This window comes from Falco peregrinus, chromosome 1 (assembly GCF_023634155.1).
Source record: "Falco peregrinus isolate bFalPer1 chromosome 1, bFalPer1.pri, whole genome shotgun sequence".
Classification (NCBI taxonomy): Eukaryota; Metazoa; Chordata; class Aves; order Falconiformes; family Falconidae; genus Falco; species Falco peregrinus.
Window position 1 is genome coordinate 85,885,475 of NC_073721.1, and position 121,896 is coordinate 86,007,370.

The following is a 121,896-nucleotide window of genomic DNA, read 5'->3' on the forward strand; positions in this document are numbered from 1 at the left end:
ATAGAAAATGAGATTAATTTCAGTTTATTATCTTTTCTCTACTTGATGAAGTGATCATCTATATGCCTTCAGCAGTTCCTACTGGATCTTTAACCAAACTTACTTGAAAGATAAACCACCTTATCATCTTAAAAACCTCTGTAGTTGTTCCCTTGTCAGCTAAAAAGCAAACCTTCAAAACCTAACTTACTCATTTTATACTGAATGCACCAATGAACTTTACGATTAGAAAAGGTTTTGAGATTGGTGGCAGGGATACTGGATGCAGGTTCAGAAGAAAAGGTGACAACTATATTACTTCTGAGTTTGCTTAGTGCTACTCTATGGGCACCAAGCAAAGGTATTTCAAGGACTGGTTTAGGTTTTTTTAATCAAGATAATGAAACTTTACCTATGAAATAGGATAGAAACAGCACCCATCCAACTTCTAGGGAAATGAGTCTGATTTTTGAAGCAACAAAGCACCATTATGTATAAGTAGTCTTTCAGCCATAAAATCATCCTGTTTAATTCCTGAATTAAACCTCTGTAACTTCTGGTTTGAGCTAGTGAATCTCTGTTGGAAATACAATCAAATTCAGCTACTGGAAATAGGCATAACCTGAAATTAACTGTCAGTACACAGTTGCCATTAAAACAAAATGCTACCTTCTTTCCAACCTGTCTTTTTCTAGTTTCATTTCCAATTACTGTTTTTTAGCCATGAAGTATTTATCTGCTTGATTAAAGAATTTTATGATGAGTTCTAATCCTTGCCCAAATTTCTTGTTCATCTGCTCTGGGTCATCATTGTAACACTTTTATTTTTTTTTTTTTAAGCTAGGTAAATTTGAGCTCCATAAGTAATTCACCATAAACATGGTTTTCTGTCTTTGAATCATACTTTTGAAGGGAAGACTGAGAACACTGTTATGATTTCATAACCCTGACTACTGTGTAAGCCCTAGAGTTTTCTGAATAATTCCTGGCCTATAAATTAACAATTGCCTAAAGGGGAAAATTATCCATAAATATCCAGTGGAAAATATTTTGAGTTCAGTGTGTCACTGGTCACTTCCGCACCACAAACTGTGTATCTTGAGGCTTCCTATAGAGCTGAATGAGACAGCACCACACATTTTGAAGGGATATAAGCAAGAAAGACTAACTCCTTTCAATGGAATCCTCTGTACTTCTGGACAGAGTGTGTTTCTTTTTCATATTTTTTAGTAAGTTCACTAGGTAGTTGTCAGAAAATAGGTAATATACAAGTGAATTTTCAGTGCCCAGAGTTTTTAAATGAACTACTAAATTCAAGAAATAGAACATACAATTCAAGTACTGAATAATCCTTAGGTGTCAAACATGTCAGCTATAATGCTGTTCTGAGGTGTTTGTTACTTAATGAAAGAAAATAACACAAAAAGCTTTTTCCAACTGGATTTTATAAAAGTAACAAGTATTAAGTTGTACTATACAATATGAACTTTATATAAGTTGAAAAACTCCTTATTTAAATATTAACTCCAGAAAATAATTTTAGCATAATTTTACAAACTTAAATTCTGAAATGGAACCTTTTGAAGATGCAGGTGGAAGAACTGTTGCCCTGAGATACACATCAAGGAACAAATACTCTCAAAATTTTTCAAGGACTCTGCAAATGCCTACAAGTAAAAACTTTGGTAGCTTAATACCAGACAAAAATGTATGTAGGTAGGAATCTGAGAATGTAGGGGTTTTACTTTTAGCTTCTTTGAATATATTCTATATTCTCTGGCCATTGTTTTTAACTAAAGGACAGTGGTGATTTAGTTTATGTAAAGACTCATTAACTGTGTCTTTGAGTTTAACTAAATGTGTGGGACCTGATGTGTCTGGAAATCTCAGTGGGGTGAAACTCCCAACAGACCAGTTGGTATCTTTAGACCAGGGGTCCTCAAACTATGGCCCGCGGGCTGGATACAGCCCCCCAGGGTCCTCAATCCGGCCCCCGGTATTTACAGACCCCCCCCGCCGGGGGCTGGGGGGGAACCAAGCAGCCGCAGATGGCTGCCTGCCACTTCATCCGTCTGCCGGCCTCCTGGTTAAAAAGTTTGAGGACCCCTGCTTTAGACCCTTGGAGTACTCAGGGGGCTCAGGTTGTGCTTCAGCTCAGGACAACCAAGGCACTGAGTAATTAGTAGCCTGTGTAGTACTAACTCATCCTTGCACTGGCTTTTGCAGCATAAATTATTGTCAATTTCTGTTTCATTCTCCATGGTCCAGGTATTTTCTGACCACAAAAATATTCAGACTGAGTCACATTCCTAACTGGGCAGGATTCCCTGTGTTTTACTCCCTGCTTTGTCTACTACTTCCTCTAAAATTAGAGATGACTATAACGTTTCCTATACTACATCTTATAAGTTTTAATACTCCCATTGCTCCTAAGAGTTCCCTTTTAAGTCACCCAGTATCTTACAGGAACCTGCCAACACACAGCTTGTGGTGTGGTGTTTGTGCTGAAATAAGCTGGTATGGAGCTATTCTAATTGGTGCTCTGCAGGCACTAGTGATGAAAGGTAATCACAGTGAAATAGTTGGACTAATGGGATAAACACAATAGGAGCATTACTACTGGCTCTACTAAATGTTAATGAAGTCTGGAATCTATAATTACTCATCTGTTTTTAATCAAAATAATGTAATTTGAGATACTTAATTTTGTAAGTATTTCCCAGAGAGCAGTTTTCTTCTTAGTTATTTAAAGCACCGTTCAATAATGAGAGTTTTCTATTCATCTTTTTACACAAGAAGATATAGTGATAGTAATACTAATTACGTTTTATGCTATTCCCATACCATATTCTCAAACAGAATGCCCTTCAAGTTTCCTTCTAATGATTGACTACCACTAAAGTACACAGGCTTTTGCTCTGCCTGAGCTTGGTGTGGCTGAGCTGCCAGTCACAGGCTTGCTGTGAGTGCCGCAAAGCCACAGTGAAGCACAAGACAAAGTAAACACACAGGAATAAAAAAACCTGCTGATCATGTATCTAACTAATTTATATCCTTCATCATCCTCTTCAAGATCCTCCTGGACATAAGCAAATTTTATTTATCATGTCAGCATCTTCTGTCTTCTAAGTGCGTAATACTGGAACCCTACTTGTTCAAATACAAGAAAAAAATGCAATTAGAAGTTTTACCTAAATTTTCATCAGTTCAAGTACCTGTTTCTAACGAGATATTAATACAAGCTCATCAGTTATAAGTATGTATCAAAATTGGCATTAGGTGTGACTCTTTCACATTCAAAAGTATATTGGTTAAAATCAAGAAATGAGTGGGCTCTTCAGATCAAGATCTAACTATATCCTCTTCTACAATAGAAATCAAATGTTGCTCTTCACAAAAGAAAGGGAACTGAACGGCATTCCTTTCCTCCAACTGGATTTTCATATTCTGGCCTTAGTTATGAAATCTGCCCAGAAAACCCCTGCAAGTCCAAGACAGGTGTACAGACTGCCATACAGAAAATGTGGTAGGAAATCTTTTAAAAGAATAATGTTTTGCAGAAGAACACATTTGTCAAAAAGCACTCTTGAAATTAGTTGTATTAAAATGGTTGAAATACAGGTTTCCCCATTATTCAGATAAAGCATTTTGATTTTTTCAAAGTGGAATCATGTTTTGTAACTTAGCCAAAAAGGTCCTGGATGTTTGGTTTTGGTGTTGATATGTAATGGACTTTTTGTCCCATTTTTGTATAGTCTCCTTCTAATACAAAGGAATGGTCTCTCTGGATTTCAGATTTTGACGCAAAATGTATTTCTAGCCAGACTATAGTACTGAGTGTTATTCAATATTTACGTATGCAACAGTGTGCTTTAAAGGCGGTTTGGACACACAAAAAACTTATTATATCCCCTTAGTCTGTTTTTGTTTGAGTCAGCTCTTACTGGCTTGTTGAGTATTCTTTGGAACCAGTGCATCCCTTATGGTACATGTTTCTTCTGGAAACATGACAGTCTTTTGAATTGCATCACTAAGACCAAAGAACAAACAGACAAAAGGAAGAAAGCTTCATACCACTGTGTCCGATTTTCTGAAGTTCCGGACACAGAACTTAAAATATTTCTAATTAAAGCTAAATAGTCCTGCTGCCCTATATGGCTAACCAACATAAAGGTGTTGGAAGCACTCTGGATATCTTTGTAACTTTGTAGTTGTCACCACTATTCTGCTAAAATGTCACTGCTTTAAAGCATGGATCATGTACCAAATTTTCTTTGCAGTCAAAGAGTCTGAAAGCAGACACTTCAGCTTCTGTTGCAAGTCTCTCTACCCTACAAGTAGCTCAGTTGAAGCTTTATTAACCACAGAATACAGGGCATCATGTTAGTGTAATTGTTTTCTTACTTTCTGGTTGTCTCTTAGGAAACTAGCACTTGGTTTACACAGCCTAGTTTCCAATTCATTCCATTCACTCTTAGTGTTCTTTCCATGGTTTGTTTGGTTTATCCAGATTTTTTAACTATTACTTTAATAAGATTTTGGTGGTGAGGTCCATGCTGTCCCCAAGTGAAACTACTATGCCTCCTTTTCTTATGCTTCTCTTTGTCTCCCTTCTCAGTAATTAATGCTTTTTGCCTAAACCAGTTTAATCAGATTTCTGTCACATTTATCCCATTTAACATCAGAGTAAATGCCAGCCAATTAAAGACAATTACTACTGGCTTCCAGAGGTTAGATAAGACTTTGCCCCTCATTGTTAAAGCACAGTCTGAGAAGGCATCCTTCCCTGGGTGTCATGAAAGAAATATCTCACTGAATATTTTCATTAAAAGCTAATTCAATCTAATACTAAAAATCAAAATGACAGACAAAGACAGATATCTTCAAAATCCTATGTGCCTTGGACTTAAGGTCTCTTGTAAGTGTTGAAGAAATTATAAGCAATTTATCCTAGACTAATTATATAGATGAAGTATTCATTGACACCTCAATTAAGACTCTTAAAACAATTTTATACCTACATTTCTGTAAGATTATGGCCATTATTATGTCATTCATTGACATGCAGGACAAAGAAAATAGAGCAGAATTTGACGTTGTCTTCAATATCTGTTTTCATTTAAAAATTGAAGTATGACTTTTTTTTTTTCCATAGAGACTTGTCTCTTAAAGTAGCATTAGAGGTAGTAAAAAAGCTGTATGAACTTATGTGTATTAACTAAGCTTAATCATTGAAGTTTTACCAACACTAATTATTGAAGTGAAGATCTTTTTAGGGTCTGTATTGCTCAGGAAACAGACAACGGGATGCAGAGACTTTTCTTCCAAAATTGTTGGGTTTTATCTAGTCTAGGTACTTGCTCAACAGAATTTGCTCACCTTCTGACAGTTATTTAATTATTTGGTTTAAAATCCAATGTAAAGCCCTTCTAGTCTAGTCTAGGTGGTCATGTGCAGTTCTAAAGGAAAGGCCTTTTTCCAGTGTCTACTCTTCTTCAAACCATACATGTATTTCCATTTGGCATGAGAAGAAAAAATGAATTACAAGTGATTGACAGCTACTCTCTAGTTGGTTTTGTTACTTGTACAGAAACAGTTTTTGAAAGCTAAATAACATTCACCTGGAATCCAGCAGCAAGTGGTGAAAATGGTTCTCCCTTGCTTTGGTATGTGTAACCATACTAGTATGACCAAAGTGGGCAAGGGGCTGGCTGAGATTAACTTGTTCCAATGGGCTGGCAGAAACCAAATCAGGGTAAGATACTGGTGGGGAAGGCTTTTTGAAGGGTTTGCAGCTGAAACACTGTCTCCCTTGAGTACTCACATTGCTCAGTTACACATTACCTTACAAACTTAATGAACTGTCACAAAGTGCTCAGCTGTTATGGAAATGGCTTGCAGTGTGAGGGACAGAGGAAATGGCTACTGAAGGCATTAAGGTATGGCTCCTTCTGGTTCCCTCTCAATGAAGCTTCCACAGAGATGAAAACTATGGAACATCTCCTAGGACATGTTTGTGCACACCTCTCCAGCAAGACATCAGTACTGAAATCTAAAGCCTCCTGTTCTAGGAAAGGTTATATCATAGAATCAGAGAATCATTTAGGTTGAAAAAGACCTTTAAGATCATCAAGTCCAACTGTTAACTCAGGACTGCAGAGTCCATCACGTTGCTAAACATCTACATGTTTTCTAAATGCCTCCAGGGATGGTGATTCCACCACCTCCCCAGGCAGCCTGTACCAATTCTTGACCACCCTTTCAGTGATTTTTTTTCCCTAATATCCAGTCTAAGCCTCCCTGGTGTAACTTGAGCTTGTTTCCTCTTGTCCTGTCACCAGTTATTTGGGAGAAGAGACCTGCCTCCACCTGCCTACAGCCTCCTTTCAGGTAGTTACACAGAACAATAAGATTCCCCCAAGTCTCCTTCTCAGGAGTAAGCAATGCCAGTTCCCTCAGCTGCTCCTCGTATGACTTGTTCTCTGGACCCCTCACTATCTTCGTTGCTCTTCTCTGGACATGCCCCAGCACCTCTACATCCATCTTGCAGTGAGGAGACTAAAACTGAACACAATATTCCAGGTGTGGCCTCACCAGTGCCCAGTACAGGGGGACAATCACTTCCCTAGTCCTGCTGGCCACAGTGTTTTGGATACAAGCCAGGATGCTGTTGGCCACCTGTTCAGCCACCCACCAACCAGCACCCCCAGGCCCTTTCCCACCAGGCAGCTCTCCAGCCGCTCTGCCCCCAGCCTGTAGTGCTGTGTGGGGCTGGTGTGACCCAAGGGCAGGACCCGGCACTGAGCCTTGTGGAACCTCATACAACTGGCCTTGGCCCGTCTGTCCAGCCTGTCCAGATCCCTCTGCAGAGCCTTCCTGCCCTCCAGCAGATCAACACTCCCCCCCAATCTGGTGTCATCTGCAAACTTATTAAGAGTGCACTCAATCCCCTCATCCAAATAATTGATGAAGATATTAAACAGAACTGGCCTCAATACTGAGTCCCAGGGAACACCACTTGTGACTGGGCGCCAGCTGGATATGCTGCAAAGCTGACAAGAGTTTCTGTATGCTGGAACATGAACCAGCAATGTGTTCTTTCACTGGTTTTGTAAGTATTTTGTTAGTCTTAATGTATTTTTTTTATAATAGTGTACTGTAGTGCAGTAATTATTACATTTTCATTTGTACCTATATGGTGTGGCAGAGGAAAACTTTTGGTGATAGTCTATACACCCTGTATTTGATGAAATAATAACTGAAATATAAGCATAACCACAGCCGAAAATTCATGAGAATTATACAGACAAATCTCTAGGACTCAGTGGCCAAAGGAATTTCATTTTTTTTGGAATTATTCTGGAGTGAAACTTAAGGTAACACCATCATAGAGAGAGAGTGACCTCTGTCTCAGTGCCCTCCCTGCCCCTTCCCAAGGCCCTCAAATTTCCTACTTAGCAAAACTATTGATAGAGTAGATCTGTGAAAGGTTCTTGTCTCTCTTCCTGTGAAACGGAGAACTAGAGTTTTTTCTCTCTGTACAGTCACAAAAAAAATAAAAATAAAAATAAATGATGGTTGAATCATAACAAAGTGCATTTTCCAAAACAGCCAGGAATGGATTGATGAGGGCATTCACTACTGAGATGAGAACTCTGAACTACATAAGAAATAATTTAGAGAATCAGGCTAGCTCTGCCTGCCTCTGACTCCAAATCCCAAACTGGAGCTGAAAGGCCTTTATTGAAGGATTCATTAAAACTCATTTGGACAATTGGAAATTTTGTTTTAATGAATTAATGTTTTCAGACAAGAACATTTCACTAAAAACTTACAAAGCCAACTTTCAGACTTTCTCGTATATTCTTTCCAGGCAGCTACAAAAGAAAATCAACATTTTCAATATATGTGATTAACTTTAAAGATGATTCAAATTTAGAATAAAATGTCATTATCTAATATATTCATAGTGGTGGTAGAACAGGCAGAAATCTTAAAATTAGAACTATATGAAGCAAACAGTTGATTAAAGATACTCTGACCAACAACTTACATGTTTCCAGTCACAACTGAATAGCAGTTTCAACAGACATCAGAAACAGCTCCCTGGTGGTACAACGCTGTAGATGATATGTCTGGAGGCATGCCTGACAATTTGGAAACCTCCCTTTCCTCAGTTCATTCCTTCTCAATTCCTACAGCCTAAATTCTCACTGCAGGCAAGTTTCCTTACTGCCTATACCTTGCCAAGGACTTTGACAACGTCCTGCTCATCGGTGCTGTGCTGTAACCTGATGAGTGCTCTCACTGCTGATTTTGTATAGGCACAGTTGTGTTGGATCAAGCTGCAGTCCAGTCTTACCTCCATTCTTGGCTCTAGCAGTGGCTGAGTCCTGGTGCTTCAGACAGTCAATCCCCACTGAAAATATTCTTGCCTAATTTATGGCACTATATGTGGAAGAAAGGTTACTTGGGATGAATTTTGGTCTCAGCACCTGTGGCAGTCGGCTTATGCCTGATGAATATCACTACACCAAACAGTGAATAAACTGGGCATGTTCATAGCTGGTCATTCTCCATACTCTACCATCGATTTCATTTTTCTTCTAGAATAAGTGAATATATTCATAATATATTAAATTAGAAGGTGTATAGGACTTAACAAGTGCTCTCCCTTCCCAGACTCACCTGCACTTTTTTCTTTGTAGCTATTCTGAACTGCTAGTGCTCTTAGGCTTTAACAGCTGTGTTGTGGAACGCAAATTCTAGTGCTTAACAGGTAGAAATGTAACATTTTCTTAGGCTGATATTTAAATATATGATTATAAGTGGTACAGAGAGCTAGGCTGAAATTGAACTGCATGGTGATTTGCTGTATCTGGTTTTAAATAGACTCCCTTTTCCTTTTCGTGAAACACACTCAATTCTCTTATTATGGTACAAGATGCCAAAATGAAGTTATACTTTGTAAACCAGTTATTCATTCAGACATACTAACTAACAAGCCTGGAATTTTTCCAGAGCATAACATTTGACATATCCCTAGAGAAAGGTCACACACAGTGAACAGTTTAGGCGGAGGGAAAAAAGTAAAAAAACCCCAGATTCCGAAAAAAAATCAAACAAAATATTCTAATACTTCCAAAAATGTTATTTCAATTCTTTATATTGATTAATAAGGGGAATTATATATATATATATATACATATAAAAGGTACCTGTTTAGGTTCTTATTTGCCTACTACAACTGGAATGAATATATCATCCAGAGAACTTGTGTAAATCACAGTACATTTTGTAGTTATGCTGCTTTAGTGAACCTTAAGATGCAGAAAAGCTGAGTTCAGATGTCCTCTTTCTGATTTATAGGGCAATGTCAGCTACATCCATGAGATATTATGATTAATCTGATGTTCACCTTGTTCAGTCTTTCTGATAAATCAGTTTTGTTTTGGAATAAATCGGGTCAAATTGAAAACTACATATCTTTCTAAAAATATATCTCAGGTTTGTTTCACGTGTCATATGCTGCTATCCATCTCTAGTTCTCATATTGGTATAATTCCATTACATTGTGGAGGTTGACTTATTCACAGATTATCGTTTAATTCTAGTGAATTCAAGCGCTGTTAATATTCAAAGTATTCCCAGCCCCAGCTTTTACTTCTGTAGGTGCTTACCTGGCAGGATAAGATGCATCCTTCTCTAAAATGAAATATAAAGATTATCTAAAATTGTTCTGCTGCTCCAATTTGGAAACAGCAGGTTCAAAGAACTCTGAAAGGCAGAGTTGCTGACAATGCTGGCTAACAACACTTGATGTACTGTCAAGAATTCTGTTTCCAATTTGCTTGTTTCCAACTAGAGAAGAATGGGCAGGACACCCTATTCCACCCAGAAGATACGCAAATTGATGCAAACATTAGTAATACGCTCATTTTTAATCAGTCAGCCTAAGTTAGTGTAACCTGCCAGTAGTCAGTGACATTGCAAGCTTGCACAACAACCAACACATACTACTGACCTCTCATTCCAGTTACCTCTGCTGATTCAATGTACATACATATTTAACCCTATTGCTAGCACATCACAGTATAGAATAACTCTCTAACTATTCATTTTGACTTCAGTTTTGGGCTACCTAGACTGAATAGATAGCAACAAATCGTTAAACAAGCACAAGGTGGAGGACATAATATGTGTGTAGAACAACCCAGCGTTTGGCAAGGATAAGCGTGCATGGTAGGGAAAGGTGAAGATAGCAAGAATGGCCATTTCCCAGTATTTCACATAAAACCCTGCAAAATCAGAACTTGACTCTGCTCTTTCCTCCTGTCTCAAGAAATTTTTTAGCTCCCCACTTCTCACATTGTTTCAGTGCATAGCGACCCATATACATCCCTCTCTTTCTCTCAGCCTGTAATATTTGAGGCTTACCCTTTAGACCTTTCCTTCTCTTTACAAACTGTAGTTGTGACACAGGCTGTCAGAATAGCTCTCATTCTGGGCTGCAGAATAAACACTACCATCATTAATTTCTTTGTAAGAAAATAGTGTAAACACAGCAACAAGAAAATAGTGGGCATAAAGCTATTCACCTGGTTCATGTGGAATTCACACAATATAGAGGGATGGTGCTGGTAACGTGTAACGGCAACACTTTGTTTAATACATCAGTGCCTCAAATGCACATGATCCACAGCTTTGACCACAGAAAGATATGTAAGATTTCTAATAGGGTTGACTTGCACTGTCTAGTTGGTTCTAGACTATATTCATCAATCTTTTGGTTTTTAGCAACGTATTCATGCCTATGTGCTTCACACTCCTATCAGCTGGCTTAAATAAAGAAGAGCTACAGAAAACGTCCAGTTTCATAGCCTACAGATACAGGCTCACAGGTGACCTGAGAATAGCGATGTGCAAATTGCATTTAAATTCCTTGATTTAAATGTAATTTTTGCAGACACCATGAATGATAGGAAAAGAAACTCCCCCCCTGCCCCCGCATCATGAGTCAACAATGGACATGAGTCAGCAATGTGCATTTTCAGCCCAGAAAGCCAGCCAGACCCTGGACTGCATCATAAGCAGTGTGGCTTGTGATTCAAGTCAAGGGAGGTGATTCTGCCCCTCTGCTCTGCTCTGGAGAGACCCCACATGCAGGACTGCATCCAGCTCTGCAGCCCTCAACACAGGAAAGCCATGGACCTGTTGGAGTGGGGCCAGGAGAGGGCCTCAAAAATGATCAGAGGGATGGAACACCTCTCCTATGAAAACAGGCTGAAAGAGTTGGGGTTGTTCAGCTTGGAAAAGGTTCTGGGGAGACCTTACAGTGGCCTTTCAATACTTAAAGGGGGCTTGTGAGAAAGATGGGGACAGACCTTTTAGCAGGGTCTGTAGGGATAGGAGAAGGGGTAATGATTTTAAACTGAAAGAAGGTAGATTTAGATTAGACATAAGGAAGAAATTGTTTATAGTGAAGGTGGTGAAACACTGGCATAGGTTGGCCAGAGAGGTGGTAGCTGTCCCATCCCTGGAAACATTCAAGATCGGGTTGGATGGGGCTCTGAGCAACCTGATGTTAGTAGATGTCCCTGCTCATTGCAGCAGAGGTGGACTAGACGACCTTAAAAGTTCCCTTCCAACCCAAACTATTCCATGATTCTGTGATCATATTTGGAAGGTTACATTTCAGAGGAGAAATTACTAGTCTAGGCCAAAAGAAAACTGTGGTTTTAAACTGAACAAGATGTGTCTTATGGTTCGTTCTAATTTTGTTCTGGTTTTGTGTCCTGAACAGCTAGGTTTAGGCTTAGAAACTTTTATCTCCTTTTCATGCATTGTTCTTTAATTCTGTAGAAGTCTTTTTCAGCATCTGCCCTGCCTAATTTTACGATATATGTGAAACATCTAATTTTTTTCTTAAAAAAAAATAAAAAATAAATCCATGAAAGCTTAAATCTTCTGTTTTAATTGGGAATACTAAATGGACAGTTGGAATTGAAATTAAAATTGGAAAAAGCTTTTTATTGAAAAAATTAACTAATTCCAACTTCTGACAACTCCTTTGTATTTTAGATTATGTCCAATAAAAGGTATGGTAAACTGACTAGCATGTAGGAGAGAGCTTTCCATGATATGATGAATGAGAGTGTTTTCAGTGTGCTTTTCTATAACTGCATTTGGTTTAGAAATTCTAATTTCCTAATTTAGAATTTGCACACTTGTAAGGGCCTAATGATGTGTTTGCATGTTGACCAAAATCTTCTCTCTTGGACTTTCTCTCCAAAGTAAGGCTCAGGACTGGAAGACTAGAATTTGAAGCACCCTGACAGACTGTATGTCAGAAAAGACATCATGTTATTTTCTTTTTTAATTTTTAGCCAGAGGCTTTCCCCAACTTCATGGTAAGATCTCTTCATGGTAAGATCTCTGTAGTTGGTTCTGTGCTGATCCTTTTTAACTTAAGGGAAAAAAGAAACTCTTGGAGATAGCAGAATTTAATGCTAGTTTAGGATATTATAGTTCTGTTAATGGGCCCTTCCTCCATGTGCCAACCACCATCTTACTGTGTGTTTTGCTAACAGACTAAGCGGCCTGTATGTACTCTCCTGAGGCCTCTCCCTGGAGCAATGGCTATGCACCCGTGTCAGGGCTGCAGCCTTTGCACCAGGTTTTAGCTCCCCAGAGTTGTACTTCCTTGAAAGGACGCACTGGCCAGCAAAACCTCTGTCAGCGGGGTGGGAGGGGTGGCCCCCAAAGTAAACAGTGAGAGGCATTTAGAGAAAGCACGCTGTGACTGTGGGGAGGAGATGATAATGGGGTGGACTGTAAGCACCCTGCAGGACTCTGCATAATGTTCTCTTCATTTACCAAGCCATTAAACTGGAGCTGATTTTATTATCGTAATTTTTTCCACTGGCATCTGAAGAAGTTTTATGGCTTTCAATAAAGCCTTCTCTTTACTCAGAATCCTGCTTGAATTTTGCTATAACATCTTCTAGTGAGATTTATGTCCTTGTTTTGCTTAAGATACACATTTTAATGTAGCTATAAAAACAAGTTAGATTTGCTTGTTTGAGGGTGTCTTATTTAGTTAATTATCAGACACCACGTGGCAAATCATTTAATTTGGCTTCTATTATACAATGATTGTTATTTATTTTCTTGACTTGCTTCAGAATGGGAAGAAGGAACAGATAAACCAGAATGCAGTAGGGTTCCTCACATCAGAAAGGAACCAATTTCACTAATAGGGATGTTCCTTTGGACAAAGTAAAGAGTCTCTTTCAAAATGACAACCCAAATTTGGAATTAACAGTCATCCCACTTTAACCCTTTCAAAGTTAAATTTGTGTTCTCTCTATTTTTAGATATAATTTTGTTCTTATCACCAATAGAATCATGTCTGAAATTCTCATGGCATTATGGATGTAAAACTTTGCTCATCCTAGAGATTTCCTTCTAAGACAGTGTTTGATTGTGTGAGGTTTCTCACAGACAAGCTTTGAGGTTCCTGTCTAAAAGATTAGACAACGTCTAAAAGATTAGACTACATCTATGATCATTTAAAAAAAAATAAAAATGTATGTGTTTCTCCTAAAGGAAAAGAAAATATTTTTTGAGAGTCTTAGTGACTTTTAATTCTTTAAGTTATAAATTCAGTAAATGAGTTCTAAAGTCAGTAAAACCAAAGCAGGAGCTTCATACTACCAAAATGAAATAAAATTAAAAAAAAAAAAAAATCTGTTCCATTCTACCATAAACTGAAATGTGTATTTTCATCAATGGTAAATATAGTCTATATCTGCCATGCTGACTGAAAGGGTTTTAACAAGAGATGTAAGTTTAAGAGGTGATATAAGCTCATCCACACTTACCCTTCTCACTCGGTAGTCAGCACTGAGCTATTCTCTGAAACAAGGATTTCTTATTATGAAAGTGCATTGAGACTTTGGTATTCCACAGCCTCAGACTGCTTAACTTGTTCACATAAATGTCACTGGATTATTATTATTTTTGTTTAGTACTTGGGTGATCTTGGAGGATGCTTTCATAGGATAATCCAAGACAATAATTAATCAAAAACCAGGTGGGAGAAGATCAGGGTTTTGTTCACCAGATAGATGTAGACTGATGTCAACGAAGAATTTTCTCTCTAGAAAGTGTAATGGTGATGGCTGAAGTCTGTCACCTTTTCATTGATCTTCCAATTAACATTCAACCCAGTAAAATTCAAAGACCTTGTTTCTAAGTACTCAGTTTACACATTTGTTAATTTCTGAAAGAAACATAACATTTCTGTGGACATTCATTTGTCTTTGGGTTTGGGTTTTTTTTAATTATAAATGCAATTCCAGTTTTCGTCAGCTCCAAATTATTTGCTGTGTTACTGACAGCAGAGAAGGTCCAAGCTAGAAAAGAGCATTCCTTGATCTGATTTCATTTTCACACAGTTGAGAATATATCCATGCAAATTTTTTTTTTTTAAAAAAATCACAATGTTATTTCATTTGTGTTCAACTTTGAATAGATGATTATTTATAATTATTTTCTAAAAATTAAATTGAACTTAACTTCAAGGTAAAACATTAATTTAAAAATAATGTTGCAATTGCTTGGAATTCCAATTATTAGCATTTTTTAAAACATCTCCCCATTCGTCTAATTTCAGACTATTTCACAAAATAGACATTAATTTATTAAATACGTCAGTTGACCCAAAGCTACTTGTTTGGGGTATAAAAAATACTTGGTCCAAAAATTTCACCTTGCTCTATTGCTGAACTGCGGTGACTGTCAGTATGAGTTCTGTCTTCCTTAAGAAGTGGTGACAGTAATATCGTACCCTTGTGAGAAATTACTTCATTAGTGCCTTCAAATTATTGAGGTCACTGAATGGAAAATTCTGTAAGTGTAATATGCTGAATAGAAATTGGAATAGTAGACCAGAATCAATCATTGATCCAATCTGATCTCTCATCTTCTGACCTGTGTCATAGTGTCCCTGTGGACACCAAATGATCCCAAAGAATAAACTGTACAAGATGCCAAATTGCAACAGGTGGTGACTACCAAATGCTCTCATGAATGTGGCTTGGTAACTTGCTGTTAGCACCTCTCTTTATAGAGGCAGCACAATGGCCAACTATAATCCCAGTCATTCCCAGAACACTGGCTTATTATGGTTCTCTTTCTCTTCACTGCAGAATTTATGGTCCACGTATTTCACCTCCTCAAGATCTTTAGAAATAGCAGGAAGAGGCAGAAGAAAATCTAGAGTAGAATCACACCTGCAGCTCTTAAGTATTTGTTAAATGGGTACCAAGTTCTCAAAGTGATGTTAGCAGGTGAAGTTCTGTTCCAGGTATAGTTATAATCCATTCTACAAACGGACAGACTGAGTATACAGAGTGAAGTGATTTACCCAATTCACTCAAGAAGTCAGAGGGACAATTCTTATTAAAACATTATATTCATGATTCTTAATACCCAGCTCATACTGTATTCCATAGTATGCTTTGTTAGAAATAAGTGCCTAGGGCAGATGAAGGAAATGACAAATTGGAGAGGGCGTGCACAATGAAGTGGAGTACTTCTAAACCAGTATATCAACAGCATCTGCACAAAATTATTCCTATTCCTTTTTTCATTTTGTTACTTTTGTCTTGATTTGTGTCTTCTTGTCATCAACTATAACAATGTATTTAAAATTTTAAATTACAATAATGTCTAGCCGCCTTGGTCATCTAGATGAGTTATACATTGGAAAAGATGTTTGGGTTGGTTTGTTGTTTTATTTTTAATGACTGTGCCTAATCCAAAAAAGTTTCAGGCCCAATTCTCAAAAGTAGTTAGTGTCTCTCTTCTGTTGAAATCAGAGTTATATGCCTGAGGCCAGATGGAGAAGAGCTGTAGAGTCCAAAGAACAAGGCATAATAAAATAACAGAGCAAGCACACAAGTTCATGAAAAACTTTTTTCCTTTCTTTCTTGTTCTTAAATTTCCTTAAAAATTTAGCTTAGCTTATTCTGTGTCACTTTGGTCTCCTGTAGTGGTAACTGCAGTGCTGACTTAAGCTGCCCATGTGTGATATTATGAGCTAGCTTTCGTGGCTTTTTGCTGACTTACACAAACTGGCAAAATTTATAACAGCACCACAGCTACTCAGAAAATTAACAGTCAATGAATATTTACTGGAACTGAAATGTTGTCTACCAGTGAAAAATAATGCCCTCTGGCTTCTGGCTGGTAGTATATCAGAAACCACTGAGGTAATTTGATTCTGGTTTTGTCATGAGGCTGGGTATTTGTCTTAGAACTCTGATCCATGACATGTGTTCAATGTATAAAGTATCTGCTTATTGATAGCAGTCCTTTATTTTACACATTTGTTACCTGGCATACAAGGAAAACTAAAATGTTCATAATAATGCCTCCTGAATCCCTGCCTTCTCAAAAGAGATTTGCAAAGATCTGAAGGAAGATAAAAAATATTTCCAGACATCCCTTAGAGGTTGTGATATGAAAGAGTAACTGGAGAAGAAATCTGAAACACCCATACATATAGCAGGCTCAGAAGATTTCCCACCTTGACAATACCATGAATGTAACAGACTACAAACTATTAGACAAGAAGTAAAATTTCAAAAAGTATCTGAATTCTATTTTAAAATGAGATTTGGACATTTAGATTCCCAGATACCATGGAAAACTAAAATGCTTCAAGACACATTGGAAAACGGAACTCAGGCTCCTGGTTTACAAGGACACTTAAAAACATTTTTAAATTTTAGTCCTTTAACTTTTTCTTTGAGAATAGAGATCCACACATGACTCTTACTTTGGAAAAGCACAACTTTCTTACATTAAATATGTATTAGATGAGATGTTTGGTCTTTATTTTATATACTACTGATTTAGCTTATGCTCTATGTTGAACTGAAAAATTAATAGATAAACTAATTAATGACAATGCTATATGCAGAGTAATTAATAGCTGAGTCAAAGCAAGGTTACTGCTAGAAAGGGTTTGTCTCTGCAGGCTGTGAATTCTTGCAAGGTCAGTTTGAACTGTATTTCCCAAACAGGTGCAGTAACAAGCTGTAAGCAACCTGATGTATGCCACCACTAAAATGCATACCTACAAACGAGTTTGACTCTAAATTTAGGAAGTTAATGGGTATATATCCACTGACTTAATCAGAAACTGGACCTGTTCCAAACACAGGATGCAGAATAAAAAGCCCATCAGATTTGTCTGCAATGATTGTGTAAAACCTGCGGTGGGACACATTGAAGAGGAAGCCTGTGATCAAAGTACATGTTCTTGTTCTCAACAAAATAGGTAATTTAAAAGGGGGGTGGTGGTGGGGGTGTGTCCTAGCACAATTTCCCTTGCCCTTTCTTCCATCTTTTTCCCATTCTTACACCCACACAGAGTAATTGTTCTCCCCTTCCCAAATTTGCTTTTACACTTGCTAAATGGTCTAGTGAACTCTGCAGTGACTGCAAGGGAGAAGTCTTTTGTTTCAAGCTTTGATGAAAGTTCCAATATCACCTATGCGTAGAAGCTCATATATGATCAGTATGAATTGGGCACCTAGGCATGTTAGAACAGGAATCCATGCCCTATCAGAAAAACTACTTTGGCTCACAGCTCAGTCTTAGCAATGCTTGTCCTAGAGTTGCAGGACACTAAAAAATGATGGTGCCTGAACACAGGCTGCTCCTGTTGGAATGAATTGACTCTAGTGCCCCTGCGCAGGAGATGGTGTTTTTGGTGGGGAGCACTTGCAGTAGGTAGTCCTGCCCTGGCACTAGGACAAACTGTGTAATCCACCTGCAGGAATGACTACATACTGTCCTCTTCAGTCTTGGCCCTGCATACTCTTGTTGGGTCTGGGATGTGGCAGAGCCCAGTTCTCACTTCTGAGTTGCTTAATGGCAGATATAAACATCAGCCCAAGCCTTTCTGCCCTTTATGGCTCTTGTGGTTTAACCCCAGCTGGCAACTAAGCACCACACTGCCACCCACCCACTCACTCTCCCCACCAATGGGATGGGGGAGAGAATCAAAAGTGTAAAAGGGAGAAAACGCATGGGTTGAGAGAAAAGTGGATAATTTAAGTATTAATAATAAATTAATAGGAGTAGTAGTAGTTATTATTATTATTATTATTGTAAGGAAAAGAAAAAATAACAAAGAGAGAGAAAAATAAAACCCAGGAAAGACAAGTGGTGCAAATGAAAATGATTTCTCACCACCAACCAGCCAATGCCCAGCCAGCCCCCGGGCAGAGGGGTGGCATGAGAAGCAGAAAAGGCCCTGAGTGTGTAAGCACTGCTCAGCAGTAACTAAAACATCCGTTTCCAGCACAAATCCAAAATACAGCCCCATACTGGCTACTTTATTATTAACTCTATCCCAGCCAAAACCAACACAATGGTGAACATGGTTTCTGTCATGGTGTAAGTCTGATAAGCATACTTCTTTTTTTTTTTTTTTTCACTGTCAGCCACTAAAGTGCTGGCAGCACTGAGCCAAAGAATATATTACTTGTATTTACTCATATTTGCTACACAATAATTTTTAGATGTTCAGAGTATGTGCTTCTTTAATCACTAAGGCTTCTGAAACACACTAGTTATTCCAGTAAAAGGAAAGTGCCTGAGTCTGTTCAGGGCTTTATTTTTGTTTATTATTTGTAAGTAAATTGTATATTTGTTAAAAACACCATATGATATTCACAGGGAATCATCACCTTGGGCTAGGTTTGAATTTCTCTCTTTCCATCACTAAAATTTGACATTCTTTTGTTCAGAGTAAGAACAAACAATATTTAAGCAAACCGATTCCAGCAATTAATGACATTTTGTCAAATGGAGGGCAAGATGAGGTGGGTATAAAGGAAGTGATATTTTAAGTGATATAGCATAAGTCATTTACATTTCAGCTTAGAGGTCCTGTATGAATAATGACAGAATGGAATAAATATCTCAGTCATTTGTTAGAGGTGATTCATCTGTTTATGAAGAATGGCTATTGCCATTGTAACACACTATTAAAGACTGGACTTCTCCAGAGTAAGATTTGTGTTGCTTTGTGTAGAAGCTAGCTTTGTCTTAATTCCTGATACATCATTTACTTCTCCTCAGACTGAAGTCATAGATTTTATTCAGTCAAGTAAAAATACCCAATAATCATGTGTTATTAGTTTTACACAGTGATAATGAAAAAAATGAGAAGAGAAAGGTCTCAAAAGCAGTGTTAATAGAGTTACTTTGTTCTTCCTGAAAATTGTATTGTATTTATTTTCAACACAAGTTAGCCAAGGTACAAAACCCACTGGAAGGATTAATTAGAAGAGTAACTGTGCATGTGGAATAGCATTTAGAATCTGCAACTCCTAGAGTTATCCTTACTTTAGGGCAAAGTTTAATGTTATATTTTATCACTTTGTTTATTTGGCTGTTTGCAATCAATGTGCTGTCACTGCTAAGAAACTGAGCTAGGTTAGCTGTGACTGGTTAGGCGTGTCACATAGCATACTCAGATTCTCATGGCTGCTATCAGGATGAGCTTTGATTCACAGGCAGTCTTAGATCTGTGTAAAACAAATGGATTTTAAGTGCTTTAATGTCAATTAAAAGCAATCAAGCTTCTTTTTAGGGGGAGACAAGTGTAAATAATAAAAGCTTTGGCACAATACCAAGGGACATATGGTCAAAAGTGAAGGAACTTTGCCAGGGATTCTACTATCACACGATGATGAGGTTGCTTAGTATGCTGGGACAAGAAGTGAGAAAAAAAGGAAGATGGCAAGCAGGAGAAGTAGCTGTGAGTGTAATTTTTGAGTAGGAGAAGAGAGGCAGAACTCATTACAACACAGAAGCTGTTAGAGGGACAAACTTGGAAACTGATCCATGACACTGTGATTAGGATGGTGATGTTCATTCATTCTCCATTCAGAGTTGAAAGATTTCTTTCACTTTTTTCCTCTGAAAATAACCAAATGGAATGAGAGAAGCCTCTCTCTTGTTTCATCTCTTCCTAGGAAGCTGGGAGTTGACTATAAGGAGTCTCACAAAGAGAAACAAGAAGTTGCAAAGCAAACTGTCTGCAGTCTATAGACAGGAGCTAATGAGGTGCCTCTCCACTTGCTGATACCCCTGCTGCTTCTGAAAGCAATGTCTCTTGCTGTTTCCTGTAACCTCTCATCATAACACCTCCTATCATAACAAGTGTTTATATTTCATCTCTAGGCCCCTGTGGAGAGTAACGGTATGCTATAGAAGTATGCCCTGTCTGTGGGGCACTGTAGAATAGCCCACTTAATTAATCCTTTTCTTCTTCAGGAAGAACAGAGTCTCTTGAGCACTTTTACCCACCTCCTAAAACTTGGAATCATGTACCACAGGCTCCTAAAATAAATGGGTTTTGAACACTTTTGTTCCAATGCCATCACCTGCATCAACATTTTTTTGGTGACTGGAACTTATCCTTAGGACACGAAACACAACTTTGAATTTAGCTAAGGTGGACGAATGGGGCTATACTTATTAACAGTTTGTGGACAATCATTAGCTGGGTGAAGCTGCTGGCTTGCAAAGTAGTCCTGTCTGTTTGGAGTTTAAAGATGTTAGTCTGAAAGATAAAGTCTGTCTTCCTTTGCTTTGGTTACTTCTATTCTTTGGGTATTGATGACTCATAAAAAAGTTAGAACATCTTGTACAGGAGACTTTAACACAGCAAAGATGTGAGTACATCTTTTGTTGTTAGCAGCTCACGTCAAGGCATGTGTACACACAACTGTACCAAAGGAAAATTAAATTTAAATATTTCACCTACCTAATAAATCACATGGTAATTTTTTTTTTAGATGAAAATGTGAGAATAACTTTATAATTAAGGCTGTACTGAGATTTCTGCTTAAAGAAGTTTCAAATTCTTCTGTTCCATATTTTCAGAAAATCGAGTAAAAAACAATTGCATCTCAAAATATGGCACAATAATTCTCCAATAGACATTTGAAATATCTGTGTAGTTTTCTAGATGAAAAATTTCAATAACAAAAAATATTTTAAGTAATTTAATACTATGTGTCTTAACTGTTGGGTTTTTTTTCTTTGATCTCTATACGTACGGTGCTTTATTCCGTTATTTTTTCTGTGTAACTCAACACTTCTATACTTCAAGAGAAGTCTACATAAAATCTTGTGTGTCAGAAATGTCACGTTACTGCTTCATCCTCTTATAATTCATAATGAGGACATTGCAGGGCTTCTAATCCCTAGCTCAAGGCAATTTTCCTCCTGTAAGCGCCCTCAGAGAATTCTGAGAAAACAAAGAATTGCCTGGTGATGTTGCAGAACATTTCTTTGAAAGGATCTGCTTTTCCAGCAACATTTAACTATTTAGCGAAATACGTCTTCAGCAGAATGCTCTTTATGTATTCTTAATAAAGTCACCACGATCAGCAATGCACATACATCCTGTCTGAAAAGCTAGTGTTTTTAACTACTTTAAAGACATACGAAAAGCTAAGGAAGCTCATGAGGAAAAGGTTAAAAGAATTAAGTATGCATAAAATAACTATAAACTGAGGAAGAGAAAGTGGGAAATCTGCCTGTAAATGCTGGAAGGCAAATATTAAAGAGATGAACAGTATTGCTTGTGAACATAGGAAAGAAAGTATCTATTAAACAAAGAAAGGGGAAACTAAGGCTGAAAAGCTAGAATTATTTGCCAAATAGAAAGACTAATTACAGTGTTATCAGCCTCTTAAGGGAAGCATTGGAAATCCCTTCGCTGGAGCTGTTCAAATTTAGGCTTTGGCAAAGCATCAGGGGATGTTCTGCAAAGAACAATGCTTCTCTGGTGAGGTGAGCATGCTGGAGAAAAGCTGATAAAGCGACAGTATTAGCATGGTGCACAGCTGTGTGAGAAAGACACAGTAAATGCTGAAATCAAAAGTAAGCGGTTTTGTTTGAAAAGGGCATAGGCAATTACTGATGCTTGAATTTAGAAAGTCACATTCTGCGTGGCTAAAGAAACCAGAAACTTCTGAAGCTTTCCTCTGTTACCTCTAGAATAGCCCGTTTTGGTTCATTATGACCAACTGATTTAATAGTCAAATCACCTTTCTTAATGGCTACAGGCTGTGAAGCATTACAAAGAACAGCACTCCACACCTAAGAAATTCATTCCATACAATTAAAAATGCCATTTAGGTGAAACGCAGATGCTCTGGTTAGTGAGATGTGATAAGATCTGCACCATATTCTCACAAATAGTCTAAGGACTGCTGATGGATTTAAAGATTTAAGGAGAGTAATATAGTTGGTCTTTCTGTGGCTCTTGAGTCTCTTCTCGAGTCTCTCTTCTTGTGGCTTTGTTGTGAGTACACTGGCACTACCAATTTTTTCTTATTTTCCTTGCCTGTGCCTCTCCCTCTGTTGTTATTTATCTGCTTCAAGAATCTATAGTAATTTGAGGATGTCAGTTTGCATTAAAGATGGAAAATTAAAGTTTTTCTGGGTATTTTACTACCCATTCTTTCCTTATTTTCTTAATTTTTTTGTCAGATGAAACTTGTCAAGTTTTAGCCTATACCACATTTATCTCATTTAGTTTTAGTTTCACAGTTTGAAGAAGCAAGGGTTTTTAACTGGTAGGATATCAGCAATTTAACTATTTTAGCCAGTAACCACTCACATAATCTGGTGTTTGTATAAAGTAGAATAGGAATTAAATACATAAATAAAAATTAAACTATTTAATACCTGTGTAATTTCACCCATTGTGTCTGTGGAGATGATCAATACCAACTTACTGTATGGCTACATTACAGTATTTCAGAATCAATTCCTTGCCATACAGAATGTCAACAGCTTTAAGCATGCATTGCAAAGCTAGATTTGAAAGGTTTTGTGCAGACATTTCAGGAAAAGTACAAAATGAAATGACTGAACCAGGCTAAGATGTGAAAAACTATTTTAGAATTCTTTTAAAAAACACTTTATCCTATAGTCAAACTTGACCCAAAACTAAAATTCAGGTCTTTGTGGGAATGCTGCTGATATTACAAATGCAGAGGCAAGCATTTCCAATCCCGTATCTTAAGGAGGAAGGTAGGATAACCTACCATCTACAAATGTTTGCACGATTCAAGTGCAAAGGATTTACATAAGAAAAGCCAAAAGATTCTAGCTTTTATGGTAACAGCGTGTAACTGAGCAAGGGAGAATGTGAAATGGTTATTTTATGGGAAAATAAAGCCCTCTGGAAATAATCTAGGAAAAACATAATGACAAAAACCTGTACTTCAAAAGAAATACCTCATAATGGTGGTAAAATATACATTGGTGGAGTTATAATTCTTTGTCACTTCCTTTTATTGTTCTAACAATGTTACTCATGGTAAGCTCCCATTTTGTAGGAGTATACTTCACTGAAGTGGAGCTATTTGAAAAGGAAAGAATAAACAAGGAATAATAAATGTGGGCAAGTATCCCACAGTTTCTAGCCAAGAGATCAGCTGAGGCTTCCATCCCTGCTGTTGAAGTCTCCTGACCTGTTGGGATGGAACCATTGCATCCGTGTTACACATTAGCATGGGCAAACCATAGCAGTATTGCTGTCAACAGCCCTTTTCATCTCAGTTACACATGCTTCTTTGGGCTGCAGTCCACTCCAGTCTGTCCACCTCACATACAAACCATAACTGCTCCAATGTGCTCTGTGTGAAATCCCACACACAGTGGTTCATGTTCTCCTTTGCACTGACCACCTAGTCTTTCTTGATCTGACTACTGCTGCCACTAGCGATACAGGTGACAGATCAGACCATGGAACAGTACTCCATGGAATAACACTTTCTGTAAGGTGGTCCGCAACAGGATAGAGGTTAGGGCCGTAGATACAGCACTCAAACATACTGTACACTGTGGAAAGGCAGGTCTGTTACCAAAAGGATGCTGCCCTTTATTTCCCTGCCAAGTACTGGCTAGCCTTTAGTGGGAAGTTTGATTTCCCAAGTGCTAGTGCCAGATACGTTAGGCAGGAGATCTCCTTCCCTCAGGGAAATATTCCACAGGGAATATTTAGCTCATCTAAGAGTAAATCCTAAATTGAAAGAAATGTACAGGCATGTGAATGATCAGGGAATTAAAATTGTTATACCCCATCATGAATCATTTAAGTATACTCAGTCTCAGTTCTTTGATAAGAGAATGAAAGATGTTAAAGTAGATTCTCAGTTGTTTTGAAATCAGCTCAGCTAATCTGATTTGCTCCTACAGACCTAAGCTTCTACTTTTCATCAACCTAATGCCTCATGACCTCCATTTCCCTCAGCTCTTTGAAGTTAGATACTGTGCCCAGCTAGGTGCAGTCAGAAATTTCACTTCTGATCTCAGCAAACCTCTGCTATTAGTATTATTTTTATCCCTAAAAACCTGCTGGTTTTTAACTCAAGCATTTTACAACAGCAGACCATTGGATAAAACTAGAAGACTACTATTTTTTCTAAATACCATCCTTTCAAGTGAAGTCAGTAGAATTTTTAACTTAAAATACAAACACACATTCACACACAACATATATATATATATATATATGAATTTTTAACATCTGCAGAACAGTGTTAAATATCACTGCAAATTAGTGTGGATGTTAGTCTCCCTGTAGCCAGTGGACGTTTGTTAAATCAGTTCTGGGGAATACAGTGGGATTAAAGTATTAGGAGTTCTGCAAACATGACTCTAGTGCCAAAAGCCAGTGCAGTGCTATGGAGTACAGTGCAGTCTTGGGTCACTTGAACATACTGACTTGAGAACCTTAGGATTTGATTCTTCCCTGCTCTGCAGCTTAGACAGTCACTTCTAACTGGAGAAAAATCAAAGTGAATGCCATTATTCTATCTTGACAGCTTTTTATGCCCTCTTTGCATGAATTTTTCAGAAATGGAAATGACCCCACAGGAATTTTGTCAGCAGAGGATGTAGTCAGAGAATACCAATTTAAATACATAGAAGATGGTGGTAAACAAAAGGACACAAATTGCACCAAATAAAATAAACACAGCACCAAATCTTGAACCTGAAAAGAGGTAGCTGGACTTCGACATCTGCAGCAAAAATCTAGTGATATTTCACTAAAATATGTGCAGAATTTAGACTTCTAGGGAAAGCAATGTAAATTAGAGATCTAGCCATTTCATCAACTTTTGTTTGCCAAGGGCTTTCCTTAACTGTTGATGATTTCAAAGGTTATCATGGTACTCTACTTAGTAAATTAATTAAGTGCTAACACATCCCTGGATGACCAGCATTTTTAGCAAAGAAATAGATAGTAACGAAAGTTGAAACTTCACTCTAAAATGGCAGAATAATCTTGATGTTCAGAGTGTTCTATGCCTTGCAGAGAAGTTTGCCATTGACATTGAAAACTTTTTTTTTGTCCTCCTCATGTACAAAATTTAGTTTCAATAATAATCTACTGCTTGATTCCACAGCATATGTGTCTGAGGCGGGTGAGCTACCACAGAGACATCTTTGGGTTTGATGCATACATAAATCAACTTCAGAAAGAGATAAAACACAGAAATCACAAGCCCAAATAGTTAACATTTACTTATGTTATATGCAGCTGAAGAAAGAGGGTCACAGTAGAGAGTATTAGACAACCTCTATGCAAGACAGCACTTCTGTTCTACCTCGACCAATTTATTAGCCAATCTTGTATTTATGAGAGCCATCCAGAAGAAGGATCAATGAATAAATGCAGCAAAATACCCACAGAAGAAAGATTAGACCTCTCTTCATCTTGGCTTTTTTTGAAGCAGTGTTTATGTAAGACCTGCAAAAGCAGTGGGCCGGGTTGATTCCTGATGTGCAACGTGGTGGTGGGTTTGGCCCTGGATAACATGGAATAAGCAAAGAAACATAATCCTAACATGAACCTTCTCCTCTTTCATTCTTTGGGTATTCCCAACCTTATTGTGAGATTTAAAGCAGTCTACAGTAGGCTGGGAATGAGGAAAGTATTTTAGAATGGTAAAATATATATAAAATATATAATGTACATGCATATACACAGAGGTTTCTTTATCTATTTCTTTAATCAGAAAGCAGCTCAATTAAATGTAGCCTGTCTCATTTAATGTCTTTCTGCTAGAAGTGAAACCATATGGCTATTAGCCAATTCTATTCAGCACTTTTTGCCAGCGTATTACATCCCATTTCATCTCCTCTTCTCTTCCAAAGGAACCCCAGGATCTCCCTGTAGTAACGGGGTTGCAGATACAGACAGAGTCAATGCCTTATCAAATACCCATTGACAAGCAGATTTCCTCCCAAAGTTGAGGAGATTATTTTAAACTGTGTAATTAAAATACAAAAGGGGGGAAGTGGGGGAACACAAGACCAGTCTGACTGCTGTCCACGTTCATCTATTCTCATGCTGTCTTTCTCTCCCCTCTCTCTCACTTGGGCTGTCTCCCACTGGGCCCCATCCTCCCTGTTGCTATAGCATACAGAGAAAAGCAGGGAGGTGGCACATCAGAGGTCATGCAGAAGAGAAACATTTTCAGTTAGGCTGTTCTTCTGAAAGTGAACCTAAAGGAGTTTCCTTATACACACACACACCCTATGGGCGCTAAACTTTGTCTACCAAAAAAGTGGGATTTGGGGCTACAGCATCATTATTCACCTTCCCTGTGGCCAATTTCTAGATTTGAAAAGTGTGAGTCTCACTGTCAGATCATGACCCTTTTTATCCTTGAATAGGAACTGTGCAGACAACAAAAGAAAACCGCAATTTGGAGGACTCGGCAGACTGCTTGCTCAAAGGGGAAACGGCAATTACAGACATTCAAACTCAGATCTGCTTATTCCTGCTCTCCCGACAGGTTTCACCCACATACGTTATCATGCCCTTTGGCTCAAATACAAGGCTATAGAAAACTGACACAAACCTATTTAAATCAGCAAGCGTCCTGCAGGCAGCACTGATCACCAGCCACTTAAATAGAAATTTCACATGAGGGACAGAGGAGCTCTGGAAGAAATGAATGATTTGTTTTGACTCCAATGCCTATACTACAAATTTACAAGAGACAGCTAAGGGTCAAGTGTGAATGTTCATCTCTCGCAGTGCTCATAGCTGTGCGTAATGCACAGTTCTGTGTGCATGAGAATCCACTGGGCCAAGCATTTCTATACCCATATGCTGAAATATAGTTCTTTAGATTTTATATTACACGCTAAGCTAGAAGTTAAGTGAAATAAATGAGCGCACAGAAGTCACATATGAGCATTTACCTGGTTCTGTTACCGACCAAGGACAACTGTGAGCATGTTGCAGATGCCAGAAGTTAAATGCATATTTCTCTGTGCCATCATTCTCAGCAGTAAATTCATAATACGGCACGGTGCTCAGATCCAGGCCTTGGGGTTCGGTAACTGCAGCAGAGTGAAAGCAGAGCTCTGGGTTAAATGCAGTTATCATTGGCAAGTTCTGGAATACATTTTTACAATGGAAGGACTCCTGGTGCATGCTTCCTGAGTCAGCACATCCGCGTTCCTCTCTGTGACTCTTCTGTTACCCTGTGCGCAGCACAGGCATAGAAGGGAAAGGTGTTCAAGGCTGTCTCACCAATGTGTTAGTAAGTGCTAGCATGTAAACCACACGTTTTCAGAACAAACTCTACTACTTACTTCACAGAGCAGCATTGTATAAATTTGTCCTTATTTTCCTTAAAGACTTCTTTAAGTATATTAATTGTTAATGTGCATATGTGGACACATTGTACAAAATATTCTTACTTTCATCTTTCTGGTCAGCATCACAGCAAAACCAAGTGATGTTTCCCTTTGCAGCTCTAGTTATGATTCACAACTCAGCAGAGTCCTCACAGATCCCTCGGCAGGTTTGTTGGTAACCCCCCAAGGCAGTACCTGAGCAGAGGGCCAAACCAGGGAAAGAAGTAACTAAGAAAATTGGTATTTTTTAACTTCTGCTGGAAGTACTTCAGAAATGTCTTTGTAAACATGTGTGGAATCTGGAATTACATGCTCTGCAAAAATAATCTGAAGCTTTATTTTCTTTTTTGTTTTTGTTTTGTTTTGGGTTTTTTTTTTGTTTGTTTGTTCTTTAAGACAGTGATTAAATTGGCAAGATAAAAGCAAAGGATGAGAGACAGCTGACATTTTTGGCCACTTGTTCCAGAAGACTCATTTGTTGAGTCAGAACATGTTGCCTTTAAAGCAAAGTACCATAGAGGTATGAGCACCTCAACGTTGGATAATTCCTTTCTCCATGATCAAAACAGATATTCACAAAATCATGGCTAATGTGTGGAGGAGTTAACTCTCTGCTCCCTGTACGCCTCTCCTGTGTTACCCTCCAATGCTTATATCTGCTTTCCTTGGAGAGAGGTCACCTTGGAGAGAAAAGATGCTTGTACTCTCACTGAGCCTCTTGACTTTCCAAAAGCTTTTATTGCAAATGCATTTCTTTCTGCAGGCGCCTTTGTTACACCAGTCTAGAGTTTTCTTCAGCATGATTTCCTTATTCTTATCCAAAGGAGCACAATTCCTTGTCTTCTTGGACTCCCAGAATAATGGTGTGTTCTCTCCCCTTATTTTCTGTGCTTTTTCATAAATCCCAGCCTCTTGCTGCTGCTCAGATTTTTTCAGGACACTTGGAACTCCTTATAATCAATGTGCAACAAGGTCTGTCAGACGTTGGTATTGATCTCAGTCAATGAATAGCTGTAAATTGAGCATACTGTCTTTCTTAGCTGAGCTATCTGTATCCCTAACACTGTGGAATCACAATAGCTCTTTGGGTATCATATAGACTTCTGGTCTGGGCTACTGGAAATTTGAAATTAATAGATTTTATAGTGTCTTCTAGAGACTTTGCAGTGGAAAGAATTGACAGCAATTTCACACATTACTGCAATAGGCAAACATAGAGAAATGTAAGATGAGATAAGATTAATCATCCCCATAACTCCTTCATGCCCGCTGCGTCTGGGCTCTCAGGGTTCATCATCTATCAATATTTTTTGAAAACACTGTGGGTACCCTCACACTCTAGGACCCTAAATCACCAGTTTTGCTTTCTAATGGTTTCTAAAGAGCCTTGGTAGTAAAGCTATATTTTCCAAAGGAAAACTAAACCTATTCTTACTCTCAGCTTGCTGTCTTTGTTACTCAAGATTTCTAAAGGTACACTATGATCAGAAGTGGAGTGTCTTCAGACCTTAAAAGGAAAAAAAAACTGGAGCAATTGCTCTTTGAAGCCCTGCTACTAGTTCTGCTGAGGCAGGTACTGGAATATTCATGATGCAAAAAGTTGCTTGACTCCTCATTGCTAAAAATCAAACAGAATTTTGCTATTCACAAACAGCTCATCCTGTGAAGATAATGGCAAAAAAAATCTAGTTTGGAGCATGAGGAAGGGACATTTTCTGACATTTCGTGAATTCTTTTAAGAGGGTTACTGCTGCTTTGTCAGAAAGGAAAATATTGTATAGCTGCTGCTCTCCAGCATGATTCTCTCTGGATTTCAAAGGCAAGATTTCTTTGTTTATTAAGAATTTGTTTTGATTGGCATACAAGAGTCTCAGAGCATCCAAGGTCTCTGCTAGCTGTGAAAAAACAAGAGAAGCCAAGTGAATCGGCCTATAAACTTAAGCAGCTGTGGGACAGCCTCTGAATAAACGGGGATATCTCTCTCCCTTTTTTTTTTTTTTTTTGGGGGGGGGGGGGAGGGGTGTGTGTGTGTCTGATTCATTGGAATAACTTTCCAAGCACTGCAATAATAATCTGTGTGGGTTGGGATTTTTGGCTTCTGATAGTTACATGTTATAAAAGGGCCCAGAGGTATTACGCAAAGAGCCAGAATGATAGAATATTCTCCTTGCAAGGTTTGTGTGTGTGCACCAAAAAGAAAACAACCCTTGATTTAGATTCCAGATGGGTTGGTTTGTTTTCTGTTGTTTCCCCTTATTTTTCAAAAATTCCAGAAGAGTCATTGTCTGCCTATCTTGCAGATACTTATGTGACCCTTGTGACTTTGCAGCTAACACGCAGATTGCTTAGATTCATCACCATAGGAGAGCAAGAAAAATGTAGCACAGCTGTGTGGCATAGTGGGTAGCGTATACTGCTCAGGAGCAAGGCAAGGTCAGATTCAAATTTCTGAGCTGCGGCTGAGGCTTTGATTTGGAATTTAAAGCTAGTGACTCTTTAATGAAAACACAGGAATGTTTTTGTGAACAAGAGGGTGAAAGACATTCTTGCTGAGATATTTACTGCAGGTGCTTCATAAAGCGATTTCTGTGAATTTTATCTTTGACACAGTAGTATGTATAAATAAATGATGATATTTGTGTTTACTGTGCTAGGAAAATTATTATATATTAATGTATCAATTTCAAGTAGTATATTATAATGTAAGATTTGGTATGTGATAAACCGATTATTCACAAAGTGGTGAGTGAAAGTTGAACAAGCTACTTCAATTTTGACACCTGTGGCTTCTTGAGTGCCTCAGTATTCAGCACCAGCATTGTCTTAATGTGATATTTTAGTTACACAAAGAAATCAGGCTATGAAGTCACAAACAAAACTAAAGGGTTCTACAGCAGAACTGGTGTCCATTTAATATTCCTAGACTTACAAAGTGTAGGGGTTTTTTTGTGTGTGATCAGAGCTATGGCTTTCCATTTCATTTCAAAGAGGTTATTTCAGGTGCTGCCTCCAGGGCAACTCATTAAGATTTTACTCTAGAAATCATGATGTGTCAGGTCATCAATATTATTTTCCATATTACCTCAGTTTTCTGGGAGAGCTGTCCTAATCACATAAATGATCAGGCCAAACCCTAATAGAGTGTGATTCTAGTGGAGCTGTAGTACTCACAGATATGCTAGAATATTTTGGAAAAGTAGGACAAGTTTTATTAGTCTCAAGAAGGCACTATTATTAAATGTAGCTTTAGCAAAATGCGAATAATGATCATATTATCCACTTTTCTTCTCTGTCACATCCTTCTTATCCTTGATCTATTTGTTTTCTATTCTCAATCTCCTCAAATAATAATAATTACAAAAAAGACTAAATTTATGCATGTGTTTGAACAGCTTTTCATACATTGTACTATGGACAAATAGAAGCCAGAATAAGAGCATTTATAATGTTTTAAAATTTGCCCTTTAAAACACATTCATCCTCTAAGATGTATCAAATTTAAGTTAGTATTTTTGGGGGACAGAATGAGGAATTCAGGCCTCATTGAATTTTGGTCCAAGGTGTTATGTTTTCCTCAGCTTGTCAAGACAAGGAGATATGGGTCACAGCTGAATGGCACTGGTTTCTGTCAAAGAAAATCTGAAGTCAAATGTCATTGTCATCCTATATAAATATTCAGCATGTGTGCAGTTCTCCTGGGCAAGTTTTCTCTCTGCTTCAGAGCAATGGCTTGAGTTAAATATCTCAACAGGAAAATAAAAATTAAAAAAAAAAAAAAAAGTAGAAATTATATCATTGCCTCCAAAAATGCACATTCCCACACTTTCCCAGCTGAAGACTTAACAGGGTTCACATAGCAATTATGCACTGAGGACAGGTTAAATTCACAATACTTCTGCTGTCACATGACAAGATTTGCCTGAAATTCTAAAGATGGTGGTTTAATGTAGGAACTTTCACTGCATTTTAAGAAAAAAATCAGACATGAAGGAACAGAACCCAACACCAACACTAAAAAAAAAAATCAATAGTGAAACCACAGCCCACCATGTGTAAGGATGCTTCCCCACTGGCAGCTGCCACGACTCCCGTGATCTGCTCTTGTCGGAATTCCAACTTCTTATCTCCAAGAGCACTGACACCACAGTTGTACCAGGGTTAAGCCCACGTTCTGTTAGCCACACATTCACATACATGCCCCTAGGCTGCCTTCACACTGAGGAAAGCAACCTCACCTGTGCTATATATCTTGCAGTTTGAAAACCAATAAGTTTCTATTAGATTAGTAACAATTCCCTTTGTTTTGTCTCAGTATCCCTCCAGGACTGTTTCAGGAACTAGTTATTATGGTCATAACTCCAGTGTAATGACAGTCCAATTATAAAAATCCATGTCGTTGCCATAGAAATTTGCAGGGTCTATTCACAGATTTTCTCTCCAATATGGACTCATTTTATAGCATTTAGTGCTCCTTGTGCCCTGCTGTTTTGGACAGTAAAATCTTCTGGACCTCTGAGCATCTAACAGCCCCCGTCCTAACTGCTGGATACCCCAAGTTCCAGAACAAAGTGCTGCTTCCCATATGTGTGGAGATGCTTTGTGCATGGTGAGGAAGTCCAGCACTGAAGTAGCCTGTACTTCTTCCTTTTAGTCTTGTTTGTAATGGCCAGTTTGTATCTAACAATGATATAACTGTTGGTCTGAGTTTGCTGCTTAAGATAAGTTGGTGAGGACGTTGGTATATTGACCATGTCATGCGTGTTCAATGGGTTCTATTTCCATGCTAAGGGAGCTAAAAAAGTTGGAAGAGAAAATGAAAGCAAGTCAGTGAGTAAAGAATGTAAGAGCATTTCTCTCTTCCTTTCCCTTGTACTCTTCTCTATTCACTTGTCATCACAAACAGCCTTCAGCTTTGGCATCTAAATTAATCCAGTTGTTGTTAAGCACTTAAAGAAAGGCTAGAGATTAATAATTATTCATACACCCACACCCAGCTGCATCCTTAAGCACTCGATGTACTTGCTTTACCTAGCCAAGAAACAGCCATTTTTGTACTTCCACAGGCTGCATTTGCAGTTTATATTTCCACCATGAGATGGCATTCTCAGTTCCCATTTGTTCCGCTGTCCCCGTGCGGTCCGGAGCCAACGCTGTAGCTGCACTTCCAGTGGAAAAGTCAGCGGCGTGTCAGCGCTTACCCCACCGGGGCGGGAGCAGCTGCCAGCATCACTACAGAAGGAAGTACAGTGTAACCATGGAAAGAGACAATTTTTGTAAACCTTCTCCAAGCAAGTGTCAGGAATAAAAATATGTTCTTTAGCGATAAATGTAAAGGTCAAAAGAAAAATCTCTGTTCCCAGAGAGAGTGATCCTCTGAAAATGATACCAAGGGTGATCTTAGTTTAAAGTGCTTAAGAATATGTGAAAAACAAAGTGAGAATCTGACATTTTAAAAAGGGCACTGGCAAGGTATTTTTCACGTTGCTCGAAATGATGCCTTGATCCTCAGTTAGAGCTGAGAAATGGTTGGGGCAGCTGAGAGATGGTTGTTGATGTTGGTGGTAGCCTGTTCTGAGTTGGTTATTCCAAAACCAGATTAGAACAACCATGTTCACTTCTTAAATGGGCAGTTCTGAGGCACAGACCATTGTGACAACCCAAACTCATGATGTATTTCCCAGCTGTGTCACCTGCTCTCTCTGCCAGTTGCAAGAGGGTGGTTGGGCATAAGGACCTAGACTACCAAAGAACTCCTAAACTCATCTCTTGATCTGGAGTGCAAATTACTTACAGGAAAAGGTTCTAAGCATAAACTTATCATCCTTCCTGTTTATTAAAAGAACACTTTGTTTTCAGATCAATCAATGGCCGTAGAATAAAGGAACAGGAATTATATGTCCTGGCTATTGTGTAGACTACTGGAATTTTAATGCTCAAGTCTCTGTACCCTGTGCTGTCTGCCCTGACTTGTCAAGTATGTTCACATCTGTGCCATCTTGCATTATTCAAAAGCACTGTTTTGAATGTCTGTAAAATGTTGAGAGTCTCTATTAACAGATTGCTATTATTTTTCATTTTTCTTCTTTTATTTTCATGTCTGTAGCTTAATCATTAATTTCTTCAGTTATGTTGGGCTCTCTGTAGTATCACCTTCTGTTTTTCAGTAAGGATATTTATTCTCGTACGCTTTGTGGCAATAGCACAGGCCAGTTTATTGATCCCAATGGGAACATTCACATGATTAAGGTCATTCATTTGCTGAAGTTTGGCTGAATTGATGTTTCTCAGCATTACGTTCATCTTGAACATTTGCATAAAGTTGAGCACACTGTCCTGGTTTTATTAGTTTGACCAACAAGCTGATCAGTGTGTTTTCTGTGTTGTGTGATGTATAAGGGGTAGAAACCTTTGGTAGGAAAGAGGGAACAAACAGCTCAGAGTCTCCTAGCATGGCACTGCCCCAACAGCGACATTTTCTATTTGGTTAGCTACTGCTGCTTCCTTCCTGCTCACCTACATTTTGCTCTTCTCCTCTCCAAAGCCACTACTTGCCTTCTCCATAGAAGGTCCTCCTCCTCATTTATACAAGTACCAATTAATTGCTGTACACAAAGTAACAGGGGTAAAGAAGGCAATTGGGGACTTCTTAAAATGGTTACAAGGAGAGTAAGGCATTTGGCACTCATGAAAAATGAACAGTATAATCTAAAATAGCGTCGTTGCAGATAAAAAGACAAATGTGTGCACGTCTTTGGTGTTTGTGAAATGTAATCAGCATGTTGATGTATTTCTTACCTATCAAAGATTTTATTATTGATTTTGACAATCACTTGTACCTTTGGAAACCAATAAAAAGTTTCAGTATAATGGTACCTCACGTGCTCAGATAGAATATCTTTTTAGCCTACTGTTATTTCAGATAACACAGCACTACCTAATACCTACTTTCCTGTGATAAATCTTCAGTTACCAGAGGGAGCTCTGGGATGCAATTTCAGTATTTTATGCAAGAATTTTAGGTCTGAAAGTAATTTATTATAATACCGGAGTATAGTACAGTGAGTTTCAGAGTGGATCTTTCTAGCTACTTTTCCTTCTGTTACATCATCTCTGATGAGTGTGGTGCAGATTTCTCATTCAGGATGTCATCTATAAGTCAAACCCTACAGATGATAGGTGCACACTAAAAGAATTAATCTGTTATTGTTTTTGTCAAATTTGGATGGATCTATCTAGGAACATATCAGTTAAAAGCATTTTCCCCCCTTAATGATATGTTTATGTTCATTAGACTTCATTGCACGTTACAAAAATGCAACTACAAGCTTATTCTAGCTTTTCTGAGTCCAATTTATTTTTGAAGAGACAGACAAATTTTCTACTCCAAGATTTTTTCTCCTGTGATAGCATAATAGACCAGCTGTGTATGATATTCCCCATTACCCACCCCACCCCACCCCCCCCAGTTTTCTGAAGAGATACTATTACCTTGGGAAAATAATTTAATTATTCTGTATCTGAACTATTTTATCCACAGAATGGGATATTTCATACTATAGAGAAGTGCTCAGAAGATGCAGTGTTTAAACATTTTTATGGTGGCAGCATGAGAATCAAGATCTAGGCAGACCATTCTTCCTTCAATTTTTATTTTAGTGGCCTGACAGGAGAGTTCAAGAATACAATTGATCGGCAAATCTTCAGCAGCATTTTGTTGAAATCTTTATTGGATATAAAATGTTTCAAATAAAACATTTTGACTAATGTCTCTAGCATGGAAACACACTCTGATTCCTAGCAGGCTGCTGAGATCCTGTTGCACACAAACCATATGCACTGGGACTCAGCTTCCAAATTCCCATCAAAGATATGACACTTGAAGCCTGAAGGAGTGTTGGAAGAATGTTCCAGAGTCTGCAGCTCCGGGGCATACAAGCCAGTTGGAGGCAGAAATATTCCAAGATACCCAATTTATGAGCAATCAACAAAATCCAGAGTGCAGAGTTAAAAAGATATGGGGTCCGATTCCAACTAAGTCCTGGGTGAAAATCCTTCCAACAGGCAAGCAATGGCCTGAGAGTTGGTTGGCTTAGAGCTATAGAGGCTGGGGGGCTCCAGCCATCATTTTAGCCATGTGGATGAGAAAAAAAGGACATCTTAAGTTGGGAACACTCTATTTCAGCATTTTTTTAAATGCATCCACCTTCCAAGCCCCTGTTTCTGTTGTAAGACATACAGAATATTAATTTAAGTCTAATTTATTAAAAGAAACAGGAATCAGAATGCAGTTTTTTAGTAAAACTTTAATCCAAATTGGTACCAAATCTGTAATTTATGTCTAATATTTTAAGGTTCTTTAAAATGTATATTATTTTTAACTGTTGATGTCTTGTAATTTATACTCTTTGTGATCCAAGGTGAATTTCTGTTTATGAGCTCATAAAGGTACAACCATCTCAATTGCTCATGTGATCTTCAGTGAGTATTCCGGCACTGCTTTCTGATAGCGCATCAGAGGATTGCCATAGCTTTATCCAACAAGCAGCCCTGTCACTCAAATGTGTTATTAGCATTGTATTATGTTTTTATGACTGTTTTCCTTACAGTGCAAGGGTTAGATTGACCTGCTTCTCTTAAGTCAATCACAGAGACAGAGAAGGACGAGCAGGGCAGAACCTCTTAGGACCATTAGTTGTTTCTTTAGCACTGACGTTCAGTCTTCATCTGCAGAAATTGACTGGTACTACAGCAAAACTCCTGTAATAGTGTTTATATGCATTGCTCCTTGGCTGAGGTCAGAGAAAATGGCACTCAGGGTCAAGTTGTTCATTTTGTGTTTATCCATACATAATCACTTGTGCTGTTATAGCCTGTCCTTGTCCTGTTTTCAGTGAACACCCAAAGCAGGGTCAAAGAAAACATGGGCAGAACAGTTTTTAGCGTGAACCATGTTCTTAGCTTGTACTGAACTAAAGGGCTTTTCTTTTGAGCTAGAACAAGACAGAGAAATGTGGCATTTCACGTGGAATATCTAAGATATTTTCCAGTTCTTGCACAGTTTAAGATATTTAATCCTAAATTTAACTACTGCTGTTTCTTTTACAATGGTTTGGTAACTTCAGTCACTCTTTCCCCAAACACCCCGTGTGTAACCTTTGTATGCTAGCACAGGCTGGTTACAAACACTATGTATACCACTTCATATCACTGTCATTGTGAGTTGATGTATCTTGTGCAGAGAGCTCAGCCATGAGAGCGCTGTGAACATTTTAGCATGGTGATATTAAGCATCAACTATCAATAAATAAATGTAACTCATCTTTATCTGAATTAGTATTTACAAGGAAAAGGAGAGAACTAGATAAATATCTCTTCAAAGAGCCTTTCACTTTCTTACAAGACCTAGGAAATTAAAAGAATCACTGAGGCACTTTACTACCCACCCTCTCCCTGTCCCATCCTTGTTACTCACAGAATTATTCAGTAGGATTCCCACCCACATTTCCATAGCTGTATTGGCTTTATTATTTCCATAATTTAACTGTATAAAGTACTCAATCATAGATAAAGCACTATATAACACAAGAGCTATCCAGTAGAGTGAGAGACGCCACAAATTTAAATCAAATACTATGCAGCAAACATACAAATAATTCTAATTTGAAGCGTGAACTTTGCTTACTGCTCCCACCTTACACTCAGAACCTGTAGACAGGCTTTTTATTTCTGCTTGCCTGGATTAAACAAGATCTCTCAGCTTCTGAGCCAACTCATAAAAGTCTCTCCACACCAGAACGTCTCAAACCATTTATCACTTTAGCCAAAACTCAAGGGGAAAGAGGAGCCTAACCATAACTTCCCTGATAAAACCAAGCCCATTCTACCCCTTTTTAGATAGGGGAAGGTACTTGACACTCAGCAGGGCCCAGAGGTATAGCAGTACTGGCTTCCTCAGTGCCGGCTCATGCCTCCTCACAGCTAGGAATGGGGATTACCCAATAGCTTCCATCCCAGAACAACACCACTGTCAATCACAACACCAGCAAGACGAGTGCTCTTGAGCTTTTTCATGTTCACATGTTGGACTGACCCTATTACATGCAGATGTAAAACAAGAAAAGAATTTAAGAGTTACATACTTGCCTCAAGTTTACATACCTCTCCAGGAGGCATCTGTCAATAGCCCACTAACTGATATCCCCTTGGGCTAACCTAATCCGTAAACCATTCGTTTGGTTTTTGTCCTGTTTATGCTAACAAGAGATAATGAAAGCAATTGTTTCTGTTTACCTGGCAGTGTCAAAAGCTAAGAGAAGACTTCTTTCATATGTTTATTTGTTTTTTCAGTTATTTACCTAAGAAACTCTTGCCTTAACTGGTTAAATATAGAAAAGTATATTCATTATTATTACGAAGCCCAGAAGTTTTTAGTATGTTTTTTTTTTTTTTTTTAAATCTAGTTCATGGCATCCCAGAACTAAGAAATCTATATTTCCTATAGGTTAATACCCTGTGGTGAATTAAGTTTGATCTCTAAGAGGTTGTGAGCAGTCACTACTGGGGCTGTTAATGAAGCTTCTCTCCTACACGGATTGCCTGGTGTTTAACAAGAGGTCACTTTGCAGCTCTTCTGTCAGCCAGAGCATTAAAGCTTTCATGACATTTTTAGGATCCTAATTACATTTTTGCCATCTAATCTTCTTTTGAATTTGGTTGAAATCAGCCAGGTGGTTCCAAAGTCATTGGAAGAAGGCCCCTCACAGGTGGATCATATAAGCTTTGTTTACAAGGGAAAAAAAAAAAGACTAAAAATCTAATCTGTGGCTATATGCTGCTATCTGGGGGTGCAGCATGTTGCCTCATCAGCCTGTCAGTGAGGTATTTACAATTGTAAAGGAGTACCTCATGGTGACACACTGGACTGCAAATCCAAGCAGTCTCAGCCCCCAGGGCTGAGACCAGTCACAGCCCAGTTGTTCTGAAGCCTAGGTCCAGCTCAGTGCGGTTGAACAGTATTGTGCGGTGGTCAACTATACAGAGGTTAAAAGTGCAATGGTTTTCAGTTCGTGGGCCAGCAGGTGTTGCCTGACTCTCCTAGGAACAGCCAAGGGGGCAGGTGATGCTGCAGCAGTAGAGATGGGCACATGTGTAGGTACTACCTAATCAGCTTTGGCCACAAAGAAGAAACAGGTTTTACTCTGAGCTTCTAGAGTGTTTACAGAAGTAAACTTTTCAGTTTAGAGCAGGAAAGAATATTGCTAAGGTCTTTTTTTTTTTTTTGGTTGGTTATACACACACACACACCCTTTTTTGAGCGGCAGATGAAGAAAGCCTATGTGAGCCAGTTCTGGAGCCTAAAACTGTGAGTCGTTTCTTCATTATCTTCTTTTGCTCACCTAGTATGACTGAGCAGCAATCCAATTTAGCATATGCAGCCTGTGGGTAATTCAGAGTGGGTTTGTACTGAGACTTGCTTGTTGCCTCTTGTGTTGTCCTGGCAATGGCTCTGAAATAGTATAGATTCAATCAGAAAACTGTTTCATAAAATGTTGTCCAACTGGATTGTTATAACATCTCCAACCAGATGTTATAAATTGTAGCATATTCAAAACACACCATGATTGCCTCAATACAGGATATACCTGGTGGTTGCACTGTATATGAAATGATTAGACATTAGCTAAAAATGTCCACATTTTTCCTCTGAAAAAAGGTGTGTGTGGCTAGTCTAATGGGAGTCTAAATGTGCTTGTTATGTGCTTGTATTGCAGTAATACCTAAAAGCTTCAATAAAATTTATTCCACTAATCACTGATCAGCTCTAAAATAAGGAATGTACCCTCCCTGAAAGAATTGTGGTCTGTGATAAGAGAATGAATGGTTTTAAATAAAAAAGAAAGTGGGGTGAGGGCAAGAATTTGCTCAGGTATGCAAGGTACAAATACAAATTATTAGCTCTCTTTCGAAAAACAAAACTATGCCTGCAACCATCTCCACCTAAGATGATGACTTTTTATATATACATATCTATTAATCAGTTAAATTATATAAATTTATGTGTTACTCCAAGACCACAGTTGTCCACCAGACTGTATTTTTCATTTTGCTGTTTTTATCTACCCCAATATAGAATAATTTAAAAACAAATACATAAAGTCCCCAGTGAGTAGTGGTGATGACCTGGTTACTCAAGGTCTTCTGAGCAGAAGCTGTTTTGAGGTCAACAGCAAAAGACTGTGATTCCACAGGAAGGTGAATGTACAGATAAAGCTGAAAAGCAATTTATCTAAGGAGGGACCTCATTGAAAGATGTAGTATGGTGGTGGCTTTCCTGGCAGTTATTTTTGACACCTTGTCGTGGACCCTTCCCCCAAGTCTGTTCCAGGCCTAGGAAAGTCTAGTAGAGGCAACAGTAGGAACAGTTTTTAAAATGATCAGCGTTTGTGCTTAGAACTTCTGAACTATATTTAGAAGTGGATAGAAAGGATGAAGTAGTGAGCAATATATGATGCTCTCCAATTTTCAAAAGATCAAGGAAATATCCTCTTATGTGCTGTAAATTATTTTCTTTGCACAGTGCTTTTAATGTGACAGATATGGGATTTATCCTGTCCTATTTCTGGAATTGTTTAAGGTCAGTTTGTACATCTTGGGTAGGTGGTTGTTAAGAAATTAGGCTGGAACACTATATGGCCATATATCAGTCTGTGAACTCTACTCGTGGTTGTGAATGCTGATTTGATTTATAAATGACGCTGTATCCTGGATTCTGTCTGGGTATTTATTCCTGCTGGATTGTATGATGCTAGCTTGAAATGCAGAGTCTGCTTTCCTGTTCTTGACCAGCAGGATAGCTGCAGCCTACAGAGAACAGTAAGGAATTTAGGTGGGCTGCAGCCAAACAAAAATACTGACTGACTTGTGCTGGGGGTGGCAGAAAAGGTCACTAAGTGGGGCTGAAACTTTACAGAGGGGCCACTTCAGTAACAGGCATTTAGGAGAAATGAAGAGGCTTGCACAGGAAAATGAGGGAGGATTTAAAGGAATGAAAGGACTGACTAAATTGAACATGTTGAAAGGCAGTTATGTCTGGCTGTTTATTTTGGTAGCTCTGATCATATTGTGTGTGGTGTCCATGTGTGAAGCATAATTTATTTTAAGGAGTCCCACAGAAAATATTCTCCCAGTCTCGCTTCAGCTGTTACATCAGTTTTAATCGGTGAGAATCCAGAATTTGGGGGAGTGTGCAGTTGCTCTTGAAGAGGGTCTGGAAAATTGCAATATTAGGTGGTCATGGGCTGTCAGACTGTAGTCCTCGTTTTCAGGAAAGAGCAAAAGTGAGACCATCTGAACCCCAAAGAGCACGATTAGAAGTGCTAATTGTGAAATACCATTGGAATCTGGTTACTTGCAGTTTATGAACACGAGATATCCAGAGAATGGAGATTCTTGCTGAAGTCTGGGAAGCATTCCAGTAGGGTGCCCACCAGGGCTGTAGAAATAGTGCTCCTGAGTTTTGTTTGTGCAATGCTGCCTTCTAGTTTTGACCTCCATAAAGCAAAGTTTTTGTTCTTCCTGATAATAAGAAAATGTCCTGTCTGCATGGGTGCACAGAATGGCTTTTTGCATTTCTGCTAATAGGCAGATGCTTTAAAAGTAGCTTTCTGTGGCATATTTAATATATATATATTAAGGAATGGATTATAAAATATGTCTTGAGAAGTCCACAGTTATAGATCCTGAGATATACTATGCGTTTTCTAATCTCAGCAGAGATTTCCACTTTGTAGAAAAGGGGTGCTGATAGCAGCCTGCTGCTGCAGCTCTTGCGCAAAGTGACTGGCAGGAATCACAGGAGCATTTAAGAGATCTCAAGTGATACTGAGGCATTGTTTTTCTGTGGTTTGTTACAGTTATTATCGAACAGCCCCTAGTTACACTTCATTTAGTAACTGATGTTATTAAAAATTATGGTCTTATGCTTTCTTTTTCCTACTATTTTTGTCAGCTGTAAGTAAAAGGATAAAAGAGATGAAAAGCCAAAGCATAAGGCTAAGTTTCTAGAATTTCCAAGTTCTCCCTCTCCTTCTGGGTCTTGCAAATAATTTACAACAAACCCCTCAAAAATATCCACTATTTTGGGTTTAGTTTTTTAAAAATTATTATTTTAAATATATTTCTGGTTTGCCAAGTTCTCTGAACTTAGACAGTTCTTACTTTCAGGTATATTTGAAGTTCTCTTTACAGCGGATTGGCATTTTGTATACAGAATGTGAAGACCATATTTGTTTGTGAACCTGATTGCCTATTACAACATAAGCAGAAGATTAACTGCTTATGTTATACGCTGTGTATGAAACATGTAAAAATTTGATATTGTTTTGATGAAAGGCACACTGGAGGGAAGAGATTGAGCTTGTACTTTTGTTTCTGTGCCTCTGCTTGATTACTTGGGAAGGCTTTCTCTAAATCTCTGACATTGATGACAGCCATTTGAGAAGTTCCCCTTAGCCAGGCCAAGTCTGGGCTCACAAGCACAATTCCATTATTTCAGCTGGATTTTATTACTGCAAGCAGCTTACCCAGCTGCATAGCAGGAATGTTTAACCAGGAACAAGACAAACTTCCATAAGCTGCTTAATTCTGACTTGGGACTGTTCCTTCAAATCAATTGATACTGAAATAATTGCTTCTCAGAATCTGTAGAGGAAAAGGGTGTAAAAATAAAATTAAAATCTAATTAAATGGAGGTATAAAGCAGTGTCTGAGTAGACAAATCTTAAGCCTTAGCAAATTTTCAAAGGTTATGTTATCCTTTTTGTCCCTGGAAATCTTTCTTTTTACTTTTCTCCTTTCCTCTTGTACTTCTGTAGTTAAGTAACAGGAAAATATTTTTTTAAAGTGGTTTTATATATTCATATATATATAATATTTACACATATACATTCTTTTTTTATATGTATAGAAAAAATGTGAACCAACACAATTGACTGAGCTCCCCGGCATTGTCAATGTCTTAAACAGGAGAAGAACGTTATTGCTGTTTTCCCAAGAGCAAGGGTCTTTATTTGTAGTAGTTGCAGCCAAATTTCAGCTTAGCAATTGTTCTGCTTCTAATTCCTTCTTTATAAACTGTGTAGTTGTTCTCCTCTTCACTATTAAACTGCCGGGCTGCATTATAAATTAAATGTAGTGCATGAAGTAATTTGTGTATAGTATGGGCTAAGCTTTCTTCTCCATTTCATTGATTTTATACTAGTTTAACTACTCACCTCGATGCAATTATAGTGTTGGAGAGCAGAACTCCTGATACTTCAGGGGTGGGGGGAAGGCAGAGAAGAAAAAAGCCCCCACTGAGAGTGCATACTTGTAATATAAAGGTGATAATACTTACAAAAATAGTTTTGCTTTGTCTTGGGGATGGGGAGCTATATTTAATGTAGGGCTGGTGTTCATCTTAAAGGAAATGACACTGAAAGTATGGAAACTCTTTTGGTTTCAGTGGAAGTCTAGATTGAAAGTACAGATACTGAAGTGCATGGGGTAGAAAATTAGGCTTTAACTTCTCCTGGGGGAGGTAGCACAAGACAGGGGGAGAGGAAGGGTTTATTTTGGTGTCAGGGTGTTTAAAGGTTTTCTGAAGTGAAACAGTTAATCCCTAAATCAACGAAAATTAACCATGCTCATAAACAAATACATAAGGAAGAGTAAAAATGGGGCAAGTATGTACAAGGTTTAACATACATGTGTGCATTCTCTCCAAATCTCCTCCTTTTTTCAGTTCAGGGGATTTTCCAGTTCTGTTGTGGTTTGTCTGTCTGGTAATGCCCAATGAATCTCACCTCAAAGTATCTGTCCCTTCTTTCTTTGAGCCCATGTAAATGTTTTTGCATTCAAAACTTCCTTCAGCAAGGTATTCCAGGATCATGCTGCCCTGGGGCCTCCTGGTTATTTTGAGCATGGCTCCCTCTAGTTTAATTTGCCAGACTTCCTTGAGAAGACTGTCTATCCCTATCCAGTCTTTCCGTGTCATTCATTATTTTGTACACCTGTCATATCACACTTTAATCCCTGCCAATGTTTTTTCTACCTTTTGCCCTCATACAGAAGCTGTTTCATGCTTTTGACTATCCCTGTTGCCCTCTTCTGAATGTTTCTGGTTTTCTAATAATGGATGATTTTCAAGCCGAGGTGTTCAGCAATGCACACAATATATAATGTTCAGTAAGGTGAACTGTAGATTTAAACAGTGGCATGGTGACCTCTTCTGTTCTTCATTCTTTTCCTAATTCCAAATGTTTCCTTAGTATTTACACTGCTATTGAATACTGGCTTGTTTGTTGGGGTTTTTTTTTTGTACAACCGAGTACTGTGACCTCCAATTCTTGCTCCGGTAATGACCAGCTCAGAGACATCATTTAAAGTATAAAGCTAGGATTCTTTTTCCTTGTATGCATCGCTTTACACTTATTCCTATTGGGTTTCACCTGCTGCTTTATTGAATGGTCTTGTTAGGTCCTTCAAGTTTCACAGCCCAATCTCATCCTTACTCCTTTGAATGTACTTGTATCACTGGCATGTTTCCTTGCCTTACCACTCACACCGTTTTCAAGGTTATGAATAAATAAAATGAACAGCACAGACCTAGTAATTTTCACTAATTGCTTCCCTCTACTGTACTTGGTAGTACTCACCAATTATCTGTATCCCACCTCCTCTGCCTTCTGTCTTAGCCAATTGCTTACTCATTCCTGGACATGCCCACTTACTCTACTTCTGCTTAGTTTTCTTAAAAGCCTGTGGTGAGTTTGTAAAAAAAAAAACAAAAACAACCTTTTGGTTATATCAACTGTTTTTCTGTTCTTGGTGATTTCTTAAAAAACTTCAAGTAATTTGAAAGACAAGATTTCCCTCTACAGAGCCTGTGCTTGTATCCATGTCTGGTACAGAGGTCTAAAGGAGGTTGTATTTTTGTAGGTGCCCACCCTTTCTACCTAGTGGAAACTGCTTTCTTCTTCTGATCTGATTTTCATCCTCTGATCTATCATTTAGATAAGGTAAAGAATGTTCATATTTGCATACTAAGAAATGCTATTTCAAAGTATGTGGAGTTCCGCACTTGCTTAGCTTCTTCTCACTCATCAGAGTTCACTCGCAGTCTCTGTTTAAAGTACTAGCAGCTTGGTCCCATTATAATTCTGACGGAGTCCATCCCTCTCGTGTAAGCTTTTTCCCGATGTGTGCCTAGGTATTTTTATAAATTGATGAAAACAGCCTTTCTGAGTTTCGTGCTCCAGATAAATTTGTACTGGCTTCACACTCCATCTATATCAAATAGATATGTCCTAGGAAAAAGACACATTTTAATCACAAAAGATTTACTTCTGCTCTAACATTAGGAAGAGAAAAGTTTTCACAGTTGAAAACATTTGCAGTTGGGTTTTGTGTCTAATGTTTTGCTAAAGAGTCTCACAGAACAAAAATATTCTGAATTCTATGTTGATTTATCTGTGGAAACGCATGTTGTTCCGCCCCCAACCCCCCCCCCCCCCCCCCCCCCCCCCCGCAAAAAAAAATAATCTGGTGGATCAACAGATTTATCCAACTTCTGCTTTTGAATATTCAAAATATTAATGAATATATTGAGCTGATGATGGGGGCTAGTGATGCCTAACTTTCATGAAGTCCTACTCTGTTCATATAGCTATAATGAAGAAGGCTGTATTATGGATAATTTAGATAATCTGTAGGGGACCTAAAGCAGTGACTGTGAAGGAGAATGTGGCACGTCATTCCCCTAGGCCATGGAGCACTCCATTTGCTGGAATAGCTCCTAACTGCTATTTAGTGGGCAGCTAGTGGAAAATAAAATTGCTTCAGGCAATTGAGAATCTTATTCTGTATTATTAATATTTGCAGTCTGGATAAAGAGTAGGGTAAACTAACCCCATTTTTACTAAGGGGAGAAAACTTGAGACAAAAGAGAGGGAAAGATGAGTATCTTCTTTTAACAAGGTTTCTTTTGGAGGTGGTGCATTGTTTGTGTTGAGCTGGGTTTTTGTTGAGAGAGTGGTATTGGTGGTGGGTAGAAGTAGTAGGCAAGACACCTATTACTGCTTCTGGTGACTTCTATCTAATGGTCACCCACAAAGTTCTTGTTGATAAAGATGATAATCCCTGGTTTGCAGGAACTCGGATGTTTTTTGGAAAAACTGAAGGTGACAGGAAACCATTTTGTAAGAGGACATTTCACACCCTGGAAGCAGGCTGTGCTGAAATCCTCTGGGGAAATGAGAACATAGATTGTGTATGCTAGCAAGTGGTGGGATTAACAGGGTAGGTTTCCACTAAGGAAATCTGAAAGCTTTCAAATTCTCTGGTGTTTTGGGTTTTTTTTGGTGGTTGTTGTTGGCTTATTATGTTTTTTTAATTAAGCTAAAATAAAGCCAGCTTTACAGTGCTGAGATGATGAAATGTTATTGATCTATATAAATTGGATCCAGAGGAACTTGTTGATCTGGGAATCGATGTGTACGTTTATGCCTAAACCTTTTGCAGGCACATGTACTGTTGTTAAATATGATAGGGAAAGGAAAAACATAATAGTGATGTATAAAAGATACTGGAGTCTAGAGGGGCTGTGGAAGGAGCCCAGCAGGAAACCTTTTCTTCCAAATTACCCACATACTTGTGCTGAAGGAGTCTTTCATCTCTAATAAAGGAGATTTCCCCAAACGGTGTCATCTGTGAAGTGGCTGCCCTTAGGATACAGAGGAAAATGCTCTCGAGACTATACAAGGTTTTCAGCAGGATGGCATGATGATCTTTCCTCAGGCAAGTTTTTCTTTTCCTTCCCACTCAAACTCACCCTCAGCTCTTTTTTCAGTGTGTCACTTGCTCTCCTTCAGACTGGATACTACACATCTGCAGTGCATGTGGTGTATCTCTTCTTGGAAATACCTTCTAAATAGTGCATGGCTTTCCCTCCTGATGCCTCCTTGTTCTTGACCAGATTAAGTAAAAGTCTGCGCGACTTCATCAAGAAAACAGCATGTTTTAGAATGTGTGAATGAGACTGAGTGCACTGGTCAGTCCTCCAGTCTAACAAGTGGATACCCTTATCCAGTGTTTATGTTTCTTTCCCAGTGAAAGCACTGGGCTGGGGTGGGCGTGGTGTTGGTGTCTGTTTGCTTGTAAAAAAGCACATCTCTTGCAGGGCAGACATGCTGCCCTAGACAGCCCTCAAAGTTTTGCAGAATCAATACAAATCTTTGGAGATCTTGTTGATCACTGTGTCTGGAATGAATCCATAATTACCAACTTAGTGTTTAATTCTAAATTCTATGTGATTAATTTATTTTTTTTTTAAATAAAGCGGATTGAGTGGGCATGTGCAAATGTCAAAATTCCTATTAGTAGATGAGAGTTGGAAAACATACCAAATAAAGGTTAGTAGTAAATTAAAGTCAGAAGTATGTATGTTGGGATTGCTGAGAAGCAACAAGCAGCAGACTGCAACTTCTGTTAGCATCCGGGGTGGTTTAGGATTTGTCTGTGAGAATGTGGAAGGGGGGAAGATGAGAACCTTACATCCAAAGGCTATCAAGAAAAAATAATAGGGTGACAAGTGAGATAACAACTACATGATCATGATGAATGCTTTTCCTTGGTTTCTAACTGGTTCAGTTTTGAAGCATGTGTCCATAGGCAACGGATATCAAACAAATGTCCAACTATGAAGCAAACAACTGGCACGATTTTCTCGCTTGAAACCCTTGTCACAGAAGACATAAGGCTGTACTGTCTAATTATTGCTTTGCCACATTGTTTTCTATTTGAGCAATTTCCTTTGGTACATTGTGCTATTCTACAATGCCTGATCTCTTGTTAAGTTTGAATGTATTATCTACGTTATTGGAGTTGGAAGGGCTAACTTGACAATATAATTCCATTCATCCCTGATTTTCAGTACTTCCTTCTACCTTCACGCCTTTGATATTAGTAATGTGGTGGTGGTGGTGGGTGTTGGGGGTTTTTTTTGCCATTTTTTTTCTTTTTTTTTTTTTCCCCCTACTTTTCATCATGAAGCTTTGATTTTTCTGTTTGGAGAGGACTGTTTCTGAACTTATTGTAGGATTCATTCCTGAAGCCTGCACTGATTCCTCCCCAATCCCCTCTTCAAGTTATATGGCTTTACTTTTAGAGTGTACTTTGGGTTTTTTTTGAGGACATAAATGTCTTTAGTAGAATTCTGCAGCATAATTCCACTTTCTAGCCAGTGTTGCCTTTGAAGGCTGATCTTAGCCTTTGGAGAGGCCCCACAAAACCAGCTTTTCTCCCCTCCATCTCCTAAACACTGGCCCATGGTGTGCTGTGTGACCAGTCGGATAAAGGCCAGCTGAGAATTCTCAGGACTGTAACAAAAGGAGCAGACACAGCTAATAGTGATTCAATAAGAAATTAATCCACTGTCTGCTGATAAGGTTTACCTCATCCTTTTTCTTCAGGGAAAAATTGATCCCTGATGTTCTTGATGCCACTATATTGCAAAGTATCAGATTGCTGTGAATGCATAGTATTCAATGCTAATGAACACAGCGGTTGTACATACATTGACTGTTCCATGTCTCTAATTTGCTACGAGAGCAAGGAGGGCATTGCTGCTTCTTGGTAAATGCAGGAGCTGTTTCAAAGATTAATGCTGAACTTTGTGTTGGGAATAGGTCTCCATGTCTCTTGAGGTAGGCTATGCAGCCTGTAACGTAGCTGAAATCATGGCTAAAAGCCAGCTGCAGAAGCAAGACTTACTCAGTTGATATTGATGGAGGAAAGTCAGTGGATCCTCTCCTTCTAGCAACAAATCTATTTGGGGCCCTCCTGACAAGAGAGGCTTCTGCCTCTCCCCAGAAGCAGCCTTGGGAACCTGCAATAGGCATTAACTACAATGAGAAGAAGAACGGGAAACCAACCTGGCTATTGGCTTTCCTTAATTTCCACTTTATAGGTTAAGGTTACAAAGAACTGCTGGGTTTGTGGGGTTGCTTGTTTTTTGGTTCATTTTAAATTGAAAGCTGAGGTTTTCCTTTAAACTTCTAAATCCCCAATTCAGTGTTAATGGGCATATCTCTGATGGCCAAAGACCAGATTTTCTCACCTTGGGTATTTATTAACCATTCTCTCTTTTCACAGAATAGTTGAGGTTTGAACAAAGCTCTTAATACTGTCTACTCCAACCTCCCACTCGAGCAGAATCAGCTGGAGCAGGTTGCCCAGGACAGTGTGCAGTCAGGTCATAAATATCTCCAAGGATGGAGACTTTACAACCTCTCTGGGCAATCTGCTTCAGTGTTTGACCACCTCTGCAGTAAAGAAATTGTTCTGTGTTCACGTGGAATCACCTGTGCTTCAGTTTTGGTGCCCATTGCCTCCTGTCTTCTCACATGGCATCACTGAGACAAGTCCAGCTCTATCTTTTTTAAGCCCTCCCATTAGGCATTTATAGACTTCCCCCTCCTGCCCCAAACCTTCTCAAAGCTGAAGAGTCCCAGTTCTCTCAGCTTTTCCTTGTATGAGCTGCCCCAGTCCCTTTAACGTCTTCGTTGCCCCTTTGCTGGACCTTGCCCAAGAAGTCCATGTCTTGTGTTGGAGCACTCGGAACTAGAGGCAGCACTCCTCCTGATAAGGCTTCACCTGTACTGAGCAGAGAGGGGACCACCTTCCTTAACCCCCTGGCAATGTTCTTCCTAATGTAGCCCAGGATACTGTCTTCTCACTCTGTGGCAGCTGAACAAATTTAATTTCTAATCTCATAAAAAGGGAATACTTGAATGTTAAATATAAAAGATTTTCAACACTGAATAGCACTTCCCCTTATGAATTAAGGGGAGAATATTTAAGCTGCTGTGTAATCACTGTGTCAGTAATGCCTAACAAGACATGACTTTTGTAATGTTTTATGTCCTATTCTGTGCTGAAATCATTGGGTAAAGAAAAATTTTGACAGAGGAAGCTAAAATGCTATTTCTCTCACCTTGCTGCCCCCCTCCTTTTTTTTTTAAGCCAAAGTGAAAAAATAATAATTTGTGGGAGGAAGCCTTAGGGATTTACACCTAAAAATACTGGATTTCAGTAAAACCAGAACTTTGATTTCATCAGAATATTCCTCTTCAGATTGATAGGGAAAACACTAGGTGAGATCTTCAGTATTCATTATTTAGAAACCAAGAGCCAGATTTATCAGTATCAAGACCTGGCTCACTAGCTGAGGAGATACGCACTTGCTACGTCCTTTTAAAAGTTGGTGTGACAATGGCCTGATTTTTGGGTGCTCTGTGAAAATGCATAGTAGTTGAGAATTGTTGTGTTAGAACTGGAGGTGTGGATCTGGGGGGAGGGCAGGGGGCAATATGCAGTTCTGAGACAATTGGCCCAGAACTGAGCTTATACTGGGCGTTCATAACCTCGGATAGACAGTACTTCTCAGGATCTCACAAAGGGAGCTCAGGTGAGACAGGACTGTTTTTGTCAGTCAGAATTTAAAAATCTTTTCTAGAGAAGCTGGTAAATTTGCAGTCTACAAGGTTTTTGTTATCTCAGAAGTACAAATCCTCCTTGGATTCCCTGTGAGATACTGCAAAATGAATGTTACCCCAACTTCCCTTGATTGTAGCCTACATTAAGATTTATGCTGAGGACAGGAGGGTTGTTGGGCTAGTACTACCCTATTGTTTGCTGGTCACAGCAAAGATTCAGGAGGTAGATACTGATGTACAAAATTCAAGTACAGAGAAGCAAGGGATATAGCCTTTTTATTGAAACATGGTACTTAAGGTCTAAGTGCATGCTTTGTTTTTGTTGTTTAAATAATGTCTAAGAACCATTGTCCTGAGGTATAGCTTCCATCCTTGGTAGGGTTACCAACTCTTTAACTCTGTCTGCAGTATGGGATGTGCAGTCCCATTGTTAGCGAGAACAGTGCTGTCATTACGGGATGATCATACAGGAAAATTATGCAGGAACAGTTCCAAGCAGGCAGTGTCCTGGTATAGTGCGGTGCTACTACTGAAGTCTCTTAAGCTCTTACATACAAAATATTATCGCTGTATCAACAAAACATCAGAGAAAAATTCTTTAAAATGTTATCCTCCAGAAGAGCCTTGCTGAGGGCAGGCAATAGCCAAGAGACTTTGGCTAGATGATCTGTTACTTTTAGGCAGCATGCAGGGACTAATCCGCTGGGGTTTGTGGGTCTATTTAAATTAGATATATGCCGGCAGTGCATTATTTATAACCAAAAGCATGAATAATTCAATATGCCCACTCTTAGCAGGTATCCAGCTTGTGCCAGAAGCCTGCATTAGATGCTGGCTTTCAGAACGATGAAGAGACTATCAAATAACAGTCTGTTTTGCATGTATGCTCCACTTTGCGCTTTCTTTTGTATCTTTCTAGTTTGGCTCTGTCTTTTGTCTGGGGAAGAAGAACAGATGATGTATTCTTTACATGATTCCCTTCATATGGAGATGACATACTATGTCTAAAACAAATTACATAAACCAATTTAGGATCAATGCATTAATTTCATTTCTGTTTCATTGTGATGGAGACAGAGGCATGTTCAAGACAAGGGACTTACAGGCAGCGTGGCAAAGGGACAGTACATCGCTCTTGGCCTAACCAATCTAGTCTGCTGTGCTCCACTGCACAGCTTGGGCTCAGCTGTGTCTTGAGGTTAGTTTATGGCCACCCAGCCTCGTTGGAAAGTGTGTGCCACAGCACCCTTATGCTCAAATACTCAGTCTGTGTGGCTTAGCCTAAACGTACTCATTAGGGATGGTAGACTTGGACACCTGATGCAGAAACAGGCTGTGTGAGCAATGGATGCAGACTACAGTCTGAATGCTGCTGACAAAAAAATGGGGCATTCAGACCACTGCATTGCATAGTCACACAAGAGAGATCTCAAACACTGTCAGCTCAAAGTCAGATGCAGTGGGATACTGAAACACAGGTACTTTCAACACAAGTTATTTCCCTGCCAAACTTCTATTTTCTTTCTTTTGGTTCCACCTCAGTGATATCTAATATCCAAAGGTGGGAGAAAACTCAGCCAGCCTACTCTCTGGCTCTCTCATATCTTTATAATCAGCAACCTGAGTTAGGGCCTTCTAGCAGGAGGTGTGCTGTTTCTTGTTGTTCTTTGAAATTTGGACATCAAGTCCAGTGCAAACAATACAGTATGCTAAATTTACCTGTCCATTCTGTTTCTAAGCTTCTCTGAGTGAGCTTACAATACTATTGCTTGTTTCTGCCCAGTCTCAAGAGTAATTGCAGGCATATTTGCAAACACTAGGCAACTTGGACAATTTTGGAAAGAAGTAACAATTCTTCAGAACACTTGATGTGCTGCTTTGTTTCACACAGAAATAAATGCAACAGAGATCTCCAGGTTCCCTGCAGTTGAAACAGAATGCAAGTGTTTTAGTTGTCAACATTGTTATAAAATCTTTACTTGACTGTTACTGAATTGCTGAAGAATTTTGAGGTGCTTTGCTGGAAACTAAAAATGTTGATTCAAGCTCCCTGTCTGTGTGGCTACAGGTAATTAATTATTTTCTGTATGTTGGGTCCCAATCTGTATGCCTGCATAATAATAGCTCCTTAATCGAAACAGTAATATGAAGGGGAAAATGCGCCAAAGGTAGAGAGGCATCTGAGTATGACAGTTTGGAAGGCAGGTAGTTAGCTAAATATGATAAATACAGTACTTCTCCTGCAAGAGCTCCAGAGAGATCGCTTCTGTAGCCACTGAAATACAGCAGTTAGAGAGTACAGCCAATTTATAATAGTCTATAGAAACATTACACAAGTTTAGGTACAAATCAGGATTAAAACATCCTGCAAAGATGCTGCACAGAATTGCTAAACCAGGTGATTATAACGCCTCTGTGTGGAAAACTGCAAGTGTTCAAGATCATGAGGTGTATCACATGTGTCTTTAACAATGTAAGTTCTTTAAGTGTTGTTGCTCCAGGACTACGGAAAAGAGAAAACATGCTGTGATCAGTCATTGCTATGTACCTAGTCTCCTGACCATCACCCCCAAGACCTCTTATCAAGGCACTGCCCTTAGCTGATGCGGCTTAACAGAAAAAAAAAAAAGTAACAGAATTATAGAAATGGTAGAAAGTCCACACAGGAATACAAGGTATTCTGTGGCAGTATGGTGGTAACCTTATCTGGGAATAAGCAATAAGATCTATTTAAAATCCTATGTGAAAATATCCAGGTAAACTAGTGTGAATTCTTCATGATGCATTTTTCCTGGCTTAGCATCTTAACGACTGCTTATAATTCCCCTGTGCATGTGCAGTCAGTCAATTACAGAATCATTTCATAACCTCCCATTGTTTTTCTCCATCAGAAAAGACAGGTTTTGTGCTCCAACATGAGATTAAGCTCATTGTGGCAAAAAAACCCCAGGAAGATAAAAGCCTCACAAAATTGCAGTATGATCTGCAGGTAAAGTTTCGGCCCTTCTTGATGGTGGAATTGGGCTGAGAAGGGAAAATTCCTCCCAGGTACAGCAAATAATCAAAGAACTAAGTTCACTTCATAGTGTGTGATCTGAACTTGAGGTGGGACATGGGCATAAAAGGTTTATAATAGGATGAGAAGTACATGGTTTAACATGTAACTTTGGTCACTGAGTGACTTCAGTGGTTCTACTGTTGGTTCTGCTGCAAGATCTTCTTCTGTCCTACAAGGTGAACCAAAAAGGGGGAGAAATTTAGTCCATTGATGGCCTGCATGTGAAATTTATGATCTGAAAAGCAGAATCTGAAAGTCTTTTCAGGGAAGGAGGGCATGACCTTTCATTAAACCTTGTTACCAGTTCAGGATGGCCGGTCATAGTTGAAACATTGGTGTGAGATTCTCTGCCTGTATAGAGCTGTGCTGACTGATGAGCTCGGGATCTCAGAGCTCGGGTAACTTCCAAAATGAATTTCCATCCACTGCTTGTTTTCTTTTAAGGCACTTGTAGAAAACAGAAAATACAAGTCATGCAAGTGATGAAGGAATCTGGGACCTAAAAGCTACTTTGTTGCTCTTCACAAACTTTGCTCTCTGCATCATAGCCAGTGCCTGTCACTTACCTGCTTGTAGAGGGAGATAGTGTGAACTTCTATCAAAGCTGTATTGGCAAGATATTTACTGCTCAAACTCCTACTTCTTATAGGTGCTTGGACTTTGGTAGCATGCCATGATGGATTGGTATGTCAATGTTGCCATCATAAATCCAGAATAAACTTTTGTAAAGAAGTGACAAGGAAAAAAATAGGAAGTTAGATGTATGTGTGCATTGGTTTGGTTTAGGCTATGTACATTTAGCATTCTCTGAATGCTACAGAATCAAGATAGTTTTTAAGTAATGTGATATTTATTCCCATAAAACCCTATCTGTAAAAGTGAGATAGTGCTCCTCTGCTTATCTGGGGACCCAAGGCACAGCAAGATTAAAGCTGAATTTCTTTGGATGAAGTCTGGTTTTAGCATGTCTTTCCAGGGTAGGATTCTCGAAACACAAAGTATCTACAAGGCATTGCAGGGAGAGATCTCTACAAGGCCTGGTAACAATCAGGCCCGATTTCTGCAATTTCTGCCATGTATGACAGCTCAGGTTACACATGGAAGCTAACAAGTTGGAAGCTATGTATGCAAATGAAAAAGGAAGTGTATCTAGATGACTAAGAACTTTAAATGAATAAATGTTTCATGATGAAAATGCTGCCAATGTGAGAGAGACTGGCTCAAACTGAGGAGTGGAAAACAGAAGAAAACTCTCAAAAGGGTTACTATTAGATGTGAGTAGCACCCAGTGCAGCATTAATTGTTCATCCAGAAACCACGTGTATCTTTCACAAGCAGAGGGGACATGCACAAACCTATTCTGTCTGATTAGTGACCCTTGTCTTGCCACAGGGTCTGTAAGAGCTTTGCTGGTCTCATTGCATACAACGTCATGCCGGCATGTTTCTACCTCAAAACAAAAAAGGCATCTAATATAATTTCTTCAGTACTGGTGAGTATGGGTGTCACCAAGAACTCCCTTGAGGGCTCAGAAAATAGAGCAAGAAGACAGAGGAAGGATTTCTGTTCATTGAATGTGATATGTCTGATGATCTGCGCTTTGCAGATTCCCTTACCAGTTTGCATCTGGATTGACTAGCACTTAATTAAGCTTATTCCTGTCTAATGGGTCTCTGGAGGATTTGCTAAAATAATTCTGTTCAGTTTCTAGTGGAGAAGAATCTCCATGAAAACAAAAAGCAGGCTCGCTAGGCATTTGATGACAGATGCTGCAGACAGAGACCTTGGTCTGGAATTTCTTCTTCAGCCCTGGATATCCTCCATCGAGATGACCAAAGCAATGTAGGAAGTCTGCGATTACACCTTCTCTGGCATTTCTGGGATAACTAAAGGCTTCATTTCTCAGGGCTGTCAGTTTGGCTGCCTTTTACCCAGCACTAAATTTACTGAAGGTTGAAGGAAATTGCTAAGAATAGTATTTGGATTTATGGATGCTTTCTTGTGAGATGTGCTCCTTTTGAATATTGTTCAGACTAGGAAATACGTTAAATGAAGATGTTGTAATCCTGCGTCATGTCAAGCATGATCCTGTGGTGTAAGGTCTTCCTTTCTCAAACAGCACATGGACAGGAGCAGCTCTTACCTTGGGCAATGACACAGAGCTTCAGCTTAAACTTTCTTTCATGTGCTCCTCTCACCTACCCTTACTCCAATATATAATTGCTTCTTTTGATCCTTTCACCTACCACTACTTTTCAATCCTTATGACACTTTAAGCCTCAACTTTCAAGTTGTCTCCGTTGAAGCAGGGTAACAATGGTGTTGGAACCTCTCTTACGCTTGCTGTGCTCTCGCTTCGGTGTGAATGTGAGAGCCTGGATCCTTCCACAGAGCACAAGTGATTCAGCAAAGTTTCTGCATCTGATTTCTTTGCTGACAAGCAGAACTGGCTTGGATATTACAGGTTGAGAAAGCCAGGGATTTGAGATATTACTGTATTAGATATTCCTGTATCAAACTTTAGACCCATTTGAATTTTTTGAATAAAAATGTTGATAAGCAAAGTATCAGCTGAAGGCAAATATTTTATTTAGACTTTAACTGCTTCAATTTTAAAGCAATCATTCTGAACCGAAGCAAGACAATTCTTCATTTTTTAAAAATGTCAAAACAAAGTGTTTAGATGACTTTGAAATGCTTTCAAGATGTAAATTTTAAAAATGTTGAAACTCAGCCTTCCTCACCAAAAAAACCCTCTGCAAATCAGTGAATTCCCATGAAGTGTATTACAGAAACACTTTCTGACGGGCGTTATCAGATCTTAACAATCCTCACTTTCTCCTGTGATGCCGGTCCTGGACCAGTATAACCATCTGAGCTTCACTTACGCCTGGTTAATTCCATTATGCATCAAACTTTGTGAATGAAGCATGTTAGGTATAGCACAGTGAGGGGTCAAGCAGAGCTACCTGTGCTGGTACCAGCAGCATAGCTGTGCTAGTGCTGTGCTGTGCTCTGCCTGCTAAGCAGAGTACAATGGTCTGTGTAGAGTGCTGAGCTAACAGATGTAAGCTGCTTCTGATACCCCAGCTGGGTTATTTAAGACCAGGTGATGTGCAGATATTGAATACTCAGTTGTTCTGTGTCAGTAAATCCTTTCTTTGCACAGTGGGATACAGCTGAATTGCAGCATTGTGCAGCTGCAGGTATGAGGAAAAGCTGAACTGAAATCAAGTACAGCTCTGTCTTCCCTTGTTTCAACAGGTATTCTGTTTAGCACACTTTGAATTTTTTGATATATGCCAGACAGGACAGACAATTCTTTTCCCCTAGTCTGCGAAGTATTATGTATGCTCACAGTACAGTAACAACCACACTTAAAAAACTGAGACAAACATAATTTAAAATGAGGAATTACTGTCTTATGCTTTGAGAGAAGTGCTGGAGAGCCACCACCTAGTGAGACAGCAGGGACCGAGGAGAACAGCACAGAATAATTTTGCTATTTAGCAAAAGACTAACTTCCCACTAGCTACAGAACAAAAGCCACGCAGGCATGAACAGGAGTACACCAGGAGGACAGTGGCCTGTTCCAGGAGGGTTTGTGGTACCAGAATGAACTGCAGTAGACTGCAGTGAAATACGTTTTTGCTGTGAGTTGAATTCAGACTGGACTCCTAAAACGTAGCGTTCTTTTCCTGTGTTTACCCAAGACAGGCTGTAGCTTACTTCTCAAATTGCCTTCTTGTCTGCTGGCAGCATCTATTGAGAACTGAAATGGCCAAAGACAGAGATGATGAGTAAAAATTGTTCAGTTGCCCCATTGCTCAGTGGATCAGCATCCTCCTTGCTCATGTCTCGCCAAATGACCAAAAATGAGGAAGGTAGGAGACCAAAGATGCTGCTGGGGGCAAAGTGTTGCACAATGGGGACCACGCTTGTTGCAAGCCACAAAGGCATTACTCAAAGCTAGTAATAATATGTATTTCTTTGCAGTAAGAGTGCTTCTCTACTCCAGTCACCTTAGTTGACTGCTGTTTGTTGGGCTGCAGGGATTTTTTTTATTTATTGGTGTGGCTGTGCACAGTGAGCTGTCAGGCAGAACCTCTGTGTTCTGGTGTTGTGTGTTTCTCTGTGTGAAGTAAGGTGGGACAATAAGGGTAGAGGAAAAAGGAATAACCTTAAAACCATTTCAGAGTCAATGTTAAAAAAATAAATTAGGTCATGTTTTGGTAAGTTTTCCATCTCTTCCTTCCATTTCTCTATGTTCTGTCCTACTAGTGGAGGCACACTGGCATAAACCCAAAGTGGGTCAAACTGATACAAACTGCCTATTTGTCTACAAAGCTGCTTTACTTTAAAGGGAGATTTTGGCACAAGGAGGTCATAGAGCCCTTAAGGTAACCTGAATACCTGCAGCACATTGATATCTCCCATTGCTGTCACACTGAAGTGAACTTCCTTTTATGTTAGACCTGATACAACAGCTTGTGCTCAATGGGATACCCACAGGATGTTGTACCAGGTTCTCAGTGTCTAGTAGGTTAGTATTAGACACTGGATTGAAATGGTGGGACAGGGTTATTAATCCAGAAATATATGTTTCTTTCTCTGTTACCATAGCTCTACTTGGACCAAGATATGTACAGAAGTAGGTGGTGGAGGGGGTGGGAAGAAGGCAAGCAGGCATGAAAATGGTGAAAATGACTGGGTTTCCTTTTTTGTTTCCTGGTATCCATTTCCCAGGCTTTATTCCTGCTGCCAGCCCTGTGCTGGGAGAAGACCCAGAGCACCATATAAAGGTTTATGTAACAAATGCAATTTCTTTTTAAAGCTTCCTTGAGTCATTTTAACCCACGGCTCTCAGAGAGTCAAAGTGATGCCTCACTGCTATGACCTGGCAATTTTCTTATGGCTTTATGTACTGATGCTGCATGCTGTTTAGATCAGCGGTAGGCTTGTCCTTAAGCTTAAGCCCTGGCAACAGTGATGATGGAAATGCCAGTGCTTGCCTCAATATGTCACTTCATATTGGTCTCCTGAGACAAGAAGTCCACTTGTTTCCAGAAAGGCACAATAATTTGTGTCAGCTCGTTAAGCTGGCATACTGCTGATTCAGGCACTGAACTCTAATGGAGCACTTTGTCCCAGCTCTGTAATGGCCTGTCCCTTGTATTCCCTGGGAGATAACTAGGATAAGTTCCTGGAGGGGAAAGGTCAAAGAACTCAGGAAAGATTGTTATTGTCAATCCAAATTAAAACTGAAGCTGGAAATATAAGATTTGAATACAGCTTTGAATAACTGGAAGGGGAAAAAAGAATCTATCTCAGGGGGTATATGTAAGTTTTAAGCTCAGGATGGACTAGTTTCTGCTTGTATCCAAGTCCCCTAGAAGAAAAGAAGGAAGGATTTAATAGATTAGGAATGAAACTTGGTCACAACTTTATTAATTCATTTTCAAGACAGAGAGGAAATCCTTATCAAAAATACCATAAGGACAAAATGCTAAGTGACCGGTTCAAAAGCTTAGGTCAAATAATTTAGCAAGAGGCAGCAGATAATATGAGAGGAACTGATTCAAGGAGGTCAAGCAGAACAAGTTTTTGAGCGATTTCTCTGTGGCTTTGGATGACGGGTAGTACTAAGCGGCTTCTGAAAAAATATGTAGGGCAGGTGTTTGGGATGGTGGATCCTGGCATGTACTACTTTGTAGGATGGAGGAGGAGTGGGTGCCATGTTTTGTTTGCACTTTGCTCATTTTATCTAGTTGCTTTTCAGAAGTTTGAATAGCTGAGACTAGGAGAGTGTCAGAAGGGAGAGAGCAAACTCATTCCTTCTGAGCTGAAATGACAGCTAAGAAAATTGTACAAGACTGCTCAGTTTTGCAGAGAAATAGTCATGTTTTGGGGTGGTGGTGGAGAGAGTTACTTCACAATAACATTCTTTTTGATCTCTTGATATTAAACAAACTTTTGCAGGTAAAACCTGCAACACCAGTTTATATGCTTAATTGGATGAAGGACTTTAATACAGCTGTAACTTTTATAACCTCTCCCCCATGCATTCTTCACCTGCTTTTCCTTTCTAAATAGTTGCAAATATTGCTAGACAAGCTGAAAATGGTCTCACCAGCCGCTCTTCCTATTAATTGACAACTTAAAAAAACCTTCAGCTTTCTGAGTGCTGTATTTTGCTGCTTTCTTCAGTTTTGTAGTTTTAAAGCATCTATATAAAATCCTCTTATTAATTCCATAGGATATAACTATTGAGTCACACTTCTATTTTTCTGTATCAAACAAAAAGCTGAGGCAGTTGAGCAACATCTGTTTGTGGGCTTAGACACCTCTTCCTTTGGTAATCATGAACCAGTTAGAAAAACAGGCTTTTCTTGGGAAATTAAATTTATATTGCAGAATCTTGCAAAAGTGTAGTTAAAACTGAGTAACCACTGAAGACATACAATGCTGTATTACACCTCTCTTTGATCCCTGCCACAGTCTCTTTCTCTCCCCACCTCTCAGCGTAAGAATCAACCCGGAGGATTCCCATGCATTTTGTCTTTAAAAGCTGTCGGTGACATTTCTTTTGCAGTGTTTAATTTAGATGACATTTTATACAGAAACTTCTGACTTGACAAAAGGAAAATGATTCTTCTGCAACAGTGAACATTCAGTGAGAGTAAAGTCAGATTGGGGTGTCTGCTAACATACTCTCTAGGCATTTGCATTACTTAGCTGCTTTAATAGGTACTTTTTCAGCACTTCATTTCTGAATGAATTGAATTTGTATCTCTTCTACACTTCATTTAACTATTCTTGATTTTTTAACAGTGTATATCTATGAAAGCCCTTGACTAGCATTCAATTGTATCAGTTTAAGGAGAGCTTCTGATAAGTGTGGAGTAGCTTTTAGTCTTTGAATTCAGGCATGAAGTGGCCTTAATGAGCAAATTCTGGAAATGGATCTATGCCTGGTAAACACTGGCTACCCTTAGCAAAGTGATAAAGGCAGCCTCCCTATGCTCTGGATTATACCTAAAAGATGACAGTGTGGTCATGAGCACATTTTCTAGAAAGGAGTATGTTAAACTTGCCAAAAGCTGTTGGAAGCAGTGCTGCCACATGCCTCATCTCATAATCCAAAAAATGCCTTCAGGAGGGTGTTGTGTGCCATAAAGCAGAAGTATACACTAAGCATAGTTTTCTTCCTGGTAATTGCAGTGACTGGAGAAACCAGGAGAAGGTTACAACTGAAGTAGGTTTGATGGTAGGTCCTCTGGTTCTTATAGTGTTCTAGTTTTTTTATGTGTATATTCTTAAATTTATAGACTTCTTTCTTTCTTTCTCCCCCTCATTTTCATTTCAGATAACCATGATTTATGTACTTACGGGCAAAAAACATTTTCAAACACCTTTTTAACTCTACATTTATTTCATGCTGCGAGCTAATTGTCTGGTGATCCCACATAACACATTTTGATCTGTCTATAAATTGGTGTACATTAGCATGTTCTAAAGGTTGAGCAGGATTTTGCTGGGGCAGAAGCATCTGCTCCCTACTCCACAGAACTGTAATTACACATTCAGGTTTAGATTAACAGAGTCTAATAGATGTAATCCTGCAGAAGAATACAAAGACTTTTGACTAAGGGTCATTATCTAAATGTTTCTCTAGCTGGGGTTGAAATATGTAGTAATGAGACGAAAAACATTCAGGAAACCTTGTTACATGAAACTATGTTCAGACACTGGATATAAAAGAACATTAATCATATTACAATGTACAGTGTGATGCAAATATGGAGCATTACTCTCTGCTAAAATGTAGTAAGTGTCTTACAAAATTTCTTTTCGGGCTCATTTTGAGAAGTTTTCCCTTTAAGGGTGATGATTATGGAAGTCTACCAGTGGCAGGTGCTATGTGCAGCTCAGTACTGTCATCTATGGATTTGTTAAAGTGGTTAAGGTATCAACAGGCTGTTTGTAGCTATGAAATTAGGCTACAGATCCAGATCATAACCCAGGCCAATGTGTTTGGGCAGGGGACTTTGGATCCTCAATCTAAAACTATATTTGAGTATGGTTAAATATTCCAGCAAAAGGCTGGAATTATCATTAGCAAGAACATATGCCACTAACACTAATACTGTGTGTAAAATGGACTTTCTAAATCATGTGTGCCTGTGTAAAATAAATATGCTCATGTCCCACTACCGCATTCCTCCTTTTTCTAGTGTGAAATCAGAGGGATTAAGACTTTTAATTAAGACACCAGAGAAAGGAATGGTTGACTTTACTAGTGCAAATTAGTTTGAAAACAAAGAGCTTCTGCTATTCTATTTGCTGCTTAGGATAGACAGTTTTGATTTAACCATTTCTTTGAGACAGAGAACTAATACTGCTTTTAAGGGGGGAGGGGGACACAGAGTGTGTATTAGCTGCATATCCAAGAGATAACAAAAATCTCCTGTTTGAGAGGGAAGGATCCTGATTAAAGCAGGTGTGTTTGTAGAAGCTGAAGAAAATGATGTACCATGTATGACAGCAGAATTGATGAGTTTGTGTCTCCATGGGCTAAACAAGACCCAGTCATTTAGAATTCCTCAGAGCTGTTAGTAAATTTGGGAAGCTATGAGTATTTTGTGTGAAATATTGCTCTTCTCGTGCCCTCAGCTTTGTCAGATTTGACATGGAAAAATCAGTGCAGTTTAAATGCAAATAAATCTTGATGTATGTTTCTCACTTTAAGCCTCGATATCTCAAAACAGTGCTCGGAAGTAGAGGAATTAAAGCAAAAAAAGGTTGGGTTCCCCTCCTTGTCCTTTTATAGATCATCATTGTTCAAATGTTTGTGGAATTATGCAGTCCCCTAGTGAATTTAAAAGAAGCAAAAAAACCTTTGGGTTCATCCTCCATCTATATTCTAAGATTAAACTGGATTTTAAATGTAATGAGACATCCTGTATCTCATGGGGTCTTAACTGACACTTGTAGCAATGCAGCCTTCATGATAGAAGGTGGGGAGGGGTGAAGCCCAGAAAAAAAGCACAAAAGTCAGTAGTCTCAGATGGCACAAATGCACAATTACTGCAGAGGGGCTATGCTGCCTTACACTTGGTGAGGATTTTGTGCTTTAAAAAAAATTGTCTTTAAAACAAATATTCTCCATCAGATATCAGGTTCAGTTCTTTTTCAGGTCAAATAAGAATTGCAAAACTAACTTCTTCCCATGTTCTTTGGCTGCTGAGCTTGTCCAGCACCTTTGAATAACAAAAGCAACCAAGCTTGAACCAAATGAAATAGCAAGAAATCATGCTCTGCACTGTGGAAAAACAAAATCAGGATTTTGATTGGTTTTTTTCTTTCTTTCTTTACCTATGGTTTGCATCGGTAAATGCAAATGTTGGGAAACACTGTTTGCACAGCTCTGTCTTTAGAATTATACTTAGTGACCTATATGTCATATACAGTGATTGTGGGATCTTAATTTTTTTTTAACATAAGCCTATTGAAAGCTCAGGGTAACTTTCAGGCTATCGTATAGAAAGGCAGAATACTGATGGAATTCACACAAATCAGAAAATTCACCAGGAATCTTTCTAAGCATGGTTTCTTGAACTATTTTTTCCAGACCCAAGCATCTAACTTCAGGGTTCAGGGAAATATCCCATTCAGCTTCATAGCTTTGACCTCTCTTCTAAAGGAAAGATGGGCACCAGTGCCTCACTTACACTTAACAGCTAATACTTAAAACACACATATGGTTGGTGAGACACCAAAATAAATATATTTTTTTTCCTTTTGCTTAACTCCATACAAAGTTAGTTGTACTGCTCAGGAGACAGTATCCTGCCCCAAAAAGTTTTGTAGTCACTGGCTAAATCTCTGCCTCTCTAGTTTGATTTCACAAGATTCAGCAAGTCAAGACTATTACTCTCTAGAGTGGTTGTTGGAAGACTTGTTTGGAAGACCCTGTTGTTTGTCAGTCCCCATTTCAGTATTTTATGGCAAGTGAAAGAACTTCTACAGGAGATGCTGAGATTCCAATGAATATCCTGAAACTTGGGGTACATTGAAAGAAGAACTGGATTCACATCTTTACTTGGGATTGGGCAGGTTTGAACTTGTGTTCCTATACGGAGAAAGAAAATTTCTATTTCAATACTAAGTTTCAGGTGGGACATCTTATTTTCTATGCTGCCTGTGAGGGAAAGATATGTTCTGAGAATGTCAAACATTGCGGAGAAGTGTGACACAATGTGTGCTCCTGCCAGAACTGTAGCAGCAAGATGACAGGTTTCAGTTTGTGTCATGCTGTGTGGTCACTAGCAAAAAGGATGAAAATGGAGGACACAGGGACGTATAGTATCAGAGAAAAGGAAAATTGTAGCGGTACCCAATGTAACAGCTTGCCCCATTTGCAACCATAGTCCTTTGTGCCTTTCCTTTGTTCTCTTCTTTTTCTAAGTGTATTTAAAAAGGGACGTTTGTGTGTTTTAAATGACAGACCCAATTTGTACTGCAAACTGTTGCTAGCACGGTGTTTTGTTGGTTAAAAACTGGCAAAATAGTATGTACCCAAGAGCTGTGTCAGCAACAAAACCCTAGTGCTGCTGGTTTTTAATGGGGAGGTGGGGGGCGGGGGGGGGGGGAAGGGGCAGAAGGAAAAAAAAAAAAAAAACAAACCACAAATTCCTATGACTTGTACTTCATTTGAAATGTGGTAACAATCCCAAGGCTGTAACCAAAGGCTGTATTTGGGAAGGAACTTGATTTATATATGCTGTACTTTCATGAGAATATTTGTGGCTATAACATACTGGCAGATACTTCAATATTACACTTGAGCCGAGTCAATGGAATGAAAATAAGCTTATTTCAAAGTGATTGTCTATAGTGGGGTCCAGTATGTATTAAATGCAAAGCTCTGGAAATTCAGTTTAGTGCTTTCCTGAGTTTCCCCACACAGAAATTGCCTCACTATGCTGTCTTAAAGTGCTCAGCAAAAAGGGGTGCCCTGATTCTGGTCAGCTCTGACACAGCTACTATAATAAATAAAAATAATGATAATAAAAAAACAAACAGAGTTCTGGATTCCTGAGACTGCTGGACTAGTCAGAAGTTCATACTTGTTTCCCAGTTACATCAGTGCTTCATGGGTGACTCAGCAAGATACGAATGTTGTAAGTGGAAAACAACCGTGTCCGTGATCAGTGTATGCTATGGTATTGATTTCCCAGTTTTCCTGGAAATACTCTTGCTCACAGCTGCTGTGGCATGGAGCAAATTTACTTGGCTATGTCAGGTGTGTGTGTTCTGTGTAGGGGAGCAGGAACACAGTTGTGTGCATGTAACCTGATCTGAGATTTCATCTAGTTACGATTCCATTGTGCCACTTAATTGCTGCATTCTCAGGTCTTCAGTAATAAACGTGGTTTCTTAACCTACAGTCTATAAGTTGCCAGACTAAGAATTCTGTTATAATTGAAAAGCTGTTTGGAAATGCTCCAGTCTTTTTTTTTAAAGTGAAAACTGCAGAACAGCATACTGAGAAAGCAATTTATTCAAAGTCAGAGGGGCAGGTCACTGTTTCAGAGTCAGTGCGGTTTCAGTGGGTTTGGGTCTTTTTGATTAGGATTGGGGTGGGAGGGGAGTTGATCGGAGGGTTTTTTAATGAACTCCAGGTTTTGAAATATCTCATCGGAAATACTCAGCTGTTCACATAGCAGTCAATTTGAAGCATGTAAGGTACATGACAGCCTTTCATACAGAATCCACATAATCTAAACATTAAGGTAATTCGGGAAGTGTTGTGCATTGTGATCTGCTGTTTTCTGCCTCTTCTGAAAATCAACAAAACACTGAAACATAGTTTGCTTGCCCTCAGGATACGATTTCACTACTCTTGTCTAAAAACATCAATTTGGTAGTTTTAGGAAAGGCACTCTAGCACGTAAATGTGTTTTCTTTTCGGCTCTTATACTTCTAAGCAAGAATATATAAAATTAAGTACCATTATGGAAGTTGAAATTGAAAGGCGTCCCTTTATTAAACAATGAAATCCATGTAAGTACAATTTAACCTGTAAAACTGATTCCTATAGTAATTATGAGGAAAAAGAATCCCTACCTGGGGAAATTCCAAATGTTGATTTATTTAATAGGTTGTGTCAAATGCATTACAGCTACAGTATGTCTGAGGAGACATATTAAATAGAATATAACTATGTCCGTATTTCATGAGAATAGGGACAAACAGCAGTTTTGCCAAGCTTGCTTAGTGATTTGCATCCTAACAGGTAATGGTCAAATCTACGTTCCTTGATCTATCTGGATGCTGTCACTCCTTTTGCAGGTGGCTTGGAACTGGGGGTTGTTATGACACAATGTTTTGTGGCTTTTAGTCTTCTACAACAGTGTTCAGGAGTGTTTTGCAGCTGGCAAATTGAAGTCAGTGAGGTTTGAAGTAGATATTTTACAGATGGCCTTCATGTGACTGAGGAGCAGAAGACTCACCTTTTCCCATCCAGTGTCTCTGTCCTGTCGAAAGCTGTTCTGTGTATAAAACAAGTAAATCGGCTATGCTGTTGAAAGACCATGGCACAGAAGAGATGTAGGGCACAGCTGCAAAACCCAGTCCTTGCTGACACCCCACTTTAGGTACTGTCCCAGGTGCCTCCAGAGTAAGGATTGACCTTGCACACTGGCACAGGGCTGCGTGCCTTGAGGAGGGGCTAGTAAGGGAGAGGTTATGAATAGAAATTGTCTTAAGAATGGGACACAGGTGAAACATGCTGACTTTCATAGCTGCTGGGCCACAGAGGGAGAAAAGCTGCAGGCTAATGATTAGTACCTTCTCTTTTAAGAAAGGTGGCCAGTTCTGTTCACCAAATCATGCAGATGAGCGAGTACCTCAGTGATGGAGATACTGGAGAAAAGGTGAACATTCCAGACAGCATGTATTTCCTGGGAAGTCAAAGGCAGCTGGAGTACTTGAACCACAAACGTATCATTGGATCATTTCTCAAGTTAGGAAGAGAAATGCCTAGGGTGGAAAATGACCAGGCACCTTGATCGTCACCAGGACTCGGGCTGTGCTGTACTGTGCCTGTCTAGTGGAAAACACAAAGTGCCACACAAGTTCAGTTCTCTCCAGGGTGGAAGCTGAGCAGGGGTGTTGAGGATCTAAATTGTGGGTTTATGTGTTTAAAGGGGTATTTAAATAGTTGGGTCCCTGTGTGAATCTACGTGATAATGAAATAGAAACTTTGTTTACATTACAGCCTTGAGACCTCAGCATTTGACATAGGGTGAAAACCTAACTAGTTTTTTATTTTAAAAAAGTCAGTCATCACACATTCCTTAAGTGACGACTCTTGTATCCCTTTATAAAAAGTGAACAAAAGCTTAATGTAACTTGCTTTTGTAAGTTATGATAATCACTATGTGATTTTTACATTCAGTTTGCCTAGTTTTACTATTTCTACAGTGAAAAGACAGATTAAGTTGGCACTAGAACTTCAAACTAGTCTCTGGAAATACAGCTGGCTCTGACTCATTTCTACAAATAAAAATGCTACAATCTAAACTCTAATGAGCTGTGAGCCCACTGCATGTAAGACAGAGGAGGCTGTACATCTTGCACTCTTTTTGTACCCGCAACCTACAGGCTGCCTATGCAGACAAACAAATTTTCTTTTCTGGCAGCAATAGAGTTAAACTGTCTAGATAAAGGGATGCAGTCATGTAAAACTGGAGACACTTTCTAGAGTAATCCTGGGTCTGCATATTTGGCAGTTCTGAGAATTCTAAATTCAGCTATAAAATAATCAGAATATTTAATACCTAGAATGATGTGAGAAGTTTGAAGGTTTAAAAAAATGTATCTTTTACAGAATTTGCTGATGAGTAATCATTAAAATGATGATTTATATTAAATTTGTGGTTGTTGTAGGCTTTTGAAACGGTAATCTAATGCCATAAATGCGGCAGCTTTTGTTATATAAGAAATGGGAATGAACTACAGGCTTTCTGTTTAGTGGGGTTTGTGACTTTTAAAGAATAAATTTTCTTAAATTTTCAAACAAAAGGAGGAATTTAGGTTTCCTATAAAGTGAAATTCATGTAGGAAAGCTGAGGTTTTGGGTGACAAAATTATTTTGGTTTAAAATGAAAATATGTCACCCTAATTTGACCCCTTATGAATTTTCTAGAAGTTTTAAAATTAGTTTTAGACATGTTATTTTGGACCAAAATCAAAATGTTCTACTCTCAACAATGTCAAACAGGATGCTTTTAATGTTTCTCCTGTGTTTCCAAAATGAAACTTCTTTGAAATAGCTTAAATAAAAAGATTCACAAAAATGTTTTCCATATGAAAAACAAAGTTGGCAAATCTTTAAGCCAGTTTCTCTAGAAATAAGGTTTTAGTCTTACACTGCTGTTCAGCATGTTTTTTAAGGTCATATCTAATCCCACAGGGAACAAAAACGTAATGTGGAGGTGGGGGATTTGGACTCAGTAAAACAGTTCTGCAGTACAACTAAAATGTATGGTGCACTTTGAGGAGTGTTTCATAATTTCTGAGTGTGCATTTTCCAGGCTTTTCATCATGTAGGCAGAAAAATAATTTTGCCTCTTTGCATATGAGCCCATCTACAGGCTAGCAAAATTTAGTTTGGTATTGATGGCAGGGTGATTTCCAGGAATGGAAGGTAAGTATCTCTAGATTTTCCACCTTGCCTACTCCACTCCTTGTAACCCACGTAACTTCACTGACCAGTGTTACTCCATGATCTCCACTGAGGCATGGAGATAAAATTCTTTGTCAATAAAGCAACAACTCTTCTTAAGAGGCACTTTTCTTATTGAGGAATTTATTATCTTGTCTAGAGCAACTATATTTAAAAAGATGCAGACTTAATACAATGTTTCTCTTAGTCCCATTAAAATATTTCTTACAAAGTCAGTAATTCTTGGAAGTTAAAAAAAAAAAAACAGCACGCACACACCCCCAAAAATCACCCCATTTACCAAAAAAAATTACATAATCTGAATGTACAGTCAAGATGGTACTTTGACTGACATCAGTGCATGCAGAGGCAATGATCTGACACTGAATCTTCACTCAGACTGAGCCACTAATTATCGCAGACAGCTCAAATACCAAGTTTGACATAAAATTTGTGCCCATGCACTTTTGAAGGAATTTAAAGCCAAGTATTTTCCTTATTAAAAAACAATTAAACTCCTGCCTGTATTTCCGCCTCATTTCCCTAGAAGCCAAAGCCTGGCTTGAACCAAACTGATTCTCAGATATATTCTTAGAAATGCAAACAGTTTGAAATAAAAATGGATCCATGTCTAAACATTTCCTAAAGGTTGTTCTGCAGATGACTGTAGTCTAGAATCCAAATCCAGTCTGATTGTTTTCAGTATTGGTGGAATTTTGAGATCAGAGTTACCATTGAAGGGTGATTAGAAATATGTTGCTTAGGCCACTGACACATAGAAGCAACTTGTGTGAGATTTTGGTCTGAATTACAGTTTCCAGGTTATCAATTCAGGTTTGGGTTTTTTTCCAGCATCTAAGACTAAATTTGTGGTTTACTCCCAGCAGTACCGAGATCAGCTCACAGACTTGCACCAAAACATCATCAAACCATAAGGTTTCTTGTGAAGAGATTTTCTTAAATCCAAATCATATGTTTTTTCAGCTGAGTTTTGCTTTCAGATTTGGATTTATTTGGAACTAAAAATAGAATGAGAAATTCAGGCAGAATAGATTTGAGAATAGTGTGAGGATAGTAGCTCAAAAACAAAGGAAAAACTGTACAAGGGAGGAAATGCTTTATAAACACTCTAATTGTGACGTTTATCCTGTAGAAAAAGAAAAAAACACTAAATTTAGGAAGTCATATGCAGAATATGTTTCAAATTGTATTTGCTAAATTATATTACTATAATTATATATAAATATAGATTATGACTATTTGCTGTAATCTACAGAATTTTGCCACAAAGAAGGAAGCCCCAAAATCTAGCAGAATGGCATCAGTAAATAATTAAGTGCAATTTTGGTGTATTTCCAGCTGAAAATTAATTTGAGGAGTACTGAAATTAAGTAGGGGGGGGGTCATGTTTCTGTGGAAGAATCAGCCCGTGAGATGGTACACTACTAAGACAAAGTGAAAGGCGTTCTTCCGTGGCTGACAGGTGACAGCACCAGAACAGTTTGCAGCTGCCAGAATAAGCCTATATCCTTGCATGTGAGGCTTGTAATATTGATCCTCACGCAGTGCTTTGTGCTGACTGCATTTTTACGTAGGAAATCACCATGGCTGCTGCAGAAGACTAATTAAGTTGTGGGTTTATTTCCTGTCTTTTTCACTGGCTCTGGTTTCTGTTTTTGTTTCCCCGGTATAGCTCTGCTAGCTTCATTTGACCTGTTCCTGATGTAGGAACACAAGGAAGGTTTTTATTCTGATCTAGGGATATCGATACAGTCATTGAAAACTCTATTATAGGAACACCTTAATCCTACTAAAACTTATCCTGATTTAGTCACTGTGCTGTTATGACAATCAAGTTGACAATTTAAACTTGTGGATCACTAATAATTAACAATAAAGTTATCATTAATAAAATTATTTTCTTCAAGTTGTCAAGGTCCTATCAGTCATCAACTATTAAGAACAGTTTGGGAACAGCAGAACTTGGGCCAGATTTAGACCAATTGTCATGAGCCTTTTAATTTTACGGCTTTGACAAAGCTACAAAAACCAAAAGGAGCAGACTCCCTGCAGGCAGGGTGCACACAGAACCTGTCAAAGTCATCAATTGTGGATTTCCAGCACCAATCAGAAGAAACTGCATGTCTTTATCAACCCTCAGCATTTAGTTTTACTTTAAGACTTCCCAGACTCTTGTATTTTCACTCCAAGTAGCAGCTCATATGACTGTGTATTTTAGGAGACACCTATAATCCAGCCAGGGAATCAGACACAGATGGATTGCTCCTAATCACCCTAGCTAAAACGTTCACTTGTAAGTGTGGGCAATTCACCAAAAGCTCATGCCTAGGACTGGAAGAGTTTGGCCAATCTGATGATTCAGAATTTTTAACCAGATTAGCATATGTTCCCCAATGAACCTACAGGCAACGTGGTTCTCTAGTGAAAAAAAAAACAAAAAAAAAACACCAAAAAAACCCACCACAAAAAACCAAAAAGGCAATGATAATGATAAATAAAAGATGTGAAGATAGACTGAAATTACCTTAAGTGAGATTGGACAGAAACAGAAGTAATGTAGGATATTGAATAAATGGCAGATCAGGAGCATGGCCACACTTCATGAGGGCAGTTCTCCAACGATGTTGCATACACAACCATCTCCAGGCAAAGTGTTTCTGACTTCAGTCACCTCTTCTTCCCACGTAGTGACTCCTGCTTGGCTTTTTGTTTCTGGGTTGGTTTGTGTTTTGTTTTTTCTCCCAGTGACTAAGCATCTAATTTGAATCAACTGTGGGAGAAGACAGGATTGAAGGTAAAGTAGTGCTTTTTATTATTCAGGTTGTCATTAATTGCTGTTTTCAGTTCACAACATTTAAATGAAATATTCACGCAATCGGGCCAGTTGTAATTCAATCACAAACCCATCCAACTACCCTGAGGAATCTCATCAGGGCTCCTTAGGCAGCAAGAAAGAATTTTAATTAGAAATTTGAAGTAAGCTTTCCTCCAGTTTTGCCAGGAACAAAATGGGCTGGTGCTTAGTGCCTCCATATGGGGAATTAAAGCCTTTGTAAAATTAGCATTTAAAGAAACAACTAGAACTTAAGACTGTGATAGATTAATTTATATTTGCACTTTCTGGTAAGTCCCAGTGAAGACTCTGAATGTCTAGGTAGAAAGTATACTACCACTTCTGTATTTTTAAAAGTTCTATTGTATACTAAAAATCGATGAATTATTTAGTTGCATACAAAGCTATCTTTGAAGATGCAGCTAGTAAATAGGAGGTAGAGAGAATTTTTAATTGAAAATTGCTATTTAGGCATTTTAAATGGGTCACATGGGATTCCCCTAAGAGGCATTTTGCACTGTTAGAAGAATTCCAGTAAGATGCTTGCTCCAAACCCAGGGCAAGAGGTGTAGCAACAGGGTCAGTTCCCATCATTCAGAAATCATGATTCTTAAACTGTTCTGATTTTGAGGTATATGATTCAACTGCAATAAACTGGGGGAGGATGGCAGGGGGAAGTTACTTGAAACTGTATTAAGTTGCTAGAGTAAGTAGATCAGGCTTTCTAGTCTTCAGTAACTTTGACAGCTGGAAAACTGCTGAACAAAACCAGTTCTGACACCTGTACAGCATTTGGTATCTATTGTACATGTGAGTACAGTGCAAGGGTTGTCTCTATTACAGTAGCATCTAGCACTACACTCCTAAGCCAAAGCAACACAGTCACTAGGTGGTAGATAAGGTGTGGGGTTGTGGGTTTTTTTGGGGGGTGGGGGGTTGTGGGTTTGGGGTTTTTTTTGCTTGTTTGGTGGGTTTGTGTTTAGGTTTTGGGTTTTTTTTTTCTGCTTGGGAATTCTAGGTTTGTTTGGTGGTGGGTTTTTTTTGGTCTTGCTTAACTGTTTAAACGGAGCTTGGAGGGAAATGGAAGTAGCCAATTCACCTTAGACTGCTTTTGCTTCCTGACCTTTATGTCAATATCTTGTTTTCTTCTGCTATCTCTTCCTTAAAAAAACTCCTTTCAAAGAATACAGAGCAGAACACAGAAATATTTCCCTCCCCTCAAAATATAATGGCTTGATGTTGCCACTTGCAGAATGCAGCCCAGCTCATTTTGCCATGTTTTTCCTAGTTTTGCTGCCTTGGAAACCTCGTGCTTTGTGTCCACACCATTCGCATTTAATTAGAGTGACAAGCACAGTACATCACATTTTGGAGGCTTCTCCAGGCTGCTTGCTCAAGGCTGTTCAGTTTGTCAGCAAGATACGGGACTTGCACCTCCCTGTTCTAATTTCCAAAGCAGGTAATTGCTCCAGATCCTCCAGAAGGGCAGGGGGGAAAGAAAAATACAGAATTGTAGGCAGGATTCTTAACTTACCTGAATTGCCAGTGGCTCCGTTGACTAGACTTACACCACCAGCTGATGACGTATGCTATTTGAATACCGTCCTAGTAAGAAATACCCTGCTGTCCTAGGCTTACCCCTAAGACAAGTGTCTTTCTGCATGCTCTGAAATTAAGTATATGAAACCAAGCTTCCACTCTGAACATTTTTCTTCCACTTAGAGTCTCTAGAGCTCAACTAGGGATGAGTCTGATTATATCCAGGGTGAGTCTGAACACACAGCTAAAACAAAAAAGGCAATTCTGTAATTTGGTTCAGCATAAGGGCTTGATCATAGGTTTCTCTGGTACAATTTTGGTGTGATTTTTCCCCCAACCTCCCTTCGCCATGGATTATAAGACTTGCTGGCACACAAACAGGAGCAAGATTTTGTGTTAAAGCACAAGTTACAGTATTTAAGGCATTCACCTTCTTTTCATGTTTAGAAAGAGGACTTTCTAGTATAGCTAGATAATTAGTTGAGCTGTGTGTTACATAAAACATGTTTTTTTCTGACTAGAAATATTTCACAAGGATTACGCAGCTTTGTTTTGCATGGAAACAATATTAGCTAGAAAACAGTTAATTTCTTGAAAGAGGAAATTAACATATTTGTATGGCAACTGCATTTTTTTACAGAATAAATTTTCCTTCAGTGCTACCTCACTGATTTTACAACCAGTTTCACATTTGATTCAAGTTCTTTGGAGCATATCTCAGTTATTTCATGGAAATGACTAAAATGTTTAGCAAGTTGTGCTTACAAATCAGCATGTTTAGTTCTCCCCCTTTCAAAAGACTTAAGATCATGTTTAAACTGATCAAGTATAAGTTCTTTATATCACTCTGAACTAGAGCAGGTGTCCCAGTTCAGTATGCAGAGCAGAAGATCAGGTTGTAATCACTATTATACTCCAAAGGTTGGTTTAAATTAACATGAGCAAAGTGGTTTTAATGAAAAGTGGAAAGTTTAGTTAAACAAAAGCTCTTAATCTAAAAAGAGTTCAGACATTGTAATCCTAAGGGAGTTTGCCTTAAAAATTATTAAGGAGCTAATGAAGAGAAGAACAAAAGGTTGAGGGTTTAAGAAAATCTTCCACTGAAATTTAGCACTCAGTAGAAGAAAAGAAGTGACCGTCATGGAACTGGAAGTTCTGTACCTGTTCTCCCTTGGCCAAGGACCTTTCTTGCTGTTTTGTCTACCAAGCATCTCTGTGTGTTTCCTGCAAGGCCTCTCTAGACTTCATAGAATGGGAATTTAATTATCACAGTTTGCCATCGTAACAGTAGTCCCTGACGATTATGCTGGTGATTTCAGGAATAAAATAATCCTTACAAAGGATCTATGACTGAGGGAATTAGATATGAGTTGTCATTGTTTTAGCTAAGTATTTAACTAAAACTAGTGGTTTAATATTACTTTTCCCCCTTAACCATAGCATTGTATTGTATTACCATTCCATACTATAGATAAAAAGGTTAAAAACACTAACTTCCATGGGTATTGGATCAATTTGCTCTCCAATCCTCAGCTATCAATGGCTTTTCATTCCTAAAAAAGGGATAGATTCAATTTTTAGTCTGTATATGAAGCTACAGGGCATAACTATGAAAAAGGTAAACATATCGCCACATTTGGATCAGTGCTTATCTTCAGATAATATGATGGGACAAATACTTTCTTTATATGCAGAGAAAATGCCATTTAAAATCTCTATCAACATACTAATTCTGGACTGGACAGCAGTTGCAGTAGCAAAACCACTTTTTAGGCTGAATAGGAAACTTTTGTCTGCTTAAGAAACCTTAACCAAGGAGTAAGTTGTCAGTTCATACTTTCCTCAATATATGTAAAGTAATAATAGCAATATACCTAGAGATTATCATAAAAAGTTTTCTTTGACAGCTGGGAGCAGCTGCACTACAAGCAAGGTGCAGAAGCAAGGCTGTCTAGCTAGACCAATGCACACTGTGTGTTCCCTGGGGAAACTAATCTCTTCTGCTAGTTTCCATTGCTCAGGTTACCCAGCATGTCTCAAGCCACATCTAATTACCATTTCTACCTCTCACTCAGTCCGAAGAGGCACTATTACATCAGACAAAACATGCATCCTATTTCTGTTTTCGGTGTGTATTACTTCTTCCCTTCCCCTTCCATCTAATCTTTTACCAAATCTGTTCCTTCAGCTGTACCTCACTTGACTCACAGTTTTGCACGTGAATGCACATTTCCATTTCACTGAAGTGACTTCTGGTGCTTCCTAGTGCTTTCTTAAAACTCATAGGATACTCTTACTATTTAAATCATCTTGCACAACTTCATCTTTTTAATCTAGATGTGGTGTCTATGCCATATCCTGTAGCCTCGCTTGAATTCATGAAAACAGGCAGATACCTCCAGGGCTAAGATACTTGTTTCAGGAAGGTTATTGATTAATTCTGTATAGTCTTAGAATACACACTGTACTTTTGCTAAGTGGCATACCTAGACCACACTCCAAGAATGCTAGATGGTTACCTGTATTAAGTTGGTATCAAAGACTAGCACTGTTAAATATAGAAATATACCAACAACAACACCCCAAAAATAATGAACAAAACGTAGATATTGTTACTGATTTCTGGCAAATTCTTACTACGGTCTGATTAGTACACAGTGTTCCTGGAGTGTTGGAATGTTTTGATCCAAGGAAAGTGAAGACTGTGTGCCAGTTTCTTATGTATAACAGCTTTAGTCCAGTAGGTATTCGCAGCTTTTTTTTTTTTTAAATCCTAACAAGTTCCTGTACTCTTTGATAGGCGTAAAGAGTGATGTCTAAGTTTTCATTCTGTGGATTGCACTTCGGTTCTTTCCATCCTGTTTGGATGCGGTCTTTCTTTAAAATACTCAGAGACAGTCAATCTATCTTGCCAGGCATGGAAGAGTGTGAAATGTTCACTGACTTGTGAAATTTTAGAAAATAATGTAAACATGCATATTTTTTGCTTACCTTAATAGTTCAAGGAGCACCTTGAAGTGATCTAGTTGATAAGAATGAAACTGATGATGGATACTTGATCTCCAGAGATGGTTGCTCTTTAAACCACAGCTGATTTTCAACAACGATGGTATGAGCTGATGTCTTGAATAACCCCTTGAAAGGAAAGGAAATCATACAGACAGGGAAGGGTAAGTAGACTTTTCCTAGATGGATACATATCCCCATCCAGGCCCAAAGTGGTGAAATATAGCATAAGCACAAAAGATAATAAAGACAAGAATGGGGAGGCCTATGCTATTTCTGGCATGGATAAAGATAATTATCTTTAAGACGGGGATAGAGATACAAAAGTACATATCTGCCTTCTAAACTCTGAAGAACAATCCATTCTTTCCTCAAGGCAAAGGGCTGCTCTTTCTGCTGTCGTAAGTTAATTTTTTAAAAAACAAAACAGAGAGAACTAAGGCAAGGTAAGGAGTCCTGTGCTTAGTGGGTGCCACAGGACTACACTGTCCTTTTCCCTACACACATGCATTCTTGGTGCCATTCCCCTTGTGCACCATGAGCTCTCTGTGGCTGTAGAGGAGTGAGTTCCTAAAAACTTTTTACTGGGGTTGGGTTTATTAATTTTTGTCATACAGACTACTCAGTTCCTATTGATAAATAGTATTTGCAATATTATATAGCAAAATGTTATATTAAAAATATAGCAATATTGATAAATAGTTCGTAATGATAAATAGTATTGGTTTTGTTCTTGAATTCTGAATAGAATATACAGACACATAGATTTTGCGATTCAAACACCCAAGTAAAGACCTAGTCTTGGCCCTCTACACTCTGGTGGCCTAAACATTTTAATTACAAGTGACAAAAGACATGGCCAGCAGAAAATGTTTATGGACTACAAGACAGTACAATATCTAAAGCAAATACAGTGTATTAGCGGTTTGTTCCCCTAAACCCAGGCATGAATAGGACGTGAAAAGTTACAACATTTTTTTTTCCTGCTAGCGTACTTTCTTCTCTGTCCTGTAAAACTGTAGGTAGGCCTGTTTGATTATAGTTTGACAAGAATTAACTATCTTGATTTTTTTAAGTTTGTGGCTACCAGGTATGTAAAAGTAGGTCATTTCTAGGAAACCAGTTATTCTAATTGCCGACATTATCTTATTAACTGATACTTTGGTTTATTTAAACATTACTTCCAGGCTATTTCAGCTGGAAGTAAAGTCTACATATTTTTGTGTTTCCAGTTACTGACTGTCAGTGTTGTTGATCACCAGGTAAGGTAAGGGCATTCATGAGTAGGTCCACAAATCACTTTGTCCTGTGCCGGTCAATAAACACAGTGGCGTGCAGGGAAAGCTGGGAAAGGTAGTGCTGAAACAGAAATCTCTTCAAGAAAAAAAATATAGAGAGGTATTGTGATATAGAAAAGCTACAGAAACATGTATGATATAGAAACCTTACTTTGGATGAGAATACACAAGCATTTTCAGTGTACTATCAGAGGCTAACCCAACTCCTTTCTTTAGGTCCTGTCTCAATTGATCAGCTGTCCTTAAAACAGAATAAACTTCGGTTTTGCTTCCATTAGCATGTGTCACTGAAATAAGCCAGTCTTGAACCAAACAGTTTCTTCAGCACAAATTTGAAGATAGTGTTCTAAGTCCTTATTGATGTTTATGTATTAAAAACAAAACAGCCACAACATCAAGATTTAGGGAAATTCATTCCTTTTCTATCTGAAACTGTTCAAACTACTTTTTTTCCAAAAGCTTGATTGCAAAATTGATAAAAGTAAATTTGCTAGGCATTTGATGATACTGTTTGGGTCTTCCACCATATTAAGAAGATGTGTCTGCTGCCATAGTTTCCTGTACTAGAAAGAGTCAATTACAGAAGGAAATTAGAAGCTAACATAAAGGTCAGACAGTAGGTGAACAAGGGAAGGGAAGTTCTGAAATTACAGAGCTACTGCAATTAAGATCTGATAGCTCTTCTTCTATGGGTCACAGATCTGTGGCAATTTTGATAAATGTTTAAACTTTGCTACCCTTGATAGATCTGTTATAAATGGCAGAGAAAAAAGTTCTTTTTACAAAATTACTTACAAGAAAGTTCCTTCAGCTTCCTTAACCTCATTGAATCTGGCTAATTCAACTGCCACTCTCAGCCTCAAAGTTCTTAATCTAGAAGCACTTCTAATATTTGCCAAACTACTAGTTGAATCTATTTATATACTGTCACATTTGACAGAAGATTCAAAGTTTCAGATTTCAACATGACTAACTCTTGATTTAGGATGCAAAATCATGAAAGAATACATCACATTATATTTCATCTAGAACAGATTTAATGAAAATTGAACCCTATTAAAATTCTAGGCATACTTCATATTCAAAACCCCCATATCTCAATACTGTGCTGTATAAAACACTACCTGTGTTCAAAAGAAAACTGGTTTTGCTCTATTTGTAAGCAGGTAAAGTGAATCAAAAAGTGAGTACCGCTGTGATGCTAAACAAGGTATGAGAATAACAGCACTCTTAGCAATAAAAAGGAGTTAAAAATAATAGCATTTTACATTCTTAGGTTGGTCTTAATAACCCTGTGCATGGTCTTAATTTGCATTCATATTACTACTGAAAGGAACTGGTTGCTGGATCATATAAGGAATTATGTTTTTCCATTACTACAAAGCTCCCAACTGAAACAGAACTCTGGAGTTCTTTCTGAATGACAAAAAGGAGCAACTGTAAATACAGTTACGAAAATTCTTTCTTTTCCTTGTAGATTAACAGAATAATTTGTGCATTTTTATAATAGCTGTACTTATTTTTCAGGATTGGTGTGTGGAAGATCAACTCCTTAAAGCATTAGACAAAACTACAACACAGCAAAATCTAGGTCTGGATTACATATTGATTTCCCAATAAAAAGGTAAAAAAGGAAAGCCTGTCAAGCCCAGATAAAGCATGGAGTGTATTGCAAGATGAACAACTAAGGAAAAGATCCTGACTAAAGTGACAGAGAAGGCACACAGAGTGGTTGCATAGTAGATTTGGAGTCTACAGAGGAGCTCTGGTTTTTTTAAGCATCAGAAAGCAGTCAGAGGAAAAACGTCACAAAAAGATACCTAAAAGCCTTTAGGAAACACCAAGGATGAAAGGTAATGGCTGCTTCAAATAAATAGTTAGGATTCCTGAACATGGAAACAAGGTACAACCACTCCATTCCCCAGGAAAACATCACTGAACAGGAGAAACTGGCTCCGTAAGACCATAGACTTGGAGGAGGAAAACAACTGAGAAGCCTTACTGTCTCCAAGAAAAACTGTTTTAGGCAAATAAGAATTTGGGACAAGAGCAGAGCCAATCATCTGACTGTACAAGTCAAGTCCATTTTCTATACATCTCTTGTAGCTGACACCAGATCAAAATTCAAGAAGCATGACTGACTCAGTAAGTAACGTACAGCTTTAGGAATATCACCACCATTCTTAACCTACATTTTCCACACAGTTCACTGATACATTTAAGCACATACTGTAATAAGAAATAGTAAAGAATTAATCCTATGGCATTATAAGACTATCACCCCAAGCGATTACTGGTAAAAGTAAATCTGGATTATTTTTTATTATAAAAAAATATTTAATATTTGAGTTGGTCATTATTTCCTTCCCCTTTTTAGCATGGCTTCACATGTTATGACACAAGGATATAAGCAGAATGCTTAATTTGTACTCATATCCAATATATCATTTTTTCTTACATCTGCATCTGTCTTATACTCAGATGTATAGAGAGCAATACATAAGAAAAATCTTTCCTTTGAATTTGTGAGCCTTAAGATCCACAATTAATGCATAACACAATCTCTCTTAAAATTTAGTCATTATTTTAAATTATTATTTATTCATTATTACTTATTTTACTTAAAAGCACACTGTGTGTTTTACTTAAACCAAAACCCATTCATTTGAGGAAGATGCATCTATGCACAGCAACTCTCAAACGAGATTTGTCTGTATTGTGGTGTTAATCACTGCTCATGCCTTCACGGTTAGATTCTGTGACTAAATGGGACTGGAATAATGTCAATGCCTTACCATTTGGATACTGTATGTACCTTCCCTTTTTTTTTTTTTTTCATGTTCTGATAACCTCTCCCCTGACACTGTCTTTTGACTTGCCCCCCCTCTGTACCCATGCTGAGATGCTCACAGGGGAACACCATGCAACATTTCACACAGAACCTAATGGACTTGTCACCATCTACCAGAACAATCTAGATGCACTGACTTTTTCAAAGAGCCTTGAGATGATCACTTAAATCCTGGAATCTGTTTCAAATCTATATGATCCTCTATTGAAGAGTGGTTGAGAGATTTTTTTTTTGTCTAATTGCTTATAAAGAGCATTATCCTTTGAAGGACAGCCTCCGAGACGAATAATTCATTTCCTGAAGCAAAGCCTAAGAACTGCATTTTCCTCATACCTTCCATAGTGTTCTGGATGAACACTAGAAGTCACCAGAAGGCAGAGAAGGCTCATCTTCAGAAGCAGTGGCTATCTTAAATGCCAACACATAGAAGAGCTAAAAAGCACTTTACAGCTCATTCAGAAGTTCAACTGTCAAGTCTGTGGAGACTCTTCCTGCTTATTCTAACTTTGGTGTTTTTCTTCTCAGACAGGTAGCACACAGAGCATCTAAAAGCCTTCTCTCCCTCCACCATCAGTCTAGCACATCTCTCCCTAGAGCCCTTTCTCCGCAGGAAGATGGCAACAGCTTGCTAAAGCCCTCAGACCACATTGGGAGGGTGGGCTGGGCGGCAGATTAAATATACCTGGTGCATGATAAAGCCGAGGGCTTTAAAGGAGGGCACCTTACGTCAGTGGAGCCTGTGGAGTGTCCCAATAAGAATTCAAATAGGGGAGTAACACAAGAAACAAACCTTTTCATTTCACTGAGACTTACAGATATTAACAGCTGCAAATAGCTCAGAGCAGGAAGCACAGCAGAGGTGGTATTTGCTGTAAAAGTTAAATTGAGCTCTAGGAGACAAATGAGAATTAGTCCAAAAGGCATTCTTGACCCACAACATTAGCTAAAAACAAAAAACCAGGGCAGAATAATTCCTCAAAGGACTGCTCCCTCTGACACGCACACACACAAGTACACCTGCAGAGAGAACTGAATTACGCAATGAAAAAATAGATGGAAGTTTCAGAACCAGATTAGCAGGGTCATATCCCACACTCCTGCTGTAGACAGATGGATGTACTCATTGTAATGGGAATTTGGATGCATGAGAGAAAGTGTTACACAGGCGCAACTGAAATTACATCCATTAAATAGGTCAGAATTCTAATGTGGGTCATTCAGATCTTTTCCTTCAGTGTTGGGGTAAGACAGCTTAATTCCTGCACAGAGTCCTAATCCTTCATTTTACAACTTACCTTGGCCATGGCACCTCAGCCACCAAGCTTGACAACAAAAAAATTAAACATAGCATCATTTCTATACCAGAAGATTACAGTAATTCACTAGATAACAAGTATTTTCTGCAGTTCCCTAGCATCTACTTGAAAATCATTCAACTTATGATTAAATACAAAGATCCTCATTTTAGATAGACCATTCTCCAAAAGTTAATTCTGAAAAGAAGTTCTTAAGTAACATGCAGTCAGAGGAAATAAGCATTTAAATAAAAAGTGCCTTGCCTGCTACTGGGTTAGCATTCCGAGCCACACACTGATCGTACATAGCCCTGAGCAGTGGACTTTTCCTGTCGCTCCCACATCCCCCTCACTTGTATTTAACTTTGAGGTGTGACAATCTTATTTCAAACCCTAAAGCACTGATCCTCTGCAGTCAGAAATGGTTAAACAGTGTGGATTCCTCTGCTGGCCCAGGACCAGGGAGTCACTTCTTATCCCAGCAGACTACAGACTAGCACATTTTTTCAGCTCTGTAATTTCAATTAAGATTTATAGATATTAGTGACAATAGGAATAGGATGGAGAGGGGGGAAGTACTCAAACTACTGTGGGAGCCCCTTAATGAAGCTCCAAATATACCCAGGCTCACATAAAAGCATTTAATTTACTGAGTAAATGAATCCTCGCATGTGGTTCTAAATACTAATTCAAGAAAAGCTGCTCTAGGGTCCGGAGTGGCGACGCTGGAAGTGCTTTATTCTCTCCATGTTCTGCAGAGGTGGGAAGCCTGCTGAGGTCTGTCTGCCCAAAGCACTTAGCTTTACCGGGAATCAAGCTTCTTTGTTCTCCAATATATTGGCTGTTCTCCAATCTCAGATGGGAGCAGTACATATTTTTCTCAAAAACTTGAAATGTTAATCAATAGAAAACATAGGCTTGATCATGACTATGGTGCAGTAGCAATAAAATTTTCCATGAGTAATACAAGAGAAGAATTCTGTTTCTACATTGAATGAACAAAGTTAAAAAAGAAAAAGCAATGTGAAGCAACAATATTTTGTGCTCTGGTTAAAAGTAAGATCATTGTACATCCAAGTGTTCATAATAGGGGGAAGTGGCAGGACAGACAGGTGCAGATGAGACAACCATAATAATTTATGAATACTACAATTCCAAATGAAGGAAACAATAAAAAAGAATAAATTGGCATCAGTGGATCAGGAGCCAGGAAACATAACATACAACCACAGTTTTATGAATACTGGCAAAACCCCATAAGTTGTACATTTCTAACTATTCATGGATGAGACAAATCTGTGATGCGGTCTACCCGCACTAAATGTTACGAAGCCCATTCTGCATTTAAAAAACCCCAAACCCAAAACATCCAGCTGAACAGAAGGAGCATAATGAGACTGATAAATGTTCTTGGGATTAACATCCAGTGTGTCATGAAAAGCATGTAAGCAGGCCAGTGCACTGTGGTCAATGAGTAAGCTTTACAAAAAGAAAAGGGAGGAAAAATCCTGTGGATGAAAGTGCAAGAAATGTGAACACTACTACAGCAACCACATTCTGCAGTAGAAGGGGAATGAAACAGGGAGGGTGTTACAGGTCTAACTGTGCCTTGTACGCTTTCAGTCTGTCTCAAGCATGTCTCAGGTAACAGCCACAGCTTCTGCATCTCCCTTGCTTGACAACAACATGGTCCTGCTACATTTGTCAACCATGTTAAGACCTGGCCAGGGCGGTAATAATGCACCACTTTTTAGACCACTTTCTATGGGGACCCATAACGTTAACTAGGCCAAAATTCTGCCTTCATTTAAAGACAGTTTATTCAATGATCAAAAGGATCCTTAAATTCGGGATACTAGCTTAACACAAAAGACATTTAAACAAAATTTCTCACAAAAGCTCAGTCTCTAATGAATAATTTGGGTAAGATCAGCTGACTCCCATCTTTGGGCTGAGTCCATCAGACAGGCACTTACTGTTCTGTATTTCTTTCTCAGCTTCAATTTGCTCACAACTTGTTTGCTCACCTTCGTGCTTCAGTCAGGATTTTCAGTCACTAGGATCCTGCCAACCTGAGGTTTGGCACAGAAACAATGCAGAGAAAGGCTGTTCCTAATCAATACTTCTCCTGTTGTTTTCTAGAGCCTTGTTATGCATTTCCTTGTGATTTCCTACCTTAACTCCTGCCAGCCCAGCAGATAACCCAAAGGGAATGAGATACACAAACATGGTTCTTTTTAAGTGCATGAAACTCACTTTTTCCCTGTAGAGGTCAAGAGGTACAGACAGTTACATACAGGCAGTAGGGCAGAGCGTAGGTTTCTGCATACTAAGAGGAAAACGTGCATTTAAACTAGCTACTGTTAAACATATAAATTCTCTTCCCGATGGTGTTGTTAAAACAGATCTACCAAGTTGCGTTTGGTTGGGGAGTGAGATGTTACTTTGTCAAGCTTAACAAAACTCAGCGTTTTCTCAGCTGGGGGCCTTAAAAGGAAACACTAAATGGATTTTGGCATGTAGAGTTTTATGAACAGTGGCTCTCCTTTGCAGTCCTGTTTAGCAGACAGCAGTTGTTATGAATGCCACTGGGATTATAGTGACTTCCAGAGGTGTTTCACTAGAAACTGCATCAGGTACCTGAATGACTGTAGCAGAGCATTTGCAGGAAAACTTCCATTACTGAAGGAACCACACACACACACAAATTCTCCACAAAAAAATGTAGAAAGAAATATCAGAATCTAGAAACGTTTCCAAGCAAATAAATACCAGAGAAAATACCATTCACTGTGGCATTTGCTGACATCCAAACCCCTGCAAGTTACACGGGCAAAACCAAAGTCACCCCCACTCCCTTAGCAAGTCATGGTCAGCTGTTAGCCCTCTTCAGACACTGCATCTGTAAACAGACACAGCATTCGATATTCAAAGGAAGAGCAAATAACCTGTGCAATTTTTTCATTCATTCCTTGGTGAAAAAAATAGCTTTTGGAGACAACTGACAAATTATAGCATTACAGCAGGAATAAGCAAGACTACAAAAAGGCTTCTGAAGAAATGAAACGGCAGCACAAATAGTTCAGTACTGAAATCTGAATGGCATAATCCAGATAAAATGCCAGTCTTTAAAACAGGATGTATCATAGACAAAAGTGGAATAGTGCAATCAGAGCAGCTGCTAGTATCTACATCACACTAAGTACAGAATTAAAATTACTAATCTCAGTGAAAATCTGTGCAAACTGGAAAAAGACCCGGTAGTAGTACCATTTAGGATAAACATTTAATCAGAAACTTATAGCTGAATAATTTTAAAAAAAAAGCAAACCATTGAGAATAACACAAACTCCCCACTCTGTTTAGAGGTTCTAAAGAACATGATATGGATGCTATTATATGGAGTACTGTGAAGCAGGGACCAGTACTGATCAAGAAAACACATGTTACTGACTAGTTGTTATTTGCTGTACCCAATTCAAGCTTTTGGTTTATCTAGTTCAGCATTCTATAGCTGAAAGACAGCAACACCGAACGCTTAAGAAGGAAGATTAAAAAAAATAAATAATAATCTTAGTAACCAGATAGAAGATTATCTGTCACTGATGCAAGTCTCAGCCTACTCCCCAATATTTAAGAACAGGTTTAGACTAGCTACCAGTTACAGCGTCTCATCGGTTAACAATTAGTAATGAGAGCAGTGGAAACTTAAGCATGAATCAAAGCCTACTGCCTTCTCCCTACTTCTCCCAAATACACCCTTTTTAATGACAACACATTATAGATACAGCAATAAAATGCCCAGCTCAATAAACTATAAAGGTGGGGTTTTTTTCCTGAACTGATAATTTTAGTCTCCTGTAAGAAATACTAATAGTAGGTCATAGATGAGAGTACCATCAAGGAAATGCAAAACTCTAAAGAAAATGATTTATAGCACTTTATTATTACAGTTGTCTAAGCACTAGTTCTGCAAGAAACTGAAAATGTCATCAGTATCTTCCACATGAATTGCATATGGGCCATACCTGCAAACACTTATCCATTTTAATCACAATCTACACACAACAAACTGTAGTTTCTCTCTTCTTAACCGTAAAAATACCCTGAGTAGCATCACAGCCTAGACATCATACTGGCTACTTCATTAACTCTTACAAGCACATTACAATAGAATATGTATATATGATTCACACCACACAAAGATAGGCAGCAGAGCATCAGTTAAGGTTATTTATGGAATCTGTTCCTTCTAGTTCTAGTCTCGCTTGATTCAATTTTAATTCAAATTAGATCTAAACATCAAACATCCACCTTTCGTAAGACTATTTTTAGATTTTAACTGAACAGACAATGACAACCTTAAATGAAACTTAACATTTTCTAATTTTTTCATGCATCCATGGTAAAGCAACTTTAATGGGGAAGCGAGGGGCTTTTTTTTTTTTTTTTGAGGTTTGTTTGTGGGCTTGGGTGAGGTTTGTTTATTTGTGAGCTTGGGTTTTTTTTAGGATTAAAGTGGCTGTGAAAATGTAAGACATGTACTTCAATATTGGTTAGACTTTAATTTTGAGGATAAACTTCTATCAAGATATCCTTGATATCTGTCCTTTCTTATTGTTCTCTATCAAAATGACAGAAGCCTAACTTTTGTAAATAGGTAGAAGTGATGGATATTCCTTCCTGTGAACTGTCGGAGAATTTTGCTGTAATACAGAATATGAACTTTTCTTGCTTTCCTCAACAGCTTAAGAGAGAAACTGCAATTCACCAAGGAGTTGGAACAATATTAGCTGATCAACAGACTTCTATCTGATGCTGTGAAATCGCAAAACCTCTTTTCAAAGGCTTGAATCAGCAAAGTGGGGAAAGAAGAATAAAAAAGCATGAAGACAGAGACAGTAATTACGAAAAAGAGAGTAATTAAAATAGATCTGAGACTGCTTGAAGCAAGCACGATACATTGGTCAGAACAGGTCCATCAGGGCAGATTCATTCTAATAAGGGTTAACAAATGAGGGGAGAGGAGAGAGGGAGCTTGGGAGGAAAGCTCAGCACTGACATGAAAAATCTGCTATGGGAGAGAAGGGAATTGAAGGATTAAGTGTACAGTGAAACTTTGATTTATGAGCATGAAGACAATTGTGAATAAGTTCCAGCATCTTCTCTAACTATAACCAAGTCCTTGGTCCTAAAGAAGCACAACACATCCTAGGACCATTTAGTAACTGGCACTCACCTGACTCATAACAGAGAAAGACAAAATTATTAAATAAAACATGTACCACCCCCAAGTTATTTTAGGTGCTAGATTCTTCCACACAGTGGGCAGCCAGGCTCTGTTCTGTTACACTGACCATCCACCACCTCTAAGTATTCATATAGTTTTGTACGTAGCACCAATTCACCCTGGTGATCCATGTCAGGCTTTCCAAATATGTCATTTAGCTGTACAAGTTCTTGCCTCATAAGGGAGGGAAGATTAAAATGTAATAGTGAAAAATGAATGAATAAATAAATAAAGTTCATGGGAAGTTAAAAGTTCCACATGATTTCTGAAAAGCACTTTTGCTGAAAGATTTCTCTTCCCTGTCTGTGTATTGCCCCTACGCTGCTCTCAAAACAGATTTTACTGGCAGCGTGCAGATATGCATACTGAGTGTATGCAGCCAGCACATACCAAGATAGTGCCTTTTTTAGGCCTTGGATGTTAGAGATGCTATAGGAAGGTAAAAATAGAAATTGCAGAAGTTTTAGTTCAAATACTACCCGTGCCACAGACAATGCACTACAACAGCTGTCTTGTACTGTTTATGCCTCACTTTCCTCATCAAGAAATTAAAACCAAAACCCAATAACCTTTTATCAACCTTGCAAAACAAGAAATAAATCCACTAATATTTCCAAGGTGAACAGATTCTATGAGGACATAGGCTTAGCTTCAGATGCATTTTCTTTATGTAGTGACTATTAGGCTTATTGATTTTAGTGCAGTGACTTTAGCCTCATTCATTTTAGGCTACCACTGGTTTTTTATTGTGATACCAATGCAGAGCCAATACAGCTAAGTGAGCTCTTTTTTGACCCTGAATCGATAGAGCTGGTTGCTTTCAGGCAATGGAGTGACATTGGTGTTGCTTTTACTAGGAAAAAAAAAAGAGTCTTTGCAGAAGTTTTATTTAGTTCCTTCTAAATCTCTAGTGCATTGATGGCAATACATATATATATATATATATAAAATACAGAAGAACTATGAAAATTTGACACTGGACAATCTACGCATTTCTCTCAGCTAGCTAAATACACCTGAATTGCTAATCACTTTGTCTGCTTTTAAGATTTGAACACAAATGCGTTAGATGAAACTAGGAAAAAAACATATCTGTTCAACAAATGCAGATAAAGCTTTAGAAGGTCTAAATCTAGGGCAGTATGCCTTTGTAACAGGTGAAAGCCAGAGAAAAAGTTCAGCTTGAACATTCAAAGAAACAGCAGGACAAGGAACCTTCTTTTACTTCTAAACTGAACACCCGTTGTGGGGTTTTTTTGAGAAATAATAGACACAGAAGCTTTAAAGCCCTTCTAGTTTCTTTTCAGAGCACAGCCAAACTTCAATTCTCATCCAGAGAACCTATACACAAAAAATACATATTGGGTTGGGGTGGCAAACCATCCTGCTTTGCTACTATGTGATTCTTCTGTGACTGTCACAGTGGGCCTCTTGCCAGCACAGTTCTGCTTTTGCTGAGGGATGTTTAAGGCAGCCCCACACAGCAACAGTGACTGTCACCTTCATTTGCAGCCCCATCCCCAACACAAACTCTGGGACCTTCCTGTGGAACTTCACCTTGGCCCTGCCACTTCATCATGCAATCCCTCCTTGCAGAAGGCAGGAAACAGTGGGGGAGAAAAAAGTGGGGGAAAGAAGAGAGACATGCCTGCCCCCCCCCCCCCCCCCCCCCCCCCCCCCACCTTCCCCAAACCCTGCTGGGAAGACTCCTAATCTTCCATACTAGCCATTATTAAACATTTTGACCTATCAACACTATTGCTAATCCTTGACATCCTGATGTAATCTGTAATCTCCTAGCTCTGCCCCCTGCACAGAGCTCTGGTGGTCATCCAGCTGTCCTTCCCTTGCCCAGGCCCTGCATCTACCTCGGATGCTGCCGAGCCCTCCCTGCCTCTCCTCCACCCTGCCTCAGCAGCCAACGCCCCAGGTACCCTTGGAACAGCAAGCCTGAGTGTTGCTGACCCTACTGAAAAGCTTTGTGCTGACTCTGACCTCGCCCTCCCAGATTTCTTCTTTAAAACATAAGTAACAATATGTATTTCTTTGGCTTTACGTCTCTTTGGGTCGAAGAACAGCTTTGGAAGGTAATGCATTTTTAATCAAGGGTAGAAAATTGACAAACCATTTGTAGATATAGCTGCAATATTTTTCTCTACCTTTCTAAGCTTTTTTGGTGTTTTTTTTTCTGCACGGTAACTTTAACAGATGTTTTCACAGCTATATACACATTGATACACTAACTAGAAAGAATAATCCTCTGGAAGAAAAGAATATTAAAAATGAGATTCATAAAATTAGGACAGGTTTACAAATCTTTCTCTCCCCACTGTTTATATGAAAGGAAGAGATGATAAAGATACAGAGAAACCTGCATTTTGAACACGGAACAACAGAGGCTGTCCCTAGAACCGTACTTGTCCTGGGGCTATTCCTTTCCATTTCTGCATATCAGTGTAACCTCACGGACTTCAGCAGAAATCACATCTGCTTGCATCAACTGAATATCTAGTCCCTGACTTCTGTGCTCAGCCAGATTCCCTTCACAACTGTATCAGTATAACTCTGTTAACTTATTTGGAAACACATTTGTTCAACTGAGCATATAGTAGCCCTACTGTATTTATTCTTCCACCTGTTAGGGAAATAAAAATATTTCTATTTTTCCCCCACTATGTTTTCAAAGCTATTTTGTTTTCAATGCTTTTTTCCCAGTTATCTAGCTAGAACATGAGGAACCTGGCTCCACTTCACAAGCACGCAGCAAGTCTGTGGTTGTTTCCAAGGGTGCTGGAACAGAACTAAAGCCCTTTGTCCAGCTCTTAAATTTACCTGTCAGCAATCACCTGCTCACCTTTGACTGTGTTGAAAATACATGTTCAAAGATAAAGATGCATCTTACTTAAAATTCAGAAAGAAACACCACAAAAGAGGAGCACAGGTTACTAGGTTGCTTGCCTGTCCTCCTGCGCCAAGCAGAGCGCGCTCCCATATACTTTGATCACAGATACACAAATGCAGGTAATGTCAAGTTGGTGCTTGAATCTAAAAGCTGATCATAAATAAATCTGCTGCACAACACAGCTCTACAGTTATCCTCCTGCTACATGGGAGCCCAGCCTAGTTACGAGCCAGTGCAGGACTTTGATGGAGACAGATTTCTTGCTTTCCTTACAGACTAAATCAGGCTTAGCAATTCATTCACATAGAAGGCAGATTTGGTATTCATCATAAACCAAATGCTTACAAAGAACAAAACATTTCCTTTTAACTTATCCCACCTCCTCCCAATGGGGCCCATGCGCTGGTATCTTGGCTGTGCAGAGCACATGCACTAACCGTGAGTGGTTATGTTCTTGCTGATTAACCAGATTGGTAATAGAGGAGGAGTCAAGATGAATGGCTGCTTTCCTGCCACCGTCTTTCAATCATCTGGAAATCTAATTTGTATCTCATCTGGCAGGCAAGCAGCCATCTGCTCCAAGGATATGCTCCAAGGGCAGCTGCCAAACGCTGAGCAGGCTTTCTGCCATAGGAAAAACTAATTGCCTTTATTGGACTAATACAGGTTGGGAGCTAACATATAGGATGTTTCGCTACTAAAGAAATACAAAGTATGGGGTTTTAAAAATGTAGCTAAGAATTAGATTAACTTCTGTAAGAGCTAGGCCTTTCAAATGACTGACATTGACCCATGTCGGATTGTGACTCAGAGTTGTATGGGCCAGAGCAGCAAACCAGAAGGCTGTCAGCCCCACAGGACTATTTCTGCCCTATAAAAGGTAATGCTTGTGTGAAGATGCACCATGCCTAATCTGCAGCCACGATGCCAATGGAAATGGATTAGCTGCACACAGAACATAGGCAGCTTGAAAACATCACATCTCATGAGAGCACTATGTGGTCTACATCTTCTATCACCTTATTTTGGAATTTCCAGTCTCAACCAGATCAGAGAGGGAAATGTTCTTGGTATTGCAATGCCATTTTTTTAAGATTCTTAAAATATTTCTATTCTGTACCAGAATGATACTAGATCTTTAAAGGGAGAGAAGGGGGTGGGGGTGGGGGGGTGGGGGTGGAGTGGAATGCTCTCTGAAATAGTTATCACATAGTTAAGTTGGTCATATGCAACAAGCATGCAAAACTCAAGCAATTATTGCAGTCAATCCTCTCAAACCCTCCCCACAATTTTTCCTGCTTTTGAGAACATTCTTGGTAAGTTTGATCAGAACTGATACATTTCCAGAAATTTCTAGTTGTGATAAATGGAGTATTTTTCCAAGGAAACTGCAGGGGGTAGGAGAAAGTGGGGGAGGATGCAGGGGAAATAACCAGTTTTAATCACAACACAATCACCGGTCTAAAAATCCTGTTTATGCGTAGGGGAGATATCCAAGAGGTCACCTGCCATAGCTTTTTCCACAAATACTGCTTCATTGCCACATGTCATCAGCCTTCCCCTCACTGCTTTTTCCAAACGCAGCAACCGCTGCCCTCATGACTGTGTAAGACACCTAACCAGTCTAACAAAGCAGGGTAACTGAAAAGCATTGCTCTGCATTTGTTCAGTGTTGTGGCTGATGCCACTTGGAATAAGCAGGAACCAGATTACAGACTAAACTGTTCACAAAACATCTTGCTCTCCGAATACTCCTCTCAAAATAATACTACCAAAAAATCTAGGTGGGCAGTTCTAGGACCTGCCATCTTTTACTTGTCATGGCAAGAGATTCAACATGGTTATTCACGGTACACTTGCAAAATCATGGGCGACTTGTAGGCAGAGAAAATGACACAAAGATATAAAGGACGCTTCATTTCACGTGTCCATTGAGTCTTAGTCTCACTTTTAAGAGAGCTGAGTGATGTCACCCATGACAAATATAATCCTAGCCTTTTCTGTCCAAAAAGAACAAAGTACCATTTTCTTCCCTATGGGATCCCTAAAAGCAATACAGGCAGGTTTTCTGCATTGCTAACCTGAAGAAGGTTTGAAGCAGACCTTACAAATAAAGGAATCTCTCCTTCTATCTTTCCCCTAATTTCCTCCATGATAGAAGGGCTACTAACCATCAGACCTGAAACTACAAGTTTTAGAAATATGAGTACATGTTCTGTTGGCATGATTTCATGCTAACACAAACACTCCATACTACTCTACCACCTTTCATTATTCATTCTGATATAATTCCTTTACTGAAAAAAGAAAAGGTGTGGAAAGAAGAGGGAAAGGGTAATGGGGACAAGAAGAGAAAACCCTGAAGAGTTTAAAATCCCCACAAAGCTATTTGCCAGGAGTAGGTTTGGGTGAAGGGGCAGAGGGGAAGGAGGAGGAGGATTGGTGAGAGTTAAATCAACAAATTGTGAAAAGTAACGCTAAAATTGATGTGACTTTCTATTATTCATGCTACACAGATATAATCTAAAAATTAAAACTTTAGTTTCTCATTCCTGTATTTTCTTCTTGGAAATTTATTTCTACCACTCATCTTCACATGGCTCTTTATTCCAGTATTTCTAGATTTTAGCCTACAAATTAATTTGTGTTGTATGTGTTCTGTTTAAATGAAGGACTATAAAGATTCAGAGGTAACAATAAGAATTGCATATACACGCATTGCTGTTTTATCTGCTCAGATCCTCTGGCAGCTGCTGACGTGTGGGTGGTATTTGCTGTTCTTGTTTTCCCTTGCTGTACTATACATAGACCCTAAAACCTTGGGGTACCTCATTCACTTTGCTATGACTCTGCAAGACCCAGTGGATGGTTCTTGAAAAACTCAGTGTAGGATTAGGGATCAAATTATAAATCCTTGTGAGTAATAAACTGGAAGTGTCTGTAAAATGCCATACATCTCTGCAGCACTCTTGTGATAATAATAAAACCACTTCTCAGAGGAGAAAAGGAAAGTATGAACTATCTCTTTAAAGCAGCTGATCTGTCAGTCTCAAAAAAGGTTAGGGAAGGATACAGGTTAAAAAAAACACAAAATCAAGGGAAAAACCCCCACAAAACAAACAAAAAACCCGGAAAAAACCCAACAGTAAATGTCACAGCGATATTTCCTGGAAGAGACATGTAAATGTTATTTATCGTGCCAAATACACTTCCAAAGCAGATGTCTTCCACAACCTATTTTACCCAGCCACATCAAAATAAAATAGCTGCAGTTTCAGCCTTCCAGGCAGTATTACCATTCACAGCACAGGTCTCTGTAAGGCCAGTTCATCCCAGCACAAGAAGAGCAATTTGGCTTTTTTCTCTACACTGCCCTTCAGCCTTCTCTCAGCTGTATCAGCTATACAGCATGCCCAGTTTATCACAAAGCACAGCTGTCTGAGGCACTAAGAACGAGCCCTTATACGGGACATCCTGACCTCCACCTTTATGCACAGACCTCTCTAAAATGTTTGTTACCCTAGACTCTCCTACCAGAGGCACTCAGGCTTGCTCTGCCTTTTCCTTTGGTATTGCAAGCTTTGGAGAGTTTGGGGTTTGGGTTCAGGCCCAAAAGCTTTGGTACCAAGTGTAGAAGTTTGTCAAAATAACGTGAATCTTCAAATAAATGTGATATGTTTATCTGGCAAAGATGTGACAGACAACTAGCAGATTCATTTCACTGTGCTTCCTTTTACCCCCTACCCCTTATCTATTTATATACATAGACCGTATAGATCTTAGGACAGAGATATGCACAACTTGAACATTTTTACAGAGCCCTGAGAAGTAGTAGACTTGAGTGACAAAGAAGCACTCTTCAGCAAAAAAAGACTGCTTCTTCAGGGAAATTTTCTGGAGGAAAATTTTGGAAGGTACACAGATCTACAGCTTTTGTTCAGTAAAGTCTAAACAAAAAAAAAAAACCTGAGCCAAGCTGCTGCAAAACAAAACCACTGATTTTTTTTTGCAAGTAGAATCACCCATTCAGTTTTGGATGAGTTCAACATTAATCTACATTGTTTGAGTGTGCTGCCTCAGTGACAGATGACCTTAGCTTAGGGTCCTGTTTCTCCTCTGCTGCCCAGACGTCTTGCACATCTCCTGCTCCTCTGCCCTCCTGAGGAAGTACAAGACAGAAGTGAGATGCCAATAGTTATGGGGCACTTCCCAGGAGCTGAGGCTAACTACTGAGTCCAGCCTTTAGACCTAAGGGAGTTCAATCAGCTGAATACAAACCCCCTTGATATTTCACATTTACATTTCAAGTTTGGCCAAGAGTTAAAAAATAAAAATAAAATCACAAAACTAGTCTCTCCCCAGAAGAGCAAGTCAATTTACAAATAGTTCTACTTAAGAACAATGATGAAGCTACAGGATCTCACTTGCCAGAACATGTTACTGCCATATATACTATTAATACATTACAGCCTCTCAACTTCTAAAGTTTGTCTTCTTGACTGAAATCCAGTTGCTACATACATCTACAAGCAATTAACCCTTGAAATTAAAATCAGACAGCACCACCAATAACAGGAAGAAGTTCATCTGTCCACAGCTAAGAAGCTTCAAGATATGTTGCATTCTCAAGGTCTTGAGCTGAACTGTGCACCGCTTAATAATCCTTTAATTGGAATAAAGGTCTCATAGCCAGTGTCAGCACACATCCAGGCACTGTTACAGCACCAGAGAGCACCACTGCCCCGGGAAACTGTGGGGTTTTTTTCTTTACCACGTCAACAGAACACTTTAATCTACAATTGAGAAACAGTGGAGAAGCTGTTACACCAGATCTGTTGCCCTCTCTGTGGGCGACCTCTATCACATATTCTCAAAAAGCAGTCTGTTGCCTCTCCACTCCCCTGCTCCTCCACCCCCACCCGCCGCCTTTTTTTTTTTTCTTCTTTTAATACAATAACGACCCATGCACAGTACAACAAAGTCCCAATACAGCAAGGGATGTATGCAGCACTGGGTACAAAGTGTCTTTCAATCTGATTAGACTGTTTTTCATTCTCTCCTCTACAAATGCCTCCTCTCTATCTTAATATTATTCCCTTCAGCTTTGCTTGAGCCCGTTAGCTTACACTCCAATTTGGAAAACATAAAATATATCCTGAATTTAGCTCTAAGGAAAGATCAAAGGCTCCAGAGACTCAACTCCTCTGTTTAGAGTCCAAACTACACAACTGCATAACACTCACACACAGGGCTTCTCACATGTGCATTGGTGCTGCTGTTGTAGAGGCCAAAAGGAGAGGAGAAGGGAACAAAAGTTTCTACGGGCAGTTCAGTCCTTTAGCACAAGGTGTTGGGCTTTAGATTTTCAGCTTTTAAGGGGGGTTTTGCAACACAGGCTCCAGTCCAGCCTTAGCTAGGCTCGAGTCATCCAACCATTTTACAGACACCATTGAGCTGCCATCACAAGGCAATATAGTTTATGTTTAAGACTGCAGGTATGTATTATGCTAAGAAATAGAGCACATTCATCGTTTTAAAACGTCAGAAACAACTCATTTCAGTTCAGTCAGAAGGGCACTGACTGCAGCACAGCATTGGTCATACTGTAATATCAAGGAACATTTCCAAGAAAAATGGTTAACTCCCTCTAGTTCTCTCTCCTTCTATTAACCAACAATTTCAATTTCTTCTGTGCTAAGTAGCCATATTTAGTTTCATCATCCCACACATAACATGCATGGTTACAAGCTGAACATGAGACTTTCAGATGACTGAGATGTGGCAACAGAATTTCTCCAAACGTCTTTTCTCTCTTGACCTCTAGCTTAGCTGCATGTTTCATGTCAAGAGCTATGCACACAAGGAAAGATTTGTCTCCAGGTGTCTCAGAGCTTATCCCTCAGAATTATTGATGTGGCATGTTGTAAGGGAGGACTTTGGGTTGCCCTTGCACTGTCACTCAGGTGGTCTGTCACCACAAACAAGCTAACTTAGAAGACCTGCTTGGGCATTCTGGAATGTGCACCCTGATGTTGTGCCCAGCCTGTGGCAAGTGAATACAGCCAAATATTTACATCAGTGATATGTACTGATCACTGTACTCCTCCACGCAAAAGAAAATTTTGCATATATCTTTCAAGATACACTTGTTTTCCAGAGATGCAGAGGTATTTATCATCAATTAGGAGAGAGTAAAGTATCAAGAACAGTACATTTTTGAGTCTGCAACTACAACAAATAGAGGGCTGCAGAGCTAGCTTTGGGCAAGCTGAAATATGGCCTCGCCTTTTGGATACCAATCACAAGATGAAAGTGTTTGGATGAGGTCATAAAGCAGCCAGTGAAACCCTGTAGATCTACTGCCAGCTGGTTTCACAGAACTCAGATTTGAATAACTTTGCTAAGGCTGAGAAAATTACCCTCAGTATGTCACAGGCTAAGGTCAAGATCTGCAGTACTGAAAAGAGAAGTTGAATAGATATGGATATACAACCCTGCTCCGCTCCATTTTTTATGAGAAACCCCACTGAGGGAGGATTTCCTATTGCACAGGATCTCTCTCATCATTAATAGAATGGGCCAAAGGACTATCAGAACAGTCCAATTCACTCCAACTTTCAGAGAGTATATCAAGTGAAGGCATTACATGCTTTTGTCAAATCAATCCAGACACCACAGAAATGCTGATGCTCCTCACTACGCTGAACTGGACTGGCTGTGAATACTGCAGGGGATCCACATCTAAGCAGCTGTCCTCAGGAGTTTTCAGGCAGAGCCACGACCAGGGTATGTAGGCGACCAACTACAATCTGAGGTAGCAGTTTCCCAGGAAGAGGTAAGAGAGAAATGCCAGTATCTGTCATGAAGTGAAATCATCCTTCATCTAACCAAGTGCATGCTTGCGGTCTCCTTAAGACATGAGGGACTCCAAGGAGGTGAGTGAATAGAAAAGAAGAATAGGTAACAGCAATTCACTTACAAAAATAAGAGCTTTAGCATAACTTCAGTATAGCCCCAATACTGAGGGAAGGCATTTCAGAGCTTCACTGACTATTAACTAATTAGGGATCATTAAGAACCATGATAAATTGTTTCTGCTCTAGTCACATCAATGACAGCAACTAAAAATGCATGACAGATAATTAAATGAAGAATACAAACATTCCATATACATAGCAAGACTCAGGCTATGTTCTGTAAGAAGTGTTCTACCAAAGGTTTGCAAAACTTAGTACTATTGAACACAGATCTCACATCCTGGAGAAGCAACTGGGAGTGTTTATGTAAGTAGGGGATCTCCTCAGCCTTCCTCTTGAATTGCATCTAAGTCTATGACATTCATGTTTCTGGATATCAGAAGCATCACTGAGAAATCTATCATATTTATTAGAGAAAATTTTAATCTTTGTAGCATTTGTATCCAGTCAAGTCTTGGTATCTGGGTCCGAGAAAGGTAATTGCTGCTCTGAATTGAGGCGGCAAGACACCTTTAAGACTATGTCCTTCATTTTTCCCTGCCACTGTTCTCAAAGCTCAAATCTCATTTCTCTTGACATTGACGATGACATAACATTAATGCAACAGTTTCTCTAGCAGCTTAGAGCAATCTTGTTAATGAGTCTGACAGTGACAAGACTCAACAATGCCTGAACACCACCAAAACTATCCGGAACCCTGAACTAATACACTGTTTCACTTGATGGAGTTTAATACAAATTAGACACCAGAATTTGTGGCTAACATTTTACATAAGTACATCTCTTACGCCAGCTTTGAGTAAATGATCACTCGGAAGCAGACAGCAAGTATTAAACAGCAGAAGGTTTTAACCACAGAATAAAGTATTACAAGAATTCTTGTAAATTCTTGATGAGGGGTTGAGAACCACAGTGCACTCTCCTGCATGGCCTGTCAACACAAAGCCAGAAACCTGTTGGAGATGGCTGACAGTTGCATCGCCTTTTGTTTGAAACATTCATTAGAACTACTGAGCGTCCGAGTCAAACGTTGGCCTTCTCAAATAGTCAAATGCTTTTCAGAGTATGGGAAGCAGATACTGGATATGGTATTTGATGTGCTTATACCAACCAATCAGTACTAAAGATTTATTTTCTAGTAAAAGAAATCTATTCATATATGAAAGAGGTACACAACTTCACTATGTTGAAAGCAGCTGTAACATGACAGACTACATCTTTATCAGCATTGAATCCAATATGAGTTTTTAGTCAGCTTACATGGGAGATCACAAAACACTAAAACCAAAACACATACACACCCCTATGGTGCAAGACACGAGGATGGCAATTCACTATGCAAACTGTTTTTCTTTGAACACTAAAGGAGTTTCCCATGGAAGTTACTGGCTGGTGAAGTTTATGTTGTTGTGCTCACTTTCTGACCATCTTCATTCAATAAACACATTTAAGGTTTCTCTGAGGAGGTAAGGAAATTCTGCCTGAAGGCCTGTAAAGATGCTTAGACTACACAGAGCTTTATTACAGGTAGAGTTGAGACAAGCTGATTTCAGGATGACCTGAGCCTTTCTGGTGTCTATAATCACCAGACTCCAACTACTTGGCTTGAAGCATTTTTGTTCCCCTTGAGCTGAATTATTTTGGAAATTTTCAGTCACATTGTTTCACCCATTTCTGAAAACAGTACCAGTGGAACAGCTGTTTGGCGTCTATTAAAATCCAAGATGAGATAGGAGTACAAATTCCTGCTTTCCTGTATCACGCTGAAAAGAGCCTTCAAGACACATGCGGTTACCTTTCTATTGCACTGAGCACTGGTAAAGTCTCATTAGAAATATTTCTACCCATTTGAGGGAAGAATGATAAAATCGAGCCAAAGAACATCCAGATAGAGAGAAAGGAAAATGATAGAAAGCTAAAATATGCCACCTATAAGAAGTAGGTTAGACAGCTAAGCACTGTACAGCCTTAAAAGGCTGAGGGAAGCCAAAAATCGTCATATATGTGAAACAGTGCTACGCGCCCGCCACCCCACCCCCCAAAAAACCCAACCCAATAATATGCTGTCAATGTCAGTTTATTTTTCTTGTCCTATCCATTATTGCCAGATGAATAATCGAGACAAAACACTTGGCAATTTTATTTTTATTTTGTTTTAAATGCTACGATAGCATGCTTAGGCTGCTTGGAAGATCTGCCATGAAGGATATTAAGAACAAGTTAGACAACCATGTCTAAGACTAGTAAAGGTATAGTTGATACCACCATATGATGCAAGACATCTCTCTTGTTTTCTTCTAACTACATAATTATTGATTATTTAACTGTCTACAGATCTAGATTCCAACTACATCTCCACATAGTCAGTTATTCTGCAAGTCAAACCCCTGGCTTCAGTATTTTCTAGGTGCCAAACACACAAAACTAGTAAATAATTCTTTATCAGACTTGATTAAAGGGGCCTTTAAAGGTCATCTAGTCCACCCCACCCCTGCAATGAGCAGGGACATCTTCTACTACATCAAATTGCTCAGAGCCCCGTCCAGCCTGACCTTAAATGTTTCCAGGGATGGAGCAGCTGCCACCTCTCTGGGCAACCTGTGGCAGTGTTTCACCACCCTCATAATAAAAAATTTCTTCCTTATATCTAGTCTAAATCTATGCTCTTTTAGTTTAAGGCCATGACCCCTTGTTCTGTTGGTAACAGGCCCCGCTAAAAAGTGTCCCCATCTTTCACACAAGCCCCCTCTAAGTCTGGAAAGGCTGCAATAAGGTCTCCCTGGAGCCTTCTCTTCTCCAGGGTGAACAAACCCAGCTCTCTCAGCCTGTCCTCATAGGAGAGGTGTTCCATCCCTTCCATATTTTTGTGGCCCTCCTCCAGACCCGCTCCAACACATCCATGTCTTTCCTGAATTGAGGGCTCCAGAGCTGGACACAGTCCTGTATGGGAGAGGAGGATGGAGACCGTCTGATTGTTACCAATGGGAAGTAAGAAAACAGCTGGGTCTTATGAAGGAAAGTAAGAAAGAAAAAAAATGTTTATCTGGCCAAAAGGTGTTTGCACGTTTATAACCATATATAGCTATGCAACTGCATGAACAGCTTCCGCCCTGAACCTGGTGGAACATACAGCTGGAATTTGTATCCAGGCTTAGAGATATAACTTCTTTACACAATAAAGTGTCTCTGGTTACACCACAACCCGAGTCCGTGCCTTAATACAGCACAGTCTGGCAGGTGTGGTCTCACCAGAGCAGAGGGGCAGAAGCACCTCCCCTGACCAGCTGCGCAGGCTGCTTGGGATGCAGCCCAGGATACAGTTGGCTTTCTGGACTGTGAGTCTACGTTGCCGGCTCACATCCAGCTTTTCATCCACCAGTACCCTCAGGTCTTTCTCAGCAGGGCTGCTCTCAGAATCCCTTCATCCTCCAGCCTGTATGGGTACCAGGGGATGCCCTGACCCAGGTGCAGGACCTTGCACTGGGCCTTGTTGAACCTCATGAGGCTCACACAGACCCACTTCTCGAGCTGGTCCAGGTCCCTCTGGATGGCCTCCTGTCCCTCAAGCATGTCAACTGCACCGCTCAGCTTGGTGTCATCTGCAAACTTGCTGAGGGTGTACTTGATCCCACTATCTATGCTGCTGTTGAAGATATTAAACAGTACTGGTCCCAATACAGACCCTATATATACACACTTTGCCTGCTGCAGCAACACTCCTTTACTATACCCCTAATTCATCCCTACATTAGATAGCTGCTGTGCACAGGCTGATGCAATACCGTACAGGGGGAACAATGTTATGATAAATGCAATTAAGGATTACACTGTGAAAGATACATGTTTACAGGTGAATTAAGGTTGCACAGCCACACTTCATTCTGGAAATATTTCTGACAGTTCTGGCCATGCAACCTTAGCAGTATTATTTAACCAGGCTGTTGCTGCACATTTGAGGTACTGTTACCATGCAGCCAGTTTACAGTTCCTGTTCTTCTCTGACTGACTTGAAAATTTCTCACTCTGGTGGAAAACAGAGAAAATCATCTGCTTCCCAGTTCCAGGATTATTTGCTTGAAGGGTAATTTGGCCTCTCTCATGGCCTGTTCTTTACCGAGATGATACCCAGAGAATTGTCTTGGTAGTGCCCAGTTGTTTATAGGATTTTGCAAGATTATATCCAGTTATTTCCTCCCCGTCCCCATAAAGTTCTTGATTTCTCTTCCTTCTCCTTCTCCACAGAAGGATTTAAGAGGACCGTTTCTGAAAGGATTAAGGCTAAACTTCTCAATATTTGTGAAGGCAGTTTGCTTAAGACAGAGAGATGAAACATGTGCATCAGAAACCAGATTCAAATGAAAATAACAGTATTTACACCCCTGACACACACAAAAAGGAAGAGCTGGGACTACAGTTTTTTTCTGATAAGTAAGTGATCTAACCCAGCATTCAGTTATGGAGGGTTCTTTGCAAAGCCCCGCAAAGATAAGCAGCAAGGGAGAGAAACAGAATGGAAGAAGGATCAAGGAGAGCGTTGTTGTGCATGAACGGAGGATATCAAGGGTTAGCTACAGTGGAGAGCCCTAGCAGGAGTTGGGTAGAGCTGAAAATAGGCCGAGGGTTAAATGCTGAAGCCAGTTGTCAGCAATACCTGCACAGAAGCACTGACATCCACAGCAATAACAAGCTCATGACATGCTGTTGCCCCAGAGGCAGCCTTACAGAGGCACTCCTACCTACACCATCACAGTTGTCAGAAATGGGCTCTACTAGAAATGTCCATAGTTTCCTATTAGAAGCGCACACTACAGTAGTTAAACAGGGAATGACACATTTAGTTCTCTATTGCACTGCTCCCTCCAGACAAAGCAAGCTTTAAATGCAAGTGGTCAAGCCTTTATCGCTGTAGGAATTGGGCGGAGGTGGGGATTACAGGCAATAACACCAAACAGCAGCACATTCATGTTTTTAATCAAGTATTTGAATTGTTATTTGCAAATCATTAAGAGCAAGAATCAATAGCTTTTAATGGCCAGAGCAGCCACTGTGCTCTTTTCCCAACTTGTGGTATGCAGACTGTCACCATACACAGGGCAGTAATACCCTCTGGTTATAACACAACAGAGAGGAGGTGCTGACAGCTAGGGAGGCACTGCACAATTTCAAAAGCGCCTATGAATGTAAACTACTGAGTTTAGGGGTAACCATCACAAAATTACAGAATGCCTGGGGTTGTAAGGGACCTCTGGAGATCATCTAGTCCTGCTAAAGCAGGTTCTCCTAGAGCAGGTTGCAGAGTTGTGTCCTGGCAGGTTTTGAACATCTCCAGGAAGGAGACTCCACAACCTCTCTGGGCAGCCTGTTCTAGACATCACCTAAGGGTGATCCTACATGACTTCTTGTTCCAAGTATTTCACTGGCTCCAACCACCACAGCAATCTAAGGTTTTCCAACATGTAGGAGAGGAGGGCAGAGAATGTCTGAAGAGATATATATGAGAAGAAGATGGAGAATGTCTGACCGGGCAGGAGATGAGAGAACAGCTAGGTATTGTGAAGGAAAGAAAGAAAGATAAACATGGATATTGAGTAGCAAAAAGGTGTCTGCATGCTTGTAGAGATATATAGCTATGTAACTGCATGAATGGTTTCTGCCCTGAGCCTGGTGGTGCATACAGCTGGAATTTGTATCCAGGCTCAGAGATATAAATATGAGCTTCTCTGTACAATAAAGTGTCTCTGGCTGCTCCACAACCTGAGTCTGTGCCTTCACATGCCACACCAACACACAGCACCAGTGTTAATGTTATAATCAAACAGACCTCCAGCCAGTAGAGAGCACAGTAAGCAGGCACACAGCAGCCATGCACACTTTATACTTTCTAGATCAAAATAAGCACAAACTTTAAGTGAAACTCAAACACCCATTAAAGGAAGAGCAAAACCAAGCACAGCTTTTTCAAATCCAACTGTGGCAACACACAGGTTTGCATTTGCTTTATTCCAGCAGAATGCAAAAGCTACATGAGGAAAAGCATTTGAGAAGACAATTAGGTCTGAATAAAGGGAAAGGTAAAGAGTATTCTAAAGATTCTGTGCATGCCTTTAAAAAAAATAATAAATCTAATAACGTCACAGCAGTTCACACATCACTTTGATGATGCATAATTCCTATCTCTGCTCAGACTGCATGCACTCATTTTTTCCACTAAGTTTACAGCTGACTGTTTGGAAAGGTGATCTGAATTGACAGTGATTCCACTGCACAAATTGACAATGCTGTACTTCAATGTGTAACATATACACCTCTGAAAAGCATATGCAGAAGAAATACACACAGGTTCCTTCAGTTCAACCCTCAATAAATAGTGATACAAATGTAAAGTAGCAATTTTGTTCTATTTACTGGACAAATACACAGAAACATTGGGATGTTTTGTGGATGTGGTAAAGGAACTGCTGGTTTTGCAGATCATGTGGCTCTGTTTAGCCATAAAGGTGGTAGTGAAGGACCAATTTGAGCTCTTGAGCATTGCTAGATTATCCATATGACATTTCACAAGTCTTGACTTAGGCAGAAATATCTGGATGGCCACATTAATAGCAATAATAACCATATTACTCTTTGGCACACCTCTCTTCAATACATAACTTTATACTGAAATACAGTCATTTTGTTACACTGCCTTTGCTTTTGTCTGAAATATTCAAGCATCCAAACACCAGTAAAAAAAAAAAAAAGTCAGTGTCTTTTAATCTCCGTGCACTTTTAATGGTAACAATGGTTCATGTTAGGTCCCACTATGGTAGTTTATATTTGATAGCATATCAACTATAAAAAAAACCTAAAAAGAATCAGAATCTACAGAGCGCAGTTAAGTTTACATTTATTTTACTGTACTGTTTAAATATGGCACTGATTCTACACTGATTTTACACATCAATGATTGCTATAATTTATAATAGAAGAATATTAATAGGAATGAAAGTAAGTAAACAAGAATGCAATATGAACATTAGAAAAAAACCCCCACATTCCAAGAGTAGAAATATCTCCCAAGGGACACAGTGAAATCTTCCATCTCTTGATTCCTTTAACAGTAGGTTGGAAAAGCCCTGAGAAGCCATTACGGGAAAGACAGGGGAATCCTGCAATAGACTGTGGGAATGGTTTAACATGATCTGTCTACACCAATCTTTTCTGCCTTTAATTGAAGTAATTCTGTGGTGATCCTGTAGGCAAGATTATGGATGTAAGCATATTGTTGCTACAGCAATTAACACATAAATACTCAGCTCTGACATTTCTTATCAGCTAAGTATAAATTTCTGCCAGGCTGCTTCCCTGCAACATTTGGCAAATGAACCCAGTTTGTTCAGAAGGTAATTTATTGCACACTGGAGTTCAGTGGGTGTGATCACTGAAAAGGACAGATGAACAATCGACAGTTTGTGGAAATAATAGAAACAGCAACACATTTATACACACAGATGAAGATGACATCTCTAATGCAAACACTAGTAAGCAGGGCTTTTTTTATAACTACACAAATCACAAGGACTGATAAACCCAGGGGCCAGCACTCTCAACAGCAGGACCACAGATAGACAGCCTCCTCATCCCACAGCCAGATCGTTACCCCAGTAAACTGCATTTTTAAAATCATGAGTAAGCATTCTTCCGCTGAGAGATGTTTAGGCTGTCTACAATGCAGCTCAATGCAGGTTTAAACTAACTCATTTGGGCAGTGGTAGCTAAGCAGTTGTAACAACATGGACTGCACAAGTAACGTAAGAAACAGAATAAATCCTTAGGGAACCAGCACAGGGTGACTGCAGCTAACTTGACACCAACTTTGAATGAAGCATATGCATATTTGTATAAGCCTAGTGTCTGAGATGCATTTATAAGCTAAGAACCTTAGCCTAGGCTGATTTTCAGGGTGTCACATCAACTAGAGCGAGCTGCCAGTGGGCAGGCTCGTAACTTTGAAAAAGGGTGTCAACAAATTAAAAGTCCTGGTTATGCCAGTGATTTGTTACGCCACCTGCGAGCCATTTGGGTTTTTCTTATACTTGAGGTTCTTCTGGATAAAATATATTCCCACTTCTAACACAACTGCTTTTGGAAGCTAATTTTGCCCAGCGGGCACTCTGCGTGTGAAGTGTTGTGTTGCTGGTAAGTGCACAGCTGAAGTTGATTCAACTTGCTGTGAGAAAAAAACAAACTTGCATAAATGTTGTTACAGAACTTTTCAGTTCACAAACACACAGAAGCTTTGAAGAAAAAAATCACTTATAAAACTACCCAGAAGACAGCAGACTGTTCAAGGAACAGTCTTCATATAATGCAACCACCTGGTGCTGTGGCCTCATAAATTTACCAGGAGACAAATGCATTTCCTATTGTCCCTTGATAAATCTTTAAAAAAACATCTGGGTAATCTTTGCCAACCATCTTCAGAGCAACTCATTCCTTTTACTATTGCACCAACTGAAATGAGTATAACCAAAGGCAAAACGTGTTCAACAAGGCCAGAGGAATAACAGCGCACAAGATAGACAAGCCTGGAGCACGGCCCAGAAGCGATTAGCCTACAGGTTTGGCATGAGCAACCTTAGTTTATATGAACAGCCTAGAATTTAATAAAAGTAAGGCAAGCAGCAACATTTTTATTAACATTTCAGCTTTTTAAATATCTAAACAAAAAGTAGGCTTCAAAGACCACTTAATAGGGGCAAATGGGGAAAATGCTTTAAGCTAAGAAAGAAAACCAAACAGTAAAACAATTGAGACGCATTAAGCTACTAGGACATGGAACCACCAAAAATGTCTTTAGACACTGAAGAATCCTGCAGAGAGGACTCCCACTAGCATTAACTTATTTGATGGGAGTCTAAATCAAGACACAGGTCTCTAACAAGCTGTAACCCAGATCCAACAAGCATTCAAGTCAAAAGAGGAAGGGCCTTTCTTTAATTCCAGTAAAACTAGCCTTGACTGTTACTGCAGAACAGCCTGTAAGTAGAACTGACTTAAGTATTTTTAGCAATATTAAGTACCACTGGAGGAGGAGAAGACAGGGACAGGTTACTTTTGCTATCACAGCAGGTAGGAAAAAACTGGGATGAAAAGCAGCATTAAACATTTGAGAAAAGCTTTTTTTCTGTTACCTTTTTTCCCCTCGGTCAACTGTTGCTATCACCCTACCGACACCAACGCCTCTCTCAGCAGCAGCCACTGCCACTTTCACCAAGTCTAATGTGAGCATAAAGCCAAGTAGGCAGCCACCTTCCATTCTGCCTATGCCTAAAATTAGGGTTAGGTATAATAAGAAGAAAAATACAGGCAGAACTGCTATATTAAGGAAATAATTTGAAGAAAGGAGGCAGGAGGAGGAATAAAGAAGAACAGCAAAGAGATAATGAACTTGAAGCCCTAAGCTTTGCCTTTTGGAGTAATTAGGCTGCAAGTCTCAGGTTCATTTTCAGGCCCCGCTGAAGGCAATATTCAACTTCCAGCTGGGCCAGGATTTCTGGTTTCCTCACAATTTCTTACATATACCTTTTTCATCCAAAAAATGAACTTCCCCTTGACCAGGCTAGAAATGGTTGTCTTTGAAGACAAATCGACGAATGCAAGGCCAGAACAATACAACTTGACACAGGAAACACCCATTCACCAGGACTGACACACTAGGTCTACCAGAAGAGAAATTCAATGGCCATGTGCCCTCTAATACAGAGCAGCGGCAAGATAGTCATTTAAAACAGGATTAAGCATCACAGAAGATGTGCAAAACCAGCCACAACACATTAGCAAATTCTTAGCTTCTAGAAGAGAGTCAAAAATTCAGAGACAGTGATCCTTACACTTCAGTAATGTCACCATACAATTGCCTGTCCCAGGAGACAAGAGGACCTCAAGGCACTCACAGGATCAAGAGAAAGGGAATTTTGATTAAAAGAATATACTGATACACACAGTAGCTATCTGCAAAACATAAAAATAGTAAAGAAAGACCATACCTCAAATACTGCCCACTTGCTACATGACCAAGTTGAAACAGATTAGTAGTCTTTTCAGCACTTGACCTCAGCATGCTAACAGAGCTCAGGATTATCCAGCTTTCAAACTGAAAGAGGCAGAGAAATGCAAATCAGCTAAGCATGAGAAGCAGGTGTAGGTAATATGAAGTCACTATTAGACAGGGCTAGAGCAGACAGGTTCTCATTGGGTTATGGAAAGCTGGTCACCTGTCGGGAGAGGAGGAAGCTTTATTCTTTGCACCTGAGGGCTGAATATAACCCTCCTTGCCCCCCACCCCAGCCACATCGTGCCCCTTAGATCTGTGTTCTCCCTGTGTCTGCAAGAGACGTGCTATGTTATTTGCTTGGGTTTTTTTGCTTTTCCTGATATTGATCTGAGAGTGTTTGTGCATTTGTCTTTCCCGGCCCTCTAGAGGGTATTTTCTTGCAATTTAAGTATATATTGCTTTTGCTTTTAATGACCTTTTTTTGTGAGAAATGTGTTTTCTTCTGCAGCCTCCCTCTGTATTATACTGCTCTATTTTCTAACAAATATTTCTCAATAGGGTGTGAGATGATTTTTACTTTCCTTATACAAATTGCACATTCCAACTTGAGCTGAAGACATCACTTGCCAAGGAAAGCAGTGCATGAGGTCAATGTTCTCACAGAGCACTGTAAAGACAAACAAAACAGAAAAAACAAGGAACTGATGGTTATTCCCAGGAAAAGAACTTAATAAGCTGACCGCAACAGAATCAAACTGGAATCACATAGTCAGGACTTGGTTTAGGTCCTCAAGTAAAAAATCATACAAATGTTTCTGAGGCCTCATTAAGTGTTAGCTACTTCAATAAAAGCTGTGAAACAGAGTCAAGACATATTTTATGAATCAAATCTCCATAGGTTTACATTGTTTTCAAGGAGAAAGTCCCCACACCTGCAGGCAGTTAAGTCACAGTTTCAGTTCAGGTGAATATTAGACAAGGCCAGTGTGTTCAAGGGATGGTATGCAGCACCTCTGCACAGTGACTGACTTGCTCCTTTTCTGGACGAAGCTACAGAATAACTGAGATTGAGATGTACATTCAGATTCACCGTGATTTTACACTCTGGATAAACATTTACATCTCTGCAAATAAGCTACAAAAATGTACTGGAGCACGTTTTACACAAACTCGGTGGAGAGGCAGTTGATTATCTGTGGCAACTGGGTTGTTGCACACCTCAGCCAGGCATTTGTTGCTGCCCTGTGGGTAAGCCAGGTTTTTTTGCACCACAGAGAGCACTAGCATGAGCAGCTCCCAGGTTGCTCACCCGGAGAACTGTGTAAGACACCACTTCAAGGCAGGACCAAAACCAGCCAGCTGCCTCTTCCCCTGCACCTCCGGACAGCACCAAGGTAGAGCAGCATACATGATCACCTCCTTGGTTTTGAAAGAGTCCCATTGCCTATTCAGAGCAGAAAATCTCCATTTACAACACTTGCAGGAACTCAGCAGGCACCACAGTGGTGCTGGAGAGCATTACATACCCCACCAAATCCCAAACAGCTGCCTGTCACAGGTGTGAGAAATCACTAAGCCTGTAATACAGCAGCTGCTGCTGGTTTAGACCACACAATTTCTCTTCCACTGTGCATCAGGACCTACAAGCCTCGCCCGAGTCCTGAACTCACCATCAGGTGGAAATCCTTGCCTTGTATCATACTTTGTTTGTGTGAGCAGCAGCTGCTCTTATAGCCCAACTTGCCTGAGTCCAGACTCGCTAAGGTTACCCACTTGCCTGTCTGAGGGGAAGGCTGTGGTCTCCCTTGGACAGCTGACCTCTGCGGACTGCAGCTCTGCAGGTGAGGCTCTGCTGAGCTGGGAATCATTTTCCATCTTCTCAGCACAACTCTCAGGTTTCTAAAAAGTGCACCCCATTGCTCATCTTTTCTCCTGCATGTCTAAAAGCATAATTCACTTCTGCATCTCTCTGCTAAGATTTATGAATAAAACAGTGTTACGAATGTATGACTTGGTTTCACCTATGACTCATGTCAAAAGCCTCTCAAGTAGAGTGGCCCAATTAGCAGGTACCTGTGCAGTTTCCTATTGCTCACACTTAAAGACATCTTTTAGATACTTTTGAAAAGTACAGCCTTGTTGCAATATTATCCAAGCAGCATCTTACTGTAAGGTTGAAGCACAGCAGGTTTTCTTTCAAGACAGTTTTTCTGTCATTCTCGAAACACGGTATCTTCTGCCTCCTCTAAGCAGTGTCATGCATTGCTCCTTAACATGAATTTCATCTTACTGGTTAGTCTAACAGCTCTGAGAAACTCATGCAACTTCATGAAAAAGCTAGAACAACCAGTTGTGTTGGAAAGACCCAGAGTTTAAATATGAGCTTTCATCCAGTGTCCCCTCAGAATCAGTGGGCAAAGCAGACAGGCTAACCCTGATGCACAATGTACAACACCTCTGTCGCACTACTTCTGTCCCCAGAGCAGAAGGTTCTCAAGGACACTGTGGTGTGTACACAATATCCACACAAAGCAAAAAAATCCTTTCAAATCCTTTCATTGGTCATTAAAATTCTCAACATTTAGGTGTTTTTCTTCATATGTAGTTCATTTACTAAATTCTAGGGATATTCATTCCTAGGGATTTAAGTCTTAAATTCAGGATTTGATTATTCTCTTCTTGCAAAAAAGCTGAGAAATCCCACTTTGACCAGGTCCAGTGGGCAGCACTGGAGAAGAAAATTGTACTTCCAAAACAACAATGCTGCTGTTTGTCTGTCCAAACTCCTGGTTTTGCACATTCACAAGGACTGCACTAGAGATGGCATTCACTGCTCAGGTGAGCTAGCTGCTAAAATCCACCCCAAAAACTGTCTCCAAAAAAAAGTCCTGTCTCAGGAACTGCAGCGCCTACACTCTCATTTGCTGCTTGAACCATTAAAAAAAATCCAGAAATCTCCACCCAGTCATCAATCTGTAACTGCACATCTAGAGCTGAGTATACTGTGGTTCACTGAAAACCCCTGGACTAGTTATTGTAGCACATCACTTCTCAAACATTTGAAATCTAACACCTGTTCAAGATGGCTAAAAAAATTGCACATTTTTAGTACCATGATACATTGTTAAGATAACCTCATTTAATATCAGATACTTTTTTTTTTTACTATTATGAATAGCTTCTGAATCCCTCAATTTGCTTTGATGTGAAAAGCCAGGGCCTCGGCCATAAATTATGCTAAAGCCACTACTTGTAACAAATGCTCAGATTTATCAGCTGTCATAACCTTCATCAGCCTCAACCTCTACACTTTGTGAATCAGGGTATGTCCACAACAGATGGGAGCCTGCAAGGTGAAGCTTTATGTTAGCTGGTTTAGGTGCATAGGGCAGGCTTTAAATGCTCCTAAGAAGTAAAGCAATCCCATGCAGAACTGCTTGCAGCCACAGTCAGCTTTCTTGGTTCTCTCTGTGGCACAGTATTTTGCAGTGCAGATGTACTAGCAGTTTCAGGCAAAAATGCTTCCATGTGCTGGGCCCAGGCTTTGCCCATGTTCCATTAGCTGTTGACCCCTTTACGCATGCTCTTTTTCCCCATAAAAACTGGCACTGCCCCGGCTCAGTGCTCCTCAGCACTTAGGTCAGCTCCTGCCTCTTCATCTGTTACTTCTCTGCACGCTGCAGAGAGCCGTCATTACAGTATGTCTCTCTCTTTGCAGGTGGCATCGCTATAGAAGGTTGGTTACACATAGAAAGTTTTATCTCCACGTTAATCTCTCAATCCTTAACACCTTAATTCAGATAAGATTTTTGTTCTCCAATATAATGAATAGGAAGAGGCATGAGCTAGAATCTGTAACATCAACCTGATCAAGAGTTTCATAATGTGCTGCTGCCAGTCCTTTGCCACGTGGACCAGACAAATATTTAGTAATCTGCCATGCTTTTCTGATTACTGTTTCATAGACTACCACAACTCAACTCCTCCTAATTTTGAATGTTGACACAAAGCTCTGCGGCATTTCGAGACATACAATTATAAATACAGTCACCTCATCCTGACCTGAGCAAAACTCCTCAAAGGGCAAGCACTGGGCAGAAGCAGTCACTCCCATCAGTCACACCCCCCCCACACACACCCCGTTACAGCAGAGGTGTGCAGGACAGGCTGCTTTGCACCGGTCTTCTGTACCCCGGCTGAACATCACCATTGATAGCACTTATTTGTAGGGAAAAGTCACAGGTGTAATGGGTCCTGCCCATGGATGAGAAGACTTGGGGAAGTAGATGACCTGTTGTGGTCTTCAATAGCCCTGTTTTTACTAGCTACTCCGAGCTCTGAATTACTTACATACAACCTAAAAACGTGCAGTTAAGAATAAACTGCTTTAATCACTTTGGGAGAGTAAAAAAAATAATAATAAAAATCACATAAATGGGTTAGTTTTTTTTCATGAATCAATATACTCATCACAGTTAAACTGTTAAAGCCAGGTATGAACCTTTTGAAAAATATTATTCTTAAAGGATTATATTCTGTATCTGTAGAGGAATGAAGCTGGGTTAACTAACACTGATAATATACAGCTGTGGGCTGGTGGGTTGGCTGATGTGGATAAGGTGCAGGTGTGGCTGGTTATGTTAAGTAGTTGAGAGCCAATGAAGAGAGAGCAGCTGAGGAAGAAGCAGAGAGAGAGGAAGAAGCAAGAAGAGAGAGAACACATGCCCTGGATGAGGTGAGATGTGAAGAAGGCAGCAGAGGGACTGTATGAAGAGTATGATGGTATGAGATGGTAAAAGACCTTGTTGTAGCTTGATTGTTTGTTTGTGCTGCAACATGTATCTATATTTATCAACCATGAAAAATAAGACATCAATATGAGTTTATTTCCTGTCTACCCACAAAATCTCACATTTTAGAAAAATTGTTAATTCATCTTTGTTCAAGACATCCCTCCCCTTTCCAGTTATCCCCAGAACTCCCCAAGAGGGAAATAACACTTCAGTTCTGTCTTTTTAACTTGCCTGATTTACATAACTCTAATGATATTTAAGTGCCTTTGGCTGCACTTTCCTTTCTCTGTTTCTTTACTCCCAAACTCTCAAGGCAGATGAAGTAACAGTTGGCAGCATCTTGCTCATTACAGCATTGCCTGTGCTGTTCTCAAGTCACGCCACTGTGGTTGCAGCTGGCTAAGCTGGTCCCCAGCCCTCACATGAATTCCAGTTTTCCTTTGGGAAGCCACTTTGAAGCGTCTTCCTCAAATGGGGAAAAGAACTCCTTTTTGGAGTCGCATTGTTCTCCCAGGAGCAAGGGCTGGAGGAAAGCAGAGAGGTGCTGCAGATCAAGCCAGCCTTTCACCTGCACCAACCATGCCAGGTACAAGAAAACACAGACATCACCCTGCCCAAAAGGCCAGGAAAAAGGAAAAATTACAACAAACTCTTATAAAAAAACAACAAACAAACAAAAAACCCAACAAAAACAAAAAAAACCCACACCAAAAAAAACAACAGACCGAAGAGATGCAGAAAAGGACAGGTTTCGATTTGGGCATTGAATTTATAGGTTAAGGAAAGGCAGATGTGGAGCTGAAGAGTTTGTGCAGAGGGAATGAAAGGAATATCAGTAACTATGCATGATCATCAGCTATGCTAATCTCTCTCACTTACTAAGGGTAAAGTGTGGGGTGGCCACCTCGAATCATGTCTTTTAGGGATGGACATATATTTCAAGATTCACAGTCATCAGCTGATATTTGACCTTCTTTGCTATTCAGCTTTGTTTCTGTTCCTCTTTTGCACACTCTCTCCACTTTCTCTCAGTACATGAAGGGAATTGAAGTATGGGAAACAGCAGTAACTGGTTTTCTTCAACTGCTACCCTGATAGTCCATGTGGGGAAGGAAAAATAAGAAACTGGTTCTCCCCATCACTCCTAGTGTTGTGCCAGCAGTCACATATCTGCAAAATTTCTGCTATCATTCTAAAAAGGGGCTGGAGTCCCCACCACATACCCAGGCAGAAGATGTGGATGACCGCTGCCTCACGAGCCCTTGTGATTGACTACAAAGTGATGGTTTCCAAATGACTATGTGGACCACTACTGACTTTTAAACTGTTTAAAGTGCCATGCATAACACCCTCAAAAGTGCCTAAACCCTATTTTAATCCATGCTGTCTTCTTTTCCTTTCAGCCACATGCCACCTTCTGTGCCTGGCACAGTGTTAATAGCTTCTGCTGTCACCACGCTAAAGCACAATTCTCTTCCCATGATGAAAATCCAAGCAAACTGCATCCAGGTATGCTAGAACTATTGGACTTTTTGATTCACACAGAATGGTGTAAAAAGACAAGCTCGCGGCAGTCCTTATTCAGGATTTTCTTGAACAACAATACCATTAAAACAGAAAAGCAGTCAGAAACACTTACGTTGCTATGATGATCCCCTATCACCAGTCACAGTGTATACTCCATCTGTTGCTCTTACTAGCCTCCCTTTTTCTTCCTATTCTGGATTCACCAAAAAACATTTAGCATTGTGCAAACAGCATACAATGTCCTTTGTGTTCAACCAAAAGTAAAAATTCACTGTTTCATTGTTTTCAAACAACTCATAAAAAAGCTACCTTCTAATAGAAAGTGAAAGTCTTTAATGTGAAAATTAATAAAGACTAATATATTCTTTTTATGGGTTGCAATATAATCTTCTAAAAATTTGTGAGGACTGGACTATTTCATGTGATTACCTTTAACGAATAAAAACATTTGAAAGGAACATCCATCTCTCCCAGAAGTTTAACTGGAACAAGAGCCTGCAGGGTATTCACTATATTACCTTTTTGGCCATCATGAATTTACTATTTGGTTAAGAATAGACCACTGTGGATATACAACAGATTTTTTTCTCTTTTTCCATTTTAGAAGAAAGAAGTCTTGACATCAATGTACAGTTTGTACTAATTAAGGCAGAATAATAATGTAATCAATCCCATATATTAGAGTGTGACCTCAAAACCATGACAAAGGCACAGCCAAAACCCTCAGAGTCACACTGCAGGTGGGAGTGCTCCTTGGCACACAGAAAACAGGTTCCAAAGGATGTATCTACATCACCTGACTTGTGTATGGGGACTGTAACCTCCCAATATGCCCACCAGCACAGCATGATCTGCTGATTGTATCTTCCAATAGTGAAAAGATGCAACACTTTGGTTTAATGACCTTTGTACCACTGTATATTTCCCTAAGTCAAGGCGAATCAGGAATCAAGCCCTGCATTATGAAAAATAATGCTTTGTATTGGTCTGTTTGATCGTTTTAAAAACATGGTACTCTTAACAGACAGCAACTACATGTACTTCCTTGGTTGTTTCTGGATCACCCACACTGTAATCTCCACAGCGCTTATTTTAGAGTAATTAGAAGCATTTTCTCCATTCCTGCCTCCCAAATGAACCCACTCCTATTAACAGCAGGTGACAAGATGCTGCCTGCTTACAACCTCTACAAATCCCTGTAAATACATGAGCAATTTTAATGTCCAAAAGCATAACTAGGTCTAGGCAGAGCTTCCAATAGTACCTTGAATATAATTATCAAATTTTCTCCCACCTCAGACTTCCTCATGCCTTCTATTGAGAAAGCTTCATGGCTTTCAATCCATCCTAAAGCCTCCAGCACCCCATTTGGCTTTCAAAATCATTGCATAGCTTCCTTAGTGCAGCATGCTCCTAGCACTATCTTGTCTGATCCTACACTGATCTCCTTTTCTATCATGGCTATCTTGGCTCAGAGAGAATGGCTTCTGGCCTACAGGAATGTTTAAGCATCTATGGATCATATCAGTAGAAAGGCAGTAAAAGAGGCTGGATTTCTGTTGACCGTACAGTTCTGTCCCAAATGTACTTTCACCTCCTCAAACAAAAAAGACAAATACTCTGAAATTGTACAGATCCATCAGCATATGCCTTTCAGTATAGTATATCACTTCTCCCCAAAGCAGTTATTATTCCAGGAACTGGCTAAATTCCATCACATTCTACTACGATACCCCTGTATTTTCATTTAAAGAGCTGTTTCTCCTTGATCTCTAATCTCCATTTTTTAAGCAGCTGCATTGGAACATGTAAAAAAATGTGTAGATGCAGTGCTTAGCAACATGGTTTAGTGATGGACTTGGCAGTCCTGGGTTAATGGTTGGACTTGATGATCTCAAAGGCCTTTTCCAACCTAAATGAGTCTACAATTCTATAGCAGAAATGGATGCCCATCCTTAATGAAGGGAAGAGAAGTGAGTTTAGTGAGAAAAATCTTTAAACCCCTGTGGACTGAATGTTACCGTAGAATTGGAAGACAAAGATATTTTTAAGAATTCCTGCTTTGTAGTTAGGGAGAAGGATTTTTTTTTATTTTCCTTTACTTCATTTTCAGAGCAGTATTGTAATAAAAATCTTCCCGATGCTTTTGTTCCTGAACTGCAGCATCACACGAGCCCAGCAGGACAAACTGTTCTTGTGAAAAAATGATTTATTCTCACAACGCTGACAATCTAAGATGGGAGGATTAAGTGGTGATCCTCTGATCTTCCTTTTCCCTTGGCTCCACGCATACCCTTCGCTCTTGCTAGCTTGCTGACCAGTCTTCAAAGATATTGCCTGAATGGCCCCATTCCATTAGGGAACTGACATCTCTCACTTTAGAGTGTTATTAATATCAGTCCTTGAAAGCATTTAACCAATGACAATCTAACATTAGCTCACAATGGGATTTAAAGACATTATGGTTCATTAATCTATGGTTTAATGCTGGCTTCTTCCAATCTGTTGTCCTTTCTCATTACAAATGGGAGAAAAAAAAAAAAAAGCTGTAAAGTCCACAGTATCCTGCGTAAAATGCTGCATAAGGGCTTTATTTATTTATTTATTGGTATAATTTAAACAAACAAATCCCATCCCTGTTTTTCAAGTCAGTTGTCAATAACTGCTGGACTTCTGGCAGATACTATTTTTGCTTTACTTTTCCTCCTCTTACCATTTTTCTTCCTGCACAGGCAATTTACATATTGTATTTTCCTCTCCCATAAAATCTCAGTAAAATATGAGAAACGTAACACACACTTCAATCAAGCTGAATTGAATAAATAGAAAAATATTATTTAAACCTTTTGAGAGGATATTTCTGAGAAGGAAGATAGGTTAGCAGTTACAACTGATTTAAGAAATGCAGACAGAATGATGTTCTGTCATAATCCTAGTTCTTTGCAAAATTAGATCCATGTAATTAAGTTTTAATTGCTCAAAGAAAATAGAAGGAACAAAAGTATGTCAAAATGCTTTGTTTGGAAATTGGAATAAAATATTTTGACAGCTTCATTCTATGATCTGAACTTTACAGCATGCTTCCTGGCAAGCAGGGAAGCAGCTGTGCTGAAAAGGTTCTGGGTGCCTCAGTGGACACTAAGCTTCACAGTGTGCTCTGCCAGCAAAGAATGCCAACAGCATCATGGGCTGGGCTAACAGCAGCGCAGACGGTAGATCGAGGGAAGTGATCATCTGTCTCTGCTGTGCCCATGTTGGATCACATCTACAGTACTGCATCCAGTTTTATTTTTTTATTTGCCAGGAAAGATGAGCAAGTTCAGCAGAGGGCCACCAAGATGACTGGGGGCTGCTTCTTCTGTGAGGAGAGGCTGAGTGTGCTGGGCTTGTTCAGTTGGAGAAGAGGTGGCCTCAGGGGACCTCGTAGCAGCCTGCCTGCACCTATAGGAGCTTATGCAAGACAGCCAGGCTCTTCACCATGCTGCGTGCTGGGCTGACAATGGGCATAAGCTGGAACAAGAGAAGTTCAGACTGGATATAAGGAAAAACCTTTCTCCACGAGGGCAGTCAAGCAGCAGAACAGGCTGTCCAGGGAGGCTGTGCTGCCTCCATCTTTTCAGGTTTTCAAGACTCAACTGAGCATCCCAGTCCAACCCCATAGCTGACACTGACCTGAGAAGGACAATGGGCTAGAGGCTTCCTGTGCTCCCTTCTAATCTGAATTCACCTGTCATGCTATAAACATAACTGACTTCTGTTCCCAAATTCTATTACATACATTCCACTGATAAGACTCTAAGGAAGCAAGGTTTGGCACTAAGAGTAAACTTCTCTTGTAAATCAGTAAGATACGATGGTGTCCCAAGATCAGAAAAAGGGTGGCTCTATCACTGACTACAAAGCGTCCTTTTTTCTCTTAACTTCTTCATTAAGTTTAATGTGTAATTGCTGTATTAAAGCTTCAGGGATCAAACTCTACTTTTTCCAATTTTGCACTGTTTGAATTCTGCTGTTAATGTTCTTATATTAGAAAAGGTAACAAGGAATGCCATAGATTATTCTATGGCCTGACTTTAAGCCATGCTAGCTAAGATATTAGTATACTAATATAAGCATTAGCACTGACAGCCATAGGCTTAGAGACAGAACACAATCCCTGAATTAAGATGCTTACTTAAATATAGCCAAGGTTTTTTACCTTGGCATTAAAGCATAAAACAAACAAAAAATCAATGTTACTTATAAATACATTTTAAATGTATTTTGTATATAAATAAGCCCCTAAAATGATATAAATCACTCCTGCCAAAACTAAATATAGATAACATTTTGATTAGAGGAAAGAGTTATTCAGCACGATAGAGATGTGAAAAAAATATGAATGGTGATGTGGAACTTTCGTGTAACCGCACCATTCATAAAGTGTCAGCTCTGCTCAAACCTTAAGTTGCTCCACAAGAGATCAATAACATACACTGCTTAATGGAAATGCTTTTTCCTCATAAAAAGAAGCAGAACATGTTTGTGGGCAACCTGGGGCAATCTCTTAGGTCTGCCAGTACCTTGGCAAGAATGGACTCTAATAGAGGTTTCATTGCCTTTACTACTGTTTTTTGTGCTGTTTATTGTCTCCTGTCCCGATTGAAATATACAGGTGTAATAAATAATTTACAGCATTACCCATTTACTCTTCCAGAAAATGCAAATCATAACTATGTCTATATCAGTGATAAAATGGGTAAGCAGATGCAATAAAGAGAGATATATAGCAAATGCTTACAGACCTTCACCAAAATTACTATCCTTCCATCCTTCATAACTGCCCTGTACTGCTCATCACAGACCACTAATGTTTTAAGAGCCACAGAGCTCTTCAGATCCATCACTGTAGGTACTGTGACCAAGCCAATCTCCTTTGAAGTGTATGAACATAGCAAAGGTGAGACTGTAAAAGGGGATTTTTTTTTATTTTTTATATTTTTTTTTAGCAAAGGCCTGCCTTTTCAGAGAAGCCTGAGAAGAGACTACAGCTAAAGTAGTAAGTAACAGGCTGCCTTCCTTTTCCCCTTAACAGCCGTACAATATATGAATTTGTTTCTTTGTGGACGACTCTGAAGGCAACTTTCTATGAGAAAGACATGACCACAGAAGAACAAGAAGAAGAAAAAAAAAAAAAAAGTCCTTTATTTTCAAGAATATATAGATTGCCCAAAGGCAGAGGCATGAAAAACATGGAGAAGCAGTGTCAGGTCTCTAGTGATCCACCACCACTGCTAGGCTTCCCAAGGGCTTGATTAGACAACCAATAGGCACTGTACTCTACAGAAACAGGACAGCACATTACCATATATTGTTATTTTAATAAGTGCTGTCCCTTCTATCTGTCTAGGAACCATTTGAATCAACCCTTTTCAATCTCTCCTGGGTTTGTAATGTTCTCAAGTATTTGGTGCAAGCCAGGGTCCAAACACATTTTTTACAATGCTCTTCCATGAGCTTCATGGAAGAGCTGCCTCCCTTATGTGTTAGAATGAGGCTGAAAGTCCTGGACAATCTGAAAGCTCCATAAACCTTTTTAGTATCCAGGAATTAAGTTCATTTTTTATGTCGAAGTTAGGTTAAGGTGGGCTAGGACCAGTCACTTACCATAATGCAAGTCATGATGACAGACCAGCATTTGCACGCAGTGGTCCCTTGCAGCAGTGAAACTGTACTTGACTCTTCTGGCTTCCACAAATATCCTTTCTGTCTCCTAGCCTCCTTAAACCAAATTCCTTCAAATTCCAAAAAATTCTGGATACCATGCACAGCCCAAGTCTGTCAAAACAGTCACTGATCCAGTTACTAGCATTAAACTGTTATGAATATACAACCTCAGTATTCATCTCCCATGAGAACTAGAAGTCTAATGTGTTTTTTTAGACAAGTATTTTTTTAACTTGAAAGTAATTACTGATTAAACAGTAGATAGGAAAATGCTCCTATAAACTGATGATTTTTAACCAGATGCAGGATACGGATTATTCAAGCTTAGTTGATGTTTATATTGAAAGTAAAATGCAAGGTTTGTTACATGTCTAGAGTCAAAAAGGTTCATCACTGAAAAAACATTGTTACTAGCAATATTAGCAGGGCTTCTTCAATGAATATTCCATTAATTGCTTCCTGTAAAAGCCACTCCAGAGTACTAGAAATAGGAAATTAAAGCTTGCTTACTTTATCTTGCTGACTCAGATCTGATCAGTTTGGTACTGATTCAGCCATTACTACCAATCTAACTTTGTGCACATAAAAATTCAACAAAAAAGAAAAATTAATGTTATCATTCATTTTTAAAAATGTCGAAGAATTAATACTTTCCATTTTTATAGTACCTCCTATTTGAGAAGTACTTAGTGTTGGCAAAGGCAAATATATTAAATCTCCTATTTTCTCTGTGGGTTAGGTATCACACAAAAAGGAATACTGAAGAAAGCTCAGGGGCTTCTTAAAGGTTATGTAAGGTGTTTGTAGCAGAAAAAGGAACAGCACTTGCACATTCTGATTCCCTACCCTGTGCTTTTCCTACCAGATCAGCCTGACTGAAATGTTATCTCCGCTTCTGTGCAATCTGGGAAACATTCAATGTAGAAATTCTCCGCCTCACAGAAAAATGGACACGGGGATGTAGGAAAGTCAACATGGCCTAGCCAACTGCCTCCATCCTCCCAGCTGCTATAAGAAAGAGCAGCAAGGTCTACAACCTTTCTGCTGGCTTCCCACAAAGAGAAGTTCAGACAGCCCCTGCTCTCAAGTGCAGTGAATTACTGACCACATATTCCCTAATGTCCCATGCATTACTTGAATGAATGATTTAATGAGAAAAACGCATTTAATGATGTTAAGTGACTGGAGAATCAAAAGTTTAAAAAAAAAATCAGGGGAGAAAGAAAACAGTGAATAAAAGGAGTATGAAGAGGATTTAGTAGTTCAGTTTTCTTTTCTTCTGGAATTCCTACACAAGTAACATTGACTCAAATGCCCTTAGATCTGTTTTTGTAAACAAATCTACGTGCAATATGCAACACAGGTAAAAATAATAATTACTTTCCAACCTTGGGATCGTGCTAATAGTGACTTGCTATTCACACAGCAGTCCATGGTTTCTTCACATACACCCCCCCACACCCCCCTGGGGGTGGAACATTAGCCTTGAAATACCCAGTACCACTTTCAGGACTATGATACTTCTGAAGCCATTTTTACAAGAGGAAATGTGAACAGTCTGCCACCCAGGTACCACAGCACAACCCAGAACTTCACGGTCAGGTGCAGATTAAAATCTTGAAGCAGATGCTTCCTTAAAGTAAACTGCAAAAACTGCTAAAAAGATACTGCATTCATGCAACAAATAAAGCAAGAAAATCTGCAAGCTCTTCTGCTTCACAGAAAAATGTTCACACAAAGCATACAAAGGAGAAAAAGATACAGAAAATAAAAGACGATGGGGAAACACACTGAGAAAAAGGGTGTTAAAAGAGGAAAAAAGTAGAAGTATTTTGAGAAAAGAGCCTCAAAGAAGAGTAATAGTAACTTTTGGAATGAACCTTCTCCACAGATAATTAGTCTCAGAGGAAATTGCTGTGAAGCAGCTCAGTGAGGATGAATGCCTGGGAGCTAGTCTAGTGTTAGGGAGCAGGGGGGAAATAGGAGCAAGGAGAATCAAACTTTTTGATCCTCAAGGGCAGGTCTGAGTCAAGATTTTAACCACCTTTTGAGTTCCAAAGAAAACATATCCAAACTTTCTGCAAGAAAGTACTAATCTGTAGAGCTCCCAAGACTTTTTAATTTAAAATTAAGCTAGAGCAATTACCATTCCATTTCCCTCCTATGAGTTAGAATAACAATTGTGAATCACCAGGTTGAATATGGTTTACTCAACCGCTATTATCAATGAGGATATTAATTTCATAACCACATAGGAAACACAACACTACTTTCAAAAACCAATTACCAATTTATATGTTAAAAAATGAATTAAAATATGAAAGAAAAATGCAAAGATTAATTATTTACTATTTCTGGAACACTGGATGATTGTTTGCCTTTTTGTTGTGGTGTAGAAAGATTCTAGATGTTAGGCTGTCCCTTCTGACTGCTCACTTTTTTAATAATTATTTTTGTATAAATTATAATTATGAAATTCCCATCATTTGTTTGGTAATGAAATCTGATGACTGCACCATAGGGCTGCAAGAGATCTTCTAGACTATCAGCTCATGTAGTACCTCATACAAATGCAGATACGCAGTCTGCGTCTCTCCCTTACATGTTCCTAAACACAGAAGAAGGGTTTGCTTACTCCCTTCAATAGATTTAATAGATCATCACACTAATATTAGTAAGAAACTTTGACACAAAGTAATGGTCTGATAAGGGCAAAAAGAGAAAAAATGAAGTATCCATGAGGTATGCTCTCTGAAATATTTGGGAATCAGTCCATAAATCCTGCTTAGTGAATCCTTGTACACTACTTACAAGAAAAACAGTCATAGAGAGGTTCAATAACTTGTCTGTGCTTCCATGAACACTCATCTTCAAAGTGGGTCTGCCCGGCTCCGTGCCCCCAGGTGTATCAGCTGTGAAGCTTCTCATCTCTGGTACCATTTTAACTATCAAAATATAATTAATGCTGAAACACTTTAACAAAATCTGATTTTTTTAAGGAAACAATGCCAGTGAGGAAAACTGAGTATCTTCAAGCTGATTCAAACATTCTGTGTATGCAGGTCCTTGGTTGACCTGTAGACAGTGACAGCAATTTAATACATCACACATACACATACTCAATTTCAAAAATAGTCTTTCTGGAATCCTTGATATAGCAAATGCATCTAATTAAGTTAGTTCATGTGATAATTTCTAAAAGAAGCCAATGCAATGTTATTATCAAACATGCAAATAGAATCATCACCAAGGGTGGAAGCCAAGGTAAGTTTCATCTCTGGTAGTGAATAGTTTCTGCACAGCTTTGAATTTTTTCATTTATTCATTCATTATCAAATATTATCCTCTGATAAACTAGCAATACACAGTTAAGTCAGAGACAGTTAATTCACACATGTGGATAGCATCCTTATTTATGTTGCTTACCTGATAGAAGTAGGCAATGAAAATAAAAGAATTCAAAATGATTGCACATAAAAGACTTTTTTTCACTCATTTTCCACTTCTGTCATACTATATTATATAATATGTTATTAATAAAAATACTAATGGTTAACACTAATCTCATTCTACATTCACTGTTCTCAAAGCCTTTTATGTATGTGACCATTTGTTAATTTATAAGCAGCAAACACATTTAGTTGACCTGCTCAATGGAATAAAGAGCAAACTGACCAGGTCACAACAGTAGAGACAACTATGTGATAAAATACGTAGGATATTAGAAATACTCATTTAATAGATGTGGGTGCTG

At 39.2% G+C, this 121,896-nt stretch overlaps 1 long non-coding RNA gene across 2 annotated transcripts; it reads right to left on the minus strand.

The window, feature by feature from the left end:
* Nucleotides 1–50,545: 50,545 nt before the first annotated feature.
* LOC114013426 (uncharacterized) lies at nucleotides 50,546–106,750 on the minus strand. Of its 2 annotated transcripts, XR_008745441.1 has the most exons (5): nucleotides 106,109–106,750; nucleotides 75,453–75,596; nucleotides 70,614–70,859; nucleotides 53,639–54,056; nucleotides 50,546–52,200 (listed from the first exon to the last, which is right to left on the minus strand). It is a non-coding gene; the product is annotated as an uncharacterized LOC114013426 (long non-coding RNA). The 2 variants fall into 2 exon arrangements; XR_008745440.1 differs by having other exon boundaries at nucleotides 50,546–54,056; nucleotides 106,109–106,700.
* Between the last annotated feature and the right edge of the window lie 15,146 nt (nucleotides 106,751–121,896).